The sequence below is a fragment of the Delphinapterus leucas genome, chromosome 19, assembly GCF_059928025.1.
Source record: "Delphinapterus leucas isolate spDelLeu-1000000601 "Yukka" chromosome 19, BTC_Dleu_Yukka2, whole genome shotgun sequence".
Taxonomy (NCBI): domain Eukaryota; kingdom Metazoa; phylum Chordata; class Mammalia; order Artiodactyla; family Monodontidae; genus Delphinapterus; species Delphinapterus leucas.
In genome coordinates this window covers 36456405-36600583 of record NC_143147.1, presented here as the reverse complement: position 1 = coordinate 36600583, position 144179 = coordinate 36456405, and positions in this window count along the sequence as shown.

The window sequence follows — 144179 nt, the reverse complement described above, 5'->3', positions numbered from 1 at the left end:
CATAAGCCAAAAATGTGGTCATTTATGTAACTTAAAATTTTCCAGTAGCCACAAAATAAATAGTAAAAAGAGAAAGAAGAAATTAATTTAATGATGTATTTTATTTAACTTTATCTAAAACATTATAACTTTAACATGTGATCAACATAAAATATCAACAATATATCTTCCAATCATATTTTCATATTAAGTCTTTGAAATCTTGTGTCTACTGTGCACTCAAGGCAGATATCCATTTGGACTACTCACCTTTCAAGTGCTCCATAGCCACAGGTCACTAGTGACTTTTATATTGGATGGTGCAGATTTAGAGACTGGGTAAGGAGAGATGTAGGGAGAAAAGGAAAGATGTAGAAATAAACACAGTCTACAAATACACTTGTACGTTCTAGTGAGTGAATGGGGAAAGTTCTCTTACTTTTCTGGGCCTTAGTTTCCTCCCCTATAAAATGGGGATGATACTTAATGAGGTATTTTAAGGATCACACAATATTGTGCATATAAAAATACCTCATAAGGCACACCAACACAATATTGTAAATCAACTATACTCCAATAAAATTAATTAATAAAAATATAACAATTAACTTTTAAAAATCTGTATTTTCCAAAATAGAAAAAAAAGGATAGAATCTAAAAATAAAAATGTGTTCTCAATAAATGGTATAGACATTCATTCATTTATCAGATAAGTGTTTATTTAAGGTCTAATGCTATGTTGGTCACTGTTGAGGGGATCATGGAGTGAGTGCCCTGACTTCAGTCAGCTCTCTGTATCAAACATTTACGAAATGAAATTGAATAGGTAGAGAAGATACTGGACAATTCAGTGAGATAATAAAGAGGGATATATGGTGTGGGGAAATGGGTTTATGATACCTGGTTTCAAGATCCATCTTTGCCAATGACTGGCTGTGAGACATTCAGCAGGTCCCTTACACTTTATGCATTTGCTTACTACTCTGTAAAACTGGACATAACAAATGGTAATTTTACAGGATTGTTCTAGTGTCTAAATGAGGATATATGTGGGACAGTAATTTATCATCTGTGAAGAGTTACAGGAATTTGAGAAATTATTAAGAGCTTTCATGGAGGGATTTTAAGTTTGTCGGTATTATCATTTATCCACAATACAAGCAAACACAAAATGTGAGTGTTTCTGAGTTGGTGGGTTTCTTCTACCCTATGATTTGTCACATGGGCTTTTTCTTTTTCTTTTACATCTTTATTGGAGTATAATTGCTTTACAATGTGGTGCTATTTTATGCTGTAAAACAAAGTGAATCAGCTATATGTATACATATATCCCCATATCCCCTCCCTCTTGCACCTCCCTCCAACCCTCCCTATACCACCTCTTTAGGTAGTCACAAAGAACCGAGCTGATCTCCCTGTGCTGTGCAGCTCCTTTCCACTAGCTATTTTACATTAGGTAGCATATATGTGTCAATGCTACTCTCTCACTTCATCTCAGCTTACCCTTTCCCCCAAACCCATGTCTTCAAGTCCATTCTCTACATCTGCATCTTTATTCCTGTCCTGTCCCTAGGTTCAGCAGAAACATTGTTTTTTTTTTTTAGATTCCATATAGATATGTTAGCATATGGTACTGGTTTTCTCTTTCTGACTTACTTAATTCTGTATGACAGAATTTAGGTCCAACCACCTCACTACAAATAACTCAATTTTGCTTCTTTCTATGGCTGAGTAATATTCCACTGTATATATGTGCCACATCTTCTTTATCCTTTCATCTGTGGATGGACACTTAGGTTGCTTCCCTTTCCCGGCTATTATAAATAGTGCTGCAACGAACATTGGGATACGTCTCTTTTTGAATTATGGTTTTCTCAGGGTATATGCCCAGTAGTAGGATTGCTGGGTCATATGGAAGTTCTATTTTTAGTTTTTTAAGGAACCTCCATACTGTTCTCCATAGTGACTGTATCAATTTACATTCCTACCAACAGTGCAAGAGGGTTTCCATTTCTCCACACGCTCTCCAGCATTTATTGTTTATAGATTTTTTGATGATGGCCATTCTGACAAGTGTGAGGGGATACCTGATTGTGGTTTTGATTTGTATTTCTCTAATGATTAGTGATGTTGAGCAACCTTTCATGTGTTTGTTGGCAATCTGTATATCTTCTTTGGAGAAATGTCTGTTTAGGTCTTCCACCCATTTTTGGATTGGGTTGTTTGTTTTTCTGATATTGAGCTGCATAAGCTGCCTGTATATTTTGTAGATTAATCCTTTGTCAGTTGCTTCATTTGCAAATACTTTCTCTCATTCTGAGGGTTGTCTTTTTGTCTTGTTTATGGTTTCCTTTGCTGTGCAAAAGTTTTGAAGTTTAATTAGGTCTCATTTGTTTATTTTTGTTTTTATTTCCATTAAGCTAGGATGTCGGTCAAAAAGGATCTTGCTGTGATTTATGTCATAGAGTGTTCTGCTTATGTTTTCCTCTAAGAGTTTTATAGTGTCTGGTCTTACATATAGGTCTTTAATCCATTTTGAGTTTATTTTTGTGTATGGTGTTAGGGAGTGTTCTAATTTCATTCTTTTACATGTAGCTGTCCAGTTTTCCCAGCATCACTTATTGAAGGGGCTGTCTTTTCTCCATTTTAAAACCTTGCCTCCTTTGTCAAAGATGTAGTGACCATATGTGTGTGGGCTTATCTCTGGGCCTTCTATCCTATTCCATTGATCTATATTTCTGTTTTTGTGCCAGTACTATACTGTCTTGATTACTGTAGCTTTGTAGTATAGTCTGAAATCAGGGAGCCTGATCCCTCAAGCACCATTTTTCTTTCTCAAGTTTGCTTTGGCTATTCAAGGTCTTTTGTGTTTCCATACAAATTGTAAATTTTTTTGTTCTAGCTTTGTGAAAAATGCCATTGGTAGTTTGATAGGAATTGCATGGAATCTGTAGATTGCTTTGAGTAGTACAGTCATTTTCACAATGTTGATTCTTCCAATCCAAGAACATTGTATATGTCTCCATCTGTTTGTATCATCTTTGTTTTCTTTCATCAGTCTCTTATAGTTTTCTGCATACAGGTCTTTTTTCTCCTTGGGTAAGTTTAGCCCTAGGTATTTTATTCTTTTTGTTGTAATGTTAAATGGGAGTGTTTTCTTAATTTCTCTTTCAGATTTTTCATTCTTAGTGTATAGAAATGCAAGAGATTTCTGTGCATTAATTTTGTATCCTGCTACCTCACCAAATTCACCAATTAGCTCTAGTAGTTTTCTCTTAGCATCTTTAGGATTCTCTATGTATAGTATCATGTCATCTGTGAACAGTGAAAGTTTTACTTCTTCTTTTCTGATTTGATTTCTTTTATTTCCCTTTCTTCTCTGACTGCCGTGGCTAAAAATTCCAAAGCTATGTTGAATAATAGTGGTGAGAGTGGGTACCCTTGTCTTGTTCCTGATCTTAGAGGAAATGGTTTCAGTTTTTCATGATTGAGAACGATGTCGGCTATGGATTTGTCATATATGGTCTTTATTATGTTGAGGTAGGTTCCCTCTATACCCACTTTCTGGAGAATTTTTATTATAAATGGGTGTTGAATTTTGTTCAAACCTTTTTTCTGCATCTATTAAGATTATCATGTGGTTTTTATCCTTCAGTTTGTTAATATGGTGTATCACATGATTGATTTGCCTGTACTGAAGAATCCTTGCATTCCTGGGATAAACCCCATTTGATCATGGTGTATAATCCTTTGAATGTGCTGTTGGATACTGTTTGCTAGTATTTTGTTGAGGATTTTTGCATCTCTGTTCATCAGTGATATTGGCCTGTAGTTCTCTTTTTTTGTGATATGTTTGTCTGGTTTTGGTATCAGGATGATGATACCTTGAACAATAAGTTTGGGAGTGCTACTCCCTCTGCCATATTTTGGAAGAGTTTGAGAAGTATCGATGTTAGCTCTTCTCTAAATGTTTGATAGAATTCACCTGTGAAGCCATTTGGCCCTGAGCTTTTGTTTGTTGGAGTATTTTTAATCACACTTTCAATTTCAGTGCTTGTGATTGGTCTGTTCATATTTTCTATTTCTTCCTGATTCAGTCTTGGAAGGTTGTACTTTTCAAAGAATTTGTCCACTTCTTCCAGTTTGTCCATGTTATTGGCATAGAGTTGCTTGTAGTAGTGTCTCATGATCCTTTGTGTTTCTGCAGTGTCAGTTGTTACTTATTTTTCTTTTCTAATTCTGTAGATTTGGGTCTTCTCCCTTTTTTCTTGATGAGTCTGGCTAATGGTTTATTAATTTTGTTTATCTTCTCAAAGCACCAGTTTTTAGTTTTATTGATCTCTTCATTTCTTTTTCATTTATTTCTGATCTGATCTTTATGATTTCTTTCTTTCTGCTAACTATGGGGTTTTTGTTGTTGTTGTTGTTCTTTCTCTAATTGCTTTAAGTGTAAGGTTACATTGTTTATTTGAGATGTTTCTTGTTTCTTGAGGTAAGGTTGTATTGCTATAAACTTCCCTCTTAGAACTGCTTTTGCTGCATCCCATAGGTTTTGAGTTGTCCTGATTTCATTGTCATTTGTTTCTAGGTATTTTTTTATTTCTCTTTGTTTTCTTCAGTGATCTCTTGGTTATTTAGTAGTGTATTTGTTTAGCCTCCATTTGTTTGTATTTTTTACAGATTTTTTTCCTGTAATTGACATCTAGTCTCATAGCATTGTGGTTGGAAAAGATACTTGATACAATTTCCATTTTCTTAAATTTGCTGAGGCTTGAGTTGTGACCCAAGCTATGATCTATCCTGGAGAATGTTCGATGTGCACTTGCAAAGAAAGTGTATTCTGTTGTTTTTGGATGGAATGTACTATAAGTATCAATTAAGTCCATCTGACCTAGTGTGTCATTTAAAGCTGTGTTTCCTTATTTATTTTCATTTTGGATGATCTGTCCATTGGTGAAACTGGGGTGTTAAAGTCCCCTACTATGATTGTATTACTGTCAATTTCCCCTTTTATGGCTGTTAGCATTTGCCTTATGTATTGAGGTGCTTCTGTGTTGGATGCATACATATTTACAATTGTTATATCTTCTTTTTGGATTGATCCCTTGATCATTATGTAGTGTCCTTTATCTCTTGTAATAGTCTTTATTTAAAAGTCTATTCTGTTTGATATAAGTATTGTTACTCTAACTTTCTTTTGATTTCCATTTGCATGGAATATCTTTTTCTATTCCCTGATTTTCAGTCTGTATGTGTCTCTAGGTCTGAAGTGGGTCTCTTGTATACAGCATATATAGAGGTCTTGTTCCTGTATCCATTCAGCCAGTCTATGTCTTTTGGTTGGAGTGTTTACTCCATTCCCATTTGAGGTAATTATCAATATGTATGTTTCTATTACCATTTTTTTAATTGTTTTGGGTTTGTTTTTTAGGTCTTTTCCTTCTCTTGTGTTTTCCATTTAGAGAAGTTCCTTTAGCATGTGTTGTATAGCTGGTTTGGTGGTGCTGAATTCTCTTAACTTTTGCTTGTCTGTAAAGGTTTTAATTTCTCCATTGAATCTGAATGATATCCTTGCTGGGTAGAGTAATCTTGGTTGTAGGTTTTTCCCCTTCATCACTTTAAATATGTCCTGCCACCCCCTTCTGGCTTGCAGAGTTTCTGCTGAAAGACCAGCTGTTCATCTTATGGGGAGTCCCTTGTATGTTATTTGTTGCTTTTTCCTTGCTACTTTTAATATTTTTTCTTTGTATTTAATTTTCAATAGTTTGATTCATACGTGTCTTGGCATGTTTCTCCTTGAGTTTATTCTGCTTGTGACTCTCTGCGCTTCCTGTACTTGAATGACTATTTCCTTTCCCATGTTAGGGAAGTTTTTAACTATAATCTCTTCAAATATTTTCTCAGTCCCTTTCCTTTTCTCTTCTTCTTCTTCTAGGACCCCTATAATTCGAATGTTGTTAAGTTTAATGTTGTCCCAGAGGTCTCTGAGACTGTCCTCAATTCTTTTCATTCTTTTTTTTCTTTATTCTGCTCTGTGGCAGTTATTTCCACTATTCTATCTTGCAGGTTGCTTATCCATTTTACTGCCTCACTCATTCTACTGTTGATTCCTTCTAGAGTATATTTAATTTCATTTATTGTGTTGTTCATCATGGTTTGTTTGCTCTTTAGTTCTTCTAGGTCCTGTTAAACGTTTCTTTTATTTTCTCCATTCTGTTTCTGAGATTTTGCATCATCTTTACGATCATTATCTGAATTCTTTTTCAGGTAGACTGCCTATTTCCTCTTCATTTGTTTGCTTCTTCATCTGCTGCATATTTCTTTGTCTTCTCATTTTGTTTAACTTACTGTGTTTGTGGCCTCCTTTTCGCAGGCTGCAGGTTCATAGTTCCTGTTTTTTTGCTGTCTGCCCCCAGGGGGTGATGTTTGTTCAGTGGCTTGTGTAGGCTTCCTCATGGTGGGAACTGGTGCCTGTGTTCTGGTGGGTGGGGCTGGATCTTGTACCTCTTGTGGACAGGGCTGTATTCGGTGGTGTGTTTTGGGGTGTCTGTGAACTTAGTATGAGTTTAGGCCGTCTGTTTGCTAATTGGTGGGGTTGTGTTCCTGTCTTGCTATTTGTTTGGCATGGGGTGTCCAGCACTTGAGCTTGCTGGTCTTAGTGGAGCTGGGTCTTAGGGTTGAGATGGAGATCTCTGGGAGAGCTCTGTCCAATTAATATTGCATGAGGCTGGGAGGTTTCTGGTGCTCCAATGTCCTGGACTCGGCTCTCCCACCTTGGAGGCTTAGGCCCAACCCCCGGCTGCAGCACCAAGACCCTTCCAGCTGCACAGCATGGAGGAAAAGGAAGAAAAAAAAAAAAAGGAGCAGACAGAACCCCAAAACAAATGGCAACAGCAAAACTAAACAGACAAAATCACACCAAGAAACATACACACACACACACACTCTCAACAAAAAAAAGAAACAAAAAACAAACAAAAAAGAACAGGCAGAACCTTAAGATAAATGGTAAAAGCAAATCTAAACAGACAAATTCACACAAAGAAACATACACACACACACCGACAAAGAGAGAATTAAAAAAAAGGAAGATAACAACCAAACCAATAAACAAACCTATTAGTGAAAACAAGCACTAAAAACTATACTAAGATAAACATAAATCCAAAAACAAATCAAACACAGAAAGCAAACCCCATGTCTACATTTGCTCCCAAAGTCCACCACCTCAATTTTGGGAACATTCATTTTCAATTCAGGTATTCCACCAATGCAGTGTTTTATCAAGTCGATTGTGGGGATTTAATCTGCTGATCCTGAGGTTGCAAGGAGAAATTTCCCTTTCTCTTCTTTGTTTGCACAGCTCCTGGGGTTGAGCTTTGGTTTTGGCCCAGCTCTGTGTGTAGCCTGTCCTCAGGTGTCTGTTCCCCACCCAGACAGGAGAGGTTAAAGCAGCAGCTGATTAGGGCACTCTTGCTCACTCAGGCCAGGGAGGGGGAGGGGTATGGTAGTCATAATTGGAATGTGGGGTGAGCCTGCAGCGGCAGAGGCCAGCATGACAGTGCAACAGCCTGAGGCACACTGTGTTCTCCCAGGGAAGTTAGTCCTGGATCACGGGACCCTGGCAGTGGTGTGCTGCATAGGTTCTCGGGGTGGTGTGGGTAGTGACCTGCGCTTGCACACAGGATTCTTGGTGGAAGTGGAGGCAGTGTTAGTGGTGCGTGCCTGCCTCCGGGGTCCAAGTTGATAGCAACAGCTCATGCCTTTCTCTGGAACTCACTTAGGCAGTGCTCTGTCTACTGTGGGCACACGGGAAAGGAATTCCCTCTCCTTGCGCACCCCGAAACAATGGTCTCTTGCCTCTTAGGCAGGTCCAGACTTTTACCCGGACTCCCTTCTGGCTAGCTGTGGCTCACTAGGCCCTCAGACTGTCTTCACACAGCCAACCCCAGTCCTCTCCCTGGGGTCTGACCTCCAAATCCCGAGCTTCAGCTCCCAGCCCCCACCCACCCTGGCAGGTGAACAGACAAGCATCTCAGTCTGGTGAGTGCTGGTCAGCACCAATCCTCTGTGTGGGAATCTGTCTGCTTTGCCCTCTGCACCCTTGTTTGCTGTCCTCTCCTCTGTGGCTCTGAAGCTTCCCTCTGCCTGTCCCTGCCCGTGAAGGGGCTTCCTAGTTGTGGAAGCTTTCCCTCCTTCACAGCTCCATCCCAGAGGAGCAGGTCCCTCCCCTATTCTTTTGTCTCTGTTTTTTCTTTTTTCTTTTGCCCTACCCAGGAACGTGGGAATTTTCTTGACTTTTGGGAAGTCTGAGGTCTTCTGCCAGCATTCAGTAGGTGTTCTGTAAGAGTTGTTCCACATGTAGGTGAATTTTTTGTGTATTTGTGGGGAGGAAGGTGATCTCCACGTCTTACTCCTCCGTCATCTTGAAGTTCTCCCCTTGGATCACTCCATATGTGATTCTTCTGAGGCTTATTTTCTCTGGGCAAGTACAAAGTTGATTGGGAAAATAAATTGAAAAAAACAAATAAATAATAACATTTGGATTCAACTTACAATCTTTTTTGGGCTCTGGGGAGGAAATTGGTTATGTAAAAGGAATTATTGGATTCTCTTTGCAGGGCTGAGCCAATTTTTTGGTCCCTTCTAGGACAACTACACACTTCTCCTTTGAAGACTCACATTCTGTAACTGAAATGAAGTTCTCCAAGGCTCCCTTCCCTTCCTCTCCCTGCAATGCACCTGTAGTCACTCTCAGCCCAAGTCAGAACCAGCACCCAGTCAAAACTCCTTTAGAGAAATTTTGCTGATAAACTTTAAAAATTGTCCTCAATCCTCAACTTCCCTTTTATCAGAAGAAATAAGTAAGGTTGATGACTCTGATGACAATCCAAAAGCTCTGGAGAAAAACAAAAAAGCATATTTTTCAGGCTAGGTAACTTCCCTCATCCTTCATCCTGAAAGCAAGCCTTTTCCTTTCTTCTCTAATTAAACAGTTAAGATAGCAGCGATTATTCAACCAAAAAACACACAGACCTGTCAAACTCTCCCATCCTCCCTTCCCTTCCAGGCAGATTGTTGTGATTTGTGAGAAAGTGTCAGGAGCAGATGTTTGCTGGGCTTGGAGGTGGAGGTCATTCTTCCAAAGTCTCCTTGGGGAGTCCTATTTCTTCAGCACCTTCACTTGTTCAGCCATACATTTGGGTCAAGATTTGAGCTGGTGTAATTGCTGAATCCAAAAGAGGGTTACATCATTAAAACTGCCAACAAGGAGGGCAGGTATTCTGTATTATTTTCAGACTAATGGAAGAAATGTTAAATGGAATTTTACCTCTTTTCTCTGGCTGCTAACAGTGGTCCAAAACTTGGGATAAAGGTGCATCAGGTACAAAACATTCTAAGGAAAGAGGTGAGGAGTCACAAGAACTGGGGCCACACATGCCCCTCAGGCTTTGTTAAGAACCAGATGAAATTGCTCTCCTTGTTTCCTGCCCTCAGGTCACATAAGAAGGAGGAGAAGAGCAGGAATGAGAAATGTGTGTGAGTAGGGAATCTCATGGATGGTGTATACATCCTGCTTTTAGGAGAAACTTAAGAGAGAGTCATTTATAGAGATTGGGGGACACCTATAAGAAGGAGGGAAAACTGGCATTACATTGTCTAGAGGAACACAGTGTTGACAATGCATTTGCATCTCTGCCCATATCTGCCCATTTGTAGAATGGAAGATGAGAATTAGAATGAGGAGAGGGAGAAGGGAGGGACAGTGGAGGAGCATCCTCTATGCCTACTGTTTTGATGGTAAGGATGCATGCAGGCCCTTCCTACCTAGAGCATTAGACTAGGTGGTCTATAATTCAGTGTGTTGAATTTTCTTTGTCCTTAATTGTGGATCTCTTATTTCCATTAAAACAGAAACAATGTGAGCATGTCGTCTTCCAACTTCACTCCTCACAATAAAAGAGAAATATAGAAGAGGAAGAAATCACCCCACACCATGAGGACTCTTAAAGCAAAGCATGCCAAATTTAAGAATGGTTTGCTAATCATCATGCTTGGCACTTTCTAATCAAAAGCATATTCTTGACCTTGCCCTTTTAGAATGGAGAAAAATCCCTAAAGTAATTCAGGGCTGTATCACTTCAGGCTTGCCATAGAACTAATTCTGAGTCTGGGATAAGAATCCTGAAGTGCCCCACATCACCGGCATTAAAAGCTTCAAGAAGTCAAATTCTGGGACCCTCTTGTCCTTCCCAGTCCTAAGCATGCACCTCTTCTCATCATTCAGTTGGCTAATGATCCCCTTCCAGCAGGTGTAAATGAGTTTTCACACTCCATCCTGGCTTTTGTCGAGGCTTTAATGTAAGTAGTTAATGAGTGCTATTGCTCTGAGTTTTCTCCTGTGAAAGAAGGGCATGTCTAACTAGTGATATAATGACAAATGCACACTAATGTTATTCTGTTCAGTGGTGCTGAAGAGCACTGAGAATTTAAGAAAAATGAATCCCTCAAACAAAGGCAGACTAAAAACATATTAAGCAGAGCTGTGCTGACAGCTCAATTCCGTTACTTCTACACGATCTTGAATCCACTCAAGCATAGCAAAGATATCTCAGAGGCGAGGGAGAAGGAAGCAGTATCCTCATTAAAAATGCAAGCAGAGCCTAGAGGCAGACCCAGCATGGTAAATTGCCCTGACTGGTGAGGAGAGGCCAAGGAGGCGAAAATTGATCAAACCAAACATTGTGACTTCAGTGTTTCTGGGCACGGAAATACTCAGAGATTTGACATCCTGCCAAATAGGACTGCAAATGAATAATCTTCTCCAGGACTCTTGAGGTTCCTGCTGTTCACCTCTCCCAGAACAATAGGTTTTTATTTTGACGATCAACTCCCAGAGCTTTGGAAAGTGCTAAGCCCAACAAAACAGTTTTATTCTCTTTGCAGTTAGCGCATGATAGTCGTGTTTCAAATGTGATGGTGTGCATTTTAAATAACACAGGTAATACTTTTGGAGATAAATATATTTTTTAAAAACTCTGTTACAATTTCCCCTGTGATCCTTATAAATTACTTGAAGCACAAGTTGTTCACTTCATTCAGTAATGGGTGGCAGGGATTGGTTGCTAAAGTATTTCTCTTTTCATGTTAGGAAGTAAAGTTCCCCAACTCACTTGAGTTTCCCTGGTATTTTTTAAAATATCTCTAGCGTTGGTTTTCTGTATCTTCCAGATAGGATTATGCTTTGTTCATCCGTGTAGCCCTGGCATCTTGTGCTGGCTGGCACAGAGCAGTTACTCATTGATGTTTGTTAAATAAATAGATGAATAAATGAGTGAATGAATGAAGTAATTGGTTAATCCAAAAGTCAAAGAAGAGACTCTTATGAAAGTATACATATATACTTTGTTTTATTTTAACCAAAGGATATAAATTCCCATTTATTTGCCAGTCCTTTGATATAGGGTCAAGGGCTTTCTTTGGGTATCATTACACCCAATGGAGTCCCTTGTTTGTTTGTTTTTTTCTTGCATAAAACACACCAGTAGTGCATCTTTCAAAATTTCAAATTTTGGTATCTTTGAAGGGAAAAAGAACTTAATGACAAATATCAAGCAATTTGAGTACAGACTTTTTTTTAGATTTTCATGATTTCTCCCCAAATGTTTTACATTTTCCCTCATACACCTAATTCAACAATTCAACATTTGTAAAGCTATTGTACTAGTTTTTGAAGAATCTTTTGCTTTTCTAATAAAAAAACCCAATAATAACAAAAAACCAAAACAAGACAATGTAATTAGTATTACCCTTACCTCTTTTTTTCTCCTTCTTTTTTCCTTCCATGATAAGGAGGAACTGGGCATGATAGCTGGAGTTTCAGCAACCATTTTGTGACATAAAGGAGAGACCAGTGCAGTCCCATGTTCTTGGCTGTGGGGTCTTGAGTTACTGAACTGTAACTGCCTACCTCTGACTTCTTATAAAGTGAGGAAAACAATTCCTTGGTGCTTTCTGATTCTTACTGCCAAATATATTCCTAATTGATCTAATGGTTTCAGAAATGCATGGACACACTAGAGAACTGCCTACTAGCTATGAGTATTCAACTGTCACGAGCATCAGTCAGTGGGTATTACAGAGGGATTGGAATGAGAGTTTACAGGCATGTTGGTTAAGTGGAGGTCACTTAGGGAACAGTCTAGTGTTCACTGAATGTACCATTGCAAAACAGTGTAAAGCACAGTTGCCTTTCATGTCAAGATTTTATGTCTATGGCTTGGAAATGTCATTTTTAATCAGGTTAAATTCCAATGTTTAAAACAGTGTAGTATGTGTGTTTTGGTTAAATAGAGCCTTTGATGAGACTTCTAGATGTCCTAAATGGTAGAGAGGTCAACCTCCTGGCTCTTCATTCAATGTCCTGGAAGTGCTGAAACTGTATGTTGTCTCTAAAATACCCTATGCTGGTTCATAATTATATTCCTTCAGATGTATTGTCCCCTCTACCCACAATGCCCCTCTTCCCTTGACAATGTGAAAATTGCCTATTTAACACTTTAAACACTTTTCAGGTATACCTCCTCTGTGAAGCCCTTCCTTATCCCAAGATCCAGGACATCCTTGGCCCTCCTCCCCACAGAGCAAATCAGTTAATCACTGCTGAGCTACCTTCTGACCATGGATATACTTTTACCATTATCCTTGCACAAACCTCTTCACATGCCTGCTTCTACTTCTGAAGAGTTGGGATCATGTTTAGTGTATTCATATTTGTAACTCCAGCATCTAACACAGTTCCTGATATATAGTGGTCCCTCAATACATTTTTAAACTAAATTAACTGTGCCTTCTTTCCTTTCCTCCCTTCCTCCTTCCCTCCCTCACTGCTTCGGTACTTCCTTCCTTCCCTCCCTCCCTCCTTCCTCTCTTCCTTCCTTCCTTCTTCTCTCTTTTAATTTTTTAATAGCAAGGAAGTACAGTATACCAGGACTTGCTCTGAAGTCCATCTGCTTGGTTTGAACCTGGCTGGGCCACTCACAAGTTTAGTGAGCTTGGAAAAATTACTTGAGATTTATAACCTTAGTTCCCTCACCTGCATAATGAGGACTAAAGTAATCTGCTCCATAGAGTTTTTAGGAGGTTATAAATGTAACTCATGTTTATATGTATCTGTGTAGCATAATGACAGTCACACAGTATGTTAATGATTATTCATGTGTTGTCTTCCTTTAAGGTACTCCGTTTCACTTACCTTTCTTCCCTAGGACCTCTCTCACACTTTTTTGTGGTCCCTAAGGGAGCTTTAAGGAAACTTACACTCTGTGAATCTCAGTGTTTACCCAAAATCACAAAGCAAGTGACTGTAAAAATAGTACTAGCAATTAGTGAACATTTTTATGGGTCAGGGATCTTGCTAAGAGGTTTATGTGAATTATTTTATTTATTTCTCATTTAAAGACAGAGAGAATAGGCTCAGAGCAATTTAACAATTTGATCAGTGTTAGTTACAGGGCACTGGGTGATGTAGCTGGGATGAGAATCCAGGGCTCAGTTGGGTGCTCTTTCTTGGGACCATCATACTCTCCCTTCATTTCCATTCATATCCCATTCTCCTAGTTCAGAACTATGTCATTCTTTACAGCTCTTAGTTCAGCATGAGACACATCAAAGATGTTAAATAAATACATGTTAATTGACTGATCAACTAATTCCTCCCCATTACTTAAAGGCCTTTACTGATACCTCTTTTAAAACTATTTATGTTTCTCATAGAAACTATGAACTCTGTGGCATATTTAGAAACAACATAAATTCAGTTAAGCTGGACATTAGATAGAACTGACTCTGACATTTAAAATGATGTTAACAAAAGCTCTATTCCAACATGCAAAAATATTATTTAAAGTATTTTCAATGACAACAAACCCCCAGGATTTAAAGCTGTACATGTAAGATAATCTGAACTAACTTAAATTACACTGCCATGCTAAAAGTTATTGATTCTGGATGGTGGGATTAGAGTGATTAACTTTTTTTTTCTTGTTTTATATGTATATACATTGGTTATAATTTTATAACTAGTAGAAAAACATTTTAAAGAAGTATGCAGGAAGGCAATAGTCAATATGAAATTCTAATGATGTCTAAAAAATTAAAATGAGATGACAGTCTCTTATCAATGCTTAATTGCCTAAGAAAAGGTTGATTAATTTTATTGATCTCTAGCTAAGTCAGAAAGTTTTAAAACCCTTTAAGGCTTTTTTAGTAGCATAACGACTGCAGCTTTTTAGGACACCTAATATTAGGCTGCATGGAAATGCATAATCCTCAACTATGGTTTCTGACTATACATGATTAAAGTCTTCATTTACACTCTTTTTTTTTTTTATTTACACTTTTAACAACTGATTTCTCTAACAAGTTTTTCAAAGAGTTGTTCACCATTTTGTAGAGGAAAGATTACAGTTCTTGTTAACAGAAGAATAAACTAATTTGGGGACTCTTTCAGGAAGTTGCTTGTATTTATGTAATTTTTAAGCCTATAGGTTGGAAGACTTACATAAAATTGTTATGCCCAGTTAGCAGATATAGGTCCTACTCATCTTTTCAGGGGAATTTATGCAACCTATATCAAAGGAGTATTCCCATCTAATGAATTTCCTCATATGAATCTTTAAGAATTGTTATAGCGTATCAGAAAGAGCTTGGGTTTCAGAGTTAGAGCAAAGTTATCATACTATATGCTTCAGGCAACCCAATAATTAAATATACCTACAGCAACAAACAAGTAAACAAATATACACAATGGCAAACATTGCTTGTATTATTACCAAGATGTGGACATCTTCTTTAACTTGAATTCTAAAAATAATAATCTATTCTACTTGAAATGATATTTCAGATGACTACAGGAATCATAACTGTGCTGATACAGAAATTAACCCTTTAAAATTTAAATAATGATATTTCTAAGGGTTATAAACCTTCTTGCCTTACTGAATTAAGAACATTGAATATAATTTATCCTTTCTTGATGATGTTCTGTCTAGGATTTCCAATACTATGCTGAATGAGAGTGGTGAGACAGCCCGAGAGGTTTGTCTACTCACCCGCTGGGGCGGGCGGGGCTGGGAACTGAGGCTCAGGCTTTGGTCGGAGCGCAGGGAGAGGACTGGTGGTGTGAACACAGCCTGAAGGGGTTAGTGGACCACGGCTAGCCGGGAGGGAGTCCAGGGAAAAGTATGGACCTTCCAAAGAGGCAAGAGACTTTTTCTTCCCTCTTTGTTTCCTGGTGCGCGAGGAGAGGGGATTAAGAGCACTTCTTAAAGGAGCTCCAGAGATGGGTGCGACCCGCGGCTAACAGTGTGGACCACAGAGACGGGCATTAGACGCTAAGGCTGCTGCTGCTGCTACCAAGAAGCCTGTGTGCGAGTACAGGTCACTCTCCACACCTCCCTTCCGGGGAGCCTGTGCAGCCCGCCACTGCCAGGATCCCGGGATCCAGGGACAACTTCCCCAGGAGAACGCACGGCACACCTCAGGCTGGTGCAACGTCATGTTGGCCTCTGCTGCCGCAGGCCCCACATCTGCACCCCACCCTCTCCCCGGCCTGAGTGAGCCTGAGTCCCCGAAGCAGTGACTCCTTTAACCTGATCCTGTCTGAGCGAAGAACAGACGCCCTCCAGTGACCTACACGCAGAGGCGGGGCCAAATCCAAAGCTGAGCCCTGGGAGCTGTGCGAACAAAGAAGAGAAAGGGAAATCTCTCCCAGCAGGCTCAGGAGCAGCAGATTAAAACTCCACAATCAACTTGATGAGCCCTGCATCTGTGGAATACCTGAATAGACAACGAATCATCCCAAATTGAGGAGGTGGACTTTGAGAGCAAGATTTATTATTTTTCCCCCTTTTCCTCTTTTTCTGAGTGTGTATGTATATGCTTCTGTGTTAGACTTTGTCTGTATAGTTTTGCTTTCACCATTTGTCCTAGGATTCTATCCGTCCGTTTTTTTTGTTGTTGTTGTTGCTTTTTTGTTTGTGTGGTTTTTTTCTTACTTTTTAAAAAAAAATTTTTCTTAATAATAATTTTTTATTTTAATAACTTTATTTTATTTTACCTTACATTATTTTATTTTATTTTATCCTCTTTCTTTCTTACTATTTTTTCTCCCTTTTATTCTGAATGGTGTGGATGAAAGGCTCTTGGTGCTGCAGCCAGGAGTCATTTCTGTGCCTCTGACGTGGGAGAGCCAACTTCAGGACACTGGTCCACAAGAAACCTCCCAGATCCACATAATATCAAATGATGAAAATCTCCCAGAGAGCTCCATCTCAACACCAGCACCCAGCTTCACTCAACAACCAGCAAGCTACAGTGCTGGACACCCTATGCCAAGCAACTAGCAAGACAGGAACACAAACCCACCCATTAGCAGAGAGGCTGCCTAAAATCATAATAAGTCCACAGAGACCCCCAAAACACACCACCAGACGTGGACCTGTTCACCAGAAAGACAAGGTCCAGCATCATCCACCAGAACACAGGCACTAGTCCCCCCCACCAGGAAGCCTACACAACCCACTGAACCAACTTTAGCCACTGGGGACAGACAGCAAAAACAACGGGAACTATGAACCTGCAGCCTGCAAAATGGAGACCCCAAACACACTAAGATAAGCAAAATGAGAAGACAGAAAAACACACAGCAGACCAAGGAGCAAGATAAAAACCCACCAGACCTAACAAACGAAGAGGAAATAGGCAGTCTACCTGAAAAAGAATTCAGAATAATGATAGTAAAGATGATCCAAAATCTTGGAAATAGAATACAGAAAATGCAAGAAACTTTTAACAAGGACATAGAAGAACTAAAAAGGAAACAAACAACGATGAACAACACAATAAATGAAATTAAAAATACTCTAGAAGGGATCAATAGCAGAATAACTGAGGCAGAAAAATGGATAAGTGACCTGGATGATAAAATAATGGAAATAACTACTGGGGGGCAGAATAAAGAAAAAAGAATGAAAAGAACTGAGGACAGTATCAGAGACATCTGGGACAACATTAAACGCACAAACAATTAAATTATAAGGGTTCCAGAAGAAGAAGAGAAAAAGGGACGGAGAAAATATTTGAAGAGATTATAGTTGAAAACTTCCCTAATATGGGAAAGGAAATAGTTAATCAAGTCTAGGAAGCACAGAGAGTCCCATACAGGATAAATCCAAGGAGAAACATGCCAAGACACATATTAATCAAACTGTCAAAAATTAAATGCAAAGAAAACATATTAAAAGCAGGAAGGGAAAAACAACAAATACACACAAGGGAATGCCCATAGGTTAACAGCTGATCTTTCAGCAGAAACTCTGCAAGCCAGAATGGACAGGCAGGACATATTTGAAGTGATGAAGGAGAAAAACCTACAACCAAGATTACTCTACACAGCAAGGATTTCATTCAGATTTGATGGAGAAATTAAAACCTTTACAGACAAGCAAAAGCTAAGAGAATTCAGCACCACCAAACCAGCTTTATAACAAATGCTAAAGGATCTTCTCTAGGCAAGAAACACAAGAGAAGGAAAAGACCTACAATAACAAACCCAAAACAATTAAGAAAATGGGAATAGGAACTTACATATTGATAATTAACTTAAATGTAAATGGATTCAATGCTTTCACCAAAAGACACATATTGGCTGAATGGATACAAAAACAAGACCCATATATATGCTGTCTACAAGAGACCCACTTCAGACCTAGAAACACATACAGACTGAAAGTGAGGGGATGGAAAAATATATTCCATGCAAATGGAAGCCAAAAGAAAGCTGGAATAGCAATTCCCATATCAGAAAAAATAGACTTTAAAATAAATACTATTAGTAGAGACAAAGAAGGACGCTACATAATGATCAAGGGATCAATCAAAGAAGAAGATATAACAATTGTAAATATATATGCACCCAACATAGGAACACCTCAATACATAAGGCAAATACTAACAGCCATAAAAGGCGAAATAGACAGTAACACATTCATAATAGGGGACTTTAACACCCCACTTTCACCCATGGACAGGTCATCCAAAATGAAAATAAATAAGGAAACACAAGCTTTAAATGATACTTTAAACAAGATGGACTTAATTGATATGTATAGGACATTCCATCCCAAAACAGCAGAATACAAATTTTTCTCAAGTGCTCATGGAACATTCTCCAGGATAGATCATAGCTTGGGTCACCAATCAAGCCCTGGTAAATTTAAGAAAATTGAAATTGCATCAAGTATCTTTTCCAACCACAACACTATGAGACTAGATATCAATTACAGGAAAAGGTCTGTAAAAAACAAACACGTGGAGGCTAAACAATACACTAAGTAATAACAAAGTGATCACTGAAGAAATCAAAGAGGAAATAAAAAAAAATACCTAGGAACAAATGACAGTGGAGACACAACGACCCAAAACCTATGGGATGCAGCAAAAGCAATTCTAAGAGGGAATTTTATAGCAGTACAATCCTACCTTAAAAACAGGAAACATTTCGAATAAACAACCTAACATTGCACCTAAAACAATTAGAGAAAGAAGAATAAAAAGAAAACCAAAGTTAGCAGAAGGAAAAAATAATAGAGATCAGATCAGAAATAAATGAAAAAGAAATGAAGGAAACAATAGCAAAGATCAATAAAACTAAAACTTGGTTCTTTGAGAAGGTAAACAATATCGATAAACCATTAGCCAGACTCATCAAGAAAAAAAGGGAGAAAACTCAAATAAATAGAATTAGAAATGAAAAAGGAGAAGTAACAACTGACACTGCAGAAATACAAAGGATCATGAGAGATTACTACAAGCAACTCTATGCCAATAAAATGGACAACCTGGAAGAAATGGACAAATTCTTAGAAATGCACAACGTGCCAAGACTGAATCAGGAAGAAATAGTGAATATGAACAGACCAATCACAAGCACTGAAATTGAAACTGTGATTAAAAATCTTCCAACAGAAAAAAGCCCAGGGCCAAATGGCTTCACAGGCGAATTCTATCAAACATTTAGAGAAGAGCTAAAACCTATCCTTCTCAACTCTTCCAAAATATAGACGAAGGAGAACACTCCCAAACTCATTCTACGAGGCGACAATCACCCTGATACCAAAACCAGACAAGGATGTCACAAAGAAAGAAAGCTACAGGCCAATATCACTGATGAACGTAGATGCAAAAATCCTCAACAAAATACTAGCAAACAGAATCCAACAGCACATTGAAAGTATCATACACCATGATCAAGTGCGGTTTATCCCAGGAATGCAAGGATTCTTCAATATACACAAATCAATCAATGTGGTACACCATATTAACAAATTGAAGGAGAAAAAACATATGATCATCTCAATAGATGCAGAGAAATCTTTCGACAAAATTCAACACCCATTTATGATAAAAACCCTCCAGAAAGTAGGCATAGAGGGAATTTTCCTCAACAGAATCAAGGCCATACATGACAAACCCACAGCCAACATCATGCTCAATGGTGTAAAACTGAAAACATTTCCACTAAGATCAGGAACAAGACAAGGTTGTCCACTCCCACCACTCTTATTCAACATAGTTTTGGAAGTTTTAGCCACAGCAACCAGAGAAGAGAAGGAAATAAAAGGAATCCCAATTGGAAAAGAAATGTAAAGCTGTCACTGTTTGCAGATGACATGATAAAATACATAGAGAATCCAAAATATGCTACCAGAAAACTACTGGAGCTAATCAATGAATTTGGTAAAGTAGCAGGATACAAAATTAATGCACATAAATCTCTAGCATTCCTATACACTAATGATGAAAAATCTGAAAGTGAAATCAAGAAAACACTCCCATTTACCATTGCAACAAAAATAATAAAGTATCTAGGAATAAACCTACCTAAGGAAACAAAAGACCCATTGAACCCATACAGGTTCAATGCAATCCCTATCAAACTACCACTGGCATTTTTCACAGAAATAGAACAAAAAATTTCACAATTTGTGTGGAAACACAAAAGACCCCGAATAGCCAAAGCAATTTTGAGAACAAAAAATGGAGCTGGAGGAATCAGGCTCCCTGACTTCAGACTATACTACAAAGCTACAGTAATCAAGACAGTATGGTACTGGCACAAAAACAGAAAGATAGATCAATGGAACAGGATAGAAAGCCCAGAGATATACCCACGCACATATGGTCACCTTATCTTTGATAAAAGAGACAGGAATGTACAGTGGAGAAAGGACAGCCTCTTCAATAAGTGGTGCTGGGAAAACTGGACAAGTACCTGTATAAGTATGAGGTTATATCACTCCCTAACACCATAAAGAAAAATAAGCTCAAGATGGATTAAAGACCTAAATGTATGGCCAGAAACTATCAAACTCTTAGCAGAAAACATAGGCAGAACACTGTATGACATAAATCACAGCAAGATCCTTTTTGACCCACCTCCTAGAGAAATGGAAATAATAACAAAAATAAACAAATGGGACCTAATGAAACTTCAAAGCTTTTGCACAGCAAAGGAAACCATAAACAAGACCAAAAGACAACCCTCAGAATGGGAGAAAATATTTGCAAATGAAGCAACTGACAAAGGATTAATTTACAAAATTTATAAGCAGCTCATGCAGCTCAATAACAAAAAAACAAACAATCCATTCCAAAAATGAGCAGAAGACATAAATATACATTTCTCCAAAGAAGATATACAGACTTCCAACAAACACATGAAAGAATGCTCAACATCATTAATCATTAGAGAAATGTGAATCAAAACTACAATGAGATATCTTCTTACACCGGTCAGAATGGCCATCATCAAAAAATCTATAAACAATAAATGCTGGAGAGGGTGTGGAGAAAAGGGAACGTTCTTGCACTGCTGGTTGGAATGTGAATTGGTTCAACCACTATGGAGAACAGTATGGAGGTTCCTTAAATACTACAAATAGAACTACCATTTGACCCAGCAATCCCACTACTGGGCATATACCCTGAGAAAACCATAATTCAGAAAGTGTCATGTACCAAAATGTTCATTACAGCTCTATTTACCATAGCCAGGAGATGGAAGCAACCTAAGTGTCCATCAGCGGATGAATGAATAAAGAAGATGTGGTGCATATATACAATGGAATATTACTCAGCCATAAAAAGAAATGAAATTGAGTTATTTGTAGTTAGGTTGGATGGACCTAGAGTCTGTCATACAGAGTGAAGTAAGTCAGAAGGAGAAAGACAAATACCATATGGTAACACATATATGTGGAATCTAAGAAAAAAAAATGTCATGAAGTACCTAGGGGTAAGATGGGAATAAAGACACAGACCTACTAGAGAATGGACTTGAGGATATGGGGAGGGGGAAGGGTAAGCTGTGACAAAGTGAGAGAGTGGCATGGACATATATACACTACCAAACGTAAAATAGATAGCTAGATAGTAAAAAAGAGGTCAGCTCGGTGCTTTGTGACCACCCAGAGGGGTGGGATAGGGAGCGTGGGAAGGAGGGAGACACAAGAGGGAAGAGATATGGGAACATATGTATATGTATAACTGATTCACTTTGTTATAAAGCAGAAACTAACACACAATTGTAAAGCAATTATACTCCAATAAAGATGAAAAAATAAAAAAAGCGTGGTGAGAGTGGGCATCCTTGTCCTTTTTCCTAAAAGAGGGATAAATTTCAGTTTTTCATCATTGAGTATCATGTTAGCTGTGGGTTTGTCATATATGCCCTTTATTGTGTTGGGGTGTGTTCCATCTCTACCCATTTTATTGGGAGTTTTAATTATAAATGGATGTTGAATCTTAACTGCTTTTTCTGCATCTATTTAGATGATCATATACTTTTTTTCCTTTATTTTGTTAATGTGCTGTATTACATTGATTGATTTGTAGTTGTTGAACCATCCTTGCATCCCTGGAATAAATTCCATTTTATTATGGCATATGATCCTTTTAATGTATTGTTGTGTTTTTCCTTGCTAATATTTTGTTAAGTATTGTTGTATCAATGTTCATCAGACTTATTGGCCTATAATTTTTGTTTGTGTGTTGCCTTTGTCTGGTTTTTGTATCAGGGTAATGTTGGCCTCATAGAATGAATTAGGAAGCGTTCCCTCCCTTCAATTTTTGGAAGAGTTTGAGAAGGGTATATTAAATCTTCTTCATTGTTTGGTAGAATTCATCTGTGAAGCCATCTGTTTCTGGATTTTTGTTTCTTGGGAGGTTTTTGATTGCCCTTTCAATCCCTTTATTAATGGCTGGTCTATTCATATTTTCTATTTCTTTTTTACTCAGCCTTGGGAGGTTATATGTTTCTAGGAATTGGCTGATATATAGCTGTCATAATATTCTTTTATAATCCTTTGTATTTCTGTGTATTTGTTTCTCCTCTTTCATTTCTGACTTTATCAGAGCCTTCTCTCTTTTTTCTTAGTGAGTCTTGCTAAAGGTTGTCAATTTTGTTTATCTTTTCAAAGAATCAGCTCTTAATTTCATTGATCTTCCTATTGTGTTTTCAGTTTCTATTTCACTTATTTCTGCTATGATCTTTATTATTTCCTTCCTTCAACTGACATTGGGCTTGTTCTTTTTCTAGTTCTGTTAGGTGTAAAGTTAGATGGTTTATTTGAGACTTTTTCTTGTTTTTTTTGAGGTAGACCTGTTTTCCTATAAAATTACCTCTAAATACCACTTTTGTTGCATGCCATAAAGTTTAGTTTGTTGTATTTTCATTTTCATATGTCTTCAGGTATTTTAAAATTTCTCCCTTGATTTCTTTGTTGGCCCAATAGCTATTCAGTAGCATACTGTTCAATCTCCACATATTTGTGATTTTTCCAGATTTCTTCTTGTAGTTGACTTCTAGTTTTACACCACTGTGATCAGAAAAGATGCTTGAAATAATTTCTCTCCTCTTAAATTTGTTGAGGTTTGTTTTGTAGCCTGGTATGAGGTCTATCCTAGAGAATGTTACATGCATGCTTGGAAAGAATGTGTATCCTGATGCATTGAGAAGAAATGTTCTATATAAATCTATTAAGTCCATCTGGCCTAATGTTCACTTATGGCCACTATTTCCTTATTGATTTTCTCTCTGGATAATCTGTCCATTGATGTAAGTGAAGTGTGAAAGTCCCCTACTATCAACATGTTGCTGTCAATTTCTCCCTTTATTTCTGTTAGTAATTGCTTTAGATGTTTTTTTCCTCCTATGTTAAGTGCATATATATTAATAACTGTTATATCTTATTGATGAATTGTCCCATTTATCATTATATAATGTCCATCTTTGTCTCTTGTCACCTTTTTTGGCTTGAAGTCTATTTTGTCTGATATGAGTATGGCTACATGTGCTTTTTTGGAGGGCTGCCATTTGCTAGGAGTAACCATTCTCCATCCCTTTACTTTGAGCTCATGTTTGTCTTTAGAGCTGAGATGAGTCTTCTAGAGGGAACATATAGGTGGGTCTTGATTTTTAATCCATTCAGCCACTCTGACTTCTGAGTGGTGAATTCAATCCATTTACAGTTAGAGTGATTATTAATAGTTAAGGATGTAGTATTGCCATTTTATCTTTTGTTTTCTGGTTTCTCTATACCTCTATTATTTCTTTTTTTTCTCCCTGTGCTATACAGTAGGCCCTCACCAACCATCTACTTAATACAAATAGTGTATATATGTCAATCCAAATCTCCAAATCCATCCCATCCCTTTTCTTCCTTGGTGTCCATACATTTGTGCTCTACATCTGTGTCTCTATTTCTGTTTTGCAAATAGGTTCATCTCTGCCATTTTTCTAAATTTCACATATATGTGTTAATATACATGTTTGTTTTTCTCTTTCTGACTTCCTTCACTCTGTATGATAGTCCCTAGGTCCATCCACGTCTCTGTAAATGACATGATTTTGTCCCTTTTTATGGCCGAGTAATATTCCATTGTATATATGTACAACAACTTCTTTATTCATTCCTCTGTTGATGGACATTTAGGTTGCTTCCATGTCCTGGCTATTATAAATAGTGCTGCAATGAACATTGGGGTGCATGTATATTTTAGAATTATGGTTTTCTCCAGGTATATGCCCAGGAGTGTGATTACTGGGTCATACGATAGTTGTATTTTTAATTTTTTAAGGAATCTCCATACTGTTCCCCATCGTGGCTGTATCAATTTACATTCCCACCAACAGTGTAAGAAGGTTACCTTTTCTCCACACCCTCTCCAGCATTTATTGTTTGTAGATTTTTTGATGATGGCCATTCTGACTGGTATGTGGTGGTACCTCATTGTAGTTTTGATTTGCATTTCTCTGATAATTAGTGATGTTGAGCATCTTTTCATGTGCCTCTTGGCAATTTGTATGTCTTCTTTGGAGAAAAGTCAATTTAGGTCTTCTGTCCATTTTTTGATTGGGTTGTTGTGTTTTTGATATTGAGCTGCATGAGCTGTTTGTATATTTTGGAGATTAATCCTTTGTTAGTTGCTTCATTTGCAAATATTTCCATTATTTCTTTTCCTTGAATTTCTGTCTGCTATTTTGGTTCAATGGTTTTCTATGATGTTTTTCTGATTCCTTTTTTCTTTGTTTCATGTCTCTGCTCTAGTTTATGTTTTGTGGTTACCATGGCATCTGTATAAGATGAATCACAGATAAAATTGTCCTGTTTTTGCTGATATCATCTTACCTTTATTTGCCTATACAGGGTCTGTCCTTTTCCTCTTCTCCTTTTATATTTTTGTTGTCCTAAATTATATCTTTTTATGTTGTGAGTTTGTTATCAAATTGAAGTAGCCATAGTTATTTTTTCATACTTTCCCACCCTTTCACCTTTATGGTATAATAAACTGTTTTACAATCTATTTTGATAGAGTTGCAATTTTCTGATTCTGTCTGTTTATCATGTTACTCAAAGTTTTGTGTATTTTTGAATTTTGGTTCTAGTAGAAGAGATCCTTTCTAGTAAGGCGGATCTAGTGATGATTAACTCCCTCAGCTTTTGTTTGTCCAGGGAAGTATTTCTCCTTTGTATCTGAATGATAGAGTATCCTTTGGTGACAATTTTTATGTTTCAGTATTTTGAGTGAGGATGTCATTCTAATCTCTCCTGTCTTATAGAGTTTCTGCTGATAAATCTTTTCATAGCCTAATGGGGGTTCTTTGTAGGTTCCTTTTGCCCTTGTTGCTTTTAAACTTCTTTCTTTTTCATTGACTTTTGACAGGTTTAGTATAATGTGTCTTAGAGAAGGTATTTTTCATTGTGGTAATTAGATGTTCTCTTAACTTTATGGACTCGTATATCCAGTTCCTTCCCAGGTTTGGGAAGTTTTAAGCTATTGTTTCTTTAAATAAACTCTCTACTCCCTTCTCCTTCTCTTTTCCTTCTGGTATAGACATTACCTTAATGTTGCCTTTCCTAAAAGACTCAGATAGCTCTCATAGAATTTTCTCATTTTTAAAATATCTTATTTATCTTTCCTCTTCTACTTGTATCATTTCTAGATTTCTATCTTCAAGCTTGCTAATTCTCTCTTCCATATGATCTGCTCTATTTCCAGCGTTTTCTAATGCATTCATCATCTTGTTTTTCAGCTCCAGAATTTATGTTTTTTTCTTTTTTAGAGTTTGAGTCTCTTTGTTAAGGGTTTCTTCTGTTCATTCATTTTATTCCTGAGCTCATGAACTGTCTGAGTTTTCTTGTAGCTCATTGAATTTCTTCATGACAGTTATTTTTAATTCTCTATTTGTTAGATCACAATATTCTATGACTCTAAGTTTGGTTTCTGAAGAATTCTCATTTCTTTTTGTGATACAGTTTTACTGTGGTTCTTTTTTGTGTTTGATGGCACCATGACTGTCACATGTAAAGTAAATGTTGCCCTTTCTTCTTTAGATAAAGCTTTGTTGTTGTTTTTTTCTTCCACTTGATTCTAATGTTTCATGTTAGAAATTAGGGTCTTCATTTATTTTTCAGTAGGTGACACTTTAGCACAAGTTTCTGGTGTCTCTTTCCTGAACTGCCTCTGGCTGTGTTTGAGAGTTGACACTTTCCTCTTACAGAGTGTTGCTCAGTACGCTTGATATCGCTGCTGTGCTTCCAGGGTTGTTGGTGTCTTGCTACAGCAGATGTCATTGGTTTTGCTGCCTGGGGCACCAGGATGGTGGTGCCTCTGCAATGTCCAGGATGTCCTGAGTCACAGGTTCTGTCACTGTAGGGGGAGTGGGGGAGGGGAGCCAGGGTGCTGGGCTCCTGTGCCATGTCTGGTGTTGTTGGGTTCATGAGCTCCATCACTGCAGGGACGGGGTGGGGGTCCAGAGTCTTGGATGCCTCCACAGCTGGAGAGATGGGGTCACAGGCCCACTGCCTCTGCTGCCCAGTTATCTGTGACCATGGGTGCTTCTGTGGTCGGGAGTAGAGAGTCATGTGTGTTGCCTCCCTTGCTTCTACTGGGTTCTCTGGAACTGTGGGCTCAGCCACTGTGGCAAGGGAATTGGTCTTGAAGGCACTGCCTTCACTGTCCCCCCTGGTTCTGACTCCTCTATGTGTTCCAGCCCACATAACTTTATGTGTACAGATATGGAGAATACTCAGCCATCCTGGTGTGTGGGGCAGAAGCACCTTTGTTGAGTTGTGGATGCTTCACTGGTTGTATGTTAAAAGGGGAGAGACAAAGAGAGCATCTCCCTCCAGTATGATGTTGATGTCACACCCTGATTTACATTTATTTAAATAGAAAATATAAATGGTATCTATATCAACATAGATAAGTAAATAATATATATTCAATTTTATATATAATTTATAGATAAATTTATTATAATTTATTTATTTATATATACATAAAAGAGTAATTTTATAAAGTGCCAGTCAATACATGCATGGCATATACTAAAAAATAGGAATTACATGTCAGTTTGTTATACTTTTATTTCAATTTTTTATATGGTTTTGTAAGTATAGCTATGTGCTGGGCCATATATATACTAATATTTCTTGCTATGGAATGATCCAACATATTTGAAAGCCACTGCTCTTATACCACAGTGACTTGAGCAACAGAAGGGTCTATACAATCAGCTGAAAAGGCCAATAAAAGAACAACCACTCTTTCTGTTTTGCACACACACAGAGTGATAATTCCTCAATGTCAGGCTATAATCACTCTTTGACAGGCTCATACTTGTTGCCTTGTCTTTTCAGATTTGTAGTCAGGCAGCAATCTTTGTTTAAAAGAACATCTCCCATTTCTTATAACTACATGCAAGGCTGGGAATTCTGGTCTTGGCTTCCAAGATGTTCATAGCAGTGCCATCAGTTTAGAAGTTGTCCTATCTTTCAAATCTTTATTCTGCTTACTCAACTTAGAGCAGCCCTCTTCAGGAATAATGTGAAGATCCTACTGCCCTCACCTATTCTACCATCCTTAATCTAACAGAGCAATTAAGAGTATAAACCTATAGACACAAGTGAATTTCATACTGTAATTTCTAAAAAATATATGGCTTATTTTAATTATATTATGTAGAAGGAATTTATATTCATTTAACTTAATGCATAGGCAATTATGCTATCCTCTAAGAGTAAATCTGTAATTATTCTTATATCATTTCTTTTCTAGATAAGCTTTGTAAGTTTTTGAAATTAAGAAAATAACGTTTAAACTAATAAAGTTGAAAGTCTCAGCAAAAATGTTGTTTTCTTAAAAATAAAACTACTAAAAGTAATAAAACCAAAAAAATGACTATATATGAAAAGTAGGATATGTGCTTTCGGTAAAAGACAGTATGAGTAATGGAGATGCATTTTTTGTTATCATTGTTGAGGAAAAAAAATAATGTTGCTCTAAACTAAAATGATTGCCAGAATAAGAGGGAAAAAAAAGATAAGGAAATGAAAATAGTAAGTTATAGAATATTTATGAGAAAGGAATCTTTAAAGAGGAATTTCCATATGTGTTCAATCTTGAAAAAGAAAAACGGAGCTGGAGGAATCATGCTTCTTGACTTCAGACTATATTACAAAGCTACAGTAATCAAGACGTATGATACTTGCACAAAAACAGAAATATAAATTAATAGAATAGGCTAGAAAGCCCAGAGATAAACCCACACACCTATGTTCACCTAATCTATGACAAAGAAGGCAAGAATATACAATGGAGAAAAGGCAGCCTCTTCAATAAGAAGTGCTGGGGGCTTCCCTGGTGGCGCAGTGGTTAAGAGTTCGCCTGCCGATGCAGGGGACACGAGTTTGTGCCCCGATCAGGGAAGATCCCACATGCCACAGAGCGGCTAGGCCTGTGAGCCATGGCTGCTGAGCTTGTGTGTCCAGAGCCTGTGCTCCACAATTGGAGAGGCCACAACAGTGAGAGGCCTGCATACCGCAAAAAAAAAAAAAAAAAGAAGTGCTGGGAAAACTGGACAGCTACATGTAAAAGAATAAAATTAGAACACTCTCTAACACCTACACAAAAATAAACTTAAAATTGATTAAAGACCTAAATGTAGGCACAGACACTATAAAAGTCTTAGAGGAAAACATAGACAGAACACTCTTTGACATAAATCACAGCAAAATCTTTTTTGACCCACCTTCTAGAGTAATGAAAATAAAACCAAAAATAAACAAATGGGATCTAACTAAACTTAAAATCTTTTGCACAGCAAAGGAAACCATAAGCAAGACAAAAAGACAACCATCAGAATGGGAGAAAATATTTGCAAATGAAGCAACTGACAAAGGAGTAATCTCCAAAATACACAAACAACTCATGCAGCTCAATATCAAAGAAACAAACAGCACAATCAAAAAATGGGCAGAAGACCTAAATAGATATTTCTGCAAATAAGGCATACAGATGGACAAGAGGCACATGAAAATATGCTCAACATCACTAATTATTAGAGAAATGCAAATCAAACTACAATGAGGTATCACCTCACACCAGTCAGAATGGCTATTGTCAAAAAAATCTACAAACAATAAATGCTGGAGAGGAAATAGAGAAAAGGGAACCCTCTTACACTGTTGGTGGGAATGTAAATTGATACAGCCACTATGGAGAACAGTATGGAGGTTCCTTAAAAAAGTTAAAAAATGGAACTACCATGTGACCCAGAAATCCAACTGCTGGGCATATACCCAAAGAAAACCATAATTTGAAAAGACACATGCCACCTAGAGGGGTGAGGTAGGGAGGGTGGAAGGGAGACGTAAGAGGGAGGAGATATGGAGATATATGATTATGTATAGCTGATTCACTTTGTTATACAGCAGAAACTAACACACCATTGTAAAGCAATTATACTCCAATAAAGATGTTAAAAAAAAAAGGAAAAAAAAACAAAAAATGACACATGCACCCCAATGTTCATTGCAGCACTATTTACAATAGCCAGGACATGGAAGCAACCTAAATGTCCATCAACAGAGAAATGGATAAAGAAGAATTGGTACATATATATACAATGGAATATTACTCACCCATAAAAAGGAATGAAATTGGGTGATTTGTAGAGACATGGATGGACCTAGAGACTGTCATACAGAGTGAAGAAAGGCAGAACTATAAAAACAAATATTGTATATTAATGTGCATATGTGGAATCTAGAAAAATGATATAGATCATCTTATTTGCAAAGCAGAAGTAGAGACACAGACATAGAGAACAAACATATGTATATCAAGGGGGAAGGGGGTGGGATGAATTGGGAGATTAGGATTGACCTATATAAACTATTGATACTATGTATAAAATAGATAACTGATAAGAAACTGTATAGCACAGGGCACTCTACTCAGTGCTCTGTGGTGACCTAAATGGGAAGAAAATCCAAAAAAGAGGGCATATGTGTATACTTATAGCTGATTCACTTTGCTGTACAGTAGAAATCAGCACAACGTTGTAAAGCAACTATACTCAAAAATTAATTAAAAAACCCATAATTTGAAATCGTTGATCTTAAAAAATAAAATAACCAGACCTTTAGCTAGCCAAGATGAGTTTACTTGGGAATAGCAGGGGAATTGCAATTCAGGACAAGCCAACTATGATGAACCATAGGCAAGTTCAAGGAGACCAAAGGAAAGTCAGTTTTTATCATATTTTAAAAGGAAACTAGGGAGGGCTGTGGCAGTTTCTTATTGGCTGCAATTATAGGCAGCTTCTTGTTGCTGTCAGAAGGTACTCTTTCTTCACCTGGGACTTGAAATATGCAGTGAATGATACGTGTGTTAGAGCCCTCTCTTCATGGTTTCCTCACTCCATTTTGATTTAGGTTTCCTTTGTGCATTTTCACAAGATTATAATTTCAATAAATTAAGTACAAACATACCTCAGAAAAATCATAACAGTGAACTGGGTAAATATTTTAAAAAGCTTTAATGGAAAACTCATTGATTCATAAAGTTTTTAACACAAGATCCAAATTGAGAAGAATTAATTACAGGAGACTAAGGATGATTATAATTTTTATGACTTCTTATGCAGGTTCTCTAATGTTTTACTTTTCCAGATTTAAGGAAACGTTTCTTAAACATCTATGACTTATAGCAATTTGATAAAATATACGTTTTTAAATAAAGATGAAACATTTATCTATCTGTTTTCTGTACCTGATCCCTCCAAAAATTGGGAACTCTCATTAAATATTCTTATTTTTTTTAATTATTATTATTATTTTTTTTTTTGAAGTACGTGGGCCTCTCACTGTTGCAGCCTCTCCCGTTGCGGAGCACAGGCTCCAGACGCGCAGGCTCCGGACGCACAGGCTCTGTACGCGCAGGCTCATCGTCCATGGCTCACGGGCCTAGCCGCTCTGCGGTATGTGGGATCCTCCCAGACTGAGGTACGAACCCGCGTTCCCTGCATTGGCAGGTGGACACTCAACCACTGCGCCACCAGGGAAGCCCAAATATTTTTATTTTTTTTACAATATATGTATTTGCATAAGTTCAATAAGAATCTGTTCTCATTCTAACAGAAAACAATTGGAAATGTTGGTTATGTTACCAAGGCTTGACTGAATTATTATATTCAAGAGAGGTGGACATAGACTCAGATATGACCAGACAGCTTTAAGAAACTGTTTGAAAAAATTGGTCAAGGTTCCAGCAAAGCAATCTTAAGAAAAGAGCTAACCATCAATAACCATTCTTGCTGCATTTATCTAAATAATCAGGCCAAGTTTAATACAGACAAATTAACTTTGCTGTGATTAGCTTTGATAAAATAGGAGAATAATTATGAAGAGAGAAATTATGTTTGCACCTATATAGATGTTAGATTCTTGTCCTGTTAATTGCCTTTAAGGTTTTATTATACACATGTAAACTGAACTGGGTCCTAAACTCTTCTAGTTTCTCCAAATATCTGACTACAAATCTCTAAACTAATATTTCCAATTTTCTCCCACCCATCTGATTTGAAATCATTAAGAACAAAGACTGCCCTTATATCTCCTTGGAAGGGACCATACCAGGTTCTCCTCACTACCCAGATGGCAGCCAAACTTCAGAGACTCCAGCCTTAAGTACACATCTCACAGGTAAAGAAGAGTCCATCTGACACCTGTTTCTATACAAGCCATGGAAATCTCGGAATCAAACTGACTAGGAATTGAAGCAGATGACAGTTGAGGGAGACAGCTTTCTCAAGATGATCGGACCAGACCTGTATATCTTTTTCCTGCTGATAATTTTTACCTTACCCTCTTCCTTTTTTCCTTGGAAAGACAACGCTCTTATCCACATTTTTCAATCTATTGCAAAAGGGGAAAACTTACCTAATTTGGGGGCTTGCCACTAGAAATTGTACTCTGTTCGTGACAGTGGTGACTCTGTAGTCCATACTGTAACACTTTTGTCACTTGTCCCAAGTGCCACTGCTGATTACACCTGGCGTCTCCTCGACATCAGCTACAGAGTAAGGCTTTTGAAGCCTGTCATTGGTCCACTCCATTAAGCCTCCATGGCCTCTTAGAACTTCCAGGAGGCATACATGACTCCAAGTTTGCCTCCATAGGGAAAGTCCTCCTCCTCTGGGTTGGAATAAGTGCCAATTAATGCTTGATCAAGAATCTCTCCCTAACGTTAGGAGAGCTGGCTGATTCCACAGCCAAGGCAATAGAAGCCCAATGATGATCATTGGCTAAAGTAATTTCGGGAAATCACATGGCCCTCAGTTATCTACTTGCTGAACAAAGAGGCATTTATGAAATAGCAAACAACACCTGTTGCACAAGGATAAGTGTCTCTGGAGAGATTTAAAAATTACACAAAATCAGGAAACGATCCCATTGGTTACAACAAATTTCACCCGATGACCTCTGGTCTTTTCACCTATTTAGCTGGTCACCCTCAGGTTTGGACTCCTATTTTAGAACGATCATACAAACTGAACTTGTCGTATTACTTTTAACTCTGCTTTGCATAATCATTTTTGAGTTTTGTACCTGTTGCCTGTCAAATCTTTATAAAAAGGATGAACCCAATAGAGTGATGCTGGCTCAGCACTTTGAGATGAACTTCAGTGCTTATAATCTTGATAAGATATAGACTTTAGATGAGAAATGCCTGAACATTCTCACTCCCACTCTTCCTTGTTACTCAAGTGAGGCCTCAATGGTTTCCAGTCTGCACTTTCCCTCTGACATGGGACATGACAACTAGGAAGGGTCCTTCCTCACATTGAGGGACAAAACCACTACATGCAGAAGATCCGACTCTTGATCAGTGATGCTTTCAAGGAGAGATCTTGATCAAAAGAGGGGAATGTGAAAATAAAGGAAACCTCCTTTAAAAATCGAGGCTGGAAGGCCTGAAGGTGGAACTCTCATGCACATACCACTTATTGCAGCCTGGATAAACAGCAGGAAAAAGGAATATAAGAATTACTTTGACTAAGGAGGATATATTTCACCTGAGAATTTTACCTGCTTCTTTTAAGAAAGATGAGGAAGATCCCTCTTACCCCAGCAGCAACACTCTAATCACTGCTTGCAGCCAGTGAGAAACCACGACAATTCCTGCTCTTCTCCAATAAACGTGTGTTTAAAATAGTCCTCACCAATTTTCTACTGAAACCTAGTAAAAGCTGACCTTCCCTTTGTCTCTTTGGACTTGCCTATGTTTCACTATAGCTTGAATGTCCTGAATTGCAATTCTCTGCTATTCCCAAATAAACCTGTTTTGAAGATCAATAAGCTTTAGAATATTTATCACAGTTTGTGTGTGCATATGTGTATGTGTGTATGTGTACATGTACACATATGCCTAATATTGGGTTCTTGGTCATGTTCCAGTTTGATCAATAATGTGAACTTCCAATAAGTGATACACTACTAAACATATATTTTCATAACAACACATGTTTTCATGAAAATAATATATTGAGGTCATTTAAAATATTTTACAGGTGATTTTGAAAGTAGTAAACATTATTTAGAATATAGTATTCAGTATTTGGAGACTGGTGCAAGATACCATACATTCTATGGTATTTTGTTATGACAACCAAGCTAGGACATCTCCCTTTTTAGATGGCCAGCTACTTGAGGACAGTAATTGGATCTTATTCCTTCCTGTATCTCTAGCGTGGTGATTCAGAATCCTGGATGCACATCACAGAGTATTTTAAATATATCAGCATCTTGGTCCCATTCCAGATAATTGAATCTGATTTTCTGAGGTGAGGGCCCAGGCACCTTCTACTTAAAAATACTACCCAATTTGTTCTTATGTGTAGACAAAGATGAGAAAGACTGTTCTAGCGACTAGTAGAGTGCCATCACATTGTAGGCACTTCATACATGCTTTGGGATTAAATTACTGCTCAAAACAGTAACTAGAAAGCACAATATTTAATTTTTAAGTTATAAATGCTTTTCAGTTTGGGAGCAAATGGCAAAAATATCTTCATACGTTTTTACACTTATTTTATGTGGTATTTTACAGAGAATAAAGGAGAAAACTTTAATAGGAAATAATTAGAATGCACCATTTTTCAAATCCAAATGTACTGCATTCTTTCCCTCAGACTTAGTTATTTCATTGTTTTTATACATAATGCAAGAATTACTGCTATATTAAATAATAATTTAAAGTTAGGCTTTTTGAGAAACAAGTCAGCCACTGAAATAATGATAAGCCTTGATAGGTAGTGAATGGATTATCTGACACTCCAAAACACTTTCAAAGGAGACTATCTGGGAAGCTGGAAAGATCACTTTGAATATGTTCTCTGACAAGTTGTCTCTGAGCTGAAATAGGACAATTTACTGCTTACATGCAAAGCAACTTAAGAAGGAAACAGAACAGGGGCATAATCTTCCATAAAGAAAGAAGACAATTTATTTCTTGAAAAATAGGCAGAGGGACAAACTACCAGACTACTGCCAGAGCGTTTTGCAATTCAGAGGATGGCAGTAGTTGGTTTATAATGAGTTTTTCAAGGAAGCAGTGTAGAGCTACTCTCTGGAACTTTGCAATATTAGTCTAGCCCTCAACCAGCTTTAAAAATGATAAATCTTTGTCCCTGAAATAGCATCTTTTATGTTTAATTTATTTTCTTTAGTTTGAACAAAGCCTCCCTGTTTATTTTCTGTGGACCTGGGGGTTAACAATTCATTTTCTTCAGCCTCAAGAATGTCGTCTTCATTTATTTTCCACAGTTCAAGGAGGAAAGTTTTTAGATGCAGATCAAATGGTACCACTGACCATATAAGCTAAGGGACAGAGCAAATATGGAAGTTTATTGCTCTGTCCTTGTTATGCATTTTTCTACATCTGACAGCACACATTAGGTTTAATTTAATGTGTGTAGTGATGTAGGCAGCTGCAGTTACAGATTTCTGTGACAATGTAATAAATTGTCATTTGTTTTGAAGACTCCATACTGGTGTGCTAGACCTGGCTGGCACCGTCTCATGAAAGTTATTTTGTGAACCTCTTCCCAACACCATGATCAGTGATATCTTGTTGGTAGCTTGAAATTGACTGCAGTGGTAGCATTTACATCAAGAAATTGGCAAATCTCACAAATCAGGTCTTTTGTTTCTTTAGAAAGCTAGTATTAAACATGTTCCAACACATTACTCTCTCTACGTGTGTATATCTGTGTGTGTATTGAACAACTTTATTCTGTTTCTATGTGTAGCAGAGATTAAATTCATAGCTTCAGAGATACTTTGTTTTTTTTTTTATTCAGTTAATTATCCAGAAGTATTAACGTGAAACTAATTCAGTCATGAAGTGCCTATACTTTACTGCTCCCTCAGGTCTTTAACTTGTCAACTTTATGTTTGTTTTTAGTTGCTACGACTTAAGGAACTTTTGAATATTAGGCATTCACAATTTATTATTCTATTCTTATTTGTTTAGCACAGTGTCTCCAAACATCCATTCAATACAGAATCCCCAAAATCAATCTATTTTCCTATCATTCTATCTCCCCATCTTCTCTCCATCCTAACTACCACTCCAACTTCCACTGCAACCTCAGACAGGAAGATAAGAACTTCTAAGACTGACAAACAATATTCATATTTATGGCTAAAACAAAACAGTTTAAAGCATATTCCCTAGGGAAAACAAAAATAAATACAGAATGTCCAAACATTAATATTTGCCTTGAACATATATCTAGAATAACATAGTTCATTTCCAACTAGCATATTCAGAGGAGAGAGATCAAGTTTGGTAAACCACTTATAACCATGCCACAGGAGAGAAAGTTGAATGAAAGGACATACTAATTCAGATGATGTAGTAGATACCAATTCAATGTCCTTCCAGCCACAATGTGCTAGATATGGGACACTCATCCAAAAATTGTATAGTCTATGCTCAAAAACAGGGACAATAGTTTGGAATTTTACCTACCTTTTCTAAATAAACGGAGTTTTGAGAGGCCTCTCCCGTTGCGGAGCACAGGCTCCGGACGCGCAGGCTCAGCGGCCATGGCTCACGGGCCCAGCCGCTCCGCGGCATGTGGGATCTTCCCAGACAGCAGACAGAGGCACGAACCCGCGTCCCCTGCATCGGCAGGCGGACTCTCAACGACTGCGCCACCAGGGAAGCCCTAAACGGAGATTTTGACATTACTTAATTCTTGCTAAAATATTAGCAAAGTAAAAACTACTTAAAAATAAAATCATCTTAAATGATTAAAGTTTAATTGAGTGGGAGTGGATTCTGGTATAAAAAGTAAATATGACCCAATGTTGATAAGAGTTTAGGTGAATGGACACCTTCATTTATGGCTGGTGGAAGATGAAACTGAGAGATACTTTGGCCAGACACCCCAAAATCTGAAATGTCAGCATACTTTTGGACATTATTCAATGGATTTTATGCTGTATGTGTGGGGGGGGAGTTGACATGAATGAAGATTTAGATATAGGGGTGTTGATCAAAGCATTTTTCATCAAAGGTTAGAATAATATAGGTGTTCAGAAATAGATAACCATGTAAATAGTGGTATAGCTATTGTCAAAATGCTAACTATTTGAGCTTGAGTAACTTAAATCCCTCTGAACCTATCTTCCATTTGTAAAATGAGTAAAATACTAGTAGTTGACACTTATATAGTGCTGATTGTATGCAGCCACTGTTCTAAGTATTTTACATATTTTAGCTCATTTACTACTCACAAACTCTGAAGTGGGTACATTTATTATCTGAAGTGCCTAGAGAATGAGTGACTTGCCTACAATTACACAGCTAGTAAGTGGCATAACCAGGCTTCTAACCCAAATTACTGGCTTTGCCTCTCCTCTGTGTTGCATAGCTTTCCCTATGTACCTCACAGAACTGGAAGGAGTGTGTGAGATAGGAATATAGACTGCCAAACATTTGGAAAATGCTCAATAATACTTTCCATTAAAATAAATAGAACTAATATAAGCTAGTTGAACTCGGTCAAGTCTAAAGAGACAGATCAGAGGCAATGCAACTGTAAAGGGGATTTGAGTAAATTGGAAAATTCTTCCAGGAAATGTGTAAACAGGTAGGCAAATGGTCCCAGCAAAGCACTCCTGGACAGATTTGGAATTGTCTTACAGTTGCTGTAAAGACTTGTAATATAGAACTTTTGAGGACTAGAAAGCAAGAACAGAAATTACTAGAGTACCAGAAGGAGGAAACAATTTTAAGAAATACCACAGGTATTTAAAAAGTGCTGCATAGCTGCATAGCTGAGACAGAAGGGATTGAATTTGGAGCATCTACCATTGTCTATGAAAAGTGAAACAGCAGTCAGGAGGCTGCCCACTGGGCAGGGAAGACAGGACACTGTTAATTCATTCACAGCACAAGAAGTTCCAGGGCAGAATTGGGAAATCTGGTATCAAAGACTGGCTTCTCTGGATCTCAACACCACTACACTGGTTGGTAGTGTAGATATTCAGTAAGTGCCCATAAAAAAAGGGAAAAAAACCAAGCCAATTACATTGCCAAGCCTTTTTTTTTTTTTTTGCTGTGCCACGCAGCTTGCGGGATCTTAGTTCCCCAACCCGGGTCCACAGCAGTGGAAACCTGCATTCTAACCACTGGACTGTCAGGGAATTCCCTGCCAAGCCATTCTTGATTGAGGTTTTACTAATTTGAATTCTGAAGTCTTAGTAATTAATACTTGACGAACACTAAATTGGTCAACTTCTTGTATCTAATAGGAACTTTTCAAATTACTTACGTGTTAATGTTTCTTGGGTCCTGGATAGATCTTACTTAACCTAATTTTTATTTAAGTTGAAAAATTTTGGTGTGTACCCACACAAAAGCACTTATACATACACATAGATTTTTCTGTGGGATAATTGAGCCCTGTAAGATATAAGCCTGTTTTTCACAAGCCTTAAATAACAGCATGTTTTTTCCTCTTTCAAACTATATGTTCTTTAGTAATATTCATCCAGTTCCACCATTAACCTAGCTTTATTCATGCCAGAATGTACTACGTATTCTATTTTGTATATATATTTTTTATTTTGCTATATTTTAAATTTAATTACCTCTTGAATGCATGATTGTTAATAAAGAAAATCAAAATACACAGAAGTTTTTCAGGTTTTATACCTGAAGATCCCTCTTCAGTGTGACCCATGTACTTAGTACTCAAAAGTAAGTTCTGACTCTTACACATATTCTCTGGGACAATGAATTTACATACTCATGTTTTAATATTTATATTTTAAAACATTTACTTAATAATATATTTTCTATTAAAAATAATATAGGCACTTTTTTCTCAATAGGAAATTTCAAGTCAACAAGGCTTAACTGTGTTATCTGATAGGTCATTAGCAACTTGCCAGTAATTCCCAAATATATTTGTTTGCTTCTAACTTCAATCATAAAAAAATCAGTATTTTTACTTTTTAAACTTACTTTATGTCATTCTATTCTTTCAGGTGTCATGTTCTTTATATAAACATGTGGTAATATATCTTAGATGCTCTGAGTCAGATCTGGGCACCATGTGCTATGACTATTTACCTAAACAATTCACTTTTTGTGTTTCTTGAACTATGGTTTCAGGCCAAGTTCTATTCATAAATTCACATTAAATTTATTATTTTATTTCTGGCCTCACTTCTTCTCCTAAAGAGGAAAAACATGATTTTTTTTTGACATTCTCTCTTCTCTCATTTTTTTCCACCATCACTCACTTTTGCCTCACAGCCACACAGCATGATCACTACCACCGCTTTTTACTATTAACTTACCTCACTTCCCCCAAAGGTGTTTGCATTTAATAACTGTTAATTTCCTGTTTTTCAAGCCCCTTGTAATTAGTTTTTTATGTGTATGTGCTAGCTTGCTTCAACAGGCCCTCTAGCCTAGGAGACTGTCATTGCTTTGGGATCTATGCTGTGTTGCAAAATAACTCTAAGTGCCCACCCAACCTTCAGTTGCCAAATGCCTAATCTTGATGGCATGGTTTGTATTTTGTATGCCACTTCCAACATATGGTTGTTAGATGCCTGGGACTTTTTAATTTCATGTCAAGTGGATTGTTCAAATGTTCTCAGGGGTAGGGATATAGCTTTTATTGGACTCTATATTGCTTCAAGCCTAATGTAGAATTTTCTACTCCAGAAAGCTTTCCTATATTCTTGAGGCATAAAAAATAATGCAATTATAATGTTTTCTACTCTTATATGAATTTATCAGTTCCTACATGCAATTCTGTCAGATACACTATTAGGTATATTCTATTTAAAATTGTAGAATCTTTCTAGTGAGTTTTTCATTACCAATTTGTAAAGACCATCATTAGCCCTATTAATATTTTTTTCATTTATTTTTTTTTAACTTTTGACTCCTTTCACCCATTTTTCCCAACCCCCACCCTCAATTCTGGCAACCGCCAATCTGTCCTCTGTATCTATGAGCTTCTTTTTGTTTGTTTGTACATTTTGGTTTGTTTTGTTTTTTAATTCTACATATAAGAGAGATCATACAGTATTTGTGTTTCTCTGTCTGACTTATTTCATTTAGCATCATGCCCTTGAGGTCTATCCATGTTGTTGCAAATGGCAAGATTTCCTTCTTTTTTTATGGTTAAACAATATTCCAATATATTTAATATAAATTTCTTTATTCATTCATCCATTGATGGACATTTATGCTGTTTCCATATCTCTGCTATTGTAAATAGTGTTCTAATAAATGGGGGGCTGCATATCTCTTTTTGAATTAGTGTTTTCTTATTTTTTTCTTTTTAGATAAGTATCCAGAAGTGGAATTGCTGGATCATATGGTAGTTCTATTTTTAATCTTTTGAGGAATTTCCCTACTGTTTTTCATACTGGCTACACCAATTTTCATTCACACCAACAGTATTCTCCACATCCTCTCCAACACTTGTTATTTCTTGCTTTTTGATAATAACCATAATAACAGGTGTGAAGTGATATTTCATTGTGATTTTGATTTGCATTTCCATGTTGATTAATATTGAGCATCTTTTCATGTACTTGTTCACCATCTGTGTGTCTTCTTTGGAAAAATGTCTTTCAGATCTTCTAGCCAATTTTTAATTTGAAATTTTTTTTGCTATTGAATTATTAAAAATTAAATCAAAAATTATTTAATTCCTTCAGATGTTTTGGATATTAGTCCCTTATCAGATTATGATTTGCAAATATTTTTTCCCACTCAGTATGTTGCCTTTTCACCTTGTTGATGGTTTCCATTGTTGTGCAGAAGTTTTTAGTTTAATGTAGTCCTAGTTGTTTATTTTTGCTTTGCTGCTTTTGCTTTTGGTGTCCTATTTAAAAATCATCACCAAGACTTATGTCAAGGAGCTTACCACCTGTGTTTTCTTCTAGGAATTTTATGGTTTCAGGTCTTATGTTCAAGTCCTCAATCCTTTTTGAGTTAATTTTTGTGTGTGGTGTAAGATAGTGGTCCAGTTTCATTGTTTTCCATATGACTGTCCAGTTTTCCCAGCACCATTTATTGAAGAGACTGTCCTTTCCCCCTTGTATATTTTGGCATTTTTTGTCTTTAATTCACCATGTATACATAGGTTTATTTCTGGGCTTTATATTCTCTTTCATTGATCTATGTGTCTGTTTTTATGCCAATATCATACAGTGTTAATTATTATACCTTTGTAATATAGTTTGAAATCAGGGTGCATGATGCCTCCAGCTTTGTTATTCTTTCTCAAGAGTGCTTTGGCTATTCAGGGTTTTTGTGGTTACATACAAATTTTAGGATTAATTGTTCTAGTTCTGTGAAAAATGCCATTAGAATTTTGATAGGGATTGCATCGTATCTATAGATTGCTTCGGTAAGTATAGACATTTTCTTTTTGAATTTAATTTATTTTTTTATACAGCAGGTTCTTATTAGTCATCAATTTTATACACATCAGTGTATACATGTCAATCCCAATCGCCCAATTTATCACACAACCACCCCCATCCCCCCACTGCTTTCCCCCCTTGGTGCCCATAGGTTTGTTCTCTACATCAGTCTCTCAATTTCTGCCCTGCAAACCAGTTCATCTGTACCATTTTTCTAGGTTCCACATATATGCATTAATATACGGTATTTGTTTTTCTCTTTCTGACTTATTTCACTCTGTATGACAGTCTCTAGATCGATCCACGTCTCAACAAATGAACCAATTTTGTTCCTCTTTATGGCTGAGTAATATTCCATTGTATATATGTACAACATCTTCTTTATCCATTCATCTGTCGATGGGCATTCAGGATGCTTCCATGACCTGGCTATTGTAAATAATACTGTAAAGAACATTGGGGTGAATGAGTCTTTTTGAATTATGGATTTCTCTGGGTATATGCCCAGTAGTGGGATTGCTGGATCATATGGTAATTCTGTTATTAATTTTTTAAGAAATCTCCATACTGTTCTCCATAGTGGCTGTATCAATTTACATTCCCACCAACAGTGTAAGAGGGTTCCCTTTTCTCCACACCCTCTCCAGCATTTGTTGTTTATAGATGTTCTGATGATGCCCATTCTTACTGGTGTGAGGAGATACCTCACTGTAGTTTTGATTTGCATTTCCCTAATAATTAGTGATGTTGAGCAGCTTTTCATTTGCTTCTTGGCCATCTCTATGTCTTCTTTGGAGAAATGTCTATTTAGGTCTTCTGCCAATTTTTGGATTGGGTTGTTTTTTTTTTAATATTGAGCTGCATGAGCTGTTTATATATCTTAGAGATTAATCATTTGTCTGTTGATTCGTTTGCAAATGTTTTTCCCGTTCTGAGGGTTGTCTTTTCGTCTTGTTTATTGTTTCCTTTGCTGTGCAAAAGCTTTTAAGTTTCATTAGGTCCCATTTGTTTATTTTTGGTTTTATTTCCATTACTCTAGGAGGTGGATCAAAAAAGATCTTCCTGAGATTTATGTCAAAGAGTGTTCTTCCTATGTTTTCCTCTAAGAGTTTTATAGTGTCCAGTCTTACATTTAGGTCTCTAATCCATTTTGAGTTTATTTTTGTGTATGGTGTTAGGGAGTGTTCTAATTTCATTCTTTTACATGTAGCTGTCCAGTTTTCCCAGTACCAGTTATTGAAGAGACTGTCTTTTTTCCATTGTATATATTTGCCTCCTTTGCATAGATTAGTTGACGATAGGTGCGTGGGTTTATCTCTGGCCTTTCTATCCTGTTCCATTGATCTATGTTTCTGTTTCTGTGCCAGTACCATATTGTCTTGATTACTGTAGCTTTATATTATAGTCTGAAGTCAGGGAGTTTGATTCCACCAGCTCCATTTCTTTCCCTTAAGACTGCTTTGGCTATTTGGGGTCATTTGTTTCTTCATACAGATTTTAAGATTTTTTGTTCTAGTTCCGTAAAAATTGCCATTGATAATTTGTTAAGGGTTGTATTGAATCTATAGATTGCTTTGGGTAGTATAGTCATTTTCACCATATTGATTCTTCCAATCCAAGAACATGGTACATATCTCCATCTGTTGGTATCATCTTTAATTCCTTTCATCAGTGTCTTATAGTTTTCTGCATACAGGTCTTTTGTCTCCTTAGGTAGGTTTATTCCTAGGTATTTTATTCTCTTTGTTGCCATGGTAAATGGGAGTGTTTCCTTAATTTCTCTTTCAGATTTTTCATCATTAGTGTATAGGAATGCAAGAGATTTCTGTGCATTAATTTTGTATCCTGCTGTTACCACATTCATTGATTAGCTCTAGTAGTTTTCTGGTGGCCTCTTTAGGATTCTCTCTATATAGTATCATGTCATTGGCAAACAGTGAAAGTTTTACTTCTTGATTTCCAATTTGTATTCCTTTTATTTCTTTTCTTTCTCTGATTGCTGTGGCTAAGACTTCCAAAACTATGTTGAATAATAGTGGCAAGAGTGGGCAACCTTGTCTTATTCCTGTTCTCAGAGGAAATGCTTTCAGTTTTTCACCATTTAGAATGATGTTTGCTGTAGGTTTGTCATATATAGCCTTTATTATGTTGAGGTAGGTTCCCTCTATGCCCACTTTCTGGAGAGTTTTTATCTTAAATGGGTGTTGAATTTTGTCAAAAGTTTTTCTGTATCTATTGAGATGATCATATGGTTTTTCTTCCTCTATTTGTTAATATGGTGTATCACATTGATTGATTTGCGTATATTGAAGAATCCTTGCATCCCTGAGATAAATCCCACTTGATCATGGTGTATGATCCTTTTAATGTGTTGTTGGGTTCTTTTTGCTAGTATTTTGTTGATGATTTTTGCATATATATTCATCAGTGATATTGGTCTGTAATTTTCTTTTTTGTAGTATCTTTGTCTGGTTTTCATATCAGGGTGATGGTGGCCTCGTAGAATGAGTTTGGGAGTGTTCCTTCCTCTGCAGTGTTTTGGAAGAATTTCAGAAGGATGGGTATTAGCTTTTCTCTAAATGTCTGACAGAATTCACCTGTGAAGCCATCTGGTCCTGGCCTTTTTTTTGTTGGAAAATTTTTAATCACAGTTTCAATTTCATTACTTGTGATTGGTCTGTTCATATTTTCTATTTCTTCCTTGTTCAGTCTTGGAAGTTTATACATTTCTAAGAATTTGTCCATTTCTTCCAGGTTTTCCATTTTTTTGGCATAGAGTTGCTTGTATTAGTCTCTTAGGATGCTCTGTATTTCTGTGGTGTCTGTTGTAACTTTTTCTTTTTCATTTCTAATTTTATTGATTTGAGTCATCTCTCTGTTTTTCTTGATGAGTCTGGCTAATGTTTTATGAATTTTGTTTATCTTCTCAAAGAACCAGCTTTTAGTTTTATTGATCTTTGCCACAGTTTTCTTTGTTTATATTTCATTTATTTCTGCTCTGATTTTTATGATTTCTTTCTTTCTACTAACTTTGGGTTTTGTTTGCTCTTCTTTCTCCAGTTCCTTTATGTGTAAGGTTAGATTGTTTATTTGAGAGTTTTCTTGTTTCTTCAGGTAGGCTTGTATAGCTGTAAACTTCCCTCTTAGAAATGTTTTGCTGCATCCCATAGGTTTTGGATCATTGTGTTTTCCTTGTAATTTGTCTCTAGGTATTTTTTGATTTCCTCTTTGATTTCTTCAGTGATCTCTTGGTTATTTAGTAACATATCGTTTAGCCTCCATGTGTTTGCTTTTTCAATGCTTTTTTTCCCTGTAATTCATTTCTAATCTCATAGTGTTGTGGTCAGAAAAGATGCTTGATATGATTTCAATTTTCTTAAACTTACTGAGGCTTGATTTGTGACCCAAGATGTGATCTATCCTGGAGAATGTTCCATGCACCCTTGAGCAGAAAGTGTAATCTGCTGCTTTTGGATAGAATGTCCTATAAATATCAATTAAATCTATCTGGCCTAATGTGGCATTTACAGCTTCTGTTTCCTTATTTTTTCATTTTGGATGATCTGTCCATCAATGTAAATGAGGTGTTAAAGTCCCCCACTATTATTGTGTTACTGGCAATTTCCTCTTTTAGAACTGTTAACAGTTGCCTTAGGTATTGAGGTGCTCCTATGTTGGGTGCATATATATTTATAATTGTTATATCTTCTTCATGGATTGATCCATTGATCATTATGTAATGTCCTTCCTTGTCTCTTGTAACATTCTTTACTTTAAAGTCTATCTTATCTGATATGAGTATTGTTACCCCAGCTTCCTTTTGATTTCCATTTGCATGGAGTATCTTTTGCCATCCCCTCACTTTCAGTCTGAATGTGTTCCTAGGTCTGAAGTGGGTGTCTTGTAGACAACATATATATGGGTCTTGTTTATATATCCATTCAGCAAGTCTGTGACTTTTGGTTGGAGCATTTAATCCATTCATGTTTAAGGTAATTATCGATATGTATGTTCTTATGACCATTTTCTTAATTGTTTTGGGTTTGTTTTTGTAGGTCCTTCTCTTGTGTTTTCCACTTTGAGAAGTTCCTTTAACATTTGGTGTAGAGCTCGTTTCGTGGTGCTGAATTCTCTTAGCTTTTGTTTGTCTGTAAAGCTTTTGATTTCTCCATTGAATCTGAATGAGATCCTTGCCAGGTAGAGTAATCTTGGTTGTAGGTCCTTCCCTTTCATCACTTTAAGTATATCATGCCCCTCCCTTCTGGCTTGTAGAGTTTCTGCTGAGAAATCAGCTGTTAACGTTATGGGAGTTCCCTTGTATGTTATTTGTCATTTTTCCCTTGCTGCTTTCAATCATTTTTCTTTGTCTTTATGTTTTGCCATTTTGATTACTATGTGTCTTGGCATGTTTCTCCTGGGTTTATCCTGTATGGGACTCTCTGTGCTTCCTGGACTTGGGTGCTATTTCCTTTCCCATGTTAGGGAAGTTTTTGACTATAATGTCTTCAAATATTTTCTCTGGTCTTTTCTCTCTCTCATCTTCTGGGGCCCCTATAATGCAAATGTTGTTGTGTTTAACATTGTCCCAGAGCTCTCTTAGGTTGTCTTCATGTCTTTTCATTCTTTTTTCTTTATTCTGTTCCGCAGCCGTGAATTCCACCATTCTGTCTTCCAGGTCACTCATGCGTTCTTAATCCTCAGTTATTCTGCTATTGATTCCTTCTAGTGTAGTTTTCATTTCATTTATTGTATTGTTCATCTCTGTTTGTTTGTTCTTTAATTCTTCTAATGTTTGTTAAACATTTCTTGCATCTTCTCGATCTTTGCCTCCATTCTTTCTCCGAGGTCTTGGATCATCTTCACTAACATTTTTCTGAATTATTTTTCTGGAAGATTGCCTATCTCCACTTCATTTATTTGTGTTTCTGGGGTTTTATCTTGTTCCTTCATCCAGTACATAGCCCTCTGCCTTTTCATCTTGTTTCTCTTTCTGTGAATGTGGTTTTTTTCCCACAAACTGCAGGATTGCAGTTCTTCTTGCTTCTGCTGTCTGCCCTCTGGTGGATGAGGCTATCTAAGAGGCTTATGCAAATTTCCTGATGAGAGGGACTGTTGCTCTGGTGGGCAGAGCTCAGTAAAACTTTAATCCGCTTGACTGCTGATGGGTGGGGCTGGGTTCCCTCTCTGTTGGTTTTTTGGCTTGAAGCAACCCAACACTGGAGCCTACCTGAGCTTTTTGGTGGGGCTAATTGTGGACTCTGGGAAGGCTCACACCAAGGAGTACTTCACAGAACTTCTGCTTCCAGTGTCCTCATCCTCATGGTGAGCCACAGCCAGTCCCTGCCTCTGCAGGAGACCCTCCAACACCAGCAGGTAGGTCTGGTTTAGTCTCCCATGGGGTCACTGCTCCTTCCCCTGGGTTTGGATGAGCACACTACTTTGTGCGTGCCCTCTGAAGAAGTGAAATCTTTGTTTCTCCCAGTTTTGTCGAAGTCCTGCAATCAAATCCCAGTAGCCTTCAAAGTCTGATTCTCTAGGAATTCCTCCTCCTGTTGCCAGACCCTCAGGTTGGGAAGCCTGACCTGGGGCTCAGAACCTTCACTCCAGTGGGTGGAATTCTAGGGTATAAGTGTTCTCCAGTCTGTGAGTCACCCACCCAGCAGTTATGGGATTTGATTTTACTGTGATTGTTCTCCTCCTACCATCTCATTGTGGCTTCTCCTTTATCTTTGGATGTGGGGTATCATTTTGGTGAGTTCCAGTGTCTTCCTGTCTATGGTTGTCCAGCAGCTAGCTGTGATTCTGGTGTTCTCACAAGAGGAAGTGAGAGCACGTCCTTCTACTCTGCCATCTTGGTTCCAATCAGCATAGACATTTTAACAATATTAATTTTTACAATCTATGAGCATGGAATGTCTTTCATTTATTTGTGTATTCTTCAATTTCTTTCATTAATGTCTTACAGTTTTCAATATACAGGTCTTCAGTATACAGTGTTTCAGCAGGCTCCTAGATATGTGTGTTAAATTAGATGCCTGCCCCTCAGGCAGGTGCTTTAACGTAAGCAGGTGATCCTCCTCCACTTTAAGTCTGGGAATGATTGGCTGCCTCTGAGCTGGGCCACAGGCCAGGTGTGTGCACAAGTGATTTAAGAGTCATTTCTTAGATCACTACAGTGTTGTGGTTCTCAGGACATAGGCCCTGCTCTTTTACAAAATTAGATGTTTTGGGGGCTCATCTGTAAGGTGCAGGTATTAAAACCTGAGGTGCCAAATGTAGGATTTGAACATTCACTCCCCTTGGAAAAGCTCTCAGTTCTGAATTTTCCCCTGATCACTGTGCTGGAGTTACTGTGTTGAGGAGGTTGGGTGTGGTTTATGGCAATATTGTATCCCAGCTTCTCCTACCATCTTCTATGTGGTTTTCTTCTGTCTGATGTGCAGTCATCACTCATCCAGGCTTTAGATTTCTTTTAAGAGGAAATTATTCTATATGGAGATTCTTTAAAGCTTACTTAATTGCCAGATTCTCTTCCCATTATTGGCTCTCACCCAGGCTGGCAAAGAACAGGAGGTTTATCTTCTGGAAAACTTCAAACAGAGATTCTAGGGACCACAGGAATCTGTGCACAGTTGAGGGTAGGGATAATGTACTAAAATACAAGGACACTAAAAGCAAAAATTACATCTGTAGGAAGGGGAATGGAAGTCTCCCTTGAGGAATATTACCATCCTCAGAGAAAAGAAAAAAAAATCACCTTATAGTGAAACCCATAGGAAACAACTCCCAGTCATATCCTCAATCTTCCAAAGATATTTTTATTGCCAAATTATTTAATATGAGCTGACAGCCAAAGATCATGTTGTCAGAAATTTGAAAAAAGTCTTCAACCTGAAAGACAGAAACCAATATAAACAAAAACAACAATGAAACTGGAGAAATCAGAGATTATGCAGGGAGTTTAAAAACTAGAATTTGAATGATTTTTGAAAATCATTAATATCTTCAGAAAGATAAAGGATAACTTTCCTTTCATGAAACTAGAAGAACATGCTATAAAAAGTATCTTTCTGGGTTTCCCTGGTGGCCCAGTGGCTGAGAGTCTGCCTGCCGATGCAGGGGACGTGGGTTCATGCCCCGGTCTGGGAGGATCCCACATGCTGTGGAGCGGCTGGGCCCATGAGCCATGGCTGCTGGGCCTGCGCGTCTGGAACCTGTGCTCCACAATGGGAGAGTCCACAGCAGTGAGAGGCCCACATACTGCAAAAAAAAAAAAAAAAAAAAAAGTATCTTTCAGAGAACAAGTAAATTTAAAATATGATAGTAAAAATTAAAACATCAATAGAAATCTTGGATGATAAAGTTAAGGATCTCTTCCAGAAAGTAAGATAAAAAGACAAAAATATGTAAAATGGGAAAGGAAATATAAAGCAAAGGAATAGTCTGAATCTACATCCATGTAAGAGAATTAAAAAAAGAGAAAACAATAAAAATGGAATGGAAGAAATTATAAATAAATAATTAAAAAATAAATTTTTGAACTTGAAGAATATGTCTCTTTATTAAAAAGGTTTTAAAATGACTGAACAAAGGATGAGAGAAGATCTTTCCAAGGCACATCATCTTGAAATTTCAAAAGATTAGGGACAAAAAAAAGGGAAAGTTTTCAGAAAGAAAGGCAAAACATAGTGAAGCAATAGCAATGAGCAAGAAGAGGAAACAAAATTGAGTTGAAATTCTCAATAGCAAAGTCTCTGTTATACTGTCAGGAAATTATTTCCAATCTGGACATCCATAAACAACCAAATCATCAATCAAAACCTGAGAGTAGAACTTCTGCTCACAGTAATGAGAGAGTAGGTTATATTAGGCCAATCCTCCTAGTAAGAACAAGCAAAAAACCTGGCTAAGATACTTTTTCAAAATATGTGTGAAGGCATTAGAAAGCTATCAGGGTGGGGAGGACCTGAAAATTCAATAACCTGGTGGAAAAGGAAGTCCAAAGAGGGATGCCTGACGTCTGACTCTGTTTTCTCCTGAAACATTTCCTACATCTAAAGCAGTGCCCTGAGAGGCTGGAATACTGACTCTGCCATCCAAAGTGCCTAAAGTGAACTGTGTATTATTTAATTCACTGAACCATAAAATTAGATATGCACAGCCACAATCCATTACTAAATGCAAATGGTAAATGGGCCTGAACAGGTTTGGGTAAAAAATAAGACGGTATGTTGAGGACTGAAAGGGGTAGACAGATGGATGTCTTCTACTCGCCCCTCCAGATCCTCTTTCCACCATTTTCAACTTTTAAAATCTGGAATGGTCTGGCTCTCAGTTGGGTTTGGCCAAGAGGAGGCACCAGCAGCAGATCAGAGGAGGGATGAGCACTGAGGTTTGGTTGTTCCTCTGGCTCTCTCCTTGTTGGCCTGCTGGTTGACAATGACTATTTCTTTTCTGTAGGGCACCCTGCCTGGCTGGAGGCCCTCTCCTGTAGCTACTAAAAAAACAGTTCAATCCCCAGCTTCCAGACTCCTTTCTCTTTGACCTTCAGACTTAGGATGGTAAAGGATCTCACTGTTTCTAGCAAAATGGTGCTTCTCTATTCTTACTAATTTCCCTTAATTCAGCTCATACCCTTGAAAATATTTCCTTTATTAAAATTTCTGCAATTACCTCATTTCACAGTGCCATCTGTTTCCTGTCAAGACCCTCTTGATATAATTTCTAATTTAAAATGCAAACTTTATCATAGTATTTAATTATCTCTTTCTGGACTCTGTTCTCTTCATTGATGTGCTTAAATGTTCTTGCACCAACAGCACACTGTTTTAATTAATCGAGCATTATAGTATAGTTTTATCTCTGATAGGGCAAGCAGTTCTTACATGTTTTGGTTTCAGTATGCCCTTGCACTCTTAAAAATTATGGAGGAGTCCAAAGAGCTTTTGTTTATTAGAGACAAAGTACCAAATTTTCCCATACTAGAATTAAAATGAAGATATTTTAAAGTATTTTATAATTCATATAATAATAATAATAAATCTATCACATGTTAACGTATTTTATGGAAAAATATTTATATGTTCCCCCCAAATTAATGAGAAGTACTTTATTATTTGAAATTGCTTCAAATATTTTTAATATCTGGCTTAATAGAAAAGATCTGTATTAGCACATCTGCATTTACACTGAATTTGTTGTAGCATGTTGTTTTCTTTGAACTATATGAAGCAAATTTCACCTCATACATATCGGTAGTTGGAAAAGGAAGGAATATTTTAATAGTCTTTTCAGACAATTGTGGATATTTTTCTTTGATCATATATACAAGTTTGACAAACTAGTTTCTTAGAGATTATTTTTCATGTGGAATATGAAACCACATCAATGAACTTCTTACATTGAAAATTCATTGGTCTATCTCTCACTTGAAATGGATCTTGGTCTCAAATATGATTTTGTAATATCATATATTGGTCATTTGGAAAATACTGATTTGTTAAGGTATGCAGATCTTCCAAATGTTGAGATAATTTATTAGACAATGTCAAAAAGAATCACATTAATCAATATCACTAAGGATGTCATCAGAAAAGTCTCAACTACTGGGAAGCTCTCAAGCTAACGGTGGCAGATACAAGTTCCTCAAAATTTTAATTTTCACTTGAAAATGCAAATTTTATTATTGACAACAAATAATGGCAACTGTTTTTCTTGAAAGTGACAGGCTCAATTTATTTATTTTTGAGAAAACATCTGCCAAATATTTCAAGTTTGAATAGTCAGAGTTCGTCTGTTTATCACTCTTTGAAGTAAAAATGGTGGCTAGTTCAGTCCACAATTCAAACAATTTCACAAATCCTGTTTCTCAAGAGTATTATTGTACTTCAATGTGCAATAGAGGTACTTTAGTTGTACTTTCTATTTTTTCATACAGAATATTAAAAATGTATATTCTCAAAGGTCAAGATTTAATAACACTAGCAACATATACTTCTTCACCAAGGACATTCTAAGTAAAACTGTCTCTTTTTTTTTTTTCACTGTGTATGTGTGGCAGTGAAAACGTAACTTCATGTACAGTTTTGTCTCCCTGTCTTGATTCGTGCAAAGGTGTCAGCAGTTTACCCACCACTGCTTCCACACCATCAGTATAAATAGCAACACAAAAAATAGCAAATTATATCTTAGTATTGTTATGAAAAGAGTTTTGCTTTTGTGGACCCCTGAAAAAGATCTTAGGAAACCCCAGGGTCTACGGACCATAATTTGAGAAAAACTTTAATGGGATAACTATTCTGTGCTATGCTAGAGGTAATATATAGCATAACGTTAGAATCTGGAGATCTTAAAGTGAGATTGTTTTGGAACTAAATTCTGACTTGACCACTTATTTTGGGCCTTCTGACCACTCCCACTCTATGAGTTACAATAATTCTGACTCCCTGGAATGCATGGAAGCAGATGCCCAGTAAATTTGAGTTAATGAATATAAAAGGGTAAAAAGATGATATGTCTATATATTTAATTATAGAGTAATAGGGTCCAGTTATCTCAAAGTGAAGAAAAGTATACTTCCTTATATGAAGGTTTTTTTAGTCCTCCTCTCAACCTCAAGATATAATCATTTCCAGTATTTTCAAAGTATTGTGAATATGTTCCTATTTAAATAAATTTTTTTTGTTTTGTTTTGATTCATAATGTTTCTCTCTCCCCCTTAAGTTTAGCTCCTTGAAACCAGGAAAGATATTATTATTTGGTTTGTTTATTTGCTTTGTTTTGTTTTTTTGTTTGTTTTATTTATTCTATTTCCAAACACAGCCTGAGCTCTGACAAAGGGTGAGCATTCAGTAAATGGTGATTAAAATAATGATTGAATGGCAAAATCAAAGTTGACCCTGAAATCTTTTTTTTTTTTGATTCATTTTACACACATTCTTTTTAGAATTAGGAAGGAGAATTAGGAATTAGGAAGGAGATATGGTAGATTTCTTTGTTTCTTAAAGACAAACTTAATTTGGTGATGGAATTATATACAATGGCATCTGTTCCCCTGAGTGCAGAACACCAACAATACATACTTAGGTATCTGAAAGAAGGTTATTTTTTGTTATTAGTTTCCTTTATCACATTTTTAGACTTTTGCCAAAAAGTAATTAAACAGAGGATAGAGCCATGGAATCTTCCTGGAGAAAGATGATCAAATATCCAGTGAGGAAATGTTATCATTTCTTCTGGTTCTTATTTTGCATAAGAATAAAAAAGTTATATCTTTTCAAACAACATATAAGACGATTAAAGAGAAGAATCTGAAATTCTACTCTAAGATCAAAGAATAAGAAGTGTTCTATGTACTATTCTGATTCATCCTTTAGGGTCAGTTGGGCCACAATAAGAACAATAACAGTGATCCAGAAAGAGAAAATGTAGATCTTTAAGGCCCACGTGGAAGTGTTTCTACAGGAAGTTATGCTCAGTGGAGGTGGAGGTGGAGAGTCCCATTCTCATTACTATTGCAGTAAAAGAGCACAGGGTGACTATGCTGTAGGGCTTTTATTCTGCTTTCTCTTTTCTTTTCTTTTAGGAATAAAATATTTATAATCTTCAAGGGCAGGCTCATATCTAAATAAATAAGAAGGTAAATAAATAACTGCCTTTTTCTTGTAGCACATGATGAGTCCAACTGGGAAATGCCTCTCTTCAGTCAGCTGCCCTGTTCTTTGGGAGGCCTGATGCTGCAGAATATAATACATACCACTGCTACTCTAGCTCTTACCATTTTTGCAATCTTTTCAGGTAACATCAGTGTCTATTGATATTCATTCTTCCAGTTTAGAAAAAGTAGTTTAAAAACTCTAGTGATTTAAAGGACATAGTTATTCTTTTTCTTTTCTTTTCTATTTTCTTTTTTTTTTTTTTTTGCATGGCCCATGTCACTGAATTTATAGGATTCAAATCGACATGTAATAACTTCTCCAGTTTGTGTCCTCTACATGTTCTTGAAATCTCATTCAATCAGGAAACACTTTCATATTTCAATCATATAAAACTTTTTTTTTTTTTCTTTTCTAAATGAGGGTAAGCTCTGAATTCTGGATGTAGGGTTAAAACATGAAGTGTAAACATGAGTTAAACTTTTCAAATGTCAGAAATGGAGGGACTTTAGAGATTGTTCAGTTCAATAACCAATTTGAAGATGAGAAAACTTTCTTTGAGAGGTGAACAATACCTACCATTATGGTCTATGTACTGGGAGCTAAAGATTGTGTTAAACACGGTGCATGTATTATCTCCTCTGATTCTAACACCTTTGTTACTGGAAGGGGGACCGCCTCCCAGGGCTGGAGAGTGGGCTCTTGTCTTAACACTTAGAAATGAAGTGTCTGAGACACATGTGCTGACAAAGCAAAAGACTTTATTGGGAAGGGGCACGCAGGCAGAGAGCAGCAGTGTAAGGGAACCCAGGAGAACTGCTCTGCCATGTGGCTCACAGTCTCAGGTTTTATGGTGATGGGGTTAATTTCTGGGTTGTCTCTGGCCAATCATCTTGCCTGTGCCCATATTTGGTCTGACCTAGGGTCCTTCTTGGTGGAGCATGCATCTCTCAGCCAAGATGGATTCTAGTATGAGCGTTTCTGGGAGGTTGGTAGGACATATTATGGGCTTGCATCTCCTGCCTCCTTTTGACCCTTCCCAAATTCTCCCAGTTAGTTTTCGGCAGCAGCACCATGTTCCTTATGGGGACCTTCTGTTGTGAGACAACTCAAGCAAGTGGTTATTGCTGTGCCTGGCCAAAGTGGGTGGTTTCAGTCAATGGTTCCCTAATACCTTTACAGACAGGTAAACCATCTCCAGCCTATAGAAGTGGAATCTAAGGCTCAAAGAGGCTAAATAATTCACCTATGTGTCATATCTAGTAAGAAAGAATCAGGGTGAGGACTTGAATCCAAGTTTTTCTGCTTGACATTCTAACTCAAGTCAGAGCTCCAAGGACTTGTGCTGAGAAACTTCAGAAGGAGAAGGCCTTAGCTCAGTGGAGATAGTGTCTTTAAGGTTATCACCTAGTTTCTGGGAATTGGTAGATTTACGATGTCAGCTAGTGAGGTGATAATTGAATTTTTAGCTCAACTCAGAATGACTTGGAGAATGTAATTTATTTTTCAGTACCTACGGGAATTTTAAGGTTCTATATTGAGCAACAGCCCTAGCAGTTCTCTCTAACACGGTATAAACTGTATGGGTTGGGGGAATGTTGCTAAGGCATCTCCCATCCTAACAGTAATATCAGTGACATGTACTCCTCAGATTCATAGCCTCTGTCACGATTTGCTGTGTGATTTGGGCATATCATTTCAGCTTAATATCACTTTTCTCAACAGTAATTTGGTGACAATAAGAACTGCTTAACAACTTAATGGTATTGTTGTGAAGATTTAAAAGAATAATGTATATAAAAGAAAATTTTAAATGTGGTACAAATTTAAATATCATTGTGCTAAAAGTCACCAGGCTTTTGTTAAGCAGGTTTGACTAGTGAAGTCAGTTCATGCAGAAACCTGTAGTAGGTGCTGTAGATTAGCACACTAACCTCTTAATGTGGATAGGAATCACCTGAGGAGCCTGTTGAACTGTAGATTCAGATTAATTAGGTCTGAGCGGGGCTTAAAAGTTCCCATCTCTACAAAGCTCCTGGAGTATGCCAGTGCTGCTGGTCCACAGATACATTTTAATAGCCAGGGTCTAGATTACAAAATTTCAGTATTAATGTACCTTATGGAGTTGAAAATTTTGGCTGAAGTAACAGATATTTTTAAATAAAATTCTAAAAATGTTGGGGTAATGAAAACTGAAACTGAAATTATTTAGAAAAAAGGATAGTTTTATTTAACTCCCTCATTTTTGTAAAAGAGGAAAATGGACACACACACACACACACACACACACACACACACACACACATACACACAAAGGTAGAGTTCCTTTCTGAATGTCTTCCCCATCCCCTACTCCCCGTCTAGCTGGTGGAAGAGGCCAGGTCACCTGGCCTGAGGATGGTGCTTTCTCCACTGGGCTAGACTTCTACAACTGAACATCCTTCACACACTGCATCTAATTATCATGGACCTCCATGCATTTCTCAACTTTATGCAAAACTGTAAGGCAGTAGTGGAGGGTGATCCTTCTCAGTCTGTAAGGGCTCTAGGAAGCATACCATCCATCTTTAGATAGAAACTGCAAGCCCCAGCTCCTAATTTTCAGTCCAGACTTCATGCAGCATCACTAACACAGCTCTTTCTTTCAGTGAGATTACATTCCAGTTCAGGGTGACAAGTTCTGGCAGTAAGATAAGACAAGCTGCTTCTTTCAAGTGATTCTTCAAATTATACCTCTATCTACACACAATTCTGAAATATCCTAAAATACAGAAAAGCTAAAAAGATGATATAACAAATATCTGTATTTCCATTTTCCCAAATTACCGACTGTTAACATTGTGCTACCTATGCTTTTTTTGCTTCATTCTTCTTTATTGGCTATGTGATCCATGTTAGATACTGTCCTGGGTACCTGGGATAATGCTGTGAAAAAGATGAACAAGGTCTCTGCTCATGAACCTGCATCTAAATGGGGAAAATGGAAATATAAACATTAAAAACAAAGGGAAAATATCAGAGTGTTATGTGCTATGCAGATAATTCAAGCAGTGACATGACAGGGAGAGACTGGGTGGTTATTAAAGACTGGGTGGTCAAGGATGGCAGCACTGCAGAGCTAATATTTAAACTAAGGTTTAAATGGAAGTTCAAGCATGTGGAGATATGGCAAAAGAAGCATTCTGAGCAAAGGGGAACACTCTGACAAAGGCTTTAGAGGGAAGCAAGCCTGCTGTTAAAAATAGAGAAAGAATGCTGGAATGTAGAAGACAATGCAGAATGGTAGAGAAAAGGTCAAAGAGCTGGGCAGGGGCCAGTTACTTTATGGTGAAGAGCTTGGTTTTTACTTTATATGAAGTCAGAAGCCATCGGAGGCGTTTAAGTAAGGAATTAACATCATTTATCATTTATCACTGAGAACATGATTACTTAGCTTGCTTTGTGCATAGAATGAATAATTGGAAGCTGGAACAGATAAGTTAGGGGTCTATGGAACAATTCAGGCAGAGATGACAGTAATTCGCAGAAAAGGGCACAGATACGAAATGTGTTTGCATGTAGAGTTTTGTTGGAACTTGTTTATGGATTAGATGTTAGGAATGAGGGAAGGAAACATGTGAATGATTGTTCCTTTTATTGGGAGAGAAAATACTGGGCAAGCAACAGGTCTGGAGGAGGAAATCAAGAGTTTGTTTTTGGCCATGTTAATTTTGCAATACCTATTGGATGGATCAACCTGTTCCCTGGAGTTCTAGAAAGAGTCAAGGCTGGAGATCTGACAGTCTTTAGAGTTTATATAATATTTAAAACCCTGGAATAGGCAGCTGTCTCCTGGAGAGAACATGTTTACAGAGAAGTGGGTCCTGGGCACACTAACATTTTGGAAGACAGACAGAGGAAGAGGAGCCGACAAATAAACTGAATGGTTGTGGCCTACAAAGTGGGAAGGAGTGTGCATTACTCAAGGGTCTGCAGAAAAACAGAAGAGTTTATATATTATTGTGTGTGTGTGTGAGATAGATAGAGAGAGAGAGAGCGAGAGAGAGAGAGAGAGACAGAAAGAGAGAATGTGGATGTGTGGAGGCTGGCAAGTCCAAAGCCAGCAGGTTGAAGACCCAAGGAAAGAGTTGATATTCCCGCTTGAGTCTGAAGGCAGTCTTTTGGCAGAATTTCCTCCTCCTTAGGAGAACCTCAGTCTTTTTTCTCAAGGCCTTCAACTAATTGGATGAGACCCACCTGCATTATGGAGAGTGATGTGCTTTACTCAAAATCTACTGATTTATGTATTAATCTCAAATCTACTGATTTATATATTAATTTCATCTAAAAATACCTTTGCAGCAACATGTAGACTTGTCTTACCAAATAAATATCAGGGCACCATGGCCTAGCCAAATTGACATGTAAAATTAACTATCACAGGATGTTACCATGGAAACCCAGAAAAGAATATGTTTAAAGAAGGAGAGGGTGACCAAATATGTTGACTACTGCCAATAAATTAAGTAGGATAAAAGATCTCACATTTAGGATTCGATGTCTAGGAAGTTATTATTGTCCTAGACAAGAATAGTATCTAAGTGATAGATACAGAAGCCCAATTGCAGTATGCTGAGAAGAAATAATATGCCTACAAATTTTTTTCTTTTTTTTCTCAATCTTTGAGAAATAATGAAAAATAAAGCCACTTTTTAACACATCCCATTCCCCTCTCTCCCCTCCATTTACAGAACATCTTCACTAAAGTTATAAAGTTGGAATCCTGGAGATTATTTAGGCAGACTCCAAATCTCTTTTTCTAATGACAGAGCAAATGAAAATAAGCCATAGTTGTCTCAGCTATTTGAAATCTTGGCATCCTATGTATATATATATATTTTCTGTAAACAGACAACTTCTTTTTAGAATGAATTAAGGTAGAAATAAAACATAGTGAAACTACAATTTATTATAGTACATTGATCAAGTGAAATATTATATAATTTATACTAAAAAGTTCATATAATAGAATTAATGAATAAAAGTTAAATACCTTTTAAAATCAAGTCACAGTCTTCCCACAAAACTCATTTCGCCATTGCATATCACCTACTAGATTTTGTACACACTCATGCTTTAAAAAGAAAATCACTGCTCTTAGGTCAAGGCGACTGAGTTCTGGTATGGGACCAGACACTAACTATTTGTATGACCTTAGCAAGTAAGCCCCCATCTTTAGGGTTTGTTTTTTTACCCATAAAATAAATGATGAGGTTCAATTAACTGATCCCTAATGTTTCTGCAACTGTGACAAACTATGCTTCTATGCAGCTACAGCGCTAGGATTTTAAAAAAGGGAGACAGGTATAAGATTGAATAAGATCAAATTTTCTTTGTTTAAGTGTGACACATACAATAAATAATATCACAAGAAAGTTCTGCTGCTTTGTCATCAAAGGCATTAAATAATAAAACATATCAGATTAAAGTAATAAATCATGAGTTCCTAGAAAATATACTTGGGTAGAACTCTACCAATTTATTGAGAATAAAAATCAGCTGGAGAGCTTGTTTAAAATGAAGATTTTTGAGTTTCTTCCTCAAAGATTCTACTAGACTATGCTATGGCCAGGCTAAAGTTTAAGTACCTACATTTTTAATGTCTCAGGTTCCAATTGGTTTTGATGTGAACGAGTCCAAAGACAACATTTGAGAAACAATGAGTTAGAAAAAAAATCAAACTAAGGTTAAAAAAATTCATGTCCCTCTCATGTGGGGAAGAATTCCTCATTTGAGTAAGTTGAAATGCAGAGCAATATTTTTTTATTTTCCAATCATATTCTGTTTAGGTAAAAACTATTTGGTTCCCTAAGAAACTGCAAATGTATGGCATTTGTTTGGATGGGTTAACATGCTACATCAAATGATCTATGATATGAGCAAGCAACTAGGGCAAAGGATACACACAATATTCCAAGTGTAAAGAACTCTTTATTAGTATGGACAAGATATGATACCTGACTATAGAGACTTTCTCAGGATTAATGTCAATGAGTGAATATCTCCTTGTCCCAATTGATGAGAGTTTAGTCTAGTCTCTGTCACTAGTTATTCTACTTTGGGCGAGTTAATTATTATCTCTGGATTCAGTTTTTTTAGTTGTGTTATGATGACTAAGATGGTTTCCTAATTTTATTTCTGTTTGAAAGACAGTTATCTTCTACTACTAACATGCAGTTTTTAAACAACTCCCAATAGGTTTTGAAGTACAATAAAGCTATTTCCTCTAAAACAATGGCCAAACTCATGGCCCTGGTCAATATAATATACCACACATGTTCATTAAAAATTTTTTTGAAATGTATCATATATGCAGAAGTATACATAAAACACATATGCCCAGTGTAAGATCTTAGAAGAACTCCATGTGTCCAGAAAAAAACACCCTTCCTACGCCTAGAGGTAAGCACTATCCTGGCTTCTATTATAATCATTTTCCTGTTTTTCTTTATAGGTTTTAATCATTTATACATACTTACCTAAAAAATATTGTTTAGTTTGTCAGTTATCAAGCTATATAAATGGAACAGTTATATATCCTTTTGATTCTTTTTTCTTTCACTCAATATTTTTTTGTGAGGCACATTCATATTGCTATGTGAGCTGCTTTCACAAAATGTCTTTGTTATGTAATATCCCACTGTATGAAAACATCATTATTTATCTATTCTACTGCTGGTGAACATTATGAACAGTAATGCTACTAATATTCTTTTATCCTCATGCAAGACTTTTATTGGAACATATTTCTAAAGAGTAGAAATATGTAATTATAAGGTATTCACATCTTTAACTTTATTAGATAATTCCAAATAGTTCCAAAGGGATTGTGCTAATTTATAATGCCTTTGCACTATCTCCTTGTCAACACTTAATTTTGTCGGATTTTTAGCTTCTTTTTGCCAATCTGATGAGTTTGTACTGGTATAATTTATTCTGCATTTATTGGCCTGATTGTTAATGCAGATGAGTACTGTTTTATGTATTTATACTACTTGGCAGTACATCAGCATGTTGTTCCCCTAATGTTAGTTTATCAGTAGTTTTTCATATATACTGGATACCCTGTGGTTTGTCTTCTCTTTATGGTGTCCTGACTAAAAGTTCGTTTTTATTTTTTTAACATCTTTATTGGAGTATAATTGCTTTACAATGTTGGTTTAGTTTCTGCTGAATAACAAAGTGAATCATCTATATGTATACATATATTCCCATATCCCCTCCCTCTTGAGCCTCTCTCCCACCCTCCCTATCCCACCCCTCTGTGTGGTCAAAAAGCACACAGCTGATCTCCCTGTGCTATGCAGCTGCTTCCCACTAGCTATCTATTTTACAGTTGGTAGTGTATATATGTCAATGCTACTCTCTCACTTTGTCGCAGCTTACCCTTCCCCCACTCCATGTCCTCAAGTCCATTCTTTACATCTGTGGCTTTATTACTGTCCTGCCACTAGTCTCATCAGAACCATTTTGTTTTAGACTCCATGTATATGCGTTAGCATACAGTATTTGTTTCTCTCTTTCTGACTTATTTCACTCTGTATGACAGACACTATGCCCATCCACCTCACTACAAATAACTGAATTTCACTTCTTTTTTTGGCGAATAATATTCCATTGTATATATGAGTCACATCTTCTTTAACCATTCATCTGTTGATGAACATTTAGCTTGTTTCATGTCCTGGCTATTGCAAATAGTGCTGCAATGAACATTGGGGTACATGTCTCTTTTTGAATTATGGTTTTCTCAGGGTATATGCCCAGTAGTGGGATTGCTGGGTCGTATGGTAGTTCTATTTTTAGTTTTTTAAGGAACCTCCATACTGTTCTCCATAGTGGCTGTATCAATTTACATTCCCACCAACATTGCATGAAGGTTCCCTTTTCTCCACACCCTCTCCAGCATTTGTTGTTTTTAGATATTTAGATGAAGGCCATTCTGACCGGTGTGAGGTGATACTTCACTGTGGTTTCAATTTTCATTTTTCTAATGATTAGTGATGTTGAGCATCCTTTCATGTGTTTTTTGGCAATCTGTAAATGTTCTTTGGAGAAAGGTCTATTTAGGTCTTCTGCCCATTTTTGGATTGGGTTGTTTGTTTTTTTGATATTGAGCTGCTGTATGATCCTTTTACTGTGCTGTTGGATTCTGTTTGCTAGTATTTTGTTGAGGATTTTTGCATCTATGTTCATCAGTGATATTGGTCTATAGTTTTCTTTTTCTGTGACATCTTTGTCTGGTTTTTGTATTAGGGTAATGGTGTCCTCGTAGAATGAGTTTGGGAGTGTTCCTCCTTCTGCTATATTTTGGAAGAGTTTGAGAAGGGTTGGTATTAACTCTTCTCTAAATCTTTGATAGAATTCACCTGTGAAGGCATCTGGTCCTGGGTATTTGTTTGTTGGAAGACTTTTTTTTTAAGTTCCAATCAAATTTTATTAATCTCACTAAAATTCAAATTCTATATAATTTTTATGGTTCACACAATAGGATGTATCTTTTGAATATGATTTTATTTTTGTATACAGGAGGTTCTTATTAGTTATCCATTTTATACATATTAGTGTATATATGTCAATCCCAATCTCCCAATTCATCACAGCATAACCATACCCCCATGCTGCTTTGCCCCCTTGGTGCCCATACGTTTGTACTCTACATCTGTGTCCCAATTTCTACCATGCAAACTGGTTCATCTGGATCTTTTTTCTAGGTTCCACATATATGCATTAATATACAATATTTGTTTTTCTCTTTCTGACTTACTTCACTCTGTATGACTTACTGAGACTGACTTACTTCAGTCTCTAGATCGATCCACGTCTCAACAAGTTACCCAATTTTGTTCCTTTTAATGGCTGAGTAATATTCCATTGTATATATGTACAATATCTTCTTTATCCATTTGTTTGTCGATGGGCACATAGGTTGCTTCCATGACCTGGCTATTTTAGATATTTAGATGCAGGTCATTCTGACTGGTGTGAGGTGATACCTCACTGTGGTTTCAATTTGCATTCTCTAATGATTAGTGATGTTGAGCATCCTTTCATGTGTTTTTTGGCAATCTGTAAATGTTCTTTGGAGAAAGGTCTATTTAGATCTTCTGCCCATTTTTGGATTGGGTTGTTTGTTTTTTTGATATTGAGCTGCATGTGCTGTTTATATATTTTGGAGATTAATCCTTTGCCTGTTGATTCGTTTGCATATATTTTCTCCCATTCTGAGGGTTGTCTTTTTGTCTTGTTTGTAGTTTCCTTTGCTTTGAAAAAGTTTTTAAGTTTCATTAATTCCCATTTGCTTATTTTTGTTTTTATTCCCATTACTCTAGGAGGTGGATCAAAAGGCATCTTGCTGTGATTTATGTCAAAGAGTGTTCTTCCTATGTTTTCCTCTAAGAGTTTTATAGTGTCCGGTCTTACATTTAGGTCTCTAATCCATTTTGAGTTTATTTTTGTGTATGGTGTTAGGAAGTGTTCTAATCTCATTCTTTTACATGTAGCTGTCAGGTTCTCCCAGCACCATTTATTTGAGAGACCCTCTTTTCTCCATTGTATATCCTTGCCTCCTTTTTCATAGATTAGTTGACCATAGTTGTGTGGGTTTATCTCTGGGCTGTCTATCCTGTTCCATTGATCTATATCTCTGTTTTTGTGCCAGTACCATATTGTCTTGATTACTGTCTGAAGTTAGGGAGTCTGATTCCTCCAGCTCCGTTTTTTTCCCTCAGGACTGCTTTGGCTATTTGGTGTCTTTTGTGTCTCCATACAAATTTAACATTTTTTGTTCTAGTTCTGTAAAAAATGTCATTGGCCATTTGATAGGGATTGCATTGAATTGGTAGATTGCTTTGGGTAGTACAGTCATTTTCACAATGTTAACTCTTCCAATCCAAGAACATGGTATATCTCTCCATCTGTTTGTATCATCTTTAATTTCCTTCATCAGTGACTTATAGTTTTTCCCTACAGGTCTTTTGTCTCCCTAAGTAGGTTTATTCCTAGGTATTTTATTCTTTTTGTTGCAGTGGTAAAGGGGAATGTTTCCTTTATTTCTCTTTCAGATATTTTGTCATTAGTGTATAGGGATGCAAGAGATTTCTGTACATTAATTTTGTATCCTGCAACTTTACCAAATTCATTGATTAGTTCTAGTAGTTTTCTGGTAGTGCCTTTAGGATTCTCTATGTATAGTATCATGTCATCTGCAAACAGTGACAGTTTTACTTCTTCTTTTCCAATATGTATTCTTTTCATTTCTTTTTCTTCTCTGATTGCCGTAGCTAGGACTTCCAATACTATGCTGAATAATAGTGGTGAGAGTGGACATCCTTGTCTTGTTCCTGATCTTACAGGAAATGGTTTCCATTTTTCACCATTGAGAATGATGCTTGCTGTGGGTTTGTTGTATATCGCCTTTATTATGTTGAGGTAGGTTCCCTCTCTGCCCACTTTCTGGAGAGTTTTTATCATAAATGGGTGTTGAATTTTGTCAAAAGCTTTTTCTGCATCTATTGAGATGATCATATGGTTTTTCTTCTTCAATTTGTTAATATGGTGTATCACATTGATTTATTTGCATATATTGAAGAATCCTTGCATCCCTGGGATAAATCCCACTTGATCATGGTGTATGATCCTTTTAATGTGTTGTTGGATTCTGTTTGCTAGTATTTTGTTGAGGATTTTTGCATGTTTATTCATCAGTGATATTTGTCTGTAATTTTCTTTTTTTGTAGTATCTTTGTCTGGTTTTGGTATCAGGGTGATTGTGGCCTCATAGAATGAGTTTGGGAGTGTTCCTTCCTCTGCAAGTTTTTGGAGGAGTTTGAGAAGGATGAGTGTTAACTCTTCTCTAAATGTTTGATAGAATTCACCTGTGAAGCTATCTGGTCCCAGACTTTAGTTTATTGGAAGATTTTTTTTAATTAATTAATTTATTTTGGCTGTGTTGGGTCTCCGTTGCTGCACACGGGCTTTCTCTAGTTGTGGCGAGTGGGGGCTACTCTTCATTGTGGTGCGTGGGCTTCTCATTGCAGTGATTTCTCTTGTTGCAGAGCATGGGCTCTAGGTGTGCAGGCTTCCGTAGTTGTGGCACATGGGCTTCAGTAGTTGTGGCTCACAGGCTCTAGAGCACAGGCTCAGTAGTTGTGGTGCATGGGCTTAGTTGCTCTGTGGCATGTGGGATCTTCCCAGACCAGGGATCGAACCCACGTCCCCCTGCATTGGCAGGCGGATTTTTAACCACTGCACCACCAGGGAAGCCTTATTGGAAGATTTTTAATCACAGTTTCAATTTCATTCCTTGTGATTGATCTGTTCATATTTTCTATTTCTTCCTGGTTCAGTCTTGGAAGGTTATATCTTTCTAAGAATTTGTCCATTTTTTCCACATTGTCCATTTTATTGGCATAGAGTTGCTTGTAGTAGTCTCTTAGGATGCTTTGTACTTCTGCAGTGTCTGTTGTAACTTCTCCTTTTTCATTTCTAATTTTCTTGATTTGAGTCCTTTCCCTCTTTTTCTTGATGAGTCTGGCTAATGGTTTATCAATTTTGTTTATCTTCTCAAAGAACCAGCTTTTAGTTTTATTGATCCTTGCTATTGTTTTCTTTGTTTCTATTTCATTTATTTCTGCTCTGATCTTTATGGTTTCTTTCCTTCTAATAATTTTTTGTTTTGTTTTTTCTTCTTTTCTAGTTACTTTAGGTGTAACGTTAGATTGTTTATTTGAGATTTTTCTTGTTTCGTGAGGTAGGATTTTATTGCTCTAAACTTCCCTCTTAGAACTGCTTTTGCTCCATCCCATAGGTTTTGGGTCGTCTTGATTTCACTGTCATTTTTTTCTAGGTTTTTAAAATTTCTCTTTGATTTCTTCAGTGATCTCTTGGTTATTTAGTAGCGTGTTGTTTAGCCTCCATGTGTTTGTATTTTTTACGGATTTTCTCATGTAATTGATATCTAGTCTCATAGCATTGTGGTTGGAAAAGATACTTGATATGATTTCCATTTTCTTAAATTTGTCAAGGCTTTTGTGACCCAAGATATGATCTATCCTGGAGAATGTTTCATGTGCACTTGAAAGGAAATTGTATTCCAGTACTTTTGGATGGAATGTCCTACAAATATCAATTAAGTCCATCTGGCCTAATGTGTCATTTAAAGCTTGTGTTTCCTTATTTATTTTCACTTTGGATGATCTGTCCACTGGTGTAATGGGATGTTAAAATACACTACTATTATTTTGTTACTGTCAATTTCCCATTTTATGGCTGTTAGCGTTTGCTTTATGTCTTGAGGTGCTCCTCTGTTGTATGCATACATATGTACAATTGTCATATCTTCTTGGATTGATCCCTTAATCATTATGTAGTGTACTTCTTTGTCTCTTGTAATAGTCTTTTTTAAAAATTCTATTTTATCTGATATGAGTACTGCTGCTCCGGTTTATTTTGATTTCCATTTGTATGGGATATCTTTTTCCATCCCCTCACTTTCAGTCTGTATGTGTCCCTAGGTATGAAGTGGGTCTCTTGTAACCAGCATATACACGGGTCTTGTTTTTTTTTTTTTTTTTTTTTGTGGTATGCAGGCCTCTCACTTTTGTGGCCTCTCCCATTGCGGAGCACAGGTTCTGGACATGCAGGCTCAGCAGGCATGGCTCATGGGTCCAGCTGCTCCGCGGCATGTGGGATCTCCCCGGACCGGGGCACAAACCCGTGTCCCGTGCATTGGCAGGTGGACTCTCAACCATTGCGCCACCAGGGAAGCCCACGGGTCTTGTTTTTGTATCCATTCAGCCAGTCTATGTCTTTTGGTGGGAGCTTTTAATCTATTTACATTAAAGGTAATTTTCTTTATGTATCTTCCCATTAACATTGTTAAAATTGTTTTGTGTTTGTTTTTGTATTTCTTTTCCTTCTCTTGTGTTTCCTGCCTAGAGAAGTTCCTTTATCATTTGTTGTAAAGCTGGTTTTGTGGTGCTCAATTCTCTTAATTTTGCTTGTATGTAAAGGTTTTAATTTCTCCTTCAAATCTGAATGATATCATTTCTGGATAGAGTAATCTTGGTTGTAGTGTCTTCCTTTTCATCACTTTAAATATGTCATGCCACTCTCTTCTGGCTTGCAGTGTTTCTGCTGAAAGTTCAGCTGTTAACCTTATGGGGACTCCCTTGTATGTTATTCATTGGTTTTCCCTTGCTGCTTTAAAATTTTTTTTTTTGCATTTAATTTTCATTAATTTGATTAATATGTGTCTTGGCCTGTTTCTACTTGGGTTTATCCTGTATGGGACTCTTTGCATTTCCTGGATTTGAGAGACTATTTCCTTTCTCATGTTAAGGAAATTTTCGACTATAGTCTCTTCAAATATTTTCTCAGACCCTTTCTTTTTCTATTCTTCTTCTGAGGTCCCTATGATTAGAATGTTGGTGTGTTTAATGTTGTCCCAGAGTTCCCTGAAACTGCCCTCAAATCTCTTCCTTCTTTTTTCTTTATTCTGCTCTGCTGTAGTTATTTCCACTATTCTATCTTTCAGGTCACTTATCCGTTCTTCTGCCTCACTTATTCTACTACTGATTCCTTCTAGAGTGTTTTAAATTTCATTTATTGTGTTGTTCATCGTTTGTTTGGTCTTTTGTTCTTCAAAGTCCTTGTTAACACTTTCTCGTATTTTCTCCATTCTATTTTTGAAATTTTGGATCATGTTTACTATCATTATTCTGAATTCTTTTTCAGGTAGACTGCCTATTTCCTCTTCTTTTGTTTGGTCTGGTGGATTTTTGCCTTGCTTCTTCATCTGCTGCATATTTCTCTGTCTTCCCATTTTTTTAAACTTACTGTGTTTATGGTCTCCTTTTCGCAGACTGCAGGTTCTTAGTTCCCCTCATTTTTGGTGTGTGCCTCCAGTGAATGAGGTTGGTTCAGTGGCTTGTGTAGGCTTCCTTGTGGGGGCTGGGCTGGTGCCTGTGTACTGGTGCATGGGGCTGCATCATATCCCTCTGCCGCACAGGGCCATGTCCAGTAGTGTGTTTTGGGGTGTCAGTGAACTTAGTATGAATTTAGGCAGCCTGTCTGCTAATGAGTGTGGTTGTGTTCCTGTCTTGCTAGTTGTTTGGCATGGGGTGTCCAACACTTTAGGTTGCTGGCTGTTGGGTGGAGCTGGGTCTTAATGTTGAGAGGGAGATCTCGGGGAGCGTTCATGCCGATTATTAATACATGGGGCTGGGAAGTCTCTTTTGGTCCAATTTCCTGGACTCAGCTCTCCTACATTGGAGGCTCAGGCCCAACACCAGGCCAGAGCTCCAAGACCCTGCCAGCACCTGGCACAGAAGAAAAGGAAGATTAAAAAAAAAAAAAAGGACAGAGCGCTAAAATAAATGGTAAAAGTAAAATTAAACAGACAAAATCACACAAAGAAACATACACACACACACTCACAAAAAGAAAAGAAAGAAAATGAACAGACAGAATCCCAAGACAAATTGTAAAACAAAACTAAACAGACAAAATCACAGAGAGAAAAAAGGAAGAGACCAACCAAACCAATAAACAAACCTACAAATGCAAACAAACACTAAAGTCTAAACTAAGATAAACATAAAAACAAAAACAAATCAAAGGCAGAAAGGAAACCCCAATTCTACAGTTGCCCCCAAAGTCCACCACCTCAATTTTGGGAACACTTGTCTATTCAGGTATTCCACAGATGCAGGGTTTACCAAGCCAATTTCAGGGATTTAATCCACTGCTCCTGAGGCTGCATGCAGAAATTCCCTTTCTCTTCTTTGCCCACACAGCTCCCGGGGTTCTGCATTGCTTTTGGCCCCATCTCTGTGTAGGCTGCCCTCAGATGTCTGTTAACCACCCAGATAGGAAAGGGTTTAGGTAGCGGCTGATTAAGGCTCTTTTGTTCACTCAAGCAAGGGAGAGGGGGATGCGGCAGTCACAGTTGGGATGCGTGGGCAGTGTGTGTGGCGGCAGAGGTCGGTGTGAAGTTACAACAGCCTGAGGCATGCCATATGTTCTCCCAGGGAAGTTCGCCCTTGATCATGGGACCCTGGCAGTGGTGTGCTGCACAGGCTCCCGGGAGAGTGGGAGTAGTGACCTGTACTCGCACACAGGACCCTTAGTGACAGTGGCGGCAGCAGTAGTGGTCTGTGCCCGTCTCTGGGGTCCAAGATGATAGCCGTAGCTCTCACCTGTCTCTGGGCCTCACTTAGGCAGTGCTCTGCCATCTGTGGGCATATGGAGCAGGAAGCCCCCCTCCTCTTGAATCCCGAAATAATGGTCTCTTGCCTGTCCAGCAGGTCTAGACATTTTCCCAGACTCCCTCCCATCTAGGTGTGGTACACTAACCCCCTTCAGGCTGCCTTCATGCAGCCAATCCCAGTCCTCTCCCTGGGGTCTGACCTCTGATGCCAGAGCCTCAGCTCCCAGCCCCCACCTGCCCCAGCGGGTGAACAGATAAGCCTCTTTGGCTGGTGAGTGCTGGTTGGCACCGATACTCTATGCGTAAATCTCTCCACTTTGCCCTCTGCACCCCTGTTGCTGCACTCTCCTCCATGGCTCTGAATCTTCCTCTACCACCCACTTCCCATCCCTACCAGTGAAGGGGCTTTCTAGTGTGTGAAAACTTTTCCTCTTTCACAGGTCCCTCCCCGAGGTACAGGTCTTGTCCTTATTCCTTTGTTTGTTTTTTTTCTTTTTTCTTTTGCCCTACCTAGGTCTGTGGGGATTTTATTGCCATTTTGGAAGTCTGAGGTCTTCTGCCAATGTTCAGTAGGTGTTCTGTAGGAGTTGTTCCACATGTAGATGTATTTTTGATGTATTTGTGGGGAGGGAGGTGATCTCCACGTTTTACTCCACTGTCAACTTGAAGGTCTGCCTGACTAGATGTTCTTAATTTCAGGGGAACAAATTTATCATCTCTCCCTTTATGATTACTGTATTTTTTTGTCCTTTCCTACTCTGAGGTCATTACAATATTTTCTAAAACTCTAAAAATTTACCTTTCCTTTATTAACTAATTTTTATATAGGAGATAGAAGTTGAAATTTATTTTTAATTTTTTAAAATTAAGCTAAAATTTATTCACAGTAAAACAAAAATATTACTTGTACAATTCAATACATTTTGAGAAATGTAACCAACACACCAAACAAGATGTTATAACATTTCCCTTATCCTGGAAATGTTCTTGTCCCCTCTAGGCAACCACCATCCCCACAGGCTTCTTTTACTCAATGTATTTTAACTTACCCTTGCCTCACCTCTTCATTCCTTCCTGTAGATCAGAGTTTCCATCTAGTATCATTTCTGCTCAGCCTCAGGACTTTCTTTTAGCATCTCTTATACTATAGGCTAATGGCAATAAATTCTCACAGCTTTATTTCATTAAAATGTCTGTATTTTGCCCTCATTTTTGAAGGTCATTTTTCCTGGATATAGAATTCTGGGTTGGCAGTTGTTTTCATTAAATATTTTTACTGATGATGTTAAATTTTACCTAGTCCTATACTCCTGGAAAACAGTGGTAAAGAATCTCCCCAGTGTTCTATGTTCAGGAAGATGGCTTACTACACAGAACACTCTTTCTCATATGACCTACGTAAGACTCATGAATATCCCCCTTTTACCTATGATAATGACAGTCATGGATCCTCCAAATTCCTGCTTTCTGCTTCATGAATGATTAACTAAACTGTTTGTCCCCACTGATCAATCATAACAAAATGCTTGTTAACTAAACTTGGGTAAGATTCTCTCATTCCCCCACGTCCCTGTACCAACATATAGTCTCTTCTTAAGAGCTTGGGAAACAGGCTGGCTTCAGGGTAGATCATTATCTGATCATACCACTCTTCCATACCAAGGCCCTACACCCTGTTCTTTCTAGCCTGTTTACTCCTCTCTGTAAAAGAAAAATCCTTTTTACCTAACCTTTGAGATGCTTGCAGATCTCATGGTCAAAGTATTCTCTCTATTGCAATAGTCTCTCCCTCCTTTCCTCGCAATAATCATTTTGAATAAAGTGTCTCCCTACTAAGTCCATATTCGTTTTTTAATTGACACTGTGTAACAAACAACTGTGAAACTTAATACCTTTTAAAAGAAAATCATTTTATTATATTTCATGATTTTGTGGGTTGACTGGAATCATCTGGGTGGTTCTTCTGCTCCATGTGAAGTCAGACAGAGATACACTAGTCTGGGCAGGCAAATGGGTTGAAAAATCCAAGATAACTCACTTTCATGGCTGGCTGTTGTTGTTGGCTTTGTGCTGGGAGCTCAGCTGGGGCTGCTGACTGGAGTGTTTACACATGACCTCCATTTCAGCTTGGGCTTTTCACTGCATGGCAGCTGGGTTCTGAAGGGGAGCAAATGTTCCAGGAAAAGGAGGCACAACCTGCCAATCCTCTTAAAGGCTAGACCCAGAACTGGCACAGTGTCACGTCAGGCATATTGTATTGGCTAAGCAGGCACAGAGCCAGCACCCCTTCAAGGGTAATTGAAATAAACCCCATCTCTCCTTGAAGGGAGTGATAAAGATATGGCCATCTTCCATCCAACATACTTTCAACTACTTTAAAATATCTTTTCATTGTTTTCTGACCTCCATTGTTTATGATGAGAAACCAGACATCATGATTATCATTGTTCCTCTGTATGTATTTGTTTGCCCTCCCCCATGCCGTTTCTTTCAAGACTTTATCTTTCATTTTCAGCAATCTGACTATAACGTGCCTGGATGTGGTTTTCTTTATATTTATCCTGCTTGGGCTTCACTGAGCTTCTGGGATTGTAGGTTCCTGGTTTTCACCAATTTGGAAGGTTTTTCAGTCATTATTTTGATTTTTTTCTCCTTTTTTCTCCTATACTCACATACTACTTGATTTGATGGAGAAGGGAAAGCCTCAGGCCTTATTCATGGATTTAGGAGCACAGTAGTTGGTGTGGGTTGAAAATGGACTGCACTGCAGTGCAGCCTGACTAAGGCTGCACTGCAGTGCTGAAAGGTGATGGTGAGGGAGGGGAATCTTCCCAGTGGGCAGAGCTTCAAGAAATGGACTTAAGCATCAATTAATTTAGAGAAAAGTGGACTGAAGAAAGTATATACATGGACTCCCTGGCAATGGTAAATGGCTTGATTGGTTAGGCAGGGGCTTAGAGGAACATGATTAGAAATTCAGAGATGGAGAAGTCTGGGGAAGAAGCATGTGTATAAACCTATGGAAATGGGCCCAACCTGAATCTGTTTGTCTCATGTAAATACCTATTAGAGAAGATGCACTTTGGGCATGGCATCAAACAATCAGCTGGATATTAGTCACCCAGTGATTGCACAGTGAGTCCATGAATGGAGTAGCTATGTTTTCTAGACTATAGTTTATTCATGGGCTAAACAGCTTGAGCTCCCTCTCAGAGACTGATCGAGCTGATTGAGTCTGAGCTCATAGTATCATACCATCCGTTGAAGAGACATTAAACAGCCATTTGGTTTCAATCTGATTGCAATGAAACACTTCCAAACTAGAGGTGACAGCAATTTATCCTTACCAAAATGGATGCATAGTCTGGGGTTAAGTTATTTATTCCTATCTGCAATGCCTTAACCTACTATTTGAGGACTCAGACAATGTCTGTTTTACTGGCATAGATCTCACATAATACCTCTATGGGCAATTGACCTGCTTAATAACAAAGAAGGGATAGTAGTGGGCATATGGCCATGTCATTCACTAGTCCTGCCATACACTTTAGCACGCTGAAGCTTCCAAGCCTGACAGAAAATTGGAAAAACTCTTAAATGCACACTTACATGCTTAAATGCAACACCTTGTGGGGTTGGAGTGCTGTTCTCTAAGATGTGGTATTTGAGTCAACAGCCACTGTGTGCTGTTGTGCTCTGAGAGGTAGAGGATTCAAGGGCTGGTAGTAGGAGTGATCCCTCTCATTACCACTTTCAGGGACCTTTTGAGAACAGGGTCCAACTGTGCACCCTTTCTTCACTGGTGTTAACCAAGAATGCTAACAACAGAGACCTGGTTGAGGCAAACAATGTGTTTACTTGATGTTTGTTAGGTTTGCAGCCCAGGAGACACAGACCCAAGAAGCACTTGAATTGTGCTCTGCTGGACTAAAAAATGGGGGAGGTTTGTAAAGGCAAAAAAATGCAAGAATTAGGTTTGTCAAGAATTAGGATTGGAGCTGGCAAGAAGTAAGGGTGCTTGTTAAGAAAGGATCAGCTGGGGTCGGAAATAATTACGTAGTTGAAAATGGTGGGGGCAAGGACTTGGAGACTACAAGGTTGCAGCTGGCAGCTGTTAGCAGATATTGTTTTGAAAAAGGCCTGGTGGTGTCCTTGAGTTTGATACAGTTCAGAGAAAATTCAAGTTCTCGGTAATTTTGGAATGTGTCTGAAACCGTATCCACAATGGCCACTCAGCTTCATTTTGGATGCCTGAACCACAGTTACTCCATTTTTATTTTATTTTTTTTTGGTACGCGGGCCTCCTACTGTTGTGGCCTCTCCCGTTGCGGAGCACAGGCTCCGGACGCGCAGGCTCAGCGGCCATGGCTCACGGGCCCAGCTGCTCCGCGGTATGTGGGATCTTTCCAGACCGGGGCACGAACTTGTGTCCCCTGCATCAGCAGGTGGACTCTCAACCACTGCGCCACCAGGGAGGCCCTTTATTCTACTTCTGATCCTTCAGTTCGAGTCCACTGTTGCTAATTACTCTGTTTCAATTACTCTTGCATTAGAGTTTATACTAATTTCATAAGGATTTATGGATTTATTTCATCCTTTGTGAATGAAAAATGGACTTTTCTGCAAGAACGCTGGAGAACTACTGCACCCCTCCTGCCTATTCTCCTATTGGTACACCTGTGTTCTGGTCAGGCCCCTGTCTTCCATTTCACACGTTGGGCTTTTCTAATAAGGTACTGATCTTGATTGGCAATGGGTGTGGGCTCCTATTTGATGCATTGTCATGGATTTAAACATAGTTATTAGCTCTGTATGTCTTGGGTAGATAAAGAAAAACCTCTCAATCCCATAGCCATTGCCAAAAAGCAGGAGGATCTGTAGCACTAGAATTGCATGACTGATTTTTCAATTGCATTAGTTTCTCCTGCTTTAAATCTGTTTCAGGGGTACAAGAAAACCTTACCAAAATTTATGTCTCACATGTTTATTAGTTTGCTAGAGCTGCCATAACAGCTCTACAGCCACAGAATGGGTAGTTTAAACAACAGAAATTTGTTTTCTCACAGTTCTGGAGGCTAGAATTCTAAGATCAAGGTTTCGTTTGGAAGATTTGGTTTTTCCTGAGGCTTCTTTTCTTGGCTTGTAGATGACCACCTTCTTGCTTTGTCCTCACATGACCTTTTCTCTGTGTGCATGCATCCCCCGTATCTCCATCACTTCTTATAAGGATACCAGCTTTACTGGATTATGGCCCACCCATATGACCCTGTTTAACCTTATTTATCCCTATAAAAACCCTGTCTCCAAATACAGTGACATTCTACAGTTTTGGAGGTTTATAAGTTCAACATATGAATTTTGGAGGACACAGTTCAGTCTATAACACCACAGCCAGTGAAAATATCATAATGTTCTATTTAAAGGAGCCAATATGTGTAAGGTGTTCAGAACAGTTCCCAGCACATAATTAGGGCTCAGTCATTACTGGTGGTGAGAGTTACTGTTACTGTTCATGTTGTGGCAGTGATTATTTTTATTAATTATTACTAGTATTTAGCAGACTAAGGCCATACAAATATCAACCTAAGGTAAAACTCTTTTTTACAACCATGTGTTGTTAGCCTCCAAGCACTAGCTGTCTTATTTGAGGTGCTATTTAATATTACAAAACCCAAGCCAGTGGAAGGATTTGGACAGAGTAGAAGAGGCAGTTTGGAAAAAGTGAAGGCTTTGGAATAAGAAGACCCGTGTTCAAACTCCAACTCTGCAAAGCATTGGCAGAGTCACTTGAAGCAAATCCTTTAACTTCCCTACCTCTCATTCTCTGCATCTAAAAAACAAAATAACTAGTTTGTATTTGTATTGCAAAGATCAAGGAAGATAACATAGTTGGAATTTTGGAAGGGCAATAATTTTATGTGTCACCTTGCTTGGGTTAAGGAGCGCCTGCATAGCTGGTAAAGCATTATTTCTGGGTGTGTCTGTGAGGGTGTTTTAGGAAGAGATTAGTATTTGCATCAGTAGACTTAGTAAAGAAGATCACCCTCACCAATAGGGGTGGGCATCACCTAACCTGTTAGGGTCTGAATAGAACAAAAAGGTGGAGGAAAGGTGAACTTGCTCTTTGCTTGAGCTGGGACATCCATTTTCACCTGGCCTCAGACATCAGTGCTCTTGGTTTAGACTTGGACTGGGACTTACACCATTGGTTCTCACACCTTAGGGTTTGGACTGGAGCTGCACCACTGGATTTCCTGGGCCTCCAGCTTGCAGATGGCAGATTATGGGACTTCTCAGGCTCCATAATTGTGTGAACCAATCCCTCATAATAAATCTCTTTCTGTTTATCTCTATATATCCTATTGATTCTGTTTCTCTGGAGAACCCTGACTAGCAAAACAGCTTTGTCCTGAACCATAATTCTAACCATTGTTCAGTGCTAAAAGCAATGCAGATGTCAGATGAACACCCATTTTACCAAAAATAGAAAAAAACTACAATTGTGAAAAAATTGGCATCACCATCTTGACTCTTTTAGACATTGTAATTAGGAAGCAAGAGACTTTTCACTTATATTGTGTTTATAGACACTTTTCCCTGAAGGGAAAATGCTTTAATCATAAGGAAGGTAAACATGAAAGAGTGAAACAAACTTCATAAATGCTTAGACCTGGGAGGGATGATAGAGGTTGTCTAATTCTACTATCTTATTTTTGCAGATGAAGGCAGTGAGGCCACAAAAAAGGAAGAAATTTGTCCAAGGTCACACAGTGAATATGTGGCAGAATTGAGTCTGAAGTCCATTTTTCCTGGCTTTAAATCTACTGCTCTTTCTATAGAGTCACACTGTTTCTCTCTAGCTTTCACCAGTTACAGGCCTGAATATAATGGCCAAGAAGATACTTCTGTTAGGATAATGTGCTTTATCTGTATACTGAATTTGTAATCTGTGACTTTGTGCAATTTGAGGTTTCACTGATCTGTCACAGTAGCATGTGGGTACCTTTCCTATAAGAGTGAAGGGTAGATGACCTTTAGGCATTTGGTAGCGTGGATTCACTTCCTCGACATGACAGCTCATCTGATGCTGGATCTAAGGGAAAGGGAAGCAGGGACCCAAGGAAGGGTTTTAAAGCCTTGAGACAAAGATTGATCATGGCTTGCATGGATTGCTATATTCATAAGAGTGGGGATGGATGTCTGAATATATAGGAGGTCTTCATTTCTAGGTAGCTGGGACTCAATACAGGGACCCTTGATTCAAACAGGGAGTTAGGAAAAGAGGTGGCAGGGTCTCTGATAGAAGCTTCAAGAAGTTTTAAATTTGACGTGAGCCCACATCCAGTGTTTTTTTATAGGTATCCCTGGGCTCCTTGTTAAAATGGAGAGACAGCTAAATATCTTTTTGCTTGAGAATTACTGTGAAGGTTCTTTTGATGTTTCTAGGCACTTGCTATCCAGAGTTATAGACACTGAATATTTTATAAGATAGACACAGATATTAATAGCATTTGGGAGGCTTTCATAATATGCACTTTTAGCAAAAAGTATTATTTTCCATGTCTCACTATTGTTTGCAGATTTTCTTATTTTATATGTATATTGAAAACAGAAAAAAATGAATGGCATCCAACAGAAACTATCTTATCTATGGAGCACTAGGACTTTTGTACTTATTTTCTCTTCCTCTTAAGCACACGCCTTTGAAGTACAAAAGGCCAGAGAACCTAAAGAACAAAGAAATGATGTCAGTAACTAAGGATGGATAATGTCCTGTTAGAACCAACCCATGGCTCCTGATGCTTACTTAAATTGGCAAACATTAAATGGAAAGTTCTGTAACTTTAATGGGCATTAGAATTGCCTGGGACTTTATAAAATGCTGATTTCAAAGTTCCTTCTCAAGAGAGCCTGGATAGCATCCCTTGGATTGAGCTCAGAAATCTGCATTTTGTTTCATTTCATTTTTTCTACTTAAAACTTTTAAAATTATATCTATTATGATTTTAAAGAAAAGTATGAATAAGAACCAAGGGTACCAGAATTATTTTTTTTACATTTTAATTTTAATTATTTATTTAATTTTTGGCTGTGTTGGGTCTTTGTTGCTGTGTGTGGGCTTTCTCAAGCTGTGGCGAGCGGGGGCTGATCTTCCTTGCAGTGCATGGTCTTCTCATTGCCGTGGCTTCTCTTGTTGTGGAGCACAGGCTCTAGGCATGCAGGCTTCAATAGTTGCAGCGCATGGGCTCAGTAGTTGTGGTGCACGGTCTTAGTTGCTCCGGGGCATGTGGGATCTTCCCAGACCAGGGATCCAACCCGTGTCCCCTGCATTGGCAGGTAGGTTCTTAACCACTGCACCAGCAGGGAAGTCTTTAACATTTTTATTGAAGTATAGTTGATTTACAATGTGGTGTTAGTTTCAGGTGTACAGCAAAAGTGATTCAGTTATACATTTATATATATAAACACACACACATATATATATATATATATACATATATATATATTCTTTTTCAGATTCTTTTCCATTATACGTTCTTACAAGATACTGAGTATAGCTCCCTGTGCTATACAGTAGGTCCTTGTTGGTAGAAATCTGCATTTTAAGTAATTGTTTAAGATGATTCTGATGGTGGTAGCCTAAATAATACTCCTGCTAACAGTGGGATGCCTCTAATTCCTTCACTCCAGCAAGAAATCTCAAAGACTCATAAATCATTGAATTTCAAAAATACAATGTACCTTATGAATTATCTCACTAGTCCAACTGTCATCTCTTTTTAAGGTCTGTCCAGAACATCCCCATTGGAAATTGCTTTGTTTTACAAAGTTTCTTTTTGTAATGAATCAAAGTCTTTCTCTATGTGCCTTATAGTCACTGTCTTTCTACTTTTCTTTTTTTTACATCTTTACTGGAGTATAATTGCTTTACAATGATGTGTTAGTTTCTGCATTATAACAAAGTAAATCAGTTATACATATACATATGTTCCCATACCTCTTCCCCCTTGTGTCTCGCTACCACCCACCCTCCCTATCCCACACCTCTAGGTGTTCACAAAGCACCGAGCTGATCTCCCTGTGCTATGCGGCTGCTTCCCACCAGCTATCTATTTTACGTTTGGTAGTGTATATATATCCATGCCACTCTCTCGCTTTGTCACAGCTTACCCTTCCCCCTCCCCATATCCTAAAGTCCATTCTCTAGTAGGTCTGTGTCTTTGTTCCTGTCTTACCCCTAGGTTCTTCATGACATTTTTTTTTCTAAAATTCCATATATATGTGTTAGCATACGGTATTTGTCTTTCTCTTTCTGACTTCACTCTGTATGACAGACTCTAGGTCCAACCACCTCATTACAAATAGCTCAATTTCGTTTCTTTTTATGGCTGAGTAATATTCCATTGTATATATGTGCCATATCTTCTTTATCCATTCATCCGATGATGGACACATAGTTTGTTTCCATTTCCAGGCTATTGTAAATAGAGCTGTAATGAACATTTTGGTACATGACTCTTTTTGAATTATGGCTTTCTCAGGTTATATGCCCAGTAGTGGGATTGCTGGGACATATGGTAGTTCTATTTGTAGTTATTTTTAAGGAAGCTCCATACTGTTCTCCATGGTGGCTGTACCAATTCACATTCCCACCAGCAGTGCAAGAGTGTTCCCTTTTCTCCACACCCTCTCCAGCATTTATTGTTTCTAGATTTTTTGATGATGGCCACTCTGACTGGTGTGAGATGATATCACATTGTCGTTTTGATTTGCATTTCTCTAATGATTAATGTTGTTGAGCATTCTTTCATGTGTTTGTTGGCAGTCTGTATATCTTCTTTGGAGAAATGTATATTTAGGTCTTCTGCCCATTTTTGGATTGGGTTTTTTTTTTTTTTTGTTATTGAGCTGCATGAGCTGCTTGTAAATTTTTGAAATTAATCCTTTGTCAGTTGCTTCATTTGCAAATATATTCTCCCATTCTGAGGGTTGTATTTTGGCCTTGTTTATGGTTTCCTTTGCTGTGCGAAAGCTTTGAAGTTTCATTAGGTCCCATTAGTTTATTTTTATTTCCATTTCTCTAGGAGGTGGGTCAAAAAGGATCTTGCTGTGATTTATGTCATAGAGTGTTCTGCCTATGTTTTCCCCTAAACGTTTGATAGTTTCTGGCCTTACATTTAGGTCTTTAATCCATTTTGAGCTTATTTTTGTGTATGGTGTTAGGAAGTGATCTAATCTCATACTTTTACATGCACCTGTCCAGTTTTCCCAGCACCTCTTATTGAAGAGGCTGTCCTTTCTCCACTGTACATTCCTGCCTCCTTTATCAAAGATAAGGTGACCATATGTGCGTGGGTTTTTCTCTGGGCTTTCTATTCTGTTCCATTGATCTATATTTTTGTTTTTGTATCAGTACCATACTATCTTGATTACTGTAGCTTTGTAGTATAGTCTGAAGTCAGGGAGCCTGATTCTTCCAGCTCTGTTTTTCATTCTCAAGATTGCTCTGGCCATTCGGGATCTTTTGTGTCTCCATACAAATTGTTAATTTTTTTGTCCTAGCTCTGTGAAAAATGCCATTGCTCGTTTAATAGGGATTGCATTGAATCTGTATATTTCTTTGGGTAGTAGAGTCATTTTCACAGTGTTGATTCTTCCAATACAAGAACATGGTATATCTCTCCATCTATTTGTATCATCTTTAATTTCTTTCTTCAGTGTCTTATAATTTTCTGCATACAGGTCTTTTGTCTCCTTAGGTAGGTGTATTCCTAGATATTTTATTCTTTTTGTTGCAATGGTAATTGGGAGTGTTTTCTTGATTTCACTTTCAGATTTTTCATCATTATTGTATAAGAATGCCAGAGATTTCTGTGCATTAATTTTGTATCCTGCTACTTTACCAAATTGATTGATTAACTCTAGTAGTTTTCTGGTAGCAACTTTAGGATTCTCTATGTATAGCATTATGTCATCTGCAAACAGTGACAGCTTTATTTCTTCTTTTCCGATTTGGATTCTTTTTATTTCCTTTTCTTCTCTGATTGTTGTGGCTAAAACTTCCAAAACTATGTTGAATAAGAGTGGTGAGAGTGGGCAACCTTGTGTTTTTCCTGATCTTAGTGGAAATGCTTTCAGTTTTTCACCATTGAGGACAATGTTGGCTGTGCGTTTGTCATATATGGCCTTTATTATGCTGAGGAAAGTTCCCTCTATGCCTACTTTCTGCAGGGTTTTTATCATAAATGGGTGTTGAATTTTGTCAAAAGCTTTCTCTGCATGTATTGAGATGATCATATGGTTTTTCTCCTTCAATTTGTTAATATGGTATATCACATTGATTGATTTGCGTATATTTAAGAATCCTTGCATTCCTGGAATAAACCCCACTTGATCATGGTGTATGATCCTTTTAATGTGCTGTTAGATTCTGTTTTCTAGTATTTTACTGAGGATTTTGCATCTATGTTCACCAGGGTTATTGTCCTGTAATTTTCTTTCTTTGTGACATCCTTATCTGGTTTTGTTATCAAGGTGATGGTGGCCTCATTGAATGAGTTCGGGAGTGTTCCTCCCTCTGCTATACTTTGGAAGAGTTTGAGAAGGATAGGTGTTAGCTCTTCTCTAAATGTTTGATAGAATTAGCCTGTTTTGCCATCTCGTCCTGGGCTTTTGTTTGTTGGAAGATTTTAAATCACAGTTTCAATTTCAGTGCTTGTGATTGGTCTGTTCATATTTTCTACTTCTTCCTGATTCAGTGTTGGCAGGTTGTGCTTTTCTAAGAATTTGTCCATTTCTTCCAGGTTTTCCATTTTATTGGCATACAGTTGCTTGTAGTAATCTCTCATGATCTTTTGTATTTCTGCAGTGCCAGTTTTTACTTCTCCTTTTTCATTCCTAATTCTATTGATTTGAGTCTCCTCCCTTTTTTTATTGATGAGTCTGGCTAATGGTTTATCAATTATGTTTATCTTCTCAGCGAACCAGCTTTTATTTTATTGATGTTTGCTATCGTTTCCTTCATTTCTTTTTCATTCATTTCTGATCTGATCTTTACGATTTCTTTCCTTCTGCTAAATTTGGGGGTGTTTTTGTTCTTCTTTCTATAATTGCTTTAGGTGCAAAGTTAGGTGGTTTATTCGAGATGTTTCCTGTTTCTTCAGGTAGGATTGTATTGCTATAAACTTCCCTATTAGAACTGCTTTTGCTGCATCCCATAGGTTTTGGGTCATCGCGTCTCCATTGTCTTTTGTTTCTAGTTATTTTTTGATTTCCTCTTTGGTTTCTTCAGTGATCTCTTGGTTATTAAGTAGTGTATTGTTTAGCCTCCATGTGTTTGTATTTTTTGCAGATCTTTTCCTGTAATTGCTATCTAGTCTCATAGTGTTGTGCTCGGAAAAGATACTGGATACAATTTCAATTTTCTTAAATTTACTAATGTTTGATTTGTGACCCAAGATATGATCTATCCTGGAGAATGTTCCATGAGCACTTGAGAAAAATGCGCATTCTGTTGTTTTTGGATCGAATGTCATATACATATCAGTCAATTCCATCTTGTTTAATATAACATTTAAAGCTTGTGTTTCCTTATTTATTTTCATTTTGGATGATCTGTCCATTGGGGAAAGTGGGGTGTTAAAGTCCCCTACTATGAATGTGTTATTGTTGATTTCCCCTTTTATGGCTCTTAGTATTTGCCTTATGTATTGAGGTGTTCCTCTGTTGGGTACATAAATATTTACAATTGTTATATGTTCTTCTTGGATCGATCCATTCATCATTATGTAGTGTCCTTCTTTGTCTCTTTAACAGTTTTTATTTTAAAGTCTATTTTGTCTTATATAAGAATTGCTACTCCAGCTTTCTTTTGGATTCCATTTGCATAGAATATCTTTTTCCATCCCCTTACTTTCAGTCTGTATGTGTCTCTAGGTCTGAAGTGGGTCTCTTGTAGACAACATATATATGGGTCTTGTTTTTGTATCCATTCAGCCAGTCTGTGTCTTTTGGTGGGAACATTTAATGCATTTGCATTTAAGGTAATTATCAATATGTATGTTCCTGTTCCCATTTTCTTAATTGTTTTGGGTTTGTTATTATAGGTCTTTTCCTTCTCTTGTGTTTCTTGCCTAGAGAAGTTCCTTTAGCATTTGTTGTAAAGCTGGTTTGTTGGTGCTGAACTCTCTCAGCTTTTGCTTGTCTGTAAATGTTTTCATTGCTCCATCAAATCTGAATGAGATCCTTCCTGGGTATAGTAATCTTGGTTGCAGATTTTTCTCCTTCATCACATTAAATATGTCCTCCCAGTCCCTTCTGGCTTGCAGAGTTTCTGCTGAAAGATCAGCTGTTAACCTTATGGGGATTCCCTTGTGTGTTATTTGTTGTTTTTCCTTTGCTGCTTTTAATATGTTTTCTTTGTATTTATTTTTTGACAGTTTGCTTAATATGTGTCTTGGAGTATTTCTCCTTGGATTTATCCTATATGGGACTCTCTGTGCTTCCTGGACTTGATTAACTATTTCCTTTCCCATATTAGGGAACTTTTCAACTATAATCTCTTCAAATATTTTCTCAGTCCCTTTCTTTTTCTCTTTTTCTTCTGGAACCCCTTTAATTCGAATGTTGGTGCATTTAATGTTGTCCCAGAAGTCTCTGAGACTGTCCTCAGTTCTTGTCATTCTTTTTTCTTTATTCAACTCTGCAGTAGTTATTTCCATTATTTTATCTTCCAGGTCACTTATCTGTTCTTCTGCCCCAGTTATTCTGTTATTGATCCCATCTAGAGTATTGTTATTTTTATTTATTGTGTTGTTCATTGCTGCTTGTTTCATCTTTAGTTCTTCTAGGTCCTTGTTAAATGTCTCTTTCATTTTGTCTATTCTATTTCCAAGATTTTGGATCATCTTTACTATCATTATTCTGAATACTTTTTCAGGTAGACTGCCTATTTCCTCTTCATTTGTTAGGTCTGGTGGGTTTTTACCTTGCTTCTTCATCTACTGTGTGTTTTTCTGTCTTCTCATTTTGCTTATCTTACTGTGTTTAGAGTCTCCATTTTTCAGGCTGCAGGTTCATAGTTCCCCTTGTTTTTGGTGTCTGTTCCCACTGGCTAAAGTTGTTTCAGTGGGTTGTGTAGCCTTCCTGGTGGAGCGGACTAGTGCCTGTGTTCTGGTGGATGAGGCTGGATCTTGTCTTTCTGGTGGGCAGGTCCACGTCTGGTGGTGTGTTTTGGGGTGTCTGTAGACTTATTATGATTTTGGGCAGCCTCTCTGCTAGTGGGTGGGGTTGTGTTCCTGTCTTGCTAGTTGTTTGGCATAGGGTGTCCAACATTGTAGCTTGCTGGTCGTTGAGTGAAGCTGGGTGCTGGTGTTGAGATGGAGATCTCTGGAGATTTTCGCCATTTGATATTATGTGGAGCTGGGAGGTCTCTTGTGGACCAGTGTCCTGACGTTGGCTCTCCCACCTCAGAGGCAAGCACTGACTCCTGGCTGCAGCACCAAGAGCCTTTCCTCCACACAGCTCAGAATAAAAGGGAGGGAAAGTATAAAGAAAGAAAGACAGAAAAGAAGGAGGGAGGGAGGGAGGGAGGCTGGAAGGAAGGAAGGATGGAAGGAAGCAAGGAAGGAGGGAAGGAAGGAAGGAAGAAAAAAGATAAAACAAAATAAAATAAAGTAAGATAAAATAAAATAAAGTTATTAAAATAAAAAATAAGTATTAAGAAAAAAAAGGAAAAAATAAAAGAAAAACCAAACCAAACAAACAAACAAGAAAATGGACGGATAGAACCCTAGGACAAATGGTGGAAGCAAAGCTACACAGACAAAATCTCACACAGAAGCATACACATACACACTCACAAAAAGAGGAAAAGGGATACAAATAATAAATCTTGCTCTCAAAGTCCACCTCCTCAATTTGGGATGATTTGTTGTCTGTTCATGTATTCCACAGATTCAGGGTACATCAAGCTAATTGTTGAGCTTTAATCCACTGCTTCTGAGGCTGCTGGGAGAGATTTCTCTTTCTCTTCTTTGTTCTCACAGCTCCCAGGGCTCATCTTTGGATTTGGCCCCACCTCTGCGTGTAGGTCGCCGGAGGGCATCTGTTCTTTTCTCAGACAGGAATGGGTTAAAGGAGCAGCTGCTTCGGGGCCTCTGGCACACTCAGGCCAGGGGGAGGGAGGGGTACGGAGTGCGTGGCAAGCCTGTGGCAGCAGAGGCCAGCATGACGTTGCACCAGCCTGAGGTGCACCGTACTGCGTTCTCCCGGGGAAGTTGTCCCTGGATCCCAGAACCCTGGCAGTGGTGGGCTACACAGGCTCCCCAGAAGGGGGGCATGGATAGTGACCTGTGCTCGCACACAGGCTTCTTGGTGGCAGCAGCAGCAGCCTTAGAGTCTCATGCCCATCTCTGGGGTCCGCGCTTTTACCCGCGGCTCACGCCCATCTCTGGAGCTCCTTTAAGCAGTGCTCTTAATCCCCTCTCCTCTCACACCAGGAAACAAAGAGGGAAGAAAAAGTCTCTTGCCTCTTCAGCAGGTCCAGACTTTTCCCCGGACTCCCTCCTGGCTAGCCGTGGTGCACTAACCTCCTTCAGGCTGTGTTCACACCGCCAACCCCAGTCCTCTCCCTGCACTCCAACTGAAGCCCTAGCCTCAGCTCCCAGTCCCGTCCACCTCGGCAGGTGAGCAGACAAGCCTCTCGGGCTGGTGAGTGCTGGTCGGCACCGATCTTCTGTGTGGGAATCCCTCCGCTTTGCCCTCTGCACCCCTGTTGCTGTGCTGTCCTCCGCAGCTCCAAAGCTCCCCCTCTCCACCACCCGCAGTCTCCGCCCACGAAGTTGCTTCCAGTATGTGGAAACCTTTCCTCCTTCACAGCTGCCTCCCACTGGTGCAGGTCCCATCCCTATCCTTTTGTCTCTGTTTATTCTTTTTTCTTTAGCCCTACCCAGGTATGTAGGGGAGTTTCTTGCATTTTCAGAGGTCTGAGAACTTCTGCCAGCATTCAGTAGGTGTTCTGTAGGAGTTGTTCCACGTATAGATGTATTTCTTGTGTATCTGTGGGTAGGAAGTTGATCTCTGCATCTTACTCTTCTGCTATCTTCCCCTCGTCCTTCTGTCTTTCTACTTTTAAGACTGTGTGTAAAATGTTCTGTTCCTTTTTCATGTATTAGAAGATAATCTTCCATACCCCTTTGACACTTTCATTCCCTGTGCAAAACATTCCAAGTTGTAAAGCATTCAGAATTTTTACCATTATATCACATTTCAAGACATGAAAAATAGTTTAGCAGGTATTTCTTCTGGCTGCTCCAAACCTGCATGTCCATTTGGGATGCAAGATAATTCTTTTAATGAACTAGTTATTCAATTGCTGTGCCTGTACTAGTTGAATTGCCTCTAACTGCCTTAGTCCAAGCCCTTCCTTATAGGTCAAGTTGGGCAGTGCAATTATGAGATACATTTCACCAATTTCCATTTCACCCATTTTCCTAAAGATGTATTCTCCAAGTGTTGATGAGATACTCCTGATGTGTCTGGCTATAATGTGTCAAGCACTGTGTTTGGTGTCACTGTGTTGTCAGTTGCAGTGATAGACAATTAGGATATCTCACTCCCTAATTCCCCTGTGGAGTGGCCTTCTTAACTGATTCCCTCTGCATTTCTTTTAAGTTAGAGTGAGGAGTAAAAAGGACATGGAACACCTTTATTTGTGCTATTTCTTCTAAGAAGTTATTTCCTTTGCTTTTATTCCAGAGAACTAGGTCCCTCAGGTTTTAAGAAACTTAGGTCAGACTTGTTATGAGATTCATCCCAAAAGGACTGGGACATGATAAGCAGGACCAGAGGCATAGATAGAAGACAGATGGAGGAGAGAAGATGGGAAGATATCTCAGATAAAGCATATAATGAAAAAAATCAGGACGCCAACCTACATGATTGTGTGATGGGAAGTGTATGCATGTGTGTGTATGTGGTGGGGGAGGGTCACAGTTCAAGGACCTCAACCTAGAATACTACGTTCACTTTAGGGGACAACAGAAGGTAAATAGCACACACAGTAGAGATAGGGAACTCTTCTTAAATGTCTGGCAAAAATGATTAAACTTTATGCTGAGGCATATGGACTTAATATGCTGATGCCCCATCTAACATCCTGAGAATGAGCTCATCACATGACTGCCGACAGTTTAGGAAAACCCAACTAGAAGTTAATGTGGCATAAATTTAGTTACTGAGTCTGGTATTATCCTCTGTTGAAGGAAAGTTAGGGGTCAGCTTCTCTGATAGAGAGAACATTGACAAGAGGACAAATATGACTGGTGTCTCATCTAAATTAGGACATTCTAATTTGGAAGATAAGCTCAGGGGAAAAGAGCATCTGAGACACTGACATTTATATTAGCGGAGCCATATATAAAAATACCACAATTGGGATATGTACAACAATTATGGCAAAACTAAACCCAGATTAGATATCTGTTATTCAGTCTTCACTGGTAGCATAAGTTCCTATGACTTGCATATAAGTGAGTATGTGTTTAAAAAACTGTAATATATGTGTATATTGCTTTAAATAGATTTGCTTCTAGAAAGCAGTAGTCTGTCTTTATAGATTGATGTCATATTTAAATAATATTTAAATCAATAAGGGAACTTTAATAATATTCTGTGAGCCAGCAAGATTAGTGGTACAAGTAAAAAAAAAAAAAAAAAAAAAAGGATATCAGAAACTGCATTAATTCAAATAGAGTTTCCAGATTAGGAGAGGTGATAGTTCAGTGGACTCTGCACTAATATGATCACACACATTGTATTGTGTTAAATTCTAATCACAGCCTTTTAAAAAGGAAATAGACAAGAACGAGTTCTTATGTAAGAAAATTATTATGTGTTAAGAAAGGCCTGAATGTAACTTCATACAGAAAGGATAATTATTTTAAAGTTTAAATAGCTGTAACATGAAAGGGAGACTTCATTTTCATGTTTTCTTGAAGCTAGACTTAAGGCTAAATAGTGAAAGTTAGGAAGGGAATTTCTAGCTCAATATAGAAAGAGTATTATAAAAATCAATACTTTCTAATACAGAGTAATCTAATGTAATGTCTGGATGGTTATATACCTATGATATTACAGAAAGGATTCCCATGCAAAATTTCATGGGAGATAGAATTAGAAACCCTCAATGTCCTTTTTTTATTATATATTTTGTTATACATTCTCTTATATATTCTATTACACATATTATTCTCTAATATTTATAACAGTAGCTTGAATCTTTCAATAAAAAGATAAAATTCATGGGAGCAAAACAAATGAAAATATTTGTTTTTACTACTACTTAAAGTTGTATGTAACTATAATATTTACTTATACTGGTGTCAAAAATTAATAGAGTTCAGCATCTGAGCAAAGTTATTATGAAAACCATATAATACTATGTTGTAAAATCCTGCAGCCTGTGCAACAAAAGCCACATTCACAGAAAGATAGACAAGATGAAAAGGCAGAGGGCTAGGTACCAGATGAAGAAACAAGATAAAACCCCAGAAACACAACTAAATGAAGTGGAGATAGGAAACCTTCCAGAAAAAGAATTCAGAATAATGATGGTGAAGGTGATCCAGGATTTCAGAAGAAGAATGGAGGCAAAGAACGAGAAGATGCAATAAATATTTAACAAAGATCTAGAAGAATTAAAGAACAAACAAACAGAGATGAACAACACAATAAATGAATGAAAACTACACTAGAAGGAATCAATAGAAGAATAACTGAGGCAGAAGAATGGATAAGTGGCCTGGAAGACAGAACGGTGGAATTCACGGCTGTGGAAGAGAATAAAGAAAAAAGAATGAAAAGACATGAAGATAGCCTAAGAGACCTCGGAGACAACATTAAACAAAACAACATCCACATTATAGGGGTTCCAGAGGGAGAAGAGAGAGAAAGGACCTGAGAAAATATTTGAAGAAATGATAGTCGAAACTTCACTAACATGGGAAAAGAAAAAGCCACACAAGCCCAGGAAGTTCAGAGAGTCCCATACAAGATAAACCCAAGGAGAAACATGCTGAGATACATAGTAATCAAATTGGCAAAAATTAAAGACAAAGAAAAATTATTGAAAGCAGCAAGGGAAAAATGACAAATAACATACGAGGGAACTCCCATAAAGTTAACAGCTGATTTCTCAGCAGAAACTCTACAATCCAGAAGGGAGTGGCATGATATACTTAAAATGATGAAAGGGAAGAACTTACAACCAAGATTACTCTACCCAGCAAGGATCTCATTCAGATTCGATGGAGAAATCAAAAGCTTTACAGACAAGCAAAAGCAAAGAGAATTCAGCACCAACAAACCAGCTTTACAACAAATGCTAAAGGAACTTCTCTAAGTGGGAAACACAAGAGAAGAAAAGGACCTACAAAAACAAACCCAAAACAATTTAAAAAATTGTAAGAGGAACATACGTATTGATAATTACCTTAAATGTGAATGGATTAAATGCTACAACCAAAAGACACAAGTTTGCTGAATGGATACAAAAACAAGACCCATATATACTGTCTACAAGAGACCCACTTCAGACCTAGGGACACATTCAGACTGAAAGTGAGGGGATGGAAAAAGATATTCCAGGCAAATGGAAATCAAAAGAAAGCTGGAGTAGCAATACTCATATCAGATACAATAGACTTTAAAATAAAGAATGTTACAAGAGATAAGGAAGGACACTACAAATGATCAATGGATCAATCCAAGAAGAAGATATAACAACTGTAAATATAGATGCAGCCAACATAGGAGCACCTCAATACATAAGGCAAATGCTAACAGCTATAAAAGAGGAAATCGAGAGTAACACAATAATAGTGGGGGACTTTAACACCTCACTTACAGCAATGGAGAGATAACCAAAACAGAAAATTAATAAGGAAACAGAAGCTTTAAATGCCACATTAGGCCAGATAGATTTAATTGATATTTATAGGACATTGCATCCCAAAACAGCAGATTACACTTTCTTCTCAAGTGCACATGGAACATTCTCTAGGATAGATCACATCTTGGGTCACAAATCAAGCCTCAGTAAATTTAAGAAAATTGAAATGATATCAAGCATCTTTTCTGACCACAACACTATGAGAATAGAAATGAATTACAGGGAAAAAACACAAACACAGGGAGGCTAAACAATATGATACTAAATAACAAAGTGATCACTGAAGAAATCAAAGAGGAAATCAAAACATACCTAGAAATGAATGTTAGTGAAAACACAATGATCCAAAACCTATGTGATGCAGCAAAAGCAGTTCTAAGAGGGAAGTTTCTAGCTATAGAGGCCTACCTCAAGAAACAAGAAAACTCTCAAATAAACAATCTAAGTTTACACCTAAAGGAACTAGAGAAAGAAGAACAAGAAAAACCCAATGTTAGCAGAAAGAAAGAAATCTTAAAAACTAGAGCAGAAATAAATGAAACGGAAACAAAGAAAACAATAACAAAGATCAATAAAACTAAAAGCGGGTTCTTTGAGAAGATGAACAAAATTGTTAAACCATTAGCCAGGCTCATCAAGAAAAAGAGAGAAAGGGCTCAAATCAATAAAGTTAGAAATGAAAAAGGAGAAGTTACAACAGACACTGCAGAAATACAAAGCATCCTAAGAGACTACTACAAGCAACTCTATGCCAATAAAATGGACAACTTGGAAGAAATGGACAAATTCTTAGAAAGGTACAACCTTCCAAGGCTGAACCAGGAAGAAATAGAAAATATCAACAGACTAACCACAAGTAATGAAATTGAAAATGTGATTTAAAATCTTCCAACAAACAAAAGTCCAGGACCAGATTGCTTCACAGGTGAATTCTGTCAGACATTTAGAGAAGAGCTAACAACCAGCCTTCTCAACTCTTCCAAAAAATTGCAGCAGGAAGGAACACTCCCAAACTCCTTCTATGAGGTCATCATCACCCTGATACCAAAACCAGACAAAGATACAACAACAAAAAAAGAATATTACAGAGTAATATCACTGATGAATATAGCTACAAAAATCCTCAACAAAATACTGGCAAACACAATCCAACAACACATTAAAAGGATCATATACCATGATCAAGTGGGATTTATCCCAGGGATACAAGGATCCTTCAACATATGCAAATCACTCAATGTGATACACCATATTAACAAGTTGAAGAAGGAAAACCATATGATCATCTCAACATATGAAGAAAAAGCTTTTGACAAAATTCAACACCCATTTATGATAAAAACTCTCCAGAAAGTGGGCATAGAGGGAACCTACCTCAACATAATGAAGGCTATATACAACAAGCCCACAGCAAACATCATTCTCAGTGGTGAAAAACTAAAAGCATTTCCTCTAAAATCAGGAAGAAGGCAAGGATGTCGACTCTCACCACTTTTATTCAACATAGATTTGGAAGTCCAAGTCATGGTAATCAGAGAAGAAAAAGAAATAAAAGGAATACAAATTGGAAAAGAAGAAGTAAAACTGTCACTGTTTGCAGATGACATACTATACATAGAGAACCCTAAAGAGACCACTAGAAAACTACTAGAGCTAATAAATGAATATGGTAAAGTTGCAGGATACAAAATTAATGCACAGAAATCTCTTGCATTCCTGTACACTAATGATGAAAAATCTGAAAGAAAAAATAAGGAAACACTACCATTTACCACTGCAACACAAAGAATAAAATACCTAGGAATAAATCTACCTCAGGTTACAAAAGACCTGTATGCAGAACACTATAAGACACTGATGAAAGAAATTAAAGATGATACCAACAGATGGAGAGATATACCATATTCTTGGATTGGAAGAATCAACATTGTGAAAATGACTATACTACTGAAAGCAATCTACCAATTCAATGCAATCCCTATCAAATTACCAATGGCATTTTTTACAGAACTAGAACAAAAAATCTTAAAATTTGTATGGAGACAGAAAAGACCCCGAATAGCCAAAGCAGTCTTGAGGGAAAAGAAACGGAGCTGGAGGAATCAGACTGCCTGACTTCAGACTATACTACAAAGCTACAATAATCAACACAATATGGTACTGGCACAAAAACAGAAATATAGATCAATGGAACAGGATAGAATGCCAGAGATTAACCCATGCACCTATGGTCAACTAATCTATGATAAAGGAGGCAAGGATGTACAATGGAGAAAAGACAGTCTCTTCAATAAATGGTGCTGGTAAAACTGGACAGCTACATGTTAAAGAATGAAATTAGAACACTCCCTAACACCGTACACAAAAATAAACTCAAAATGGATTAGAGACCTAAATGTAAGACCGGATACTATAAAACTCTTAGAGGAAAATGTAGGAAGAACACTCTGACATACCTCACAACAAGATTTTTTTTTGATCCACCTCCTAGAGTAATGGAAATAAAACCAAAAATAAACAAATGGGACCTAATGAAACTTAAAAGCTTTTGCACAGCAAAGGAAACTACAAAGAAGATGAAAAGACAACCCTCAGAATGGGAGAAAGTATTTGCAAATGAATCAACAGATCAAGGATTAATCTCCAAAATATATGAACAGCCCATGCAGCTCAATTTTAAAAAAAAACAAGAACCCAATTCAAAGATGGTCAGAAGACCTAAGAAACAAAGAAAACATACAGATGGCCAAGAAGCACATGAAAAGCTGCTCAGCATCACCTATTATTAGAGAAATGCAAATCAAAACTACAATGAGGTATCACCTTACACCAGTTAGAATGGGCATCATCAGAAAATCTACAAACAACAAATGCTGGAGAAGGTGTGGAGAAAAGGGAACCCTCTTTCACTGTTGGTGGGGATCTAAATTGATACAGCCACTGTGGAGAACAGTATGGAAGTTCCTTAAAAAACTAAAAATAGAATTACCATATGACCCAGTAATCCCACTACTGGGCATATACCCTGAGAAAACCATAATTCAAAAAGACACATGCACCCTAATGTTCATTGCAGCACTATTTACAATAACCAGGTCATGGGAATAGCCTAAATGCCCAATGACAGGTGAATGGATAAAGAGATGTTGTACATATATACAATGGAGTATTACTCAGCCATAAAAAGGAAAGAAACTGGGTCATTTGTGGAGACGTGGATGAATCTAGAGACTGTCATACAGAGTGAAGTAAGTCAGAAAGAGAAGAAGAAATATCATATATTAACGCGTATATGTGGAACCTAGACAAATGGTGCAGATGAACTGGTTTGCAGGGCAGAAATTGAGACACAGATGTAGAGAACAAACGTATGGACATCAAGGGTGGAATGTGGCCCGGGGATGGAGTGGTGTGATGAATTGGGAGATTGGGATTGACATGTATACACTGATGTGTATAAAATGGATGACTAATAAGAACCTGCTGTATAAAAAAAAATAATAAAATTTAAAAAAATTATGTTATAAGATCAAAGTTACACGGGTGATATTTATGTAATTATTTGTATGATTCAGCAGCAATGTCTTTTCTGAGATTTGAACAAACAAAAATCCAAAGAATTGAAGATTCAGAACAAACCTTAAATCTTCAAAATATATAATAGATTTTTTAGTACAATTAATCATAGGAGTTACAAGACAATTTTAGTTGGCTGAGCAAAAGCCATATAAAATCTCCTTCCCCCTTTTCCCAGTGTCTATTCATATCAGTTAATAATGTGTGAACTTTGAGGCCATGAGGAGATTCTGGAGAACAGCATAATGTTTGTCCTCCAACCAGCTACATGGACTGCATATAAAAGAAAATAATAGTTAAATACATGGGTTCTGGATCCAGCATGCGTGACTCAAAATCCTAGTTTTATTTCTTCAAAGCTAAGTGAACTCGGGCAAGTAATTCAGGCATTTATTATCTCAGTTTTCTCATTTATAAAATATAAAAAGAAAAGAAAATCTATCTTAAAGGACTGTTTAATATAACTACAGTAATAGCTAATATTTATTAAGTGATGATTATGTACCAGGCACAATGCTGTGTACATTGAGTGTATCAACTCGTTTAACCCTCATAACCCTATAAAGTTGATCAATTTTTTCTCATTTTTCTAGATGAGTAACTGAAGCACAGAGAGATTCAGCACCTTACTCAAAATAATGGCATTAACCCAAGCAATCTGGCTTAAGAGATCAAGTCCTGAAGTATTACTCTCTAACTATATCAAATAGATCCTAGAGCAAAATAAATAATTTGATGAATTATAGTTATTATTAGAGTGAAGACATGTTTTATATTCCTCAGATACTGAACTCTATTAATATTTGATTGCCATATTTTAGAAATAAAGATGAGATCTGGTTAAAGAGATCATGCTGGAATCTGGTAAAACAGATTTAATGAGATGCATTGTGAGACTCCAGACACAAATGGAGCTACTTTAGATTCTAAGTAAAGAACTAGAAAAGGTCATGTCTCTGCCTCTGTTCAGAACTTGTTTAGGGGCAACACAGAAGCCAGTGGCAATGGTGAGACTTCACCAAAAGACTTTGCAGTCAGTGAACATACACAGTGGGGAAGAGGGTGAAAATTGCATGACAAAGGTGGTCAATACACTGGTTTATAGGCATGTTTAAGGTACCCCTTTTATGACTTCTTATAATAGTCAAAGGATACATTGAGGTGAATCAGTTTTCACCAGATATGCCAGGGGCATCTGAAGTTACCATAATTTGATTATTAAAAATAAATGTGGGTTCCATTTCTAGTGATAACTCAGAAAGATCCTGTTATACTGACTCACCCTGATATAACAAATATGAAATCTAAAAATATATGTATTGTAGGTGTGGTTAATACCTACAATACATATGAGTGAGTTTCCCACTTTAACTGTTTCTTACCTGAGGAGAGGCCCTAATCTGCACATGTGGGGTAGTAAAACTTAGAACGAAAATCTGCCATCATTTTGATTTGAAGAAACAGAAGACAGAGATGAGGGCAACCACAGTTACAGGAAAACATAGTGGGGATCTGGGGGAGACACCTGTGGAGGGAAAGTCCAATAATTAGTGTATAAACTCTTCTCAAATATCTGGATGACACCTGAACCACACCTGTGTGTGGCCAACTTCAAGTAGCACAGCAAAGCTAAAAGGACACAATTAAGATCAGAACTGCTGCCCAAGAGACAGAGTGTGCACTTTGACTTTAACCAAAACAACCTGATAAGACAATCAAATCAACACTGCATGGGGCAATGTAAGAGAATCCAGAGTCTCCACAACATTAAATGTGTAAGTCTAGGATACAATCCAGAATTACTCAATATAAGAAACATGAAGATGTGAATCATTCTTTTAGTAGAAAAGATCAGTAAGAAAAAACTGCCTCTGAAATAAGCCAGGTGTTGGAATTATCAGACAAAGATTTTAAAGCAGATGTTATAAATGCTCAATGATATGAGAAAATATGCTTGTAATAAATAATAATAATAAATAAAACAATAGAACATTTCAGTTGAGAAATGGAAAATATTAAAAATGGACGTTTTAGAAGTGGGAAATACAATATCTGAAAGAAAAAAATACCTTCTGGATGAGCAAAATCTAGATGGCAAAGAAAAATATCAGTAAATTTGATGATATAACAAGAAAGAGTATTTAATCTGGAGATGAAGATAAAAAAAGATTAAAAAATAAACAGAGACTCAAAGACATAAAATTTGTTTTAACATGTAAAATTTGAGTTCATGGAGGAAGATAGAAAAATATTTGAAGACATGATGTCCCGCAAATACCCAAACTTGACAAAAAGATAAATTTACAGATTCAAAAAGCTGAAAACCTCCAAGCAAGATAAGTACAAACAAAACTATGCCTAGGCACATTATAATCAAACTTCTGAAAAGCAAAGATAAATTGAAAATCTTTCTATGGACAGAAGAAAAAATACACATTATATACAGGGGAACAAAACATTGTGCTGAGCAAGGGAAGCCATATGCAAAAGAGTATGTGCTGTGTGATATTATGTAAAATTCAAGAAGGAATGAAACTGATCAGTAGTGACAGAAAGCACATCAGTGGTTACCTGGGACTGAGGGTGGGGATGACCTCAAAGGGACATGAGGAACCTTTCTGAGGTACTGGGCATTTTTTATATCTTGATTGTAGTGGTGTTTATGTGATTGCATATATTTATCAAAATTTGTTGAATCGTACACTTAAAATGGATGCATTTTATTTTCATAAGTTATAACTAAAGTCAATTTAAATAAACGAAAGCAGTTTTTGTAAAACATCCCCCTAAAATGTAGCTGCATATCGACAATCCTAAAGTCCAACCTATGCTATTGCCTAATAGGTGTGGCTAATAAGTATTAGCCATCTACATATTAGCCAACATAGATTTGAGAATACGTCAAATGAAATGACAAGTGGTGCACAAAACAACTTCAGAGAGCACAAGTTTAGCAGGGCAACAAATTTTCTGATTTGGTTTCTATCAGCTTGTTCAGATATTTAGAATTTTTCTTTTCAACAATCCAAAGTTGTTTATTATTACTATCAATTAAAACTTCCAGAAATCATGCAGTATTTTTTTTAACATCTTCATTGGAGTATAATTGCCTTACAATGGTGTGTTAGTTTCTGCTTTATAACAAAGTGAATCTGCTATACATATACATATACATATATTCCCATATCTCCTCCCTCTTGTATCTCCCTCCCACCCTCCCTATCCCACCCCTCTAGGTGGTCACAAAGCACTGAGCTGATCTCCCTGTGCTATGTGGCTGCTTCCCACTAGCTATCTATTTTACATTCCATAGTATATATAAATCCATGCTACTCTCTCACTTTGTCCCAGCTTACCCTTCCCCCTAGCCATGTCCTCAAGTCCTTTCTCTACATCTGAATCTTTATTTCTGTACTGACCATAGGTCCTTCAGAACCATTTTTTTTTAGATTCCATAAATATGTATTAGCATATGGTATTTTTCTCTTTCTGACTTACTTCACTCTCTATGACAGTCTCTAGATTCATCCACGTCTCCACAAATGACCCATTTTCGTTCCTTTTTATGGCTGAGTAATATTCCATTGTAGATATGTACAACATCTCTTTATCCATTCATCTGTCATTGGGCATTTAGGCTGTTGCCATGTCCTGGCTATTGTAAATAGTGCTGCAATGAACATTAGGGTGCATGTGTCTTTTTGAATTATGGTTTTCTCAGGGTGTATGCCCATTAGTGGGATTGCTGGGTCATATGGTAGTTCTATTTGTAGTTTTTTAAGGAACCTCCATACAGTTCTCCATAGGGTCTGTACCAATTTATATTCCCACCAACAGTACAAGAGGGTTCTGTTTTCTCCACACCCTCTCCAGCATTTACTGTTTGTAGATTCTTTGAAGATGGCCATTCCGACAGGTGTGAGGTGATACCTCACTGTAGTTTTGATTTGCATTTCTCTAATGATTAGTGATGCTGAGCATCCTTTCATGTGTTTGTTGGCAATCTGTATATCTTCTTTGGAGAAATGTCTATTTAGGTCTTCTACCCCTTTTTGGATTCGGTTGTTTATTTTTTTGATATGGAGCTGCATGGGCTGCTTGTAAATTTTGGAGATTAATCCTTTGTCATTTGCAAATATTTTTACCCATTATGAGGGTTGTTTTTTCATCTTGTTTATGGTTTCCTTTGTTGTGCAAAAGGTTTTAAGTTTCATTATGTCCCATTCATTTATTTTTATTTCCATTAATCTAGGAGTTGGGTCAAAAAAGATCTTGCTGTGATTTATGTCATAGGGTGTTCTTCCTATGTTTTCCTCTAAGAGTTTTATAGTGTCTGGCTTTACTTTTCGGTCTATAATGAATTTTGAGTTTATTTTTGTGTATGGTAGTAAGGAGTGTTCTAATTTCACTCTTTTACATGTAGCTGTCCAGTTTTCCCAGCACCACTTATTGAAGAGGCTCTCATTTCTCCACTGTATATTCTTGCCTCCTTTTCAAAAATAAGGTGACCATATGTACATGGGTTTATCTCTGGGCTTTCTATCCTGTTCCATTGATCTATATTTCTGTTTTTGTGCCAGTACCACACTGTCTTCATTACTGTAGCTTTGTAGTATAGTCTGAAGTCAGGGAGCCTGATTCCTCCAGCTCTGTTTTTCGTTCTCAAGATTGCTTTGATGATTTGGAGTCTTTTGTGTTTCCATACAAATTGTGAAAGTTTTTGTTCTAGTTCTGTGAAAATGCCCATGGTAGTTTCATAGGGATTGCATTGAATCTGTAGATGCTTTGGGTAGTATAGTCATTTTCACAATGTTATTTCTTCCAATCCAAGAGCATGGCATATCTCTCCATCTGTTTGTATCATCTTTAATTTCTTTCATCAGTGTCTTATAGTTTTCTGCGTACAGGTATTTTGTCTCCTTGGGGGGGGCGGTTATTCCTAGGTATTTTATTCTTTTGGTTGCAGTGGTAAATGGTAGAGTTTCCTTAATTTCTCTTTCAGATTTTTCATCATTAGTTTATAGGAATGCAAGAGATTTCTGTGCATTAATTTTGTGTCCTGCTACTTTACCAAATTCATTCATTAGCTCTAGTAGTTTTCTGGTGGCATCTTTAGGATTCTCTGTGTAAAGTATCATGTCATCTGCAAACAGTGACAGCTTTACTTCTTCTTTTCCGATTTGGATTCCTTTTATTTCCTTTTCTTCTCTGATGGCTGTGGCTAAAACTTCCAAAACTATGTTGAATAATAGTGGTGAGAATGGACAACCTTGTCTTGCTCCTGATCTTAGAGGAAATGGTTTCAGTTTTTCACCATTGAGAAAATGTTGGCTGTGGTTTTGTCATATATGACCTTTATTACGTTGAGTTCAGTTCCCTCCATGCCTACACTCTGGAGGGTTTTATCATAAATGGGTGTGGAATTTTGTCAAAAGTTTTTTCTGCATCTATTGAGATGATCATATGGTTTTTCTCCTTCAGTTTGTTAATATGGTTTATTACATTGTTTGATTTGTATGTATTGAACAATCTTTGCATTCCTGAGATAAACCCCAAATGATCATGGTGTATGATCCTTTTTTTTTTTTTTGTGGTATGCGGACCTCTCACTGTTGTGGCCTCTCCCGTTGCTTAGCACAGGCTCCGGACGCGCAGGCCCAGTGGCCATGGCTCACGCGCCCAGCCGCTCTGCAGCATGTGGGATCTCCCCGGACCAGGGCACGAACCCATGTCCCCTGCATTGGCAGGAGGACTCTCAGCCACTGCTCCACCAGGGAAGCCCTGTATGATCCTTTTAAAGTGCTGCTGGATTCTGTTTATTTTGCTGAGGATTTTTGTATCTATGTTCATCAGTGATATCGACCTGTAGTTGTCTTTCTTTGTGACATCTTTATCTGGTGATGTGGCCTCATAGAATGAATTTGGGAGTGTTCCACCCTCTGCTATATTTTGGAGGAGTCTGGGAAGGATAGGTGTTAGCTCTTCTCTAAATGTTTGATAGAATTCGCCTGTGAAGCCATCTGGTCCTGGGCTTTTGTATGTTGGAAAATTTTTAATCACAGTCTCAATTTCAGTGCTTGTGATTCATCTGTTTATATTTTCTATTTCTTCCTTGTTCAGTCTCGGAAGGTTGTGCTTTTCTAAGAATTTGTCTATTTCTTCCAGATTGTCCATTTTATTGACTTATAGTTGCTTGTAGTAATCTCTCATGATCCTTTGTATTTCTGCAGTGTCAGTTGTTACTTCTCCTTTTTCATTTCTAATTCTATTGATATCAGTCTTCTCCCTTTTTTCTTGATGGGTCTGGCTAATGGTTTATCAACTTTGTTTATCTTCTCAAAGAACCAGCTTTTAGTTTTATTGATGTTTGCTATTGTTTCCATCATTTCTTTTTCATTTATTTCTGATCTGATCTTTATGATTTCTTACTTTCTGCTAACTTTGGTTTTTTTTTTTTTCTCTTTCTCTAATTGCTTTAGGTGTAAGGTTAGGTTGTTTATTTGAGATGTTTCTTGTTTCTTGAGGTAGGATTGTATTGTTATAAACGTCCCTCTTAGAACTGCTTTTGCTGCATCCCATAGGTTTTGGGTCATTTTGTTTTCATTGTCATTTGTTTCTAGGTATGTTTTGATTTCCTCTTTGATTTCTTCAGTGATCTCTTGGTTATTAAGTAGTGTATTGTTTAGCCTCCATGTGTTTGTATTTTTTACAGATCTTTTCCTGTAATTATATCTAGTCTCATAGCATTGTGGTCAGAAAAGATACTTGATACAATTTCCATTTTCTTAAATTTACCAAGGTCTGATTTGTGATCCAAGATATGATCTATCCTGGAGAATGTTTCATGAGCACTTGAGAAGAGATTGTATTGTGTTGTTTTTGGATGGAATGTCCTATAAATATCAATTAAGTCCTTCTGACCTAGTGTGTCATTTAAAGCTTGTGTTTCCTTATTTATTTTCATTTTGGATGATCTGTCCATTGGTGAAAGTGGGGTGTTAAAGTCCCGTACTATGATTGTGTTACTGTCGATTTCCCCTTTTATGGCTTTTAACATTTGCCTTATGCATTGAGGTGCTCCTATGTTGGCTGCATCTATATTTACACTTGTTATATCTTCTTCTTGGATTGATCCATTGATCATTGTGTAGTGTCCTTCCTTGTCTCTTTAACAGTTTTTATTTTAAAGTCTATTTTATCTGATATGAGTATTGCTACTCCAGCTTTCTTTTGGTTTCCATTTGCATGGAATATCTTTTTCCATCCACTCACTTTCAGTCTGTATGTGTCCCTAGGTCTGGAGTGTATCTCTTGTAGACAGCATATATGCAGGTCTTGTTTTTGTATCCATTCAGCCAGTCTATGTCTTTTGGTGTGAGCATTTAATCTATTTACATTTAAGGTAATTATCAATAGGTATGTCCCTATTACCATTTTCTTAATTGTTTTGGGTTTGTTATTGTAGGTCTTTTCCTTCTTTTGTGTTTCCTGCCTACAGAAGTTCATTTAGCATTTGTTGTAAGCCTGGTTTGGTGGTGCTGAATTCTCTTACCTTTTTTTTTTTTTTTTTTTTGTGGTATGCGGGCCTCTCACTTTTGCGGCCTCTCCCGTTGCTGAGCACAGGCTCTGGACACACAGGCTCAGCAGCCATGGCTCACGGGCCCAGCCGCTCTGCGACATGTGGGATCTTCCTGGACCGGGGCCCGAACCCATGTCCCCTGCATCGGCAGGCGGACTTTCAACCACTGTGCCACCAGGAAAGCCCTCTCTTAGCTTTCGTCTGTAAAGCTTTTAATTTCTCTGTAGAATCTGAATGAGATCCTTGCTGTGTAGAGTAATCTTGGTTGTAGGTTTTTCCCTTTCATCACTTAAATATGTCTTGCCACTCCCTTCTGGCTTGCAGAGTTTCTGCTGAAATATCCGCTGTTAACCTTATGGGGATTCCCTTGTATGTTATTTGTTGTTTTTCCTTTGCTGCTTTTAATACTTTTTCTCTTTATTTAATTTTTGACAGTTTGATCAATATGTGTCATGGCTTGTTTCTCCTTTGATTTATCCTGTATAGGACTCTCTTCCTATACAAGTGCTTCCTGGACTTGATTGATTATTTAGGGAACTTATAGGGAACTTTTCAACTATAATCTCTTCAAATATTTTCTCAGACCCTTTCTTTTTCCCTTCTTCTTCCGGGACCCCTATATTTCGAATGTTGGTGCAATTAATGTTGTCCCAGAGGTCTCTAAAACTGTCCTCAATTCTTTTCAATTCTTTTTTCTTTATTCAGCTCTGTAGTAGTTATTCCGCTATTTTATCTTCCAGGTTACTTACCCATTCTTCTGCCTCAGTTATTCTGCTATTGATTCCTTCTAGAGAATTTTTAATTTCATTTATTGTGTTGTTCATCATTGTTTGCTTGTTCTTTAGTTTTTCTAGGTCCTTGTTAAATGTTTCTTGTATTTTCTTCATTCTATTTCCAAGATTTTCGATCATCTTTACTATCATTACTTTGAATTCTTTTTCAGGTAGACTGCCTATTTCCTCTTCATTTGTTTGTTCTGGTGGGTTTTTACCTTGCTCCTTCATCTGCTGTGTGTTTCTCTGTCTTCTCATTTTGCTTAACTTACTGTGTTTGGGGTGTCCTTTTCACAGGCTGCAGGTCTATAGTTCCTCTTATTTTTGGTGTCTGTCCCCAGTCACTAAGTTTGGTTCAGTGGGTTGTGTAGGCTTCCTTGTGGAAGGGACTAGTGCTTGTGTTCTGATGGATGAGGCTGGATCTTGTCTTTCTGGTAGGCATGACTGCATCCAGTGGTGTTTTTTGGGCTGTCTGCAACCTTATTATGATTTTAGGCAACCTCTCTGCTAATGGGTGTGGTTCTGTGCCTGTCTTGCTAGTTGTTTGGCATAGGATGTTCAGCACTGTAGCTTGCTGGTTGTTGAGTGCAGCTGGGTCTTAGCATTGAGATGGAGATCTCTGGGAGAGCTTTCACCATTTGCTATTACGTGGAGCTGGGAGGTCTCTCGTGGACCAATGTCCTGGACTCGGCTCTCCCATCTTAGAGTCACAACTCTTTTCCTCCTTCACAGCTCCCTCCCCAAGGTTCATGTCCCAACCCTATTCTTCTGTCTCTGTTTTTACTTTTTTTCTTTTGCCCCACCCAAGTACGTGGGGGAGATTTTTGCCTTTTGGGAAGTCTGAGGTCTTTTGCCAGCGTTCAGTAGGTGTTCTGTAGGAGTTGTTCCACATGTAGATGTATTTCTGATGTATCTGTGGGGAGGAAGGTGATCTCCACGTCTTATTCCTCTGCCATCTTGAAGGTCTCCCGAGTCATGCAGTATTGAGTTACAAGTCTTTTTGAAACCTAATTCCTATGCCAGTATCTTACAAAAAATACAAAATTCTGAGATTTTACATGACAAAATACCCAGGATAATATTTACATTGTAGAGAAACACTTATTCTTAATATCTCCAGGCAAAAAAAGCCATAAAGCATATAGATGCTGTGGTGAGCAAGAGAGCATCTCTGACCTCAGGAAGCAGATGGTTTTATAGGGAGAATAAAGGAAGTAGCATAGTATCAAGTAGTGTTTGATAAATGCCACAGAGATGGTTCTATATCACTCAATGTACTTCCCAATGCTTACTTAGGTGTCTGAGTACATAATATGATACCAGTGACCAGGACTGATTTCTAACATAGTCATCTCTGTTTCTTACAGGTATTGTCATCCCTCCATTCTCTCTTAACCCTTCTGGTTTTCATGGTGCCTTTTTGTCTAAAGCATATACAAAAGAAAAAAGAAAACAAAAGACAGTTTTCCCATTAAAGTTTTGAGTAAAGGAAAGATAAGTGCTTTGAATTGGTAGCTCTTTAACAAGAACATGATCTAGTTGAAATTAGCAACTCATCTAGAAATGATTTATTGCTATTGCTGTTATTTGTTCAAGTTCCATTGAGCCAGCTTATATAAATTATCCCTTAATATGTTCTGGACAGTTTGGTTTGGTGAGGATGCTCACTTTCCCCAAGGAGCTAATGAAATTTCAGTGTTTGCCTATTCCCTTTACCTCATGACAAAAATCAATGCCTGAAATACAATAGCCACATTGCAATGATCTGTGCTTTTGGTGCCTTCACAGAGCTGAAAATTATAACTTGAAAAGCAATCTTTCCTTTCCTCCTCTGTAAACTTTAGATTCACATATCTGCTGCCTTCTTGACCCTGAGCTTTCTATCTTCTTACCAGACAAGAATGTTTTCTCCTTTTTTGTGTGTGTGGAAAGTGCTGACTTTTTCTGGGAGTTAGTCTCAAGGAGTTGCTACTTACCACACACCTGTAGCTAGATTTGAAATTTCTGTAGTATGCCAGATCGAAGAACTGTGCAAACTGAAAATTACAGCGTAGCCTTCTGACTTTTTAGCAGTAAATTTTATTTGCTAGGGTGAAAACTCCAGAGCAGTTCTGTTCACTAGGCCAACAAAACCAAGAGATTTGTTTCTTTTATTGGAGTTTGTGGAGTTAGAATATTTGCTGAGGAAGAATGGAAAATAAGATTGGACAAAAGAGGATAGAATTTGGGCCTTATCTCTTTAATTTCTTTAAAACTGGAGTTTTAAACTTGAGGTCCAGGTAGGCTTACTGAGGATCTGAGATCAAGGATAGGGTTTCAGGGGTGTTTAAATCTATGTACAGGGTTATGAACTTATATGAATTTGGGAAGAGGTTGATTCCATCAAATTTCAAATGGTTATTGCCTCAAGACATTTGATTATCACATGATTTTGTTTAAAAATATAGCAGTAACTGTGTGATCTTGAGAAATCCACTTACCTGAGATTCAGTTTTAACAAACACACAACAGGAATAACAGAACTATTTCACAAAGTTCTGAAAAAATGCTTATGATGTATGAGATCACCACTGATAAAAGTGATTATTGCTTATTTTCATTTTGTATAGGATAGTACTAAATACAACTAATAATTACTAGCCTGGTGAAGGGCAGTTTAAAAAGGAACCTGATATTTGTTTTCCAATATATTAAGAACTACATGGATGAAAGATGAGGCTTATTTTGAATATCCTCAAGAAGGAGAAATTGAACTAATGAATAAAATTGTATCCAGATGGCTTTATAAAGAACATCCTAGCATGCCAGTGTCCAAACATGGAATAGTCTGTTTCTGTTAAAAATGGATTTCCTGTCACTGGAGGTGCAAAACAACTTTGAGTAACTCAAAAGGTTGAAAAACTTGCTCAAGTTCATGTACTTAATAAAGCCAGAGTTAGGATTAAAATTTTAGTGTGATCTGAAAGCCCTGGTCAAATTTACCAGAGATGGTGATTCTCTCTTGACACACTTCCTGGCACTCCATTAAAGGAGCACATGTTTGCCTGCAGGTGGCACTGTTGAACAATTTGTTAAATGACTTAATTGCTAAATTAAATAAGTATGTGTATTCTCTCAGCATCATTAAATTTATCTCAGATTCTAAAAACCCTAATGTATTTTACTTGAACCTGTTCAGGATAATGCATAATATTCCTTAAAGGCAAGCACCAACAGTTGTTCTAATTCCCATCATGGTTGCTAACTTATTTGGCCCATTCAACCCCTGTGTTTTAAACAAATAGAAGTACAAAAGACCCACCCCCAATGATCTTATTAGCTGAAGAAATGCTATAGGTTCTCCTTGATGAAAGACATTGTTCCTTCCTCACATTCTTCTGTTTCTCCCTGTGGTGTTTGAGAACAGACAGCAGGGTATCTAATCAACTGCTGCTTTGACTGAATTACCCTTATGTCCCGGTTCCCTGCTTATCAGCCAGCTGGAGAGAACTCCTTTGTTGTCATGCGGAGGTGGGTGGGTTGCTTTCTTCAGTTTCTCAAGGAATTCACATTTGTGATGTTAAGCAATTATAGCATCTAATTCGACTGTATATAACAAACCTCCTGTTTCACCTCAGCAAAGGCTCATTTTGTCTTGTAAGTGTGCTACATGTTGAATTTGCACCTTTGGTAATTAGTATGACTGCTCTGCCAGCCCTCCTTCCCACTTTTGCCAACATTTTCAGTGTTAGCAAACAAGCATCGATCACCAACCTGACACGTAAAATAAAGGCTTCTCTGTGCAACTCGGTGCACAGACTGGACTGAAATTCCAGGTTGAAGAATTCATCTTTGCCAATATTGCAACAATATATAATAAAAGTAACAATAGTCCATATAACAGTAATAATGGCTTTTATTGAGGACTACTGTGTGCCAGACACTGTGCTAAATGCCTTCCATGGATCATTTCACATAATCTTAGCAAGAAGCCTAAGAGATAGGTGTTGTGTTTGCCACTTTACAAATAAAAAATTGAGGCACAGAGGAGATAAATAACATGCCCCAAGCCATAGAGCTATAAAGTGTTGGAGCCAGAATAAGATAAGCAACATCTGAAAACGAGTCTCCCTAAAACTGATTTCCTCTGCTGTTTATGATTAACCTCTCTATTCAAAACATTATTTCCTTTCTTGTCCAATACCTGTTCCCCTCAAGACTGAGGAGTATTAAATAAAAAGGGGGACTGAAACCGAGCAGGACCCTGTGGGGCCTTACCAGGTACAAAAGCTTTTCTGTGTCCCTCATTTCTTGTTTGTAGGAAAAAGGTTTCAGTGTCCTAGACCTTCCCTGAGTTGCCAAGGCCAGATTCAATTACTAATTAGAGGAGTGAGGGAACACAGAAACAAAGGAAAGGCAGTCAAAAAACAACAGTGCTCTGATGGGGCAGCGTCCTAGTTCCTTTTCAAGGGATATACATAACAATCTGATACATATCTTTGAGTTCTTCTACAGGAACTGAGGCCCCCACCCAGGTGGAGGATGGTAAGTAACTTCAGGCTGAGGACAAGCATGTGGACCCCAAACTGATTGGAACCAGAGGCTGATGATTGAGATTCCTGGAACACCCCCTGTTAACCTCTCCACCAACCAATCAGAGGAAGGTCACCCACCCTGCAGACCTCCCACAAATCTTGCCTATAAAACTGTTCTCCCAAAACCATCAGAGAGTTCAGGGTCTTTGAGCATTAGCTGCCCCAGATTCCATGTCTGGTGCCTTAGAGTAAATGCTGCACTTTCTTTCACCACAAGCTGGTGTCAGTAGATTGACTTTACTGCACAGGTGTGAGCAGACCCAAGTTTGACTTGGTAACAATTCTAACTCTTTGGAATAACAGTTCAGATTCTCTGATCCAAGGCTGGACAAGTTACTTCTGAATCAGACATTATTAACTCAGAAAAAGCCTGTGGTGATTACAATTATTGGATAAGCCTAAACAAGTTGGAAAGCACTGGTATCAAAAGTCAAGAAGACATGGAATATTTCCCAAAGTCTTGAAGACATTCTGAAAGGGGTTCAGATGAATATGGAAGCATAGGAGAGTTAGATAAAAGGAATAGAGACTTCTTTTTTTAACAGTTGCTGTCATTTGAATTGATCTCCATGCTGGGATGAATTTCCCTGAAGGGTGTGTGTGTGTGTGTGTGTGTGTGTGTGTGTGTGTGTGTGTGTGTGTTATTGTTGCTATTGTTACGGGGTGGGGATAGTGTAAAACTTAAGGGGAATAAATGAGTGTTTGCCAGTCATTGCTAAACAAGCTTTGCTACTGAACAAGCCTCTGATATGCAGCTCTGCTTTCAGTGACTGGGTTTCCTTTGGTTCTTGGGACCACGTGCTGCTGATATCATTTTTCTTGCCTCTTAGTGTTTGTCATGTCCTTTTTGTGCCAAATTTGCTATCCCAAGCCATTTTCACTGGTTATTGGAAAAATAACAATGATTAGAGAAATTTTGCTAAAGCTAAGTTTATTAAATTTAGAAGATGGACATTCACTTTGAGATTATGCTCTCTTACTTTTTGTTTCCCTGATGCTAATTTATGACTTTCCTACCGACCCACTTGCTGAATGTTTTAAGTTTTAGATTCCCAATAACCATCGTCAACATGCTTTTTTTAATTAAAAAATATATTTTCTTGTTACTGAAGCACTCTAATGTCAATAACAACTATAGTTACTGCTATTTTCTAAGGAATCATTAAAATAGGCTGCTGAAATCTAGTACCTGGCACGACAATATTTAGAGTGATAAAACACTATAGTTGGATCGTTGGAAGTAAAAACCTCCAACCCTAAACATGCTATGTCTGGAAACTTGAGCAATGTACTTAATCTCTCCAAACCTCAACTTTAACATCTGTAAAATGGCAATGCTAGTACCTATGTCATAAGGTTTTCATGAAGATTAAATCAGACAATCCATAATTCATTTAGCACAACCCAGGATCATAGTAAGCACTCTTAATTGAAAACACTGGTATTATTTTAAGGTAAGTCATGTTGAAGTCCTTGGACCCCAATGAGTTAAAATTTTTAATAGAATGATCACAGATTATGCATGCACATTTAAAAATCATTATGGTATCTATTAATAAAGAAACAAAATTGTTCTTGAATTCAGCTTATTAGGGACTCTGTGGCAATACGGAATGCAAAATTATCAGCATGTTCTGGAATCCATACTCCAAGTTGTGATACTTCCTAAGCTAACTTTAAAGCAAAACATTAAGACAAAAACATGTTCTCTGCATAAATAATTTTTAAAAATCGTTCAACAAATTTGAACAAGTTTCTTTGTTGGAACTACTCAGGGTCTTTAAAATGCAAATGTGCATTGTGAACAGCCAAGAAGGGGATTTGTATTTGCAACATTACACATGTGTTTTTGACCAGATCATTGTGTTCTCAAAGCAGCCGTGGAAGCTAGTTTGGGAGTGCAGATTGAGTCCCAGAAGTCCTAGTTGGTGTGTCTATTTCCAGGTCAGACCCATCTTAGCCAGGGCTGGTCTATAACATTTAAATCTTTTGTTCTGGGTTATTTCCCCAAACATGAATATATAGACTACATTAAGATCTCAGAATTATTTATTTCAATTCAGAAACTGAATGTTAGAAAGGATAATTCTTTGATACTTTATGGGTCAGTAGGTAATATTACAGGTTAGTGAATGCACCTATGTGTTGATGGAAAAGAAATCCTAGAGTGATCCTTATTTGGAAGGCATAGTACTAGATCATAGGCCGTAAGAGTTGAAGGATACCGTTCCCTGTACTTTTTCTTCCTTCTAGTTAAAATTTTATAAAAAATGTCTATCTGCCTTCAGGCTGCCTCATTTATCTCCAAAACCAATTCAATCCAGAAGGCCAGGTAGCAGTATCTCTTGACTCAATAACTTGTCTTCTTGTTTGACCACCATCTGCCTGGTTATCTTAGGAGGCTGGGCTTCCAATGCTCTGGGGAAAGTCCTATCTTGAACTCAACTTTAAAACATAGGTAGTGCTTTCCTGCTTTGCTCTGTGCCAAAGAACCAGGGGTTAGGTAATAACAACCTTAACACAAATATACTTAAAGCCTCCAACTGAGAATCTATTAATTGCCCAAAAACATGAAAATTTGCATATCATCACCAGTAATCAGAGAAATGAAAATCAAAACATCAATTTGGCAAAATTTAAAAAGATTGATTGTATACAGTGCTGATCAATTTGTGGTGAAAAGAGCATCCTTATATATTGTGATAGGAATGTAACTTGCTGCAAAAGTGATCCAGGGTCTGTGTTTTATATGTGTATACATCTTGACTAATGATTCAAGAAGCTTCAGTACATAAGAAAATTTGTAGTAGGATATTTTTGGCCATGTTGTTTTTATTGCTGTCCTCTGTGCCTGGAGAGCTCTTGCCCCAGATAGATGCATCTCTTGCTAACTCTTTTCCTTCAGTTCTTGGCTTACACACCTTCCGCAACCACTTATGTGAAAGGGCAAGCCTCTCCCATACCCCTTTTCTCTGGAGTCCCCTACAACACTCAATACCATGTGACAGGCTGTTATTTTATTTCTTTATGTGTTTAATGTCTTTCCCCCACATTAGAATGCAAATTCCATGGAAGCAAGGATTTTGCCTGTTTTGTTCACCTGAATGTCTAAAGCAGATATCTATAGACAGTCATAATAAATATATGATGAGTGAATGAATATATACATTTAAAAGAATGAGTTATATTTATATGTAACGTCCCAGAGGGAAGAATAGGATATCCTGTTGACAGAAAGCAAGTTTTATAGAAAAGTTGTATAGGATGACCCAATTTTCATAAAAACATGAAATACATATGTGTGTGTATATACCTTTTCTGTCTATCTATCAGCTATCTATATTTCTAAGAGCACAGAAATATCAATAGATACAGAGGGTATATACCAAATTGCAAATTAACATAGGTTGCTCTGGGATACTGGAGGTAGACTGGAGGGTTAAATAAAAAATTGTTAATTTTTTTATACTTTCATATTGTTTTCCTTGTGACTACAAGCATTGTATTACTTTTCTAATAAAAAAAAGAATACCCAATAAAATAAATGCAATCACAAACACATAAAATTACTCTAGGCTGTTTCTTTAACTGTAATATAGCAGATAATATTATTTTATTCTTGCACAGTTGGGCTGCTTTGCATCTCCATGATACCAATGTCTGCAAGCTTGTAACAAATAGGTAATTAGTTTCATTGTGGTTTACTGGAGTCTCACGTTCCCATGAATGTGTAATTGTTGGCTAAGGCTTAGCCAAGAGGGCTACCTTGAACTTTAGCTCTTAATTGTCTGAGGCTTTGATAGAAGAAGACAATAGTCATGCAAAGGAATTTATGTACCTCTCAAAAACAGTTTTGTACTTGAGGTGAGACAGAAATAGGGGTCAGTCTGGAGTGCAAGCATATTGGGGATACATTGTCTGTAGACAATTAAAATCAATAATAAACAATTGAGTTCATCTACTTTTTATTATTACCACGTGCTAGCAATTCTAAATAAGACCTGTGTTAAAATTCTCCTCTGAAAATTTTCAGCCTAATTTTTAAATAATTGCTGCAGTTACTGATAAGCCAAGATGGACTCTACCATCCTTGATATATATCACTACTCATATAATTTCCGGTTTTAATAATGAAAGGTAATATCTTAGTTTTATTAAGCATCTATCATATATTTAGTGCACCGCTAGGGAATAGAAATAGAAAGATGAATAATATATAGCTCTCACACTCATGAAGCTCACAATCTAGAGAGAAAACAGGTGTAGATGTAACTAGATAAAATATGGAACATGTATTTTAATGAAGCAATCTCTAAAGTGCTAGGAGGATACAGAAGAAAACAGAAGACGAAGTGATTCGTTTTGCCTGGGGAATTCACTCAGTAACTTGTTCACACATGTTTACTGAATGAGTTGTCTACACTGGGCCATGCACAGTGGACAGGACACAAGATTCCTGTGTCACTGGAGCTTATTTTCAGGTAGGAGAGTGCAGGTCCCAGCGTGAGTAAGCAAGGTAAATTTAGGCAGAGAAAGGTGCTTGAGGGTGACTCCTGAGGAGGTACCTTTTGGGCTGAGACTGAATGATGGCATGGAGACAGCAGTACAAAGATCAGGAGAAGTAAGTGCTATGAAAGTTGAGGTGGCACAGGCCAGACCACATAGAATGGAGGTTCACAAACCTGGCTGCACTGAGAACCACCTGGAGAGTGGTACGTCCTACAGAGTAATCTGGTGTGGGCTCCAGGCTTTGTTACCTTGTAAAAGCTCTATAAGAGATTCTCATGTGCAGCCAGGGCTGAGACTCTATGGAGTGTGATAGGAGAAGTATGATGAAGACCATAGGAGGGTTTTAAGAAAAGACATTGGCATGATCTAATTTATATTAAAAAAAATACTGTGTGCAAGTGATATGGCCAATAAAAGGTTAATATCCAACAACTATAAACAGCTCATACAACTCAACATCAAGAAAACAAACAACTCAATTAAAAAAATGAGCAGAAGAACCGAATAGACATTTTTCCAAAGGTGAAATGTAGATGGACAACAGGCACATGAAAAGATGCTCAACATCGCTAATCATCAGGGAAACGTAAGTCAAAACAACAATGAGATAACACCTCACATCTGTCAGAATGGCTACCATCAAAAAGAAAATAAATAACAAATGTTGGCAAGGATGTGGAGAAAAGAGAACCCTTGTACACTGTTGGTGGGAATGTAAATTGGTGCAGCCACTGTGGAAAACTGTATGGAGGTTTCTCAAAAAACTAAAAATAGAACTACCATATGACCCAGCAATTCCACTCCTGGATATATATCCAAAAAAAACCCCACTAATTCAAAAAGATACATGCACCCCAATGTTCATAGCAGCATTATTTACAGTTGCCAGTATATGGGGGCAACCTAGGGGTCCATCAACAGATGAATGGATAAAAAAGATGTGGTATATGTACATAGAGGAATACTACTCAGCCATAAAAAGGAATACAATTTTGCCATTAGTGGCAACATGGATGGATTTGGGGTGTATTATGCTTAGAGAAATAAATCAAACAGAGAAAGACAAACACTGTATGACATCACTTATATGTGGATCTAAAATATACAACAAACTAATGAACAAAACAAAAAAGAAGCAGACTTACAGATATAGAGAACAAACTAGTGGTTACCAGTGGGGAGAGGGAAGAGGGGAGGGGCAATATAGGGGTAGGGAAAAAAGGTGTTATTATGGTATTATATGAAATTATGAGTGTGAAATTTTTGAAAATTGTAAAGCACTATAGAATTTAAAGAGTCCTTCATTCAATAAAAAAATTCTAAAATATCATTTTGATTGCTACATGCAAGAGTGATCACATGGAAGGCAAGCATTAAAGCAGGGAAACAAATTAGAATGTTCTTACAGACGTCCAGTGGAGAGATATTGATGGCTTGGACCAAGGTGGAGACGCTGGAGGCTGTGAGAGAAATATAATCAGAAAAGCCTTCATGGTTTTCTGAGGGGTCTTGAAGAAAGAGGAGTAAGATTTTTACTTTTGATGGAAGAGTGGGAACAAAGGCCCAGAAAAGGAATGAGAAGTGATGTGGATGTGTCATGGGAAGGAGTCATGGACTCTGGGTGACACAGGTGTAGACAGATGTGGGAAATAGCATATAGGAGCTGCTAAGTATATAAACCTCTTAAAAATTACTCAATTACGGAAAAGTTAAGGTTTTGCCTTAGGTAAATTGTTAAGTGCAACAGTAATCTTTGATTCTTCCTGGTCTTCCCCTTGGGGGGATCTCTAACCTCTTTCAGAATTCCTCTCTCATTGTCCACGTGAAGAGGCTTCCCACCCTGGAGTGCTATGTTCTTTGGTAGGCTTGAAGTTTTTTGAAAATTTTTCCTGTAGAGGTTGCAGTGATTTTAATGACTCCTCCTGTTTTCTGCCTGCAGTATCCATTGTTGTAGAGTAGCAGTGATGAAACACACAGTGAGTTCTGGAGCCTTCTGAAGTGGGCTTTCACCTAAGTCTCAGTGTGCTAATATACCACTGACGCCATTTGCTGTAAGACATTCTCAGGCTCCTGGTGCTGAGGTTCTCAATTCCCAGGTCAAGAGCCCGATTAAATGTCTTTCTTGGACTCTCCTGCACTGCGACGACGACTTTATTATCATGGCGACTGTGCTATGTTGGCACCAAATCTTAATCCCACACGTTATGAAAACTCTCTGCCCTTCATCAGTGGGGCAATGGTGGGACTTCACAAGGCAGAGCCATGAAAACAGCTAGTGTGCTGTAATACAGGCAGAAATTGTCTAATTTTAAGATTTCTGAGCTTACGACATATACTTCCCCAAAGGAGTGAGAGCTGACGTGTCTGTTTTTTTCCTAGCTTAGCAACCCATTGTTGTCAGGCTAACCTCTTTTTTCCTCAGAGAATGTGCTATCTGTGCCTATCTTTATGAAGAAGCTAATGATTAACTGAGAATATAGGCTGTGGAGTCAGACATACTTGTCTTCCAGTCATGGTTTTACCACTTACTTAACCAGTCTGACTTGATGTCCTGACCTGGAACCTTGCCACTCAATAGGATATCCTTGACCAACAGCATCAGGGTCACCTGGAGACAGCAAGAAATGTAGAATCTCAAGTCCCAGTCCAGACCTACAGCATCAGAGTCTTCGTTTTTAACAAGATCTCAAGTGATTGCATGCACATTAGGGTTTGAGAAGCAATGATACAGAAAAATCCTTGCTGTGTATTAAACATTACCTGTGGGTAAAAACATCTATTCCTGAAAAATGTCTACAGAGGAAAACTTGGTAGTTGCAATTTTCAGTATAGAGGGAGTTTTTAAGGAGCTTATTTGTGAAAGATAGAAACAATGGAGGAAAAAGGATAAATCACTTTATATTTGGGAAGGCTCTAGATAGGCCTTTAGTTACCCCCTCAAATTATGATATCCCAGTGGCCACTCAACGTGTCTATGACCTGAATTATCATTCAAAAACATAGCAAAGGCAAAATTCTATTGTGAAGCCACAAATCACATTTTTGAGGCTTTTCACTTTATTTAGAATTGCCACCACTCACCTCATCTTGGAATACTCACTATTCTTGATAGAACTCATAGGAAAAAGAGCTTTATAACCAGTACTGAATATATACACAAATATAACAAGCTTAGACATTTCATAAACTGCCAATTTTATTGGCTTTATAACTGTATCTATTTTTACCTAGTTGGGAGAAGGAACAAGTAAGAAACAGTACTGACAGGGCTTCCCTGGTGGCGCAGTGGTTGGGAGTCTGCCTGCCAGTGCAGGGGAAATGGGTTCGTGCCCCAGTCCAGGAAGATCCCACATGCAGTGGAGCAGCTGGGCTCGTGAGCCATGGCCGCTGAGCCTGCAGCGGGAGAGGCCGCGACGGGGAGAGGCCCGCACAAAAAAAAAAAAAAGAAAAAAGAAACAATACTGAAGTTTCTAGAGTCATTTTTAATCATAAACACTCTTGCCCTATCATCATCTTTTGTCTCCTACTTATAGGTATTTTATTAACTATTGCTGTTTCATTCCCAGCACAGCTTGGACCACTAAAGAAAATGCTTTTCTATTTCTTCAACCCACCAATATTAATATTTTTCTCTTTTTAATTTTTAACATAAACACCACATGTTTCACTCTTCTCTTGCTCCCCACTGCCCTCACCACCTAGAAAGTAGCCTGTGAATGTTTTGGCACATATTTTGGATATCTCTTCATAGTGGTAATTCATGCATGACCCTCAGTTACTTTGTGTTATGTTGTATTTCCCATTGGCAGGTGGTAGACAGTAAAAGTTCTTGCTCTTCCGTATTAGGAAAAAGAAATTCCAAGACCCACTCCCTTTCTTTATCTTAAGAGCCTCCAGACTTCCTGATGGCAGCTTATGAGCAAGCATGTAGTCCAGACAAGGTCACAAATTGGTCAGAGGCCTAGTATTGCCTCTGAAGCCTGAAAAAGACTATTTCCATTTCAGTTTTCCTAAATAGACTCAGTGATTCAGGTCCATCGTCCAATTAACATTTAACTATTTTATCATACTATGTAAAGAGCTTGCATGAGAAGGGGGAAAAAGTAGAAGTCAAAAATATACAGCTCAGGAAAGTCTTGGTTATTCTGTGGCAACAAGCAACTCCCAAATCACAGTGACTTAACCTCCCAAAATGTCATAAGAATTTAAATTACATGTGCAGTGTGAGTTGATATTGGTGCCCTTCTCATTATCGATACTCAGGGATGAGACTAAGAAGTGTCCATTTGACACATGCTTCCTCCATAACCATGGAAGATGGCAAGGAATGGTGGCTCTCAAAGTTTCCAGAAGTGATATGTCATTTTCACCCATGTGGCATTGGCCAAAGCATGTCACACAGTCTATCTTCAAATGGGGTAGGGAAATGCAAGCCTACTGTGTCCAGAAATACTTGAGGACCAGCACTGATGACTCTCTGAGACTGTTACATGCACAAATATTGTGGGTTTGAGATTTCCTACTTTACCACACACTAGTTTTATAACCTTGGTAAAACTTGACTTTCTCAACAGTAAAATAGATATAATACCACCTACCCTACTTACCTCATGGGGTTATTTTGAGGGCCAAATTCCCTAATGTGTGTAAAAGCACTCTGAATGTGTGAAGGGTTCTCACCAGCAAAATTTTTAGTTCCTGATACATGTCTTTATTTCCATCTGTGCTCTATTATGTTGGTTAAGCAATGGATGATTTGTTCTTAATGTATCTGAATGTTCTTATATAACCCTAATATGAGATAATTAAAATATCAATAAGATTATTTATATATTATAAAAAGGCAGACATAAAATCTGAAAATTCAATTAGTTTTGTTCTCTATATCAGTGTAAGAATGTGGAATATTATTCTGTTTCTCAGAAAGCCAATTTCACCACTGCTACCATTCCTGTGACTCTACATACCCCAAAAGATTTGTCCCGTAAATCAATAGCTTAGTATGGAGGGAGGCCTCCAGGAGCACAAAGTCCCCAGGATCATGATTGCATAACCGCAAAACTGCTTTCTAAAAACAGGGATTTGAAAGGCTATGTGGAGAAGGGAAAAGGAAAAGAAGAGAAACTGAATAAATGGCTGGCTGCCAGAGAGAATCTTTGGGGATGAGCAAGTGTATTTAGTCAGAAATTTTAAGTTTTTTTGTGGAGCTTATTATTTGAACCTTCTTTCATGTCTCTATACACATTTTACAGAACAGCTATAACACCAACTAAAGTTTTGTGGAAGTGAACCTTTGTTTTGTTAACTTTTTTTTTTTTTTCTTTTGAGAGGATGGTTTATTAAATGCTGAGTATGGGCTCAAGGTGGACACTAGTTGAGAACCCAGTCTTATTTTTGAGAAATCCACTAAAATGAGTGAAACCAAGAATGATGAGAATGGGAAAAGCAGTCTTTCAGGCAAGACTCAAAACCAGCTAGCCAATTATTTGTGTCTTCCAAAACAGAATTTAGAAGTTTATACATTCTATAGTCCCTCTACTTATTTATCATTTGATTATATAAATAACGTTTTTGATGACTCACCCCCATTAGGAAGTATACTTAACCATTCAGTTTCCCAAGGCCAGAGCAGTGATCATTGTAAACAGGCCATAGGACTTGTAACAAGTTCAAGATGGAAAGTGAATATACAACAGATCCTCTAAACCAGAGGCATTGGAGGAGAAAACAAGGAACAAGCATAGAAATGAAGCAGATTGGAACAGGTTAAATGGGAGGTAATCTAAATTTATGCTGAAAACTGGACTCAGTGTATCTACACTGGCCAGCTTAGCCCCCTCCAAGTTGCTAGAACAGAACAGACACTAGATATTTATTGGTCCTTTGGATTTCTCTCACCATTAACTTTTCAACAGGTTTTTAATTCACAAAGCATCTGGGTTTGTGCAATTGCTTACCTAATAGTGTGCATTACATGGTTGGTTAGTAACCAGGACAGAGATAAACTAGGGAAATATAGTGTTCTTCAAAATATCTCAAGTGGTAGAGTAGAAAAATATGGTTTAGTAAAATGTTCAGTAAAATAGCAATTTCATGGCTTAAAGTCCTAGTCCTGTTACTTCTAAACTGTGTGACCCAAGCCAAGTCACTTCACCTCTCTGAGCAGCAGTTTTCCTATATGTAAACTGGATAATAACAATAAACTCACTACCTACATCACATGGTTATTGGACAATGTACCAATTAATCATTTAAGTTCTATTTTTTTTTTAAACATCTTTATTAGAGTATAATTGCTTTACAATGGTGTGTTAGTTTCTGCTTTATAACAAAGTGAATCAGCTATACATATACATATATCCTCATATCTCCTCCCTCTTGTGTCTCCCCCCACACACCCTCCCTATCCCACCCCTCTGTGTGGTCAAAAAGCACAGAGCTGATCTCCCTGTGCTATGCGGCTGCTTCCCACTAGCTATCTATTTTACATTTGGTAGTGTATATATGTCCATGCTACTCTCTCACTTTGTCGCAGCTTACCCTTCCCCCTCCCCATGTCCTCAAGTCCATTTTCTATGTCTGTGTCTTTATTCCTCTCCTGCCCCTAGGTTCTTCAGAACCATTTTTTTTTATATTGCATATATATGTGTTAGCATACGGTATTTGTTTTTCTCTTTCTGACTTACTTCACTCTGTATGACTGGCTCTAGGTCCATCCATCTCACTATGCAAATACCATACTCTCCTACATTCATGCCTCTTCATGGGTGTTTCCTTTGCACAGGCTTCACCCCCAAACTGCTGCATATGCTAACCCCTAAAGGCTCTTCATGCCTAAACTCCAGTGGCCTTCTCTGGCCAATGCCTTCATCCCCAGTTTGGTAAGATGCTCTTCCTCTATCCATTATAGTGTAAATTATACTGTATCATCATTTCCTAATGTCATTTTCATGATGGCAAGTCAGTCTCAATTTATTAAAGAATGAGCTCTATTCTCTATAGTCTTTTTCAAAAGAACACTTGATGACTATTATTGCTTAAAATGTCAACATGAAGACAAAGATAGACAAAGACAAAAATGGCTAATTATTACCATTTTGACACTAGTTTATGCCTTCTTAACATCAACCAAATGCTTACTAACTCAGTCAAGGTCAAGCTAGAACCCGCTCCCTTAGATCAAACATAAACATAAGAAAAAGCAAGGACACATAAACTGCGGATCTGTACTTGATTATAAATTTGTCACCTAGACAATTGAAACTATGCGTATACTTAATACTTTAAAATATAATCATCAAAGTAAATACACACTCAACTCTCATAGAGATTTTCCTAATCCATAGAATATGTCTTTGGACACCCAAGGGTAACCCAAGGGACACCCAGTTGCAGAAAAATTATCCTGGAGATTGGATGGAACAGAGTGTTACTGAGTTGAACTCAGGTCTGCTTGCCTGACAGGCAGCAAAATCAATCTACTGACACTGTTACCAGACTCAGGTTCAACTGCTCACCACTTGAAAGCCAATACTGGAGAGATGAGTGTTGGCTGGAAAGAAAAGTTTGCTTTATTCAGGAGGTTGGGAACCTGGGGAGAAGGCAGACTCATGTCTAAAAATCAATTCTGAAGATTCTGCTCAACCATGAAAGTTTTTAAAGGGAGAATCATTTGTGGAGGGGGTGAGAGTTTACCTTTCACTGTGTGTAGATTTTCTTCTAATTGATTGGTGGTGAGGTAATACAATGATGTTTTGGAAATCTTAACTATTAACCTTCTGTTTCTAACCAGTCTGGAGTCTATATGCTGTGGTCAGGATGTAGTCACCATCCTCTACTGGGTGGGGGGTCTTAGTTTCTGCAGAACTAAAAGATATGCATCAGATTGTTATCTATATTCCTTCAGAAGGAACTAGAAGTCCTGTGAGTCTACTGTTCTAATTATTAACTGCTTGTGTCTGCTCATTGGAACTCAGGGAAGGCCAGACAAGAAGCAGGGAACATGGAGGGGCTTGTACTAGAAGGCCCCGCAGGTCCCATTCAGTTTCAATCCCCCCCACTTTTTTTTTTTTTTTGATAGTCCTCAATCTTGAGGGGAACAGGGGTGAGACAAGAAAGTGAATAAAGTTTTGGATAGAGAGGTTAATCATAAACTTGGCAGAGAAACTCAGTTTTAGGGGGACTCGGTTTCCAGAGTACAAATGGTGAGAACAGAGAGCTAAATAACTCACCTGCAATATAATATTTTAACAGAATTCTGAACCAAAGTTATGAAGAGATATGGTTGGCAGATAATTTGTAGAAAAACTCAAAATATACTAGACATAAAAAGATTTATTCTGGAATGCAAGTAGAAGCCAACCAGACAATCAAGACAGATGTAATTAACACAAACTGAAGAAGACACAGAGAAGGAAAAGCAATTTCTTGGGCAAAGGATTACTGCTTGAAATTTCTTTACTGCTAGGCAACGCTGGACACTGATTTGATTTTTATTGCAATGCAGTGATAACAAAGTCACATATCATTACGTTTCCTCAGAAGATATTAAAAGGAAAAGTCTCTCTCATTCTGTTATTTAAACGTTGATCTTTAGCCTGAGTCAAGGGGTTCCTTAACCCGATAACTGGCTTTCCCAAAGCATCCAGACTGGTGTTGACTTAGAATGCTGCCTGGCACCTCCGGGGCTTGAAGTTTTCAGAAAGTCCACTGAATAAAACATAATTCTCAAATTTTAGGTTTTGCATTTTTTTTCATTTGACAGTGGTCTCTCTAGGAAGTGCATCTGGAGGGACATAGGAGGGTGAGTGTGGTTTGACAGCACTAACTTTTGTGATTTCCTTAACAATGGAACACTTAGAGTTTCAAGAAATTCACAGAAGTGAATTCAGAGAAAGAACAATGGTTATCCCTGGGAGGGATATGTGAGGTGCACCCAAGCATGGACACGTTTGATGAATCCCTCTCATCCTTTCCTTTTTCACTTCTGTTTGTTTAATTATTTTTTAATATAACACAGATGCAGTACTTTGTAATTAAAGCAAAAACATGAAGGATCACCAGAGTAATTCTAAAATCCCTTGATATCCTTCCTCTATTTTCTTCTGGAATAGTAGTAGTTATTACAATGGAAGAAATGACATTGCTTAATACCTTGTTGAGCAAGAAGACACCTTATTTTTAAAGGACTATATTTCCATAACTTCAAAATCAGCTACTGCTTGACCACTGGGGAAGATTACTTTTAATACTTTTCCCAAGAGGGCTTCTCATTAAAACGACTCTGTGTTAGGAGCTAATGTGGAAACTCATTTTGCTCCTTAATTACTTCATGGGTAGAAATTGCTTCCTAAGCTTTACTTGGAACTGAGTTTTTTCCCCCTTAATTTAATTTCCCTTCATTCACCAGGTTCAATTGCCTGTGATAAATACAAAGAATAAAAACAGTATGTCACCTGAAGTTCTCCAGCAACAAAAATTGTATTTCTCAATTATATCTGTTATGAACCACCTTTTCTATTCTATGTAAAGATGTGCAACCCATCTTGAAACTGCAGGCCTTTTATTTTCACTCTGAGCCTGGACATTGTTAGGCCTATTTTAATTCAAGCACTGTTAGTGTCTCAGAATTCAGTAATGCAGTGAGCAAAATAATCTATGAGAGGTGAAATAGAAAAGTATTCAGGATGACCTGAACCTATCACATCTGATCATCATAAATAGCTTGACACTGTAGTGTGTCTTTTCCAGTTCCTACCTCAGAGAAATTTATGTTGAATTGGAAGCTCAATTTTGCTACCTACCATTAAGACAAGTCAGATGGAGCTCAGATAAAGTAACTTAACTTGGCAGGAGTTCCACACATGCCACTTGCCTCCCTCTTTGGTGAGGAATAGATACTGCCTTTCAGAGTAGGCTTGAGTATGGATTCTTGATTCAAGCAGATCTCCACAGCTCCTCTTGACCTTTATTTTTGACATAGGTCTAGCCAGATGAAAAACTTGCTTCTAACAATTTATTTTTAGAGAAAAAGGAAGACTTATTTAGAAGGAGAGAGCGAGCCAAGTGACATAGGGAATTGGGGATTTCTTTAGAAACTTTCCTTTTGATGAGTAGTATTCTTTTCTTTAGCAAATACCTAATATACATTAATGCTAATGAAATGAGCAGAAGTTTATTTACATAAAAACTTTATTAAATCCAAAATTTAAATACAAATCAGTACACCTACTACATAAAGATACCACTCAATCTGAATGTATACTTACATACAAAACATTATCTTTTGTAACTAGTATGTCGATGATGATTGAATTATGAATGCTATCTTTCCAATACATAGCTGGCCTTTGAAGCTCATTAAATTCATTCCCTTAACTTGCTATGTAACATTGCTATGAATTAATTATAAAAGATACAATTTTGATTTTATAAACAAAACAATAAATTCTTTGGGAAAATATATATGGCTTATACATATCTGAAAAAATACTTGACTTCTTTAGTAATCAGACATAAAAATTAAATCAACAGTAGGCATTCTCCACTTAATTGACTCACCAGATTAAGCCTCTCCATTTCTATTGTAAAATGCAATTAATTAATGATTGTGTTTAATTTAATTGATTAATTAATGGGAAGGAAAACACTATAGCAAGTGACAGTGCACTTCTGCTCTTAGTAGTTGAGCCCCATACTTACTGTGAATCAGTTGTGGTTGTTCTCAAACTATTTTAAAATAGCAGTACTTGTCATCACAATCACACAATTTAGTTATGTTAATTAACTATATACAACTAAAGAAGAAAGTGTTACTTCTATGTTGAGTGTGTTAGAAAGTCTCACTAAAAATGAGTTAGGAGAAAATTTGCTGGTATTGAATTAGATATATACATTTATATAGATGAGATAAATGTAAGAAAAATGAAATCAATAAGAATCTAGGACTGTGCATTTGGAACACTTTAGATTTTCTTTCCACTTTATAATAGAAAATGGAAATCATAGAAGACCAATTAAAGGAGTGATTTATGCAAGAAAATCTAATCATGTACCTGAAAAAGGAAAAAAAAAAAAGTTCCAATCCTGAAAGAAGTCAGTTATGCCATCTAGCATTTCTAATAACATACTTCAGCAATTTATGTTCAGCCAGTTTGAAGCAGCCCTTTGTTGGTGATGTCTGTACTAATTTGCAGTATATCTGAATAACTGGTCCATCTTTGATGTTAGCTTTTCATATAACATACTGATTGTATGTTTGTTTGGCAACTACTCACCCATACCTCTTCCCCTCCGTAGAAGAGTTTATTTCTCCACCCCGCTGACTTGGGATTGCCCATGTGACTTATTTCAGCCATTAGAAAGGGATGGAAGTGACAATGTGTCAATTCTTAGCTAAGGCTTTATGAGGTTTGGCCAATTTCTGCGAGTCCTATGGAGCCTCTGACGTCCACCATGAGAAGATCATGCTCCAGACTGAAGCTCTTCCTTTAGCCTGAGTCTCAAAATGGAGGAAACCTGAATCTGACTAACAGCATGGAATCAGGTGATTAGCCCAGCTAAGCTGGGTGAAGTTGAAGCTGAGTTGCAGCTAACCCATGAACTGTGAGGCAGGAGACTTAACTAGGTGTTGTTGAAGGCACTGAGTTTTGTTTTGTTTTTTTTCCACATGAATACTGGGGTGAAAGAAGACTAATCCAGCTTTTAACCAATTTTATGACTAGTCTTTTAAAATAGACATTCCTTTTTAACACTTTGTCTATAACATGTATGTAGTATCTCTTTTTCTCCACTGAAGATGACCCTTGCTCATAAATAAATATTTGAACTGGTATTATTTGGAACTACTTATTTCACAGCAAGTCCAAAACAATACTGTGAAATGTGTTTGTAATTCACTTGGGAAATTTGCCTTAACAGACACATGCCCAAAATAGAAATGGCTTTTGCTGTACATCAAAATGTGAAGAATCAATGCATCTTAATATACTTTAAGTAAATTTAAATGTTTGAGACTCATGTATTTTATATATATATATATATATATGATTCCTTGTTTTATCTCAACCTTTTTTTTTTTTTTTGCGGTATGCGGGCCTCTCACTGTTGTGGCCTCTCCCGTTGCAGAGCACAGGCTCCAGAGGCCACGGACACGCCGGCCCAGCGGCCATTGCTCACGGGCCCAGCTGCTCCATGGCATGTGGGATCCTCGCGGACCGGGGCATGAACCCGTGTCCCCTGTATCGGCAGGCGGACTCTCAACCACTGCGCCACCAGGAAAGCCCTATCTCAACCTTTTATGTTAGCCTACAACTACTAGATAACAGTAGCATTTTATGAGTATATTATTATTGGCAAAGAACACATGTCTGGCATTAGAGAGAGTGTGAGGAAATGGGCAGTCTCTATATACTCTAATAGTTGAAGTATGTACTTTTTGGATGTGGTAAGCAAAGTGCCTCTGGTCACACCATAAGGTATGTGGAAGGAGTCATTCTGTCCTTATTGTGTGCTATACCCAGAAGAGGACTTGGCACATATTTGGCAATCAGAAAATATTTAATGAATGGAAAGATGTATATGCCTAAATCCTGGCATGGATACAACACTTTGAGACTGGTTTTATTGACTTTCTACTCCTCCCCCTTGTTTGCTTTCTCATAGGCATATAATTGCACCCATAAATATACTACGGGCAGAAAAATGTGTCACGAATAATGAAATGAAGAGAGTTGGTGACTCACTGATTGACTAGTCCTTTTATGGACTATTGATTGAATTCTAATAATATGCATAAAAATTGGAAATGTGCATGCAATTTGCAATGGTCCAATCAGAATATTTCCAAAGACATTGTCTCTTCTCTAGTGTGGCTGTTTCTATCAGTTGAGTTGTAGGGAGGGAGGCTTACAAGGATATTCATTGGAGGCTTGATTGTAGTAGTGAATAATTATAAACAATATAAAATGTCTGATTATAGAGAATTGGTTAAATCTATCATGGGGTATACATGCAATGAAATACAGCATGTCTTCATTTAGTAGGAACTCAGTAAATATTGTTGACTCACTGACTGCAGCCTTTAAAAACAAGGATGTAAATATATATTTTATTGACAATGAAAAAAATCCACAATATATTAAGACTAACAGGTTACCAAGTGGCATGTATAATGTAGTTTTAATTCTGGGGAGGTGGGAGGGAATACCATACATATCTATCTGTCATCTCTCTCATTCTCTCTACATCTTCCTATCTATCTATCTACACAGAAATGTTAAAGGATTCTTACCTGACTATTAAAAGTTGTTATCTCAAGGGGTAAAAATTTGTGTTATTTTTCTCTTCTTGGCTTAATGTTTTTATTATCTTCTGATTTATTTTATAATTATAAAAAGAGAAAGACAATACAATTTTGAAAAAAATAATTATGTATGTAAAGTATTTGGGGATGGACTTTGGTATAAAACCAAATCATCTGTTCAGTAGGTAAAGGATATTCACTATCTCAATTCCCATGTGTTTTGTTTGTCATGGCATTTATGGGTGAATTGGCAAGTGTTGTAAATGGATGAGGGGTTGGAAAACTTAGGTTCTTCTACCAGATCCACATTCTACCTTCACACATAGTAACAGTTGATCACTTATTCTGTAGAAAAAGGCAGAAGGTAATTTTGGACTTTATTCCTTAGACCATTAATCAGAAAATAAATACCAGAAAGAGACAGGTAAAGCACTATTTAAAACTAAGTTAGTTCTTCATTCTTCAAATACTTTCCCAAGAAATCTCAATGTCTGGAGAATACACAAATGTGTGGTGTATGGGACATACTTATAATAAAATATTTTTTGCTGTTTATCTGAAATTTAAATGTAACTAGGTACCCTATATTTTATCTTTGATCAATCTAGCAACCTATTGACAACCCATCTGTTTGGTCTTTCTTGTTGAATAGGAAATAAGCAAACCTGCCTTCAAGGTTATAGTGCCAGATGTAGTATATCTCTCTTTTACTTTCCCTCTCAGCTCCTGGCCCCTGACTCTGCATTGACTCATCCAGCCCTAGCACTGACAGCTGTAGTGACTATGTTTTCCTATAATGCAGAGATAAGACCCTATGAACCCATCCTCATTCTATACCTGATAGAGAAGAATAAATACTAGTATGTTTGTTATGTAGAACAACAACAAAAATGCCCTAGTTTTCTCTTTCTCTCCCTCTCCTCCCCTACCAGCCAAGAAAGCATTAATGATATGGATCTAATAATCTCCTTTATTATCTCCTAGCATGAAAGGATGCTCATTGTTGCAGCTAAGTTACCTGCTGCCTAAATAGGACTGCATAACCAACCATCTCAAAAGATAATCACTTAGAGGGGGCAGTTTGAGATGGTAGCCTAAGGTCCTGAACTCACATCCTCCCATGGACACAACAAATGTGTAGCTACATATGGGTCAGTTCCCTCTGAAAATGACCTGAAAACTAGCTGAAGATCTCCTCCACAACAAAGAATAGAAGAAATAAATCAAGATGAGTAGAAGAGGCAGAAACACAGTCCTGTCAAGAACCCCATACCCACAATTAGGAGGTATTTCACAAATACGAAACTTCTCCCTGAGGACTGCTGGGGGGGTATGTGTGTGTGCCCAACAACAGGCACATATATTTATGATACTAGCATAAAACAAACACAGAGATCAGTGGAACAGAATAGAGAGCCCAGAAATAAACCCACACATATATGGTCAATTAATCTATGACAAAGGAGGCAAGAGTATACAATGGGGAAAAAGTTTCTTCAATAAATGGTGTTGGGAAAACTGGAAAGCCACATGCAAAAGAATAAAATGGGACCACTCTCTTATACCATGTACAAAAATTAACTCAGAGTGAATGTAAGACCAGAAACAATAAAACTCCTAGAAGACAACATAGGCAGAAAGCTCCAGAATGTAATGACTTAAACAATAAGATTAATTTAGCTCGCAAGTTTGCAGGTGAGGTTTTTTTTGGGGGGATAAACTTCAGTTTATTTTATTTTATTTTTTAACATCTTTCTTAGAGTATAATTGCTTTACAATGGTGTGTTAGTTTCTGCTTTATAACAAAGTGAATCAGCTATACATATACATATATCCCTATATCCCCTCCCTCTTGCGTCTCCCTCCAACCCTCCCTATCCCACCCCTCTAGGTGGTCACAAAGCACAGAGCTGATCTCCCTGTGCTATGTGGTTGCTTCCACTAGCTATCTATTTTACATTTGGTAGTGTATATGTGTCCATGCCACTCTCTCACTGCATCCCAGCTTACCCTTCCCCCTACTCGTGTCCTCAAGTCCATTCTCTACATCAGCGTCTTTATTCCTGTCCTGGCCCAGGTTCTTCAGAACCTTCATTTTTTTTTTTTTTTTTAGATTGCATATATATGTGTTAGCATACGGTATTTGACTCACTTCACTCTGTATGCCAGACTCTGGTCCATCCACCTCACTAAAAATAACTCAATTTCTCTTCTTTTTATGGCTGAGTAATATTCCATTGTGCCACATCTTCTTTATCCATTCATCTGTTGATGGACACGTAGGTTACTTCCATGTCCTGGCTATTGTAAAGAGAGCTGCAGTGAACATTGTGGTACATGACTCTTTTTGAATTATGTTTTTTTCAGGATATATGCTCAGTAGTGGGATTGCTGGGTCATATGGTAGTTCTATTTTTAGTTTTTGAAGGAAACTCCATACTGTTCTCCATAGTGGCTGTACCAATTTACATATCCACAAACAGTGCAAGAGGCTTCCTTTTTCTCGACATTCTCTACAGCATTCATTGTTTGTAGACTTTTGGATGATGGACATTCTGACTGGTATGGTGATACCTCATTGTAGTTTTGAATTGCATTTCTCTAGTGATTAGTGATGCTGAGTGTCTTTTCATGTGTTTGTTGGCAATCTGTATATCTTCTTGGGAGAAATGGCTATTTAGGTCTTCTGCCCATTTTTGGATTGGATTGTTTGATTTTTGATATTGAGCTACAAGACCTGCTTATAAATTTTGGAGATTAAGCCTGTGTCAGTTGCTTCATTTGCAAATATTTTCTCCCATTCTGAGGGTTGTCTTTTCATTTTGTTTGTGGTTTCCTTTGCTGTGCAAAAGATTTTAACTTTTATTAGGTCCCATTTGTATATTTTTGTTTTTATTTCCATTTCTCTAGGAGGTGGGTCAAAAAGGATCTTGCTGTGATTTATATCATAGGGTGTTCTGCCTATGTTTTCCTCTAAGAGTTTTATAGTACCTGGCCTTATATTTAGGTTTTTAATCCATTTTGAGTTTATTTTTGTGTATGGTATTAGGAAGTGTTCTAATTTCATTCTTTTACATGTAGCTGTCCAGTTTTCCAAGCAACACTTATAGAAGAAGCTATCTTTTCTCCATTATATATTCTTGCCTCCTTTATCAAAGATAAGGTGACCATATGTGCATGGGTTTATCTCTGGGCTTTCTATCCTGTTCCATTGATCTATATTTCTGTTTTTGTGCCAGTACCATACTGTGTTCATTACTGTAGCTTTGTAGTATTGTCTGAAGTCAGGGAGCCTGATTCTTTCATCTCTATTTTTCTTTCTCAAAATTGCTTTCGTTATTCAGGGCCTTTTGTGTTTCCATACAAATTGTGAAAATTTTTGTTCTAGTTCTGTGAAAAACACTATTGGTAGTTTGATAGGGATTGCACTGAATCTGTAGATTGCTTTGGGTGTTATAGTCATTTTCATAATGTTGATTCTTCCAATCCAAGAAGATGGTATATCTCTCCATCTGTTTGTATCATCTTTAATTTATTTCATCAGTGTCAAGTTTTCTGCATACAGGTATTTTGTCTCCTTAGGTAGGTTTATTCCTAGGTATTTTACTCTTTTTGTTGCAATGGTAAATGGGAGTGTTTCCTTAATTTCTCTTTCAGATTTTTCATCATTAGTGTATAGGAATGCAAGAGATCTCTGTGCATTAATTTTGTATCCTGCTACTTTATCAAATTCATTGATTAGCTCTAGTAGTTTTCTGGTCAAATCTTTAGGATTCTCTATGTATAGTATTGTGTCATCTACATACAGTGACAGCTTTACTTCTTTTCTAATTTGGGTTCCTTTTATTACTTTTTCTTCTCTGATTGCTGTGGCTAAAACTTCCAAAAATATGTTGAATAATAGTGGTGAGAATGGACAACCTTGTCTTGTTCCTGATCTTAGAGGAAATGGTTTCAGTTTTTCACCATTGAGAATGATGTTGGCTATGGGTTTGTCATGTATGGCTTTGATTATGTTGAGGTAAGCTCCCTCTATGCCTACTTTCTGGAGGGTTTGACCATAAATGGGTGTTGAATTTTGTCAAAAGCTGTTTCTTCATTTATTGAGATGATCATATGCTTTTTCTCCTTCAATTTGTTAATATGGTGTATCACATTGATTGATTTGCATATATTGAAGAATCCTTGCATTCCTGGGATAAACCCCACTTGATCATGGTGTATGATCCTTTTAATGTGCTGTTGGATTCTGTTTGCTAGTATTTTGTTGAGGATTTTTGTATCTATGTTCATCAGTGATATTGGCCTGTAGTTTTCTTTCTTTGTGGCATCTTTGCCTGGTTTTGGTGTCAGGGTTATGGTGGCCACGTAGAATGAGTTTGTGAGTGTTCCTCCCTCTGATGTATTCTGGAAAAGTTTGAGAGAGATAGGTGTTAACTCTTCCCTAAATCTTTATTAGAATTCGCCTTTGAAGCCATCTGGTCCTGGGATTTTATTTGTTGAAAGAATTTTAATCACAGTCTCAATTTCAGTGCTTGTGGTTCGTCTGTTTATATGTTCTATTTCTTCCTGGTTCAATCACAGAGTGTTGTGCTTTTCTAAGAATTTGTCCATTTCTTTCAGGTTGTCCACTTCATTGGCTTATAGTTGCTTGTAGTAATCTCTCATGATCCTTTGTATTACTGCATCTCAGTTATTACTTCTTCTTTTTCATTTCTAATTCTATTGATATGAGTCTTCTCCCTTTTTTTCTTGATGAGTCTGGGTAATGGTTTATCAATTTTGTTCATCTTCTCAAAGAGCCAGCTTTTAGTTTTATTGATCTTTGCTATTGTTGCCTTCATTTCTTTTCATTTATTTCTGATCTGATCTTTATGATTTCTTACTTTCTGCTAACTTTGGGGTCTTTTTTTTCTCTTTCTCTAATTGCTTTAGGTGTAAGGTTAGGTTGTTTATTTGAGATGTTTCTTGTTTCTTGAGGTAGGATTGTATTGCTATAAATTTCCCTCTTAGAACTCTTTTTGCTGCGTCCCATAGATTTTGGGTCATCGTGTTTTCATTGTCATTTGTTTCTAGGTAATTTTTTATTTCCTCTTTGATTTCTTCAGTGATCTCTTGGTTATTAAGTAGTGTATTGTTTAGCCTCTATGTGTTTGTGTTTTTTTTACAGTTTTTTTCCTGTAATTGATATCTAGTTTTATAGAATTGTGTTCAGAGAAGATACTTGATATGTTTTCAATTTTCTTAAATTTACCAAGGCTTGATTTGTGACCCAAGGTATGATCTATCCTGGAGAACGTTCCATGAGCACTTGAGAAGAGAGTGTATTCTGTTGTTTTCGGATGGAAAGTTCTATAAATATCAATTAAATCCATCTTGTTTAATGTATAATTTAAAGCTTGTATTTCCTTATTTATTTCATTTTGGATGATCTGTCTATTGGTGAAAGTGGGGTGTTAAAGTCCCCTTTTATGATTGTGTTACTGTTGATTTCCCCTTTTATGGCTGTGAGCATTTGCCTTATGTATTGTGGTGCTCCTATGTTGAGTGCATATATATTTACAATTGTTATATCTTCTTGTGTTGATCCCTTGATCATTATGTAGTGTCTTTCTTTGTCTCTTGTAATTGTCTTTATTTTAAAGTCTATTTTGTCTGATATGAGAATTGCTACTCCAGCTTTCTTTTGATTTCCATTTGCATGGAATATCTTTATCCATCCTCTCACTTTCAGTCCACATGTGTCCCTAGGTCTCAAGTGGATCTCTTGTAGACAGCATATATATGTGTCTAGTTTTTTTTTTTCCATTCAGCCAGTGTATGTCTTTTGGTGGGATATTTAATCCATTTACATTTAAAATAGTTATCAACCTGTATGTTCCTATTACCATTTTCTTAATTGTTTTGGCTTTGTCATTGTAGGTCTTTTCCTTCTCTTGTGGTTCCTGCCTGGAGAAGTTCCTTTAGTATTTATTGTAAAGCTGGTTTGGTGGTGCTGAATTCTCTTAGCTTTTGCTTCTCTGTAAACATTTTAATTTCTTTGGTGAATCTGAATAAGATCCTTGCTGGGTAGAGTAATCTTAGTTGTAGGTTTTTCCCTTTCTTTACTTTAAATATATCTTGTCACTCCCTTCTGGCTTGCAGAGTTTCTGCTGAAAAATCAGCTGTTAACCTTATGAGGATTCCCTTGAATGTTTTTTGCTGTTTTATCCTTGCTACTTTTAATATTTTTCTTTGTATTTAATTTTTGATAATTTGATTAATATGTGTCTTGGCGTTTTTCTCCTTGGATTTACCCTGTATGAGACTCTCTGTTCCTCCTGGACTTGATTGAATATTTCCTTTCCCATATTAGGGTAATTTTCAACTATAATATCTTCAAATATTTTCTCAGACCCTTTCTTTTACTCTTCTTCTTCCAGGACGCCTATAATTCAAATGTTGGTGCATTTAATGTTGTCCCAGAAGTCTCTGACACTATCCTCAATTATTTTCATTTTTTTTCTTTATTCTGCTCTGCATAGTTATTTCCACTATTTTATCTTCCAGGTCACTTATCTGTTCTTCTGCCTCAGTTATTCTGCTCTTGATTCCTTCTAGAGAATCAATAGCAGAATTTCATTTATTGTGATGTTTCAATTTCATTTATTGTGTTGTTCATCATTGTTTGTTTGCTTTTTAGTTCTTCTAGGTCTTTGTTAAATGTTTCTTGTACTTTCTCCGTTCTATTTCCAAGATTTTGGATACCTTTACTATCATTACTCTGAATTCTTTTTCAGGTGGACTGCCTATTTCCTCTTCATTTGTTTGGTCTGGTGGGTTTTTACCTTGCTCCTTCATCTGCTGTGTGTTTCTCTGTCTTCTCATTTTGCTTAATTTACTGTGTTTGGGGTTTCCTTTTTGCAGGCTGTAGGTTCATAGTTTCCATTATTTTTGTTGTCTCTCCCCAGTGGCTAAGGTTGGTTCAATAGGTTTTGCAGGCTTCCTGGTGTTAGAAGACTGGTGCCTGTATTTTGGTGGATGAGGCTGGATCTTGTCTTTCTGTTGGGCAGGACCACGTCTGGTGGTGTGTTTCAGGGTGTCTGTGACCTTATTAGGATTTTGGGCAGCCTCTCTGCTTATGGGTGTGGTTTTGTTCCTGTCTTACTAGTTGTTAGGCATAGGGTGTTCAGCACTGTAGCTTGCTTGTCGTTGAGTGTAGCTGGGTCTTAGCATTGAGATGGAGAACTCTGGGAGAGCTTTTGCCATTTGATACTATGTGAAGCCGGGTTGTCTCTGGTGGACCAATGTCCTGAACTCAGCTCTCCTTCCTCAGAGCCACGGGCCTGACACCCAATAGGAGCGCTGAGACCCTGTCAGCTACAAGGCTCAGAAGAAGAGGGAGTAAAAATGAAAGAAAGAAAGAAAATAAATAAATAAAATAAATTTATTAAAATAAAAAATAAAAAAAATATTTAAAAGTAGTAAGAAAAAGAGGAAGAGAGTTATCAAACCAAAAAAAAAAATCCACCAATGATAACAAGCACTAAAAACTATACCAAAAAAACCCCAAAACAACAGACAGACAGAACAGTAGGACAAATAGTAAAAGCAAAGCTATACAGACAAAATCACACAAAGAAGCATACACATACACACTGTCAAAAAGAGAAAAAGGAAATATATATATATAAAGAAAAAGGAATAAAATCAATAAACAAATCTACCTATGATAATAAATTCTAAATATTAAACTAAGATAAACATGAAACTAGAAACCAATTGGATGCAGAAAGCAAACCCCAAGTCTACAGTTGTTCCTGAAGTCCACCACTTCAATTTTGGGATGATTTGTTGTCTATTCAGGTATTCCAGAGATGCAGGGTACATCAAGTTGATTGTGGAGATTTAATCCACTGCTCCTGAGGCTGCTGAGAGAAATACCTTGCTCTTTTCTTTGTTCGCACAGCTCCTTGGGTTCAGCTTTGGAATTGGCTCTGCCTTTGTGTGTAGGTCCCCTGAGTGCACGCAGGTGAGTTTTTAAGGCTGAGCTTGCCTGGGCAGTTCTTCTGTTTTCAGCTGGGATCACTGACATGTCTGTAATATGACTAACTGGGGCAACATAGGTCACTGGGTCCTGCATTCTTCATCTTCCAGCAGGCCAACTTGGGCAGAGACAAAGGTATAAGAGCACAAGTGGAAATATGTGAACCCTTTTTTTAAGTCTTGGTTTGTGTATCATTTGATAACATCTTTTTATCCATACTAGTCATATGTCCAACTAAAATCAAGGGACAGGGAAACATAATCCATCCTTTGGTGGGAGAATGTATAAATTCACATGACAAAGGGCATGGGTATGTGAAAGATTGAAGGTGTCATTAAAACAATTGATATATCACAAAATTCATGTGATAATAATTAAATAATAATGATTAGCCTTTACTAAATACTTGAACAGTTCTTTGGCACAGTATACAATTAGTGAGGTCTCTCTACTAATGCTGAATAAATCTGCTGGCTCAACATGAGATTCTCATAACTGTTATATTCTAGGAATAACATCTTCTTCTTAGGCATCCTGGAACCACCTGTGAAAAGAATAGGCCAGCACCTCCCTAAGGAAGGTCTAGCAATAGTTCTGCTTAAAACTGAGCACTGTTTGCATTTTAAACTCATAAATTGATTTTCAGTCTGACCAGGCAACTATGGCACTGTGCCTTACTGAGCCCATCAAAATTATAAATCTATTTAACCTTTTGACTCTAAACTTCTATTAAATACACAATATGCACTGCACAGATAATGTAACACAGAATGGAATGGAAAATAAGGTTTTCATCCATCCCTAATCTAATTGTAGCAACTTGCTGATAAATAATGAAAGGACCAGAAGGTAATCATTTCCTCTTTTGAATGAAGAAGAATTTTGCAGCTTGACTGTAACTGTGAATTTTAAGCTCCATTTGCTGAAACTAACATGAAAACAGTATATTTTACTCTTTTGGAATCATCATGCAAAATTGTTTGGAGACTACTGCAGAATTTTATATTCATTTTCACCTTCTCACAATCATAATGTCCCATCATACTTTATAATGAAATAAATATCCTGGATTTTATAAAACTAAGGTAGAATAAAATTGAATTATAAAGGATTTTCCATGATGTTACTAGCAGTTAACATTTAAATGAAGATTTAAACCATCTATAGCATAAAATTGAGGAAAACTATTACATTTAATTAAATGTATTGTTCACAATGATTAAAATAGAAACTTAAAAATGATTGGCAACTAATTTCATTCTTAAAGATCAAAAGTAAATTTTAATATTTTAATTATTTTTCTGTGTATACATGACATTTACTCAAATAACTAGAATCATAAATCAAAGAGGGTTTACCCTATTTTCTGAATTTATGTGTATGGTCTTCAAGGAATGTATTACTAAACATATATAATGTGGGGATTGTTAATGTAGTTAATGGAATTGCAATGTTGTTACTGAAAATGCGTACATTTGAAAATTTACCTTGAATCTGTGAACTGCCTCTGTAGACCAACTAAACATGTAGAATAATGAGAATAGTTTTTTGGGTTTTTTTTTCTCCCAGTTTGGGCATAGAGATTATACTGTAAATAGCCCTCATAAAGAAAGCCAGTTGTGATATAGTAAAAAGAGTATTAGACTCAACATCATGTGTCCTGGCTTTGAGTCTCCAACAGTTATTATCTATATGACCTTGGGCAAATTTCACCCGAGCTTTACGTTTATCTGCTAAGTTTCAGTTGTGATAAGCCAATGGCACACTTCAAAAACACAACTTACTGAACAGCTGAAAGAAGAAGTACACAGAAAGAAAATAAAAGATGAGGTTCCTATCTACTTTTTCTGTAGTCAATTGACCTTTTCTGGAGTTAGCATAAAGAAGGTCAATAATTCCTCTGTTGTTCAATAATATGGATAAGCAACAAATATTATGGATTTTATGAAAATGCTTTTGTGAAACTATGGCTCTAAATATAATGACGCTATTCATCAAAGCTATTTCTAAAATGTAGATGAGAGCTTTTTTCTAAAACAACTCATAAGCTCATATAAGCACCCTGATAAATATAATTATCATTGTTATTAGTGTTTCTAAACTTTTAGAGGGTGTGGACACTTTAAGAATTTGCCAAAGCTTTGGGCTTCTTATACAAAACAAAGTATCCATACATAAAGATTTAGAAATGTTGTGCACAGTTTCAGCAGGATTTATTAGACTGTCTGAAGCTACATAGACTTCTGATTTTAAAGTCAGATATTGGCTCATCCTTAAATTTCAAGCAATTTGTTGGTTTAACCTTAGGAGTAATTTGGATTTTAACTTTTCCTCATTAATGTTATGGTGGGGTTGAAAACCAACTGAAAACTTATTCAAGAAGAACAGTATTAAAGGTTCATATTTATATAAGATGGATAAACAAAATGTGTCCTTTTAAATTAAGAAAAAATTTTCTTAGTCTAGTGGAAACAAGACAAGAATGGATTCAATGTCAAAGAAAAGTAAAATTGCACAATGAATAGTTGCCCAAACAGGACTAGTGGTCTATATTTGGAAAAAAAAAACACTTCCTTTGTCTCTTCCTGAGGTAGCTACAATTAAATATTTGACAGCCTTTTTCCTTGTTGGCAGAGTCCATTTAGCATTATGGAGGCTAAAAACGCTGGATGTTTGTTGTCCTAATCTTCCTTGCAGCCGAGGCACAGGCAAGTGATACAATGATGGCCAGTGAGACAGGAAAGCAGTTTACTGCAGACTTGCAGGAAATATTTATTTCTTCTTGAATAAACAATGTTCATGGAAAAGAAACCACTGCCCCTTCCTTCCTACTTTTGGATATTGTCCTATGAAGGTGTTATTGAGCTATTATAGCCATCTTGTAACCATGAGTTTAAGGCCAGAGAAGCTGACATAGAGTCCTGACAACTGCTGAGTCACTTACCCAACCCTGATCTGCATATCTACAGACTCATTGTTATTAGGGGAAAAAATTAACCCATATTGTTTATATGCCCACTTTTAGTCAGATATACTGTTACCTGAGTCCAAAAGTACTCTAATGAACTTCCTATCTCCCAAAGTTTTCTCACTGCTGAATACAGTGAGAGGCAAGATACATTTTTATGTTATGGGAGGCAGTGCAAAGCAATGATATTTCTAAAATCACAAATACCATGGTGGGGGTTCTTATCTTGACTTTAAGTAGTGCAAGAGATAGCCTCTGATGCCATTGTGTTGATTCCAATATGAAAACTCTTTTTTAAGATCAGTTAAGAAAACAGGCCAGAGAGACATACAGAGAGAGAGTACCACAACACTACAGATAATAAAAGCTAAAATAGCAGGTCAGAGTAGGTGAAATATGCTATGATCTGAATGAATTCTGAAGTCTTGATTTTTATGTGTTCCCTCAGTGCATGTTTGTGTGACTGTGTTGGGTTTCTTTAAAAGCTTTATATAGAAGAGGATGACAATCCTGACAGGAATTTGGCTAAAAAACTCTCCAAAAATGAAAAACAAAACCAAAGAAATCAGGCATGCTATTACCTATTGCTTAGGAGGAGGTAAAGACAGGCTATATTTTGTTTTCCATTTCATACATCATTTAGAACTTACTGCAGTGATTCCACAAAGTCAGAAGGCTTTAAAAAGTTAATGAGAAATATATAAGAAAAAACCTGTTGTGTGTTATTTTGGAATACCCTGTAATGTCCAGGTTTTGTTATACAAGAAAGCAAGCCTATTTTAATGGCTTCCATTTTTATTGCACTATATTTGCAGGGAGCACCCTAAACGTTTTAAGTTAATAAATAAAAAAATACTGTGACCTTTACTTGGTTGGCAAACAACATTGTTTCAGCATTGGAATTTTCAAAGCTTGTTCTTCTGTGGTTTTGACCTAGAAGACTTTGAATTCATTGTTGCAAATTATAATGCTAATTAAACTAAACCCTGGCATTGGTTTTGGTCTTCTGATGCCATGGTACACTTGATCACAAAGGGCTGGGTAATTAGTTTTACTCTTTAATCATGACTTCTTTTGTGTTAGAGTCTTAAAGTGAGTTTAAATGTATATTCCATTTTAACTTAATGTGAATATATTTTTCTCTTTAACTTATTTTTAAAAAGTCCCTGGAAGGTAGAGACTCTATTATATTATTGAGTTTCTTCCAGAACACAATTACTTAATATATGTCCCATGGAAAACAACTTCCTTTGGACGTCAATAAGTACAAAATGAAAAAAAAGTTATCTTCTAAATAAGGTAGGAAAATCTTGGCTTAGAAAAAGGAAAACAAGTCTTTTGTGTATAACATTCAAAACATTTAAAATCCTAACACATCCCATGTCCCCAAGCTGGGGACATGTATGTAGGAAATCCCAAACATATTTGAACATAAACTTTTCATTTTTGTTGTGTGTGTGTGGGGGGGGTGTTTTAAAGGGATAAAATACCTCTAAAAAGAAACACACGTTGAGAAATTCTGTTCTACATTACATAGTCTAGTATTATGAACGTGGTTTATGTCATATCCAGACATAGAGATTCTTTTATTGGGTTTTTTGTTTGTTTGTTTGTTTGCTTGTTTGCGGTATGCGGGCCTCTCACTGTTGTGGCCTCTCCCGTTGCGGAGCATAGGCTCCGGACGCGCAGGCTCAGCGGCCATGGCTCACGGGCCTAGCCGCTCCGTGGCATGTGGGATCTTCCCGTACCGGGGCACGAACCCATGTCCCCTGCATTGGCAGGCGGACTCTCAACCACTGCGCCACCAAGGAAGCCCTCTTTTATTGACTTTAACAAAATTCTTTCATGAAGGATGATACTTACTTATTTTTCCAATCTGGAAAAAATAATTTTAGCATTATAGTTAAGTAAGTTTTCTTTATATAAACACGTACAGGTTTCGCCAGCTATCTGAAAGTAGAGCGTTCCTATGAAGACTTTTGTAAGCCAAAATGGCATAAAACAAAGAAGCAATTACCTTAGGACACATCTTGCTAATGAATACACAAAATAAATGGAGATAAAGCATAGATGTTTGCACACAGTTCAAAGCTGTGGTGGCTTGAAGCTGAGATGCTGTGTGTGGTTACTGGGGAAAGAGCTTGGCGGTGCCACTCTCGCTGCTCCGGGTGCAGCTGCCTCTATAATGGCTCCCTGCAAAACAAACACTGAACACTATTTTCACTTTTTGGCTTTTTTTGTAAAAGTGAAAGTCCTCTTTGGATTTCTTTTGGTTAGTGAAAACAGATACTAATGTGGGTTTCTTGTAAAAGCAAAGTGGTGTAAAGAGAAATTTTGAAAAGTGGAGGATACCTGTATCTTGATTTAAGTGTTTCGAGAAATATTTAAATTTGTGGCTTTATAAAAGAAAGAAACAAAGTTTTTGGAAATAGCTGAATCCACATTTAATCATGCATTATTTAAAGCTTATGTAATGTGTTTATACACAAGGATTTATGGCAGATAATCTGTAAATATTGGGACATCTACTTCCAGTACAGCCACTAGTTTATATTATCCAAACTTCTTCCAAGCAAGGTGGTTGAGAGGCCAAACCACTGAATAGAACTTTTAGCAACTTTGTAGTGCTTGGGAGGCAAAATTTTGGAGTTAAGGACCTGCCGAGGTGGATGGGGACTAAAATGTCCATCTTTCAGCTGGAACCTCTGAAGGGCTATACCACTGAGTAATAGCAATCTAGAATAGACCAGCCCTCATAAAGACTCAACTGTGAATCAGTTCAATCTCCGAATGACTTAAAGTGATCTGCCTCTCACCTAACTGCCTGCCAAAGGCAGAGTAAATCCTTTCTGGAGAAAGGTAAAATCATCCAGTGCTTCATATTACCTCTACAATATCAGGTAGTCAACCAAAAAATAACAAGGCATATGGAGAAAGGGATGAAGGTCTGAAATAACATGATAGAAACATACCCACTGAAGAGCCAGAGTTATCAGACATGGCCTTGGGAAAACTGAATAACATGTTCAAGAGAACTAGAATATATAAGAAGAGTCAAGTAGAAATTCTACAAAAAATTCAGGAGAAAATGTTTAACTTATTCATTAATTGAATAATATTAATTAGTCACCTAATATAAGTGAAACAGGACAATGAGAAGAAAAGAGAAAGAAATTCTGCCCTTATGGCGTTTATATTCTGGTATATAAGAAGAGAAAATAAGCAATAAATGTAAGTGAATAAATACTATATTAGAATGTTGTAAGTACAATAGAGAAATTAAATAGATATGACATTTCAGGTAGGGAAGTAATGGATGGAGTGAGCGGGTACTATTTAAATACAGTTGATAGGCAGGCTTCATTTAGAAGGTGACATTGTAACAAAGCCTTGAGGGAGATAAACCAGACTGATATCTTTGGGGAAAACATTGCAGGCAGAGAGAAGAGCCAGTTGTAAGATCCTAAACAAGGAAATTAACCGGGAAATTCAAGGAACAGCAGGGGTGTTAGTATAGATAGAGGGGAGCAAGCTAGAGGGAGAGCACTGGGGATAGGGGGTAGAGAGGAGGGGTTAAATCATATTGAACCTTATTGACCAAAAGGACTTTGACTTTTACTCTGAGGGATAGGGGAAGACATCAGAAAGTTCTGAGCAGAAAGGGCTATAATCCAATGTACATTTTTAAAGGATTCTTCTACAACAACAAGAACAAAAACTGTAAAGGGCAGTAATGGAAGCAGGGAGAGCAGTTAGGAATGATTGCAGATAACCAGGAGAGACATTAATACAGTTCAGACAGAGCTGAAATCGAATATATAGGGAGAAGTGTTTGAATTCTGTACATGTTTTGAATGTGGAGCTAATACCAATTCCATATAGATTGAATATTGGGTATGGAAAGTAATTATTAATAGAACCCTCTTTTACTTTCAAAAAGGTTTTGTTTGGACAATAAATTGTATGACCTCCTTAGTTAAATCAGGATAAAACACTTTAGGTCATGGTGCATTATTATTTTAGCACACTGCTTGAGTCTAAGTTATAATAACTTATGTAGGATCTTATCATCAACATTCATAAGAGTGCCCTGTCTTTCTTAACGCTTTGGAAAAGTTTAAACACCATAAAAATGCTTTGGAAAAGGTTAAACATCTTTATATTTGATAAAGATGTTTAAAAATTCAGTCTTGAATCTGTCTTGGTCTGATAGTCTTTAAAGAAGTAGCTGTCCTTGTTTTGGGGCAGTGGTCGTCTTTCTTAATTCTTTGTCTCATTTTAGTAATTTGGAAAGGACACAGCCTGTTCTAAGTTCCAGTTAGGATATACCTTTCTAATTTTTACTAATATACTCACACTTATATTTCTCAAGTTATCAACTCAGAAATGAAACTTTCTGGTCGCAACAGCTTGCAGTTACCCATGGGCTTTGTTGGAGTTACTAGTTACTTTTTTATTTTTTTGGCTCAGCCCATTATAAAGGGATTTTCTTTTCAATCATTTTACAGTTTTATATAAAAATACATAATAGTTTTATAACTATACATATTTATTTAATCTGATATTTATGTTCAGTGGATTAAGCGTTTACATTTGGTGATATATTTATTCAATCAACAAACATTTATTGAGGTCTTGCCACTTGCTAGGCATTGTGCTTAGCAGTGAGGATATGCAGTGGACTGAATGTGTGTCCCCTTCAAATTCATATGTTGAAGTCCTAACCTCCAAACTGCTAGTATTAGGAGTTGGAGCCTTTGGGAGGTATTTAGGGCATGGAAGTGGGGCCCACATGAATGGGAATTAGTACCCCCAGAGGATTCTCTTACCCTCTTTCTGCCATGTGAGGATACAATAAGAATTCTGCAACCCAGAAGAAGACCCTCACCAGAACTTCACCATGTTGGCACCCTGATCTCGGAATTCCAGCTCCAGAATGGTGAGATATAAATTTCTGTTGTTTACAAGCCACCATGTCTATGGTACTTTGTTAAAGCTGTCCAAAGACAGGATACAATGAAGAACATGAAGGTGTATGGTCTCAGCCCTCACCATGAGAGACAATAATAAACAAGTACATGCATATATCATTAAAGTAACCATACTCCATGGAAATAAAAAAGTTGCTTTGTGAAAAATAAGTGAAATGAGACTATTTTAGATACAATGGTTAGAGAAGAATTTTCAGAGACATGCCGCTGAAGTTAAAGGATGAGTAAAAGCCCACCACTTAAAAGCCCATCACTTCCTGGAAATAGCATTCCAGAAAGAGAATAGCATGGTTGTGTCCCCGAGAGTGCAAAGAATTTGGCATGTTTAAGAAGCTGAAAAATGACCAGTGTGACTGCAGGAGAGAGAGGGACCTCAAATGAAGCTGAGGCTGGACATGTTTCCCTCACTTAAGTTTCTGTTTTTTCTTGAATTCCAGAAAATGTTCAGCTATTATCTTGTCATTTATTGTATCTTGCCCCTTCTCTCCATTATCTCCTTCAAGAATTCTAATCAGTCTTTTATTAGAATTTCACATTGAGTAGTATAAATAGCAAGTAGTATAAATTCAGACTGCACAGTGGGGCATGGTGCACTGCATTCTTAGAGCTTCCAAGGACAATTGATTGTGATTCCTAAGTCCCCTTTCAACAGTCAGGACAGGTAGGGGCTGTTTTCTGTGTAAAACAGAACCATAACGTGATACCCTCTTTTCTAGTGGTATTTGTTAAAACTCTAAATATTAGATATCTAACAATTAATGTCAAGAACTGCTAAGAATATAATATTTTCACCCTATTTGCAAGATAGTAAACTTGCCATAGTCTTGTGGATGTTAACAGAATACATGAGATATCTTGGTCAGAGACAAAGGAGATTATTACACACAGCAGAGAAGGCAGCATGAGCTTCATGTTTGTATCATTCCTCCTGGTCCCCCAAGTCCCATGAAGGATATGCAGCATGCAGAAAATTTTGTTTCACAGCTGAAGAACCTAAACTTCAGTAACTTGAATCTTTTATAAAGGATAATAAGCAGACGTGCCTGATGATTTTTCTAGAAGGGGAAATTATTATATAGAACACTAAGCAAACATGTCCCCTGCTCCAGGGAGAGATAGCATCTCTAATTTACAAGGCTATTTTTCTATACACACATCCTTGGAAAGATATTTTAGAGCAAAAGGGCATTAATGCCCCCACTCATTAGACACACAGAAATTTAGAGACTCGGAGAGAATTATCTCTCAACAATTAATCTCTACCAGAGACTTTGCTTTCCTATAAGCGAGCGTGTAAATACTGTTTTTCTGTTTTGCATATAACTTCTGGAGTGGCTGTACACTGCTGAAAACTCTATGTATGCTTTTTTAGTATGCTTTTGGCAGCTATACTAGCATTCTCTATGGACTGTTATTTCGTGCTTAATATCCTGTGAATTACTATGGAATTGAGCTTTAGTAAATATTTACTTAATAAATCAATTTCTATCTGCTCTTAACAAACTTATGCTCAAGCCTGCTTATAGGATATTGTGCATGCTTATTTCAAAAGACCACTATGATGAAAATAAGAGTATTAATAAACATTTGGCTAATAGCTGAATTTAGAAAAACTAACGTTTATTAGATAGTGAACTGTTCCAAGAAATATTCCAAGAGAAATTCCTTCAAACAAATAAAATTTTTATTTTATTTTAGTGGATAGCCAAATAGGGACTAGTTTCACACAGTGGATTAGTTTATCTCTTTTAAAAGATGTCAAATTTGAAGCTAAACAAAACAAAATAAACAAAAAAGGACTTATAGGATTTAATTTTCATCTCAAGTGGGATACTAAATGGATTTCCTATAGTCATGAAGGTTCTTTCTCCATTGAAATGATTGGCTCTGGGAATATAATCACATAGAAGTGGAGTTTAGGGATATAGACTACCCAGTGGAGTTTAAGAATTCTCTCCTTGAAGAATAAGGAGACAGAAGTTCTGTTTTCCCACAAAAAAAGGCAATGGATGGTGTAGAAATACAGCACTGTCATAAACCATAGAAGGAACTCACATTTAGTCTCTTATCAGCCATCTAGATTGGCAAGTCCTAGAGAGCATGGATGCTCAATTTTACAGGTCTATAAAAATCAAATAGTTGATAGCCCATGGTATGCTTTGAAAGTCATTAAATAATAGAAAATGATAAATTTAAGCTAAAGTTACATTATACTTTTATCCTTATCTGAGATTATTTTTCATGGTAAGGAAAATGGTAATGGTGGTCTATTTTCAAAACACACATTAAAAGGGTGGGAGTGGGAAAGTGAGAAATGTATCAGAAGCTCTTGAAGGCTTTCGGACAAATGATTGATAGATTTGTTTTTAAAAGACCACCTTGGTTGCAGTGTGGTAAATATACTGTAAGGGATGGGACAGCAGCAGAAACGTGGAGAGAGGACTCTGGAAGAAGTTTCCATTAACTGAGGCAGGGAAGGGATTGAATTGAAAACTTGAGGGGCCCCAGAGGAGAAAGGCAGGAGGAGACTTCCACTTGATCCCTCTGTGTACTCTTCCCTGAGAGATGCAGGACAAGGCCTGCCTTAAGCCTCTCTTGATCCACAACTTCCAGATGGTTCAGACATAAATTCATCTGTGACCATTCAAACTCAGGCAGCACAGCTGCATAATATTCTTCACCTCATTAAGGATGAATAAACAAACACAAATCAATAGGAGGCAATGAAAATACTCTGCAGAAAAGAATATATTTGTAAATTAGAAAGCAATTTGAGAAAGCACATACTTTCTGTTATCAAAAAAGTACCAGAAACATGGAATGAGAGGTGCAATGGGAGGAGAATTTCTGAGAGTCATGTGATCATGTGGACAGTTGATTTCTTTAATAAGTGGGTGTTTGTGTGTTTTGTTTTTAGATTGAGGAAGGCTTTATAATTTAGGCACTTGAAAATTGATGACTGACCATTTAACATGAGGTACTGGAGTCAGAAAGACCAGAATACATGTTCCCCCATCACCTGCACTTACTACCTATGTAATTTTGGACAAGTCACATGACTTTACTCACTCGACTGTAAAATAAGAATTATAGTAACCACCATGCAAGTACATGGAATTTTGTAAAGATCAATGGGATTATGTGACTGAAAGCTTTCTCTATTGTAAAAAAAAAAAAAAATTGCTGCTGGTCAATATTACCACCTCCATCATTATAATTAATTCTAGGATTAATCATCTTAATGAGTTTGAAAATTAAAAATTCAAAACTACAATGAGATATCACCTCACACTGGTCAGAATGGCCATTATCAAAAAATCTACAAACAATAAATGCTGGAGAGGGTGTGGAGAAAAGGAAACTCCTGCACTGCTAGTGGGAATGTAAATTGGTACAGCCACTATGGGAAACAGTATGGAGGTTCCTTAAAAAACTAAAAATAGAGCTAATATATGATCCAGCAATCCCATTCCTGGACATATATGTGAAGAAAATCATAACTCAAAAAGATACATGCACCCCAATGTTCATTGCAACACCATTTACAATAGCCAGGACATGGAAGCAACCTAAATGTCCATTGACAATGAATGGTTAAAAAAGATGTGGTACATATATACAATGGAATATTACTCAGCCATATAAAAGAACAAAATAATGCCATTTGCAGTGGCATGGATGGAACTAAAGATTGTCATACTGAGTAAAGTAAGTCAGAGAAAGACAAACATCATATGATATCACTTATATGTGAAATCTAAAAAAAATGAACTTATTTACAAAACAGAACTAGAGTCACAGATGTAGAAAACAAATTTATGGTTACCAAGGGGAAAAGTGGGGGAGAGATAAACTGGGAGATTGGCATTGACATATACACACTACTATATATAAAATCTATAACTAATAAGAACCTATTATATAGCACAGGGAACTCTACTCAATACTCTGTAATGACCTATATGGGAAAAGAATCTAAAAACAAATGGATATATGTATATGTATAACTGATTTGCTTTGCTGTACAGCAGAAACTAACACAACATTGTAAATCAACTATACTCCAATAAATATTAATTTTTAAAAAAGTAACGTTGAGGGCTTCCCTGGTGGTGCAGCAGTTGAGAGTCCACCTGCCGATGCAGGGGACGTGGGTTCGTGTCCCGGTCTGGGAAGATCCCACATGCTGCGGAGTGGCTGGGCCCGTGAGCCATGGCCGCTAAGCCTGTGCATCTGGAGCCTGTGCTCTGCAACAGGAGAGGCCACAGTGGGAGGCCCGCGTATGGCAAAAAAAAAACCAAAAAAAACAAAAAGTAACGTTGATGCAAATCATCTGGATGAACAAGCCAAGGTAACCAAAAACACTTTACATTTGTGTTTCTTCTGGAATGGATTTGAAAAAGTATATTTTTAGAAAAGTACTTTGCAAGTAAGAGAACTTAGATGAAAATCATTTATGCAGTCCAAAAACACTACTGAGTGAATACTGGGTGTTGGACACCATGATAGGAAAGTAATAGTCACCAAGAAAAAACAAGTGAGGATTTTTTCTGAGAGGGTATAGTCTGGTAGAGAGGTTGAGATATGTACATGAAAGAACAACATATAAGACATTGATGGTAGCCCTAAGTGAGGTACTGATTTGAGTTATGCAGTAAGGTCTAATTGAATTGTGGCTAATTACAGACATTAGTACACACAGTGGGTCAAATACTATTCCTTGAAGTATACTGTCTTCACAATTAACATGAAATTAATAAAATATATTAGCCCTTTTTCCTAATACCTGCAGTTTATTATTATAGTACAGAAGACTCAGTAATGCTTGTTTGAGGAACTCAACATTGGTATTTTAAGCCTATGTCATTTTCCCTATTACCATAGATTAATGAAGACTCATTAGGACACACATACAATAAAAGAGTGATGAAAAGAACCAAAAACAAATAGGCACCGTGTTAAAAATGGATAATAATTTGAATAAAATATGTTTTCTTGAATGAAAATATCTAAAAAATTACAGATGTTTTTGCTTTCCTCCAATTTCCTCCAACTTCATCATCTTTTATGAGGTATGTCATCTTTTTCTCCATTAACTGAAATTCTGATCCCACAATCAAAAAAAAAAAAAGTTTATTGACTTCAGCATTTAATGGTAGAGAAGGAAACTCTAAGCTGAGTAAGTGGTGAATTGGAGGCTCACTGCTTCTTACAACACAAAATAACGATAATGGCTCCTGAAATTTCAAACTTTAAAAAAAATTTCCTTTAATCTGAAGGTGGTCATCTGAATGGAAGTTTTTCATTCTCTACTAAATCATCTTTAGATAGAAAAGTCAAGAGGACTCACAGAGAACTTTCCACTTTATTTTAGAATGGATAGGCACATACAAGACATCCTACTCTGGGCAGAAATCTCATTTATCAAGGCATCTACTACAAGCAATCAGAATATCAACAATTTCTTTCAGATCCTCTCTTTCCTTGGATAAGAAGGCATCCCAGGTACACGGAATTATGCTTTTTCTAGGGCCTTGGCCTTTTGTTCATCAGTTCCAGGTTCTCAGATCATCGTAATTAAAGTTAGGCATAAACAAATTCAGAACACCAGTATCACGAAGAGAGGCCTAGTCACAAGTTGGCTTTGCTCACCAATCACCAGAGCTCTTGAATAGCTCAAAGTGGAGCAAAACCTATTTCTCACAGAGAGAAATTTTGCAGACTGTTTTTTTATTCTGACTATGGAACATACCTCAGTTTTTGTTTCCTAACCATTAAATTTTCCAAGCTTTAGAAATTGGAATTTCACATTGCCTGAGGATACACAATTTTGATAATGTGCAAAGAGTTGCTGTTGTCTCTCTTTTTCATTTTTTGTCATTTCTCACTTTGTTCCCTCACTTTCCAAGCACAGCTGATTTAAGATTTGGTTTTGTCTGTCTAATGGGCCAATATATCTAGTTCTCACTGAAGCTAGATTTGAAAGTTAATATGAAGATGGTATGGAATAGTAGGTGTATCCAAATAAGAACCTTCTTAGAGGGCAAGCATAAGTGTAAATTAATGTATAGAATTACTACTAGATGTTTTTAACCAGAAAAAGCAAAAAAAAATAACAATTTAAATGCAGCATAAGAACTTTTAATTACATTGAATACTTTCCTAA